The following is a 144,179-nucleotide window of genomic DNA, read 5'->3' as shown; positions in this document are numbered from 1 at the left end:
AAGTATTGTAGCCACTGTTGCTGAGATAATTTGGCTGCAAGGATTGCTCAAGGAAATTGGAATAGAATTCAAACCTCCAGTTGAAGTCTACAGTGATAGCAAAGCTGTAATACAGATTGCAGCTAATCCTGTTTATCATGAGCAAACCAAACACATCGAGATAGATTGCCATTTTATAAGGGAGAAAATCACTCAAGGTCTCATAACTACTAAATACATCAATACCAGAGATCAACCTGCAGATCTCCTTACTAAAGGACTATGCAGAGTTCAACATAGCTACTTGAGTTCCAAGTTAGGAGTTTATAATATTTTTGCACTACCTAGCTTGAGGGGAGTGTTGAGAAGTGAACTATTTATCGTAAAGGCATTATGGTCATTACACACTAAGTTAGTTTAACGGTAGTTCAGGTAGTTAGTCAGTTAGAGATTGTCAGAAATTAGTTAGTGTATAAATATCTCATTTTATAACGACTCGGCCGGTCATTTTAAGTGTATTAGCCCTGATCCCCTATTTACTATTTTTTTCGTATATGTTTCTACTTATGTGACTTGCCGGGAGGTCTTGTTTTTGGTTTCAGAGTGTTTTGGGACCCTTAGTCCCTAAAACGGAAGCTAAGTCTCAAGATTTTTGACCACAGTCGGAATTGTATGAAGACAACTCCGGAATAGAGTTTCGTTGGTTCCGTTAGCTCCGTTGGGTGATTTTGAAGTTAGGAGCGTGTCCGGACTGTGAATTCGAGGTATGTAGCTAATTTAGGCTTAAAATGGCAAAAATTAAATTTTGGGAAGTTTGACCGGGGGTTGACTTTTTGATATCAGGGTCGGATTCTGATTCCGGAAGTTGGAATAGGTCCATAATGTTGAATATGACTTGTGTGCAAAATTTGAGGCCAATCGGACGTGGTTTGGTAGGTTTCGACGTCGTTTATGAAATTTGAACGAGCTCAAAACACAACGCGAAATTGATGCTCGCTAGCCAAAGATAGTATAGTTTAATTATCGTCTCCACGAGGATTGGATTTTGATAATGTTTGAGTAATTTCTGGCTTATTTGCTATTCAGGATGATCAACACTTGATTTCGAGTAATTACTACTACAATTAACTACTAAGTTAAGATTACTAATAATTAGACCTAATCACAGAGAAGGAGAGTTGAACTAACGAGTTGTAAACATTATGAGAATTAAGGGTTGCGATAGGATAGGTGTAAGATAGCAATTCAGGATCTAAATCTGTTTAAATTCATTTCTAATGTTCTAATGATTCTAACGAATTCACTCAATGATTAGCATAAACGCAAGGTTAATATTCCTCTCTCGATTAAATCTGAACTCTATAAAATAAACTAATATAAAGCACTGTGAAGATATGCAAGAATACGTTAATGGACTAGTCTTTAGGAAAACGTCTCTGGAATATTCTCCTAACATGGTTTAATCAACAATTCGAAAAGCTCTTTCAATTACCTATGAGAGTCGTGAAATTTACCCAAACAAAATAACACAATGATAATTGTAGCACCATTTCTCTCCCGATTAAAGTGAAACCCAAAATAACTTTGTAATTTAATTCAAAACTCGTTCAACTAATAAAAGCAACTAACATAAAGCAAACCCTCGAATAATAATCAATTCAAAATATCTATCAATAACCTTAAGGAAGACTACTCCATAGTGGAGAAATTATTCATCAAAAGAGTATTAAGAGGACAAGAAAACATTACAACCCACGAATTCAACAAAACTTTCGCATTGAATGATTTGGATGAAGTATTCAATGCCTATGTTGTTTCCTTGCCTTCTTTTCTCCAGAAGTTGCTCCAAAATTCGAGATACCTTGTTTTGGGATGAGCTAGGCTTCATATATGTCAGAAGGAGGCCTCCAAATTTACAAAAATAGGCATGACTAGAATTCCCAGAGATGGGCGTGCATGGCCGCGTATCTATGAGTATGACCGCGCATATGGCCGTGCATATCAGCCAGATTTTGGTGGCACTTGCGCGCTCAGGTGCACGTTTGGGGTTGCTCGTGCATGACCGCGCACGAAAATTTACTCCTCTCTTAACTTGTTTTCCTCCTACTTTGTGTACTATTCATCCATTGATCCCCTCTACAACACGTGCACTAAAAGGCAACATATTAGACCAAAATCAGACTAAATCTCTATCAAATCAACCAAATCAAAGACACAAAGCGGGCATAAATACTGAGTAAGCTCATCAAACACTCCCACACTTAGTTTTTGCTCGTCCTGAGCAAATCTAAAACTAAATTGTTCTTAACATTACAACCTCCTTAAACAAGTGACCGGCCAGAATCAATTAGATACCATCTTGTGGTCAAATTCAACCTTAACCCCGGTCATGACTTCCCACTACTGTTGTGGTTAAATTGGCGCCAAATCCTCAATACACCTCACAAGAAAAAGACAATGCTCATTGACACCCTAATTGCAAATAATAGCCTAGGGCAATACATAACAATCACCCGCGCAAAACACAATGCGAAATTGATGGTCGCTAGCCAGAGATAATAAAGTTTAATTATCGTCTCTATAGTGATTGATTTACATAATGTTCGAGTAATTTCTAGCTTATTTGCTATTCAGGATTATCAACACTTGATTTCGAGTGATTACTACTATAATTAACTATTAAATTAAGATTACTAATAATTAGACCTAATCACAGAGAAGGAGAGTTGAACTAACGAGTTGTAAACAATATGAGAATTAAGGGTTGCGATAAGATAGGTGTAAGATAGCTATTCGGGATCTATATCTGTTTAAATTCACTTCTAATGTTCTAATGATTCTAACGAATTCACTAGATGATTAGCTTAAACGTAAGGTTAAGATTCCTCTCTCGATTAAATCTGAACTCTAAAAATAAACTAATATAAAGCACTGTAAAGATATGCAAGAATACGTTAATGGACTAGTCTTTAGGAAAACGTCTCTGGAATATTCTCCTAACATGGTTTAATTAACAATTCGAAAAGCTCTTTCGATTACCTACGAGAGTCGTGAAATTTCCCCAAACAAAATAACCTAATGATAATTGTAGCACCACTTCTCTTCCAATTAAAGTGAAACCCAAAATAACTTTGTAATTTAATTCAAAACTCGTTCAACAAATTCAAGCAACTAACATAAAGCAAACTCTCGAATAATAATCAATTCATAATATCTGTCAATAACCCTAAGAAGAACTACTCCATAGTGGAGAAATTATTCATCAAAAGAGTATTAAGAGGACAAGAAAATATTACAACCCATGCATTCAACCAAACTTTCGTATTGAATGATTCAGATGAAGTATTCAAAGCCTTTGTTGTTTACTTGCCTTCTTTTCTCCAAAAGTTACTCCAAAATCCGAGATACCCTATTTTGGGATGAGCTAGGCTTCATATAGGTCAAAAGGATGCCTCCAAATTTACAAAAATAGGCCTGACTAGAATTCCTATAGACGGACGTGCACGACCGCGCATCTGGGAGTATGATCGCGCATATCAGCTAGATTTCTGTGGAACTTGTACGCTCAGGTGCGCGTTTGGGGTTGCTCGTGATGGACTTCATTCACATACCAATTGCAAATAATAGCCTAGGACAATACACAACAATCAATCGCTCTCACAAAGAAGTGAATCATGCTTTCAAGAATACCATAAGCTTGGCTATTGTGTAACTCTTCACAAATGTAGGAATAGTCTCGTCTAGATCACGTATGACTTTGCACTTGGTTGTAACGTAGGCTATGAGACGGGTTGGATATAATCACTATAATAGTATCTACACCTCCCTAAGAACTTTAATACCTACAACTTCACATGTGACCTACACCTTTTACAGTGACAATTGCCCCCAAATTTCCAATTCAGAATAACACCCAGTTCTCATTTCTTTAAGCACAACATACAAGGACTTTATATCAGCAGGGGAATGTTTACTTTTATTTCTTTACTCAACATGAGAATATCTTTATTTGTTTTCTTTTTTTTCCCTCACTTTTCACAATCACCTGTCCTCGTACCTCACATGCATTCATGATGGTGCACCTTTTTTCTACTTCTCATTGGTTCCACTCAAAACCAACCCCACCCCCAAACTTATGTCTCTTCATCTTTTAGAATCACACACAAGTCATTCATGTGCTTCGGGACGGCCGCAGGTTCAGGTTGTAATGTGGTTGCCAAAGAAAGAAGGAATTAGGCTCAACTGGGCTAACTAGGGATAACTTATCAATTCTTAGGGGGGTTCAAAGCAATCGAAAAAGGGCTATCAAAGAAAGCCTACGGCTATCTCCAAACTCAACTATTACCTTTAACTTCGCCTTGAGCCACAACCAAGCCAAGTTCTAGACCCTATCAGGCATGATCACTAAACAAACATTCGCCTCACCACACATAGTATTTTGGATAGGCACTCAATTCAAACCGTAGTCACCAATAGTCTCTCTGATTACAAGGGCATGATCATGCATCCTACCAGTCAAACACAATCAACTTTTCTAACCACAAGCAACTTATCTACCAGTGGAGGTGCTTGGGATTTTTCTTTTCTTTGAAGTGGCCACATGCACCTGAGGATTCAATCGATGGAGACACACTTGGGGAAGGGGAAGAAAAAAGAGCGAGGGAGTAGGGTGCTGTGTGTTTTAGGCGAGAGAGAGAAATTGGGAAAATTGGAATGGGTTAGGGTTGAGTATGGTGAAAGGGGAGAGAAAATGGGGAAAGATTAGAAGAGGGGTAGAGAGGGGGGATAAAATCTGGGTTATAGGAAAAGAAACTCAGATACTTACCTGGTGCGCGGTCGGGTCAACAGGTGCGCGGGCGCGCACACATACCAGAAGTTTGTGAAACATGTGCAGCCTGATGCACGTTCAACACCCCTCGTGCACGGCCGCACCTTCAGACTTGCTGAAGTCGTATTCTCCGTGATCAAATGCACGGTACACCCTTCCAAGTGCGCGACAACGCACCTATACCTGCATAAATTGCCTTTTTAAGGCCTCAATTCTGCCATTCCACAATCTATACTTTCCTGCAACTACCAAATTATAGTATACACTAAATTTTACCTAGTCTAAGCTATAATAAAAACAAAAACAAAAATAGAAAAATCAAACTACTAGAAGAGTTAGAGGTAGTTCTAAGTTTTAGTCGTCAGCTTAACTCAACTGGGCATCCTTAACTGATGATGATGCTCAAAGATTGCTGAGAAAATCCTCTAGCAAGATATGATTTTAACCTGTGCCCATTCACTTTGAAACTCTCTGTTCCTTCCATGTTTTGGACCTCAATCGCCCCATATGGTGATATATGTTTCACCACATACGGTACCGTCCATCTAGACTTAAATTTTTCGGAAAACAATCTGAATCTACTATTGTATAGCAAGCCTTCTCCCTTCATGAAATTCTTTCGGTTTAATCAGATGGTCATGCCATTTCTTCGTCTTTTCCTTGAAAATTTGTGCATCCCCATACGTGTCCAATCTGAATTCTTCCTACTCATTCACCTACAACATTTTGTGCTCACCTGCAAGACTAAGATCAAGATTAAGCAATTAATTGCCCAATAAGCATTATGTTCTATCTCCATGGGTAAATGACATGACTTCCCATATAATAGCTTGAAGGGTGAAGTCCCTATGGTTGTTTTGAACGTTGTTCTATACGCCCATAGAGCTTCATCTAACTTTACTGACCAATTTTTTCTAGAAGCACTAACCATTTTTCTAGAATTTTTTTAGAGTTCACGGTTAGCTACTTCTATATGCCCACTAGTTTGAGCATGATATGTGGTTCATGTTTTATGAGTTATCCCATATTTAGACAGCAGTGTGGCAAACTGTTTATCGATAAAATGTGACCCATTATCACTAATGATGACTCGGCGAGTTCCAAAATAGGTGAAAATATTCTTCCAAAGAAATTCCCTTACTACCCGAGCATCGTTTCTCCTAGTGGGTATTACCTCAACCCACTTGGAGATGTAGTCAACTGATACTAGGATATACTCATAGGAATGGGACGATGGGAAGGGACCCAAAAAGTCGATGCCCCAGACATCGAAGACTTCACATATCAAGATGGAATTCAGGGGCATCTCGTCCCTCTTACTAATGTTACCTCTCTGTTGGCACTTGTCACATGTGGCCACGTAGGATCTTACGTCCTTGTACAAGGACTGCCAGTAAAAATCGGCTTCTATGACCTTCATTGATGTCATATTTCCTCCATAGTGTCCTCCAGCTGCTCCATCATGACAATGGGACAATATACTTCACATTTACCCTTTTGGCACGCATCTCCGAATCATGCCATCTGCATACAATTTAAACAAAAAGGGGTAATTCCAGAAGTAGTTTTTTACCTCGCTTCACATCTTCCTTTTCTGGTTAGAGGTCAAGTCATGTGGTAGCCATCCACTAGCCAAAAAGTTAGCTATGTGAGCATACCATGGCGGTCTATCAGAGACCGTTATGATGGAAAAAATCTGCTCATCTGAAAACTCTTCCCGAATGTCCACAGTTTCAACAAGTGGTTTCTCCAATCGTGATAGGTGGTCAGCCACTTGTTTTTTCGTGCCCTTTCTGTCTTTGATTTCAAGATTAAACTTTTGCAGCAACAGTACCCACCACATCAGACGCGGTTTTGACTCTTTCTTACTCAGCAGATATTTCAGTGTCGAGTGATCAATATGCACTATCACCTTGCTCCCCACTAGATAAGATCTGAACTTGTCAAAATGAAAGACCGCTGCAAAGAACTCTTTCTCCATGGTAGCATAGTTCACCTGTGCATCATTCAAAGTCTGACTTGCATAGTAGATAGGTCTCAATATTTTATCTCTTCTCTGCCCTAATACTACTCCCACTGCCACATCACTCGCATCACACATGATCTCAAAGGGTTCGCTCCAGTCGAGAGTTACCATTATGGGGGCACTCACCAGCTTTTTCGTGATCAACTCGAATGCTCTGAAGCACTCTACATCAAACACAAACTTCACATCCTTGGCAAGTAATGTTGTTAAGGGCTTGGTGATGCTGGAGAAATTCTTGATAAACTTATATAAAACCGTGCATGTCCCAGAAAGCTTCTAATACTCTTCACTGAAGTTGGTGGTGGGAGCTTAGCAATCACATCTACCTTGGCCCTGTCGACCTCGATGCCTTCAGCCGTGACTTTGTGACCCAACACTATCCCCTCCTTAACCATGAAGTGACACTTTTCCGTTGAGTACTAGGTGAGTGTCTTCACATCGTTTCAGTACAAGTTCTAGATTCCTCAAACAATCCTTGAAGTCATCCCCGAAGAGAGTAAAATCATCCATGAACACCTCTAGACAGTTCTCATTCAAATCTTAAAAGATTGAAATCATGCACCTCTGAAAAGTAGCTGGTGCATTGCAAAGTCCAAAAGGTATTCTCCGGTATGAAAAGATTCCGGAAAGGCACGTAAATGTGGTTTTCTCAACATCTTCAGGAGCAATGGGTATTTGATTGTACCATGAATAACCATCTAAAAAGCACTAACATCTGTGTCCTGCCACCTTCTCTAATATCTGATCAATGAAGGGAAAAGGGAAGTGATCCTTCCTTGTTGTATCATTCAGTCTTCGATAGTCTATGCACATCCTCCAACCAGTGACAATTCTAATAGGAATTAGCTCTTTGTCCTCATTTTTAACCACTGTCATGCCTCCTTTTTTTCGGCACAACCTGTACGGGGCTGATCCATTGGCTGTTAGAGATAGAAAATATTATACCAACATCCAGTAGTTTGAGTATCTCTTTCTGTACCACTTCCTCCAGGTTTTTATTCAATTTACGCTGGGGTTGCACAACGTGTTTGCTCCCTTCTTCCAACAAGATTTTGTGCATGCAGATTGCTGGGCTAATTTCCTGAATATCGGCTATGCTCCAACTGATTGATTTTTATGCTTTCGCAATAATTCCACTAGCATGCGTTCCTATTCACCTATCAAATCAGAAGAAACAATCACGAGAAAATTGTTAATCTCCAAAAAAATATATTTTAAATATGTTGGGAGTACTTTCAATTTCATATTTGGTCTGAGTTGTTCTTTCTCAAATTCTTCTTCATCTACCACTCAGTTTTCATCTTCTAATACCTCAACTTCTTTCTTGATCTCAAGGTCTTCATCCTCTGCTATACTCGATTGGGTAATGCATCTTTCCAATGAATCACCTACCAGCTTGTCAAGCTCGTGTTGTTCGGCTAACTCTCCTACCACATCTAGTTTAAAACATACGTAAGCAGATGCCTCATCACACGAGTATTTCATTACTCTCTTCATTTGAAATACCACTTTTTTGTTTTCCACTCGTAGCATGAGTTGACCCTCATATATGTCAAGAATAACTCAGCCAGTGCAAAGGAATGATTTCACCAATATTAGAGGTACCTTCTTATTTACTTCCATGTCTACTACAATGAAGTCTACCGGGAAAACAAACTTGTCCACCCTCACCAGAATATCCTCAATAATTCCCTTTGGTATGATAGTGGTTTGATCAGCTAGCTGCAAAGATACTGGCACAGATTTGATCACTCATATTTCTCCTTCCAATTTCTTGAAAACTAACAATGGCATCAAGTTAATGGATGCACATGGATTGCACAAAGCCATGTCAAAATTTTCAGTCCCCAATGATCAGGGTATAGTGAAGCTACCCGGATCCCCATATTTTTGAGAAATTTTATTCTGTAGGATGGCACTGCAGTGTGCATTGAGTTTGACCACTTTCGTTTTCTCGAGCTTCCTTTTACTTGACAGTATTTCCTTCAGCAATTTGGCATAGGCAAGCATCTGGGTGAGCACTTCGATGAACAAGATGTTCACATACAGTTGTTTCAGCATCTCCAAGAATTTCCCAAAGTATCTGTCTAATTTCTCCCGCTTCATCTTCTGAGAGAAGGGTAACACTGGAGTGTGATTTCTTTCTTCAACTTCAGTGTTTGACTTCTACTTCTCATCCTCCTTCTCGTTGATGTTCACCGTAGCCAAAGACTCACCAGTTTTCTGCTCTTCCGTTGTTTTGGCTGATTTGATCACCCTTTCAACCCTTGGTTTTGCAATAGGATATGCTAATGTTTTTCCACTCCTGTGAGATATGGCCTTGATCGTCTCTTTTGGATTCTTCTCAGTGTCATAAAGAAGAGTCCCGGAAGCCCTTTCGGATAATAATGATGCAATCTGCCCCATTTGCCTTTCTAAATTCCGGATGGTCATGCCTTGCTCCCGGAAAGTTGTTCCCTGAATCTCGTGCTTCTCGTCTGATTTGTTTATTAATGCCTTCATTAGATCTTCTAAACTTGAGTTGTTTGGCTATAGAGGATGGTATAGTTGCCTTTGTTGGTTTTGGAAGCCAGAAGGTCCTTGCACAAGTGCTCTGGGATTTTGCGGCTGCCATGAGTTCAAGCTACCACTTGAAGAACTCCATGAGAACCCCGGATGTCTCTGTCCCATAGAATTGAAATCGTTACCTCCTTGGTAGTTGCCTCTATTGAAATTCCCCAATGACTTAACTTATTCCTCTGCAGTGGAGGTTTGACACTCATGAGTCGGGTGTCCCATTCCACAAATGTCACATCCCAACGGTAGTTGATTTTGCACCAAGGCTATTGTCAATCGCTTGATGTTCATAGCCATAGCTGCAATCTGGGACTGCATTGCTACAGAAGATTCTACTTGGTACACACCCGCTGATCTTCTTCGATCACCTTGGTCAGTAGACCATTGTTATACGTCTTTAGATAGTTCATTCTGGAGTGTGACAATCTCTTCTGGAGTTTTCTTCATTAGAGGGCCTGCAACCGCACTATTCAGAAATCTCCTTGATGAAGGAGTTAACCCGTATCAGAAGTCTTGGAGTTGTACCCATTGCTCTATTCCGTTATGAGGGCACCTCTGCAACAGCTCCTTAAACCTTTCCCATGCCCCGAACATTGTCTCCCCTTCTCCTTGTCTGAAATTGTGAATCTCCTTCCTCATCCTTCCAGACTTACTAGTAGAGAAATAATTTTCTAAGAACTTGGTAGTCATCTCCTCCCACGTACGGTTTGACCCTATGGGTAAACTCCTTAACCACTACTTTGCATCATCCTTAAGTGAGAAAGGGAGTGCTCTGAGGTATATGGCATCATGTGATGCTCCATTATAGCAAAATGTGTTCATGATTTCATCGAAGTCCATCAGATAGTTGTTGGGATCTTCATTGGGTTTGCCTCTGAAGATGCAGTTGTTCTGAATGGTCTGGATGACTCCCTGCTTGAGTTCAAAATTATTAGCATCAATGGGTGGGGGCCTCACGCTGGATTGTCGCTAGTTGTAGACCGGTCTGGCATAATCTCCTAGAGACCTCCCAGGACTGGGAGTTTCATTTTCAAACTCATCTTCAACTAGGGGTCGGTTAAGATTGAATCTTCGACCCTTTTCAACCATTTTCTCAGCAACTCTAAGGGCTGCTTCAGCTGCTAATTGTGCAGCCTGTTATTGAGCTACCTTTCTTGTAGCTACGTCTACTTCCTTTTCTTTGTTCACCATTGTATTTTTAGTTGAAGTCTAACCCAAAAAGGATCCACATGGTTCTTTCTCCCTTCTTAACTGTTACAGGTGCTTGTCTAATTCTGGATTATATGGCACCAATTCCTTGGAGGAGGATCGAGTCATACACAACTGCACTTAAATTGTTGCATGCACACAGATAAGAAGAGCGTAAAAATAAAATAAAATATTTCCTAAATTAGCACTGAAAATTATTTAAAATACTATTAATTGCCAATCCCCAACAACAATGCCAAAATTTGACGAGCGCAAAACCGGTGTGTAAAACTTAGGGTCGCTAGTCAAAGATAGTATAATATTAAATTATTTCTACATGAATTAGGTTTAATAATGCTCAAAGAAATCTTCAGCTTAACATTATTCAAAAAAATAAACCTTTAATTTTGAGTTATTAACTAAGTAAGAGTAAAAACCAAGATTCTCAATTGTGAATGAATAATGGAAATTGAGAGACTAAGTAGCAATGATTGAATATCAATATGAGGAATAAGGGCTTGACAAGATATGTGATCAACTATTATTTGGGATAACTCTGGCTAGTTCACTCTTAAATTCTATTGACTCTTTCAATTTGAATAGATGATTAAGCTATATTAAGGATTCAAATTCTTCCTACGAATGAATGAGAGTTCCGTTAAAATAGCGTAATGATAAGTACTATGAACGTGTGCAAAAATATGTTGAATGTATGTTTCTACGAAGAACGTCTCTCGACTATTCCTCTAAATTGGGTCAATTAATAACTCTGCAAACTCTTTCGATTACCTACGAGAGCCGTGAAATTTACCCAAACAAGATAACACAATGATAATTGTAGCACCACTTCTCTTCCGATTAAAGTGAAACCCCAAATAACTTTGTAATTTAATTCAAAACTCGTTCAACAAATTCAAGCAACTAACATAATGCAAACCCTCGAATTATAATCAATTCACAATATCCGTCAATAACTCTAAGAAGGACTACTCCATAGTGGAGCAATTTTTCATTAAAAATTTGTTAAGAGGACAAGAAAATATTACAACCCATGCATTCTACCAAACTTTCGTATTGAATGATTCTATTGAAGTATTCAAAGCCTTTGTTGTTTCCTTGCTTTCTTTTCTCCAAAAGTTGCTCCAAAATCCGAGATACCCTGTTTTGGGACGAGCTAGGCTTCATATAGGTCAAAAGGATGCCTCCAAATCTACAAAAATAGGCCTGGATAGAATTCCCGGAGACAGACGTGCGCGGCCGCACATCTGGGAGTATGACCGCGTATATCAGCCAGATTTCTATGGCACTTGTGCGCTCAGATGCATGTTTGGGGTTGCTCGTGCACGGCCGCGCACGAGAATTTCCTCCTCTCTTAGCTTGTTTTCCTCCCACTTCATGCACTATTCATCCATTGATCCCCTCTGTAACACCTACACTGAAAAGCAACATATTAGACCAAAATCAGATTAAATCTCTATTAAATAAACTAAATCAAAGACACAAAGCGGGCATAAAGGTTGATTAATTTTAAGCCCATCAAACACCCCCACACTTAGCATTTGCTCGTCACGAGCAAATAAAACTAAATTGTTCTTAACACTACTGTGAGCACCTATTTTTTTGATTATATTTGAATTTTTATCACCTTCTACTATGTAAATATTTTCAAAATTTTAATATATATATTTTTAGATTTGTTATATTTTTTTTATATAGGGTAAAAATTAATAATAATTTAAAAGGTCAATTATTACTATTAGTATTATTTTTATTTTTATTTTTATTTTAAAAAAATAAATTAAAAAACCAAAAAATAAATAAAAATTAATTAATTTTTTTTAAAACAAATTTCGGATGGGAATTAAAAAATAAAAAAAGTAGAAATATAAAATTAAAATGTAAAAGTAAAAGTAGGTGGAAATTATTTAATAAAAAAAGTAAAAAAAAGTAGAAAATTAAAAAAAAATAAAAGTGAAAGACTGTGAAAATTTAAAAAATAAAAAGTAGGAATTAAAAAATAAAAGTAAAGGCAGCTGAATTTTTTTTAAAAAAAAGTAAAATTAAGTGGAAATTAAAAAAAAAGAAAAGTAAAATAAGTGGAAAATAGAAAAAGAAAAGTATAAAAGTGAGAATTTAAATATAATAAAAGTAAAAAAGTAAGAAATTAAAAATTAAAAGTAGTGGAAAGTGGGGAATTATTTTTTATTTTTTTAAAAAAATGTGAAGTGAGAATTATTTTTAATTAAAAAAATAAAAAATATAATAATAAAAAATCTAAAAAAAATCAAATTTTTTTCTATAAATAGAAGAGAAATGTGAGGAGAAAAGGAAGAGACAAGGAGAAAAAAAAATAGGGATGAGGGAATTGAAAGAAATGTTTTTGCTTATTCTACGCTTAGGAAATTTCTATTCGTGTCATTCTTTGTTCGGCTTTCTTTCGAAAAATCTAGCAATCCATCACCAAACTCTAACCCGAAACCAACTAGAAACCAAGCTAAAAAGCCCGACAAAAACGAGCCAAAAACCCGGCGAAATAGTCCAGCATTGGGGAACCTTTGGCTTTTCAAACTTTACCAAGACGGTTAGCCACGTGGGACTTAATCTTTTCAACTTCATTTTGCCTTTGTAGGCACTTCAATTTGATTTTCTCCTTCTAAGAGCTTTTGATTTTGGAGCATCGGCCGCCATGGCCAGTCGGGTTTGACTTGATGCCCCTGCCGAGGCTGTGGGTGCCTTTTTTTTGTATATTAGCTTGTACCAAATGAGAGCCGTGTAAATCAGTCTTACCATCTTTTTTTGTCTTAATTTCGGAACAGAGTTAGACCGAAAGTACTACAACCTCCTTAGACAAGTGGCCAGCCAGGATCAACTAGATACCATCCTGTTTTCACATTCAATCTTAACCCCGGTCATGACATCCCACTAGTGTTGTGGTCAAATTGGCGCCAAATCCTCAACACACCTCACAAGAAAAAGACAATGCCCATTGACACACTAATTGCAAATAATAGCCTAGGACAATACACAATAATCACTCGCGCAAAACATAATGTGAAATTGATGCTCGCTAGTCTTTAGGAAAACATATATGGAATATTCTCCTAACATGGTTTAATCAACAATTTCAAAAAGTTCTTTCGATTACCTACGAGAGTCGTGAAATTTACCCAAATAAAATAACATAATGATAATTGTAGCACCGCTTCTCTTTTGATTAAAGTAAAACCCAAAATAACTTTGTAATTTAATTCAAAACTCGTTCAACAAATTCAAGCAACTAACATAAAGCAAACCCTCAAATAATAATCAATTCACAATATATGTCAATAACCTTAAGAAGGACTACTCCATAGTGGAGAAATTATTCATCAAAAGAGTTTTAAGAGGACAAGAAAATATTACAACCCATGAATTCAACCAAACTTTCGTATTGAATGATTCGGATGAAGTATTCAATGCCTATGTTGTTTCCTTACCTTCTTTTCTCCAAAAGTTGCTCCAAAATTCGAGATCCCCAGTTTTGGGACGAGCTAGGCTTCATATAGGTCAAAAGGATGCCTCTAAATTTACAACATAGACCTGACTAGAATTCCCAGAGATGGACGTGCGCGGCCGCGCATCTAGGAGTATGACCGCGTATATGGCCGCGCATATCAGCCAGATTTCTTTGGCACTTGCGTGCTCAGGTGCGCGTTTTGGGTTGATCATGGGCGGCCACGCACGAGAATTTACTCCTCTCTCAGCTTGTTTTCCTCCCACTTCGTGTACTATTCGTCCATTGTTCCCTAAACAACACCTGCACTAAAAGGCAACATATTAGACCAAAATCAGACTAAATTTCTATCAAATCAACCAAATCAAAGACAGAAAGCGGGCATAAATATTGATTAAGCTCATCAAACACCCCTACACTTAGATTTTGCTCGTCTTGAGCAAATCTAAAACTAAATTGTTCTTAACATTGCAACCTCCTTAGACAAGTGACCGGTCAAAATCAACTAGATACCATCCTGTGGTCACATTCAACCTTAACCCCGGTCATGACATCCCACTAGTGATGTGGTCAAATTAGCGCCAAATGCTTAATACACCTCACGAGAAAAAGACAATGATCATTGACACCCTAATTGCAAATAATAGCCTAGGGCAATACACAACAATCACCCGCGCAAAACATAACGCGAAATTGATGGTCGCTGGCCAAAGATAGTATAGTTTAATTATCGTCTCTATAGAGTTTGATTTAAATAATGTTCGAGTAATTTGTGGCTTATTTGCTATTCAGGGTGATCAACATTTGATTTCGAGTGATTACCACTACAATTAACGGCTAAATTAAGATTACTAATAATTAGACCTAATCACAGAGAAGGAGAGTCAAACTAACGAGTTGTAAACAATATGAGAATTAAGGGTTGCGATAGGATAGGTGTAAGATAACTATTCGGGATCTAACTCGGTTTAAATTCACTTCTAATGTTCTAATGATTATCATGAATTCACTCGATGATTAGCTTAAACGTAAGATTAAGATTCCTCTCTCGATTAAATCTGAACTCTACAAAATAAACTATTATAAAGCATTGCAAAGATATGCAAGAATAAGTTGATGGAGTAGTCTTTAGGAAAACGTCTCTTGAATATTCTCCTAACTTGGTTTAATCAACAATTCAAAAAGCTCCCTCGATTTCTTAGAAGAATCACTAAATTAAACCAAACCAAATAATGCAAAGATAATCATCAAAATATTCCTCTTTCGATTAAATAAATCGGTGAATAAAGTTGCAAACAATTCAAAGCTCCATAAACGTAATCATACAATTAAACTAGAGTTAAATCCACAAATATTAATCAAAATACCATATTCGTCGAAACCGTAGGGAAGAACTACTCCATAAATATAAAAAAAGTCATCACAAATAAGTTTAAGAATATAAAAAATATCAAAGACAACTTTACAATATAAACTCTCATTTTTGCACCGATTATTGGGAAGAGAATTGATGAAATCTTGTGTCTTTAAGCCGTGGTAGCTCTCCAAAATTCTCCTAGATCGAATCCACCCTTTAAAAAATTATGCTTACAGTGTATTTTTACCGAGTATGAGCGGACCGGGACTAAAATACCCTCTCTGAGCCGAAATAGAATTAACTGTGCGAAAATTGCATAGATGCGCCACACTGGGCGACGTGTTGTGTGCCACTAGAGGTGACAAATGAGCAGGTTGGGCTGAATTTGGACGGGTCAAGACGGAGAAGCAATAAATGGGTCATTGCCCAACCCTGCCCAAAGTTACTTGGGCTAAGATGGGTTGGGTCAAAATGGACTAAACAATGAGTCATAATCCAACCCGCCTAATTTGAACCATCTTTTGTACTATATTTTTTAGAAACTTAAAATATCAAGATGCTCTTCTTTAATTGCAAATATTTTCACTCATGCTTTTCCAAATAGAGTTAATTTGTTGTACTTTCTGGATATAAAAAAAAAACTCAAAGTTGATTCAAAGTAATAAAGATATTCACTGTAAGCATTTCGTCATAAATTTACTACGTAATTCTTTTTCTGTTTCCTTCATCAATTGATATAAAGAGATTTGGTTGCTTGTTTATATATCTCAGATAGAATTGTACTTTAATTTTTTATTTAGAAGTTAAGGATATTGAATTTAATTACAAATAAAACTCAATATATTTACTATATTTTAATTCTTTTTTTGTTTCTTTCATCAATTGGTATAAATTAGATCTGGTTGCTTCTTTATTTATCTTGTTACATTTGATAAAATTGTACTTTAATTTTTTATTTAGAAGTGAAGCCTATTGAATTTAATTACAAATAAAACTCAATGTATTTAATTGGCTGCTTAGTGAAATTTAATTACAAATAGAATTTTATACATAGGAAGCACAAACTTATTTTAGGCAAATTTTTTAGAATTTGCTAAGAAACTATTAGTATGTTATAAAATAATGGTTATGGGAATGAAAACGTTCAGATATATAAAATTTGTGGAACTAAAAAAAGGGCCTAATGTAAGAATAAGAAGAAAAAAGAGAAAAAGCAATTTATTGGTTAGTTGCTGTCCACATTTAAAAAGAGTACATATTCTCACTTAGCAGTCCTGCTATGGGCCATTTGACGGGTCAGCTTTGGGCTGATTTATATAATGGGTTAGGATGGGTTCTACCAAAACCAGCCCATCAGGAAAATTCTTTATGCCCAACCCATTAAATGTTGGGCGGGTTGGACGGGTTGAATGAGTTTGAGACACTTTTGCCATCCCTATGCGCCACATTAATGGAGGAATTCAGAATCTTGCTCAAATGTAGGGTTGTTCAAAATCGAACCGAAACCGTTAACCAAACCAAACCGATAGCTTATTGGATTATTGGTATCGGATTATCGGGGTAATGGATGGTGAACGGATTAAGATTTTATAATTAACGGCTTAACGGTTTAGGGGCGGATTATTCAATTTTTTTATCGGGTAAACCGTTAACCCGTTAATAATTTTTATATTTATACTTTTACCCCATATGTATATAAAGTACTACTAAGAAGTCGCCAGTCACCAGAGCTTAGAAAATCTTTCAGCAGTTTTGCAATGTAACTTAGATGCCTTAGAAGTTACGTTCCAACAGATTCAGACTATGTACTTGCAGCAGATTCCGACTATGTTGCCTTAGATGGCATTTGGACTAAGTAACTTAGATGCCTTTGTAATAACCAAATGAAAAATAAGTGGAAACTAATAAGAAGTTAGAAGTGCATCTGTATTCTGTGCAGTAGTGATATAATTATTTTTTTTCATAGCAGAATTTTACCAGATATATAATATAATTTTTTAATCAATACTTTCCATAAAATATGCATGAAAATTGAGACAGTGCAAACACAATTCCAAGATAGAACCAAAGAAGATATCAACACAACATCTCAAGAGAGAACTAGAGAAAGAGATCTATGATAATGGCCAGAACTGGAAGTAATTTGTAGATCTCAGATGGTATTGATTTAAAATCATTTGGTATTGATCGAATGATTGTTCAAAATATTTCTATTTGACTTAGCCGATAAACCGCCTGATAACCGTTAATCCGATATCAATCCGCTCGTTGTCTTATTGGATGACTAGTGGATTACTACATTTATAATCTGATAATCGATAAACCGAACCGTTAAGCGTAATTATTCACCCGATCCGTCCGATAAGCACCCTACTCAAATGTAAATTGATGCAATATTTTGAATTGCCACAATGTGTGGCACGTTGGCAGACACACATTGTCATGCCAAAAAGTCAAGAATGCAACTTTTGTGCTTTTGAGTTTTGATGGAATTTTGAGCAGCCACCTCATGTGGCTTATCGTGCATCACGTCATGAGAGGCCACTTTATTAGCTTTGAACGTTTCTTTTCTTTCCTTTTTATATGCCTACTCAGTCCTAGACTCTTGAACTCGATCCCGGTTTACCTCTTGAATTTTTACTTAGACTTCAATGTTTTTTTTATTCACTTTAGCTCCAAAACTCGTTTTAGCTCGGAATCTCAACATACACAATATAACATACGTAATAAGTACAAAGTACTAACAATTAGGCTCAAATACAATCAAAAAATTAGAGTGCAAAATATAGTTAAAAACGTGACTTCTTAGCCTACCATCAATATCCTACTCATCACTTATCCTACATTACAACCTGGAAAGACCTGATTGATCCTAAACTTTATAAGCTTAGATTAGTAGAGACATATACTATGGGCAAACCTATAGTACGACCTCGGGATGCACATGAATTTCTTTGTGAGAGTGAGTGAATTCTTTCGATTTGTAAGTCCTTAAATGCATATTTGAGTGCCTGAACTAATTTCTCTTTTTGATTGTGGTGAGAGCACATGATTTACAAAGGATTGGTAAAGTCCAGGCATTTTGAGTTGACACAAGAAGTGAGTCATAGTAAGGAAAGTATTGGAGTCATCTTTTGAGGTTAGGATGTTAGAAGAAGTCGCACAAATATTTTAAATAGTCCTGTCATGGGTCTAATTTTGAAGAAAGATGTTAAAAGTTCTTATCTTGGGTTCTAAGTATTGGTATAAATCATTGCCATTGGTAGGATGCTTGAGTGTGTTTTGAAATGTGTTTCTTGTCATTGTGCTTAATTTTGAAAGTTGCTTGAGGATGAGCAAGAGTTTAATTGTGGGGTGTTGATAAACAGTGAAAATGTATATTTTTTGGTGTACTTTCATCTCATAACTTGTGTAAATGTGGGAGGTTACATAAGTTTTTGTATTGAATTATGCTCATTATATGCATTCTTATGTGTAGGAGTAAGTTGGATGAAAGGTGAGCAAAAGAAGTTGATTCGGGACCAAAAAATAAAAGAAGAACTTTGCTCGTTCATTCTCACGTGTACACAAGGGAGTTTTAAAAAAGTAGCAAATTATGGCAAAAAGGCATGGAATTGTACGAGAGACCTAGAAGGAAACGAAAAAGAGAAGAACTTCGCTCGTTCATTCTCGCGTGCGCACAAGAGAGTGAACGAGCTAACCTAAAAAGACTGTTCCGAAGTTGGCTTATATTATTTCGCCCCATGCAAACCCTATCACATATAAATAGTCCTTAACCTCACTTTAGGATGGGGGATTCGACCTAAGGAGGCATGAACACACGAGCAAGGCGGAGAATTCTTCTACGAGTTTTTCACTTTCTTCTTCCTATTTCTTCTTCCTATTTCTATTGTTGGTTATGAATTCTAGTATTTTAATTTTATATACTTTTATGAGTAGCTAATTCTATTATCTAGAATTTTGATGAAACCTTTTGTAGGATGAATCATGATACGTTGATATAATTGAGTCTTTGAATTTTTCTATTTGTTCAACTACGTCCTTATTTTAGTTAATTGAAGAGTTCGCAATTGACTGTGCCTATTTATTATGTATTGCTTGAAAAAGAGTACATATTTAGGTGATTTTTGAACAACGTCACTCCCAACATATGTGAGAGATCAATACAGCGGGTTTAAAAGCAGGATTAGAGATAACAAAGATTTGACGTGATCATAGCGAGCGGTGAAAAAGTGCGAGCTAGCATAACTCAAGAAAATATTACTAGTATATTTTTATAGTTGCTCGAGAGAGAATTACGATAAGTTGAGTCCTCACAATCAGTAGAGAATAACTAGGCAAAATTAAAGAATAGGTAGCGGGAAGGATTCCGACAATTGGAAAAATCATAATTCTGGACCTCCGTCATCTTGTCTCCAATCCTTAGTATCTTTATATAATGATCTGACCAGTCGTTTTGAGCTCTAGCGTGTCGCTCGGCAGTCTGGACCTCCGTCATCTTGTCTCCAACTCTTAGTATCTCTAACCCTTAGTATCTCCAACCCTTATATGTTTTATGACTAGTACGCATAATCAGAATCGAATTTCGGGAAGTTCAGAGTTGATTCTGATGGAAAATTCTAATTTCGGAAGCTCTAAGTTGGAAAAATTGACTAATATTTGACTTTTGAGTAAACAACCTCGGAATCGGGATTTGAAGGTTCTGATAGGTTCGTATGATGATTTTGGACTTGGGCGTGTATTCGGGTTGAGTATCGGGTGGTCCGGGGGTATTTCGGCACTTATTATGAAAAGTTGGCATTTTGAAGGTTTTAGAATTTTATAAGTTGGCATTCTGGCACTTATTATGGAAAGTTGGCATTTCGGCACTTATTATAGAAAGTTGGCATTTTGAGTAAGCAATTTCGTCGAAGTTTGAATGTTTGAAACTTTAAAGAAGGTTTCGATCATTGATTCATGGTTTTGATGTTGTTTGGTGTGATTTGAGGCCTCGAGTAGGTTTGTGTTAGTTTTGGGACTATTTTGTGTAATTGGACAGGGTCACGGAGGCCTCGGGTGTGTTTCAGATGTGTTTGGATGGTGTCGCGCTCTTATTTGATGTTTCGATGGTCGTTTCTTTGTGCATAAAGGGAACTATATTGAGCAAACAGTCTTTTATTTGTGATTAGTTTAAACCTTTTGATCTGTATCATAATTACGGAGCTATATCAACAAGAATCGTCGAATTTCGATGTCGTACGAGCGAGTTATACACATTTTCGTGTTGGACAAAATTGCTGGTTTCTTGTGCGAAGCGTTGTTCTTCGCGAATGCGAGAGAGGTTCTGTTACATCTCGTGTTTTTGTACGTAAAAGTTTCGTTGTAAGTTAATCGACGTAGACTCGGGAATGAGATTATCTTGAGGTTATAAGCATTTATGATATTTATAACAAGCGATAAGTAAGTGCCGTGAATGATAAAGGGGAAACGAATCAAAGAAAATAAGTTTCGTTGAAGGTTGTCGAATTGGATAAAATACGGTCCGAGCTATAATACCTGTCATTTATGGACTAGTACCATACAAGATACCATATGACCGTGGTAGTATGCTGTATAAAGTGTATTAAAAATAAATAAAATTTTAAGTAATTTAAAATAATTCTTAATTATGTGGGTAATTGGTTAATTATCGGGTAGTGGGATATTACCTAATTAATTAATTGGTTATAGGATAAGATTAAGACCCCTCCCCCACCCCACGTGGCAGCAAGACACTAACCAAACAACTGACTCTTGGTCCTTTGTGATTAGGTGGCAACCTAATATATTAATTTCAAGACACTTCATTTCTAGGATTTTGAATACAAACAACATTTCATTCTCAACCACTACAATCATATTCCTATAATTCCTTACACAACACTACAATCAAGAACGTGAGCTTTAGCACATTAGCAACACAATTTATTACAAATTCCTACAATTTCTACAAGTTCCTACAAAGACACTACAACTTGATTTCTTCAACCAACGAGATTTCTTAGTACAGTAGCAACGTAAAATTTTGCAGTTCTAAAATAGTACGGTGCAACCTTTTGCAAGAATATCATACGGATTTTTCCCTACTCTAGGTATGTTAAGACTATCCCGTCTTTCTCTTTGGCATGATCTATACGACACAAACGAAATGAGCAAATGCACAACTTTTATAAATTACTCTATTCATAGAAATGCTAGAGATGTGTATATTCTTGTTTTCCCATAAGTCTTATTATACTATCGTATGTTCATGGGTCTCAGAAAATACGTAAGTTGATAAAGTCTATTTCATGATATTAATAAGAGGCATAATGGTCTTATGACACTCCGAAAGATTTTATTGACGTACTTATCATGCATTGCATTCATTTACATTGACCCATGACCAGATGGCGTTATATACGCGTATATATGTATAATATATTTATATGAGATATGGAAAAAAATATATATATGGGATATGGGAAAAGGTTACGATATTATATACGCACCACCACCTGATCTGTTGGTATATGTTGATGATTTTGCCCATAGTGGCCGAGATGATATGATGGGATGCCCTCAGAGGCTTGATGATATTATGTACACCTATACATATGCATGGCACAACATTTATACGTACGTGCATGATATTATAAATATTTCAGGATTACAAAGTTATTCAGACTTACAAGTGTATTTCTTTATTCCATGTTTCATCTATGTCTTTTTATGTACTGATTTTTATGCCTTTCATACACCGTACATTATTCGTACTAACGTCTCTTTTTGCCTGGGGACACTGCGTTTCATGCCCACAGGTGCAGGTAGGCAAGCTGACGGTCCCCCTTCTTAGGATCTTTGATCAACGAGAGTTGGCGTGCTCCATTTGATCCGGAGCTGCTTTTGATTTTGGTACGATATGCTTGTATACATATATGGGTATGACGTGGCACAATCTCGTCCTTGTACAGTTGTATATTCTAATAGAGGTCTGTAGACAATATGTATAGTTGGATAGTATGTGGCCTTGCCAGCCTCCAGATTCGGGTATATAGTTATGTACAACAGCTTGTCGGCTCGCCCTACGTATTCTGAACGTATATGTATATATTACTTTTGGGCAGGTTTCCTTTACTGTATGTTAATCTCGTAATTCAGCAGATATTATTCAGGTTTATATCTTAGATGAATGCCTAGGGGTGTTCGGCAGGTAGGACTCGGGCACCCGTCGTGGCCCATCGGGTTGGGTCGTGACATGTTCTGCGAACACGAAGAAGGATTTCTGGGTTGACCGGCCAACGCGAAAAATTGCTTTTTGCTAACGCGGAGGTCTTCAGCAAAGGCGATGAAGAAAAGTCATCTGGACAGTGATTTAAACCGAGAATTTTAGTATCCTGGGCATATCTTGAGTTTTAGAGCTCTATTTGAGGTGATTTTCACGGAATTGTTCTCGTCTCAACAATGGGGTAAATATATAACCTTTATTTCGATATTTCTCCATCATTATTTTCAATGGTTATTATTTTTATCCTTGAGTAGCTTCACTTGTACGCGTAGTCGGAATCAAATTTGGGATCGAATTTCGGGAAGTTCAGAGTTGATTCGAATGAAAAACCCGAATTTTGTAAGCTTTAAGTTGGGAGAATTGACTAAGATTTGACTTTTGAGTAAACAACCTCTGAACCGGGATTTGAAGGTTTCAATAGTTTCATATGATGATTTCGTACTTGGGTGTGTGTTCGGGTTTAGTATCAGGTGGTCTGAGAGCATTTCAGCACTTATTATAGAACGATGACATTTTGAAGGTTTTAGAATTTTATAAGTTTGGTTTGAAGTGGATTTTAATATTATCAATGTCCGTTTTAGGTTCCGAGCCTTGGAATAGGTTCGTATCGTGATTTGTGACTTGCACGCAAAGTTTGGTGTTATTCCGGAATGTTTAAGTATGAATCGGACGCGTTCATCAAAGTTTGAATGTTTGAAAGTTTAGAGAAGGTTTCAATCATCGATTCATGATTTTGATATTGTTTGGTATGATTTGACGCCTCGAGTAGGTTCGTATTATGTTTTGGAACTGGTTTGTGTGATTGGATGGGGCCTCGGGGGCCTCGGGTGTGTTTCAGATATGTTTGGATGGTGTCACATTCTTATTTGATGTTTCGGCGTCGTTTATTTGGACATAAAGGGAACTATATTGATCAAATGGTATTTTATTTGTGATTAAATTAAACCAATAGATCCGTATCGTAATTACGAAGCCATAGCAATAAGAATCGTCAAATTCCGATATCGTATGAGAGAGTTATGCCCATTTTCGTGTCGGACAAAATTGTTGGTTTCTAGTGGGAAGCTTTGTTCTTCGCGAATGCAAGAGAGATTCCGGTCTCCCGCGAAGGCGATGAAGAAAAATCATCTAGACATTGTTTTAAATAGAGAATTTTAGTATCTTGGGCATATCTTGAGTTCTAGAGCTCCGTTTGAGGTGATTTTTGCGGCGTTGTTTTCGTCTCAAAAAAGGGTAAATATATGACCTTTATTTTGATATTTCTCCATTATTATTTCCATTGGTTAATATTTTTATCCGTATTTGGATTGTAGAAATTGGGATTTTAAGCCTCAAAGTTGAGAAATGGTAAATCCTTGATTTGGGGGTCGATTCATGGACGAAATTGGATGATTTTCTGGATATAGACCATATGAGTTATGGGTAATATTTATTTTTAATAATTTTTCGAATTCGGGCACGTGGACCCGAGGGTTTACTTTATTGACGTTTCGAGTGGAGTTGGGAATTGTTATAAATTAATTAATTATGATGTTGGAGTAAGACAAGAGTGGGTTGCTCTAGTGGTGAGCATCCTCCACTTCCAACCAAGAGGTTGTGAGTTTGAGTCACCCCAAGAAGTTCTTGGAGGGAGGAAGCCGAGGGTGTATTGGAAACAGCCTCTCTATCTCAGGGTAGGGGTAAGGTCTGCGTACACACTACCCTCCCCAGACCCCATTAGTGGGATTATACTGAGTTGTTATTGTTGTTGTATGATGTTGGAGTATATTTTTATTGGGTTTTCATGATTGTTTGACTAGTTCGGATCGATGGGCTTTCAGTTTGAGGTATCGGAGAGGCATTGGAGCCGGTTATGGAACATCAGAGCGAGTTGAGTCTCTTGTCTAACCTTGTGAGGTGGAAATTACCCCGTAGGTATTATATTCTTATGTGCTACATGTTGTGGGAGCTACGCACGTATGAGGTGACGAGTGTCTGTGCGTATCCTAGAATTTCTTAATATATCCGGGTAGACTTAGGTTCATGCCATGCTATAATTGTACCATTTGAGTTATCTTTGCTCGTTTAAATTCCTTTACTTCGTGTTACGACTTGAGACTAGACTTGCATAAGGTGATAGACTCGCTATTGTAGAGATGTGACATGCTACTTGAAAATCCGCGGAATAATTTGTGCTTTCCTTATGAATTTCTCCTGCATTGTGCGTATTCATCGCAAGGTTTTCCTTAAAATTCATAACTCACACATTTATTCATGAGTGGGATCAGGGATCCGTTAAAGCTTCTTATTCTAATGGAATTGGGCCATTCGCCTTGGCAGGATTATGCAGTACACTCTTATGGGAGCGAGTCATTCGCCTTGACAGTATAATAGATGCATATATGGTTCTTGCCAATTGACCCTCGGCAGTGCCAATTGACCCTCGGCAGTGCACACATTATGATGAGATCGGGTCGTTCGCCGCGACATTTCTATAAAACACTCTTACGGACCGGGTCGTTCACCTAGGCAGCATCGTGCGTAATATTTGATAAGAAATTAGTGTATCCATGTGTTGTTTTTCCTGATTTGAGTTGTGAGGACCTATCTAGTGAGGTCCATTTTATATATACTCCGGTTGAGGAAGTAACTGCTAATTGAGAGCTTGAGTTTACCGTCCAGAGGAGGATTGTACCTCGTATTTATATTGATTTATATCGTTTATTTACTCTTCCTTATACTTGTTTACTTCTTACTATACATGATTTATTTGATCACTAGTAAGTGTCGATGTCGATCCCTCCACACTACTTCTCTGGGGTTAGGCTAGATACTTACTTGGTACGCGTTGATTTACGTACTCATACTACACTTATGCACTTATTGTACAAGTTTACATTTCTGGAGGTCTCTTGGGCATAGAGGCGCAGCTATTGCGGGGACTTTACGGTGAGTTGCATTCTATATTACGATCTGCATCATATAGAGTCTCCATCGGCATTATTTATATTCTCTTGTCTAATTTGTATTCGAGACAGATGTTGTATTTTATTATACTTCCTAGTTGTTGCTCATGCACTTGTGACATCAGATTTTAGGGGTTCCTACTGGATGTTTAGTATGGTAGTTCATGTAATTATTATCATTTCATCCTGGAATATTCATTTTATATTATTTAATTAATAGGAATTATGATTTCAAGTACTAAAAATGAGTAATTAAGTTAATCAATCACCGTTGGCGCCATCACGGCCTATAGTAGATTTTGGGTCGTGACATCTTAGTAGTAGAGCTCTAGGTTCACTTGGGTATCATGAGTCATGAGAGAGTCTAGTAGAGTCTTGCGGATCGGTACGAAGAGGTTTGTACTTATCTTCGAGAGGCTATAGGGTTGTTAGGAGCACTTACCTTCTTGATTCCTCATCGTGCGATTTGATTCTATTAAAGCTTATGCCTACATAGAGATCTTTTTACCAATTGGGCACCGAGGAGTTGTAGTGGTACTGCAGTCATAGTGCATGATGTTTCTCCCTGCGTATTCGTGAAGGCTATTATTGTCGCTTTACGGAAGGGTGTTATGTCGTTTCAGCCTAGTACTTGTATTTCCTATGGTTTCGGGGCTATACATAGATTATTATGATGTCCATGTCTTGTTATCACACAATGTTGGTATAATGGTAGGGTGCTAGTTCATGTGTCGAGGCCATGAATGACTCGAAAGGAGGATTTTTCAGTGCATGGTTTAAAGGTTCGACATCTAATCCCAGCAGAGGAAAGGCAATTAGACTATGTATGTTCAGGCTCTGGTTGATGGATTAAAGAGACTTGATATTTCTGAGTGTGGTGGAATTGTCATTTGTGGTGTGGTGTCGTCGTCCTTATTGGAACCCATGACGGCCTATGGGTGTTAGGGCCACTTTTGATTTTCCTTAAGGGCAGGGTATTGTAAAATGATGCCTAAGTAGCAATTATCAGATATGGCGGTGTATGTTGGCTTCAGAGTCAAATCAGTGCTTCTAATGTTGATGAATTGAGGGAAATGATCTTTGAGGAGGCTTAGAGTTGGTAGAAATTTATTAGTTCAGGTGCTACAAAGAAGGATTTTGATTTGAGGCAGCATTTGGGCAGCGAAGGATGAGGAAGGACATGGTGGGAGGTGTCTCGCGGTGGTTGAATTGCTAGAAGGTCAAGTATGAAAAGCAGATATCGAGAAGTTTCTTAAAGGAGACGGTTTAACCGAAGTGGGAGTGACAGAGTAGCATATAGATTATGTGGTAGGATAGCCACGTGCCTTGAGAAAATTTTAGAGTGATTTGGGAATCGAGGTGGACAGTGACTAGCTCCGCAGATTCTATTTGGGATGTGGGCTATTGTGTTGAGGAAGGTTGAATATGACAGGAATGAGTTTGCTTGGAATAAAGAGGGGTGTAAAAGCTTGATTTTCATTATGGGATACGACGTGACTTCGAGTTTGGTAATGTATTGTTGGACTTTCAGTTGATGTCAATGGGGGATGAACATACTTTTACAGCTGGTGGGCGAGCATGGGCTCAGTAGGGTTTACTGATTTCGTGGTAGTTGTACCTAGTGCAACGTTGTTGGAAGATGTCGGTACGGAATTCCATGGGTGGGCTATCTCCTGTGAGCAAGTTAGCAGTTGCATGATTTTGATAAAGCTTCTACGAGGAGTTCTACTTACTACCCAACCGAAGGTCAAATCTGCGATCGTGGCTGATAATTCAGAATGTTCATGAGAAGTTTAATAAGATATTACGAGAAATGTAATGGTGCGAGATCATAGTAATTGGGAAGGAGGAATCTTTGTAGGCTCTAGATTTATGTGATTGTAGCTTAAAGCTAAGTGGGGAGTCCACCGCCTACGATTGGATCGCGTGGTTGTCTGCTTGTGCGATTTCTGGTTATCGATGCATTGGTGGATTAATTATGACTAAGAAAAGAAACCATCAGGGGTAATTCGAGCGAAGAACTTGATGAATGTGTGCTATATTTCGCCTTATCGATTCATGTGCAGGTTTTGGGAAGACTCAGAGTTTATGCTTCTTGTGGATGTGATGTGCAAGGAAAATAATTCATCTGGTTGCTTCTTTGGGAGTGTTCATGTGCTAACAGAGCGTTGGAGTTTGATTATACTCGGGACCAGGTCAGAGTGTGTGACTCCGAATAGTGGTTCTAATGGGTTCAAGGATGTAAGCGCGGAGTCTAAGAATTTTGGGTCCATTGTGTGGTTAAGGATCGAGTTTTTGCAGTGGGTATTGAGACAATGTGATCTCATGATTTGGGTCACTCGTGATGATGTTGATCGAGTTTTGTTATATTTTTAATGGGGCAATTTATTTCTAAGGCAGGTCAAGAGTGAATTGGAGGAAGTTGGGTCGGTTGGTAATGGTTTGAATCAGCATGATTATGACAATGATCAGTTCCTTCGACGTGTTAAGTTATACAGGGGGTTGGTGGTTGTATGTACGGGCTTGACAGCCACCATAATTTTATTGATTTGGGAGGTATTTGATTCTAATGGCCTTTTTATGTGTAAATGGATCCCGGAAGAGTTATGACGGTTTAGACCACGACTCGAGGTTTGTATTTTCTGCAGTTTTGGGAATTCAGTTGCGTGTTGCAATGGTTCTTCTGAAATGAGTTGTGTGAAAGGGATTCTAATCAAAGAAGTGTTTATTATACTTGTAGTTCAGGGGTTATGATGAATTTTTATACTCTCGCATAGCGACGCGATAGGTGCAGTGAGTGGCATATGAATTAGAAGTTGAGGATCAAAGTTGCGGTTCGGTGTTGACAAGAATGTCACGATCTCGGATGAGCAGGGAAGAATTCAGATGTTCAGAGTAAGCTGGCCTTTTCTTTAGTGTCTCCTGAGAACAGTGTCCTGCTTAAGAGACTTTGTGTATTGATTTGCGGACTCTTGGTTGGCTTTATAGAATTAGTACGATTGGTGGTGTGGAGGTGCAGAATTTGCTACCTGGTGCGGAAGGTCGTGGGAGCGTATCCCACGGGAAAATTGTATAAGTGTGACATATTAGTCACTTGATTGTTAAAGATTGAAACCAAGCATGGAGATTATGTTACTATCGTTAATGTGATAGCTTATGCCTGGAAGGCGCTCTATTCCTTTGGTTGTGAATTGTAAGTGTTTGTTCCGGATTGGGAAAATTGCTTGTGTGTGTCATGAATAGGGCCATTGTGGATCCTTGAAAGGTTGTTGGCCCATTATGGGATGATCATAATTGTCTTGGGGTATGTTGGTGGGTCTAATGTGAATGTGTGGTCTACAAGGTCGGATGTGTTCGTTCGACATAACATTACTTGCGGAGGAGTCTTCGGTCATTGAATGTTATTCCCGTCATCAGCTATTCCATGTAATACTCTATTGTGCCATGTGGGTTATTAGACGGGTTGATTATTCGCACATGTGTTATGATCCCGTATAGCTTGTGGTGTATATGAGCAGGATGGATCTCGAGATGCAGGTCATTTATCACCCCTTAGTTGTGCTTGGGTTTTGTAGCGTATGACGCTATCCGTCTTCCCAGGGTTGTGTTTTTGCACTTAGCGCGCTTGTAGTCGATATTCGAGTATTTTGTAGGAACAAGCATTATGGCTCGATGGGCACTTACTTATTTATTGTTATGTGTGGATTGGGTGGCATACCGCCACGAGTATGTTGTTTGTATCGGGTTTCACCCCGCAACGGTATCATGTTTGGATCGGGTTGCATGCTGCAACGATGTCATTCTTGTATCGGGGTGCACGCCGCAACAATGAGATATTAAGTTAGGTTCCCTATACTTATTTCTATGTATTTTGTTTCTCATTCTCTGAGAAAGGTTCATAGCATATTTTCGGTTGTTTTATTCGTTACGCAGGCTGGGATGGGTAGTTTTTTTCCAGAGTTCGTTCTTCCTTATGTGTCATGTTCGAGTTATAGCTTTTTGGTGCTTCGATGGCGCTGTATGAGATTTTATACGGTGTGTGAGGTGACTTATTGCCTGAGCAACTTATACTGGGTGAGACAAGGTTATTGGACCTGAGGTCATTGCGATCGGATTTATGTAGGGTATATTAAAGAGAAAATATCATTATTTAGTTCAGAATGAGGTAATGATTCTTGTCAGGTGATAGACCCCCGTGATTTATTTATTTGGCAGGTGGTAATGAGTTTCTATGCATCTCTTTCGTCGTGGCAACACTGCGAGAGTTGGAATAGGGCTTATATGTGTTATGAGGTGTATTGCGGGCATCAAATTTGTGGAATTTCAGCTATTGTGGTCGGAGGATATTATTATGGGCAGACGACTTATGTGGTGTGCATGGTGTGATTTCAGCATAGGTGCATGATCACATTTTGGTACAGTGTGTAGGGATTGATGTGATGTTCGTATGTTAGAATCGGGTCTCATGGAGAAATCCGGATATTGGAATTTGGTTCTAAGGCTTGTTAACTAAGGTTATATGGAGGATCTTCAGTATCCCTCGAGCTAATATGCTCACATGGGTTGTGGTGGCACTGGAAGGTGTACGAGGTGTTAACCAATGATTTTGGACAACTCCGGAACGGTCCTTGACACGTTCGAGGACGAACGTATATTTAAGTGAGGGAGAATGTAATGAACCGACCGGTCGTTATAAGATCTAGCGCATTGCTTGGCATTTTGAGGCCTTGAGTAGCTTCACTTCATGTTTTACAACTTGTACGCGTAGTCGGAATCGAATTTCGGGAAGTTCAGAGTTGATTCGAATGGAAAACCCTAATTTCGTAAGCTTTAAGCTGGGAGAATTGACTAAGGTTTGATTTTTGAGTTAACAACCTCTGAATCGGGATTTCAAGGTTTTAATAGGTTCATATGATGATTTCGCACTTAGGTGTGTGTTCGGGTTTAGTATCGGGTGGTCTGGGAGCATTTCAGCGCTTATTATGGAAAGATGACATTTTGAAGGTTTTAGAATTTTATAAGTTTGGCTTGAAGTGGATTTTAATTTTATCAATGTCCGTTTTAGGTTCCGAGCCTTGGAATAGGTTTGTATCTTGATTTGTGACTTGCACGCAAAGTTTGGCGTTATTAAGGAATGTTTAAGTATGAATCGGACGCGTTCGTCGAAGTTTGAATGTTTGAAAGTTTAGAGAAGGTTTCAATCATCGATTCATGATTTTGATATTGTTTGGTGTGATTTGACGCCTCGAGTAGGTTCGTAGTATGTTTTGGAACTGGTTTGTGTGATTGGATGGGGTCCCGGGGGGCCTCGGTTGTGTTTCAGATGTGTTTGGATGGTGTCGTGTTCTTATTTGATATTTCGGCGTCGTTTCTTTAGGCATAAAGGGAACTATATTGATCAAACGGTATTTTATTTTTGATTAAATTAAACCATTAGATACGTATCGTAATTACGGAGCCATAGCAATAAGAATCGTCAAATTCCGATATCGTATGAGAGAGTTATGCCCATTTCCGTGTCGGACAAAATTGTTGGTTTCTGGTGTGAAGCTTTGTTCTTCGTGAATGCAAGAGAGGTGCCGAGAACATGAAGAAGGATTTTTGGGTTGACCGATCAATGTGAAAAATTGCTCTTCGCGAACGCGAATATCTCCCGCGAAGGCGATGAAGAAAAATCATCTAGACAGTGTTTTAAATAGAGAATTTTAGTATCTTGGGCATATCTTGAGTTCTAGAGCTCCGTTTGAGGTGATTTTTACGGCGTTGTTTTCGTCTCAAAAAGGGGTAAATATATGACCTTTATTTTGATATTTCTCCATTATTATTTCCCTTGTTTAATATTTTTATCCGTGTTTGGCTTGTAGAAATTGGGATTTTGAGCCCTAAAGTTGAGAAATGGTAAATCCTTGATTTGGGGGTCGATTCATGGACGAAATTGGATGATTTTTTGGATATAGACCATATGAGTTATGGGTAATATTTATTTTTAATAATTTTTCGAATTGAGGCACGTGGACCCGAGGGTTGACTTTATTGACTTTTCGAGTGGAGTTGGGAATTGTTATAAATAAATTAATTATGATGTTGGAGTAAGACAAGAGTGGGTTGCTCTAGTGGTGAGCACCCTCCACTTCCAACCAAGAGGTTATGAGTTTGAGTCACCCCAAGAGGTTCTTGGAGGGAGGAAGCCGAGGGTCTATTGGAAACAGCCTCTCTATCTCAGGGTAGGGGTAAGGTCTGCGTACACACTACCCTCCCCAGACCCCATCAGTGAGATTATACTGAGTTGTTGTTGTTGTTGTATGATGTTGGAGTATATTTTTATTGGGTTTTCATGATTTTTTGACTAGTTCAGATCGATGAGCTTCCGGTTTGAGGTATTAGAGAGGCATTGGAGCCGGTTATAGAACATCGAAGCGAGTTAAGTCTCTTGTCTAACCTTGTGAGGGGGAAATTACCCCGTAGGTGTTATATTCTTTTGTGCTACATGTTGTGGGAGATACGCACATATGAGGTGACGAGTGTCTGTGCGTATGCTAGAATTCCTTATTATGTCCGGGTAGACTTAGGTTCTTGCCATGCTATAATTGTACTATTTGAGTTATCTTTGCTCGTTAAAATTCCTTTACTTCGTGTTACGACTCGAGACTAGACTTGCATAGGGTGATAGACTCGCAATTATAGAGATGTGACAGGCTACTTGATAATCTGCGGAATAATTTGTGCTTTTCTTATGAATTTCTCCTGCATTGTGCGTATTCATCACAAGGTTTTCCTTAAAATTCATAACTCACACGTTTATTCATGAGTGGGATCAGGGATGCGTTAAAGCTTCTTATTCTAATGGAATTGGGCCATTCGCCTCGGCAGGATTATGTAGTACACTCTTATGGGAGGGAGTCGTTCGCCTTGACAGTATAATAAATGCATATATGGTTCATGCCATTCGACCCTCGGCAGAGCACACATTATGATGAGATCGGGTCGTTCACCGCGACATTTCTATAAAATACTCTTACGGACCGGGTCGTTCACCTCGGCAACGTCGTGCGTAATATTTGATAAGAAATTTGTGTATCCATGTGTTTTTTTCCTGATTTGAGTTGTGAGGACCTATCTAGTGAGGTCCATTTTATATATACTCCGGTTGAGGAAGTAACTGCTAATTGAGAGCTTGAGTTTACCATTCAGAGGAGGATTATACCTCGTATTTATATTGATTTATACCGTTTATTTACTCTTCCTCATACTTGTTTACTTCTTACTATACATGATTTATTGGACCACTAGTAAGTGTCGATGTCGACCCCTCGTCACTACTTCTCTAGGGTTAGGCTAGATACTTACTTGGTACGCGTTGATTTACGTACTCATACTACACTTATGCACTTATTGTGCAGGTTTACATTTCTGGTGGTCTCTTAGGCGCAGAGGCGCAGCTATTGCGGGGACTTTACGGTGAGTTGCATTCTATATTACGATCTGCATCATATAGAGTCTCCATCAGCATTATTTATATTCTCCTGTCTAACTTGTATTCGAGATAGATGTTGTATTTTATTATACTTCCTAGTTGCTGCTCATGCACTTGTCACACCGGATTTTGGGGGTTCCTACTGGATGTTTAGTATGGTAGTTCATGTAATTATTATCATTTCATCCTGGAATCTTCATTTTATATTATTTAATTAATAGGAATTATGATTTCAAGTACTAAAAATGAGTAATTAAGTTGATCAATCATCGTTGGCGCCATCACGACCTATATTAGATTTTGGGCCATGACATCTTAGTAGTAGAGCTCTAGGTTCACTTGGGTATCATGAGTCATGAGCGAGTCTAGTAGAGTCTTGCGGATCGGTACGAAGACGTTTGTACTTATTTTCGAGAGGCTACAGGGTTGTTAGGAGCACTTCCCTTCTTGATTCCTCATCGTGCGATTTGATTCCATTAAAGCTTATGCATTCATTTCCTTCTTACTCAATCTTACACGACATAGAGATCTTTTTACCAATTGGGCACCGAGGAGTTGTAGTGGTACTGCAGTCATGGTGCAGGATGTTTCTCCCTGCATATTCGTGAAGGCTATTATTGTCGCTTTACGGAAGGGTGTTATGTCGTTTCAGCCCAGTACTTGTATTTCCTATGGTTTTAGGGCTATACACAGATTATTATGATGTTCATGTCTTGTTATCGCACAATGTTAGTATAATGGTAGGGTGCTAGTTCATGTGTCGAGGCCGTGAATTACTCGAAAGGAGGATTTTTCAATGCATGGTTTAAAGGTTCGACATCTAATTCCAGCAGAGGAAAGGCAATTAGACTATGGATGTTCAGGCTCTAGTTGATAGATTAACGAGACTTGATATTTCTGAGTGTGGTGGAATTGTCATTTGTGGTGTGGTGTCGTCGTCCTTGTTGGAACCCTTGTTGGAACCTACAAAGAAGGATTTTGATTTGAGGCAGCATTTGGGCAGCGAAGGATGAGGAAGGACATGGTGGAAGGTGTCTCGCGGTGGTTGAATTGCTAGAAGGTCAAGTATGAAAAGCAGATATCGAGAAGTTTCTTAAAGGAGATGGTTTAACCGAAGTGGGAGTGACAGAGTAGCATATTGATTATGTGGTAGGATAGCCACGTGCCTTGAGAAAAGTTTAGAGTGATTTGGGAATCGTGGTGGACAGTGACTAGCTCCGCAGATTCTATTTGGGATGTGGGCTATTGTGTTGAGGAAGGTTAAATATGACAGGAATGAGTTTGCTTGGAATGAAGAGGGGTGTTAAAGCTTTATTTTTGTTATGGGATACCACGTGACTTCGAGTTTGGTAATGTATTGTTGGAATTTCAGTTGATGTCAATGGGGGATGAACATACTTTTACAACTGGTGGGCGAGTATGGGCTCAGGAGGGTTTACTGATTTCGTGGTAGTTGTACCTAGTGCAACGTTGTTGGAAGATGTCGGTATGGAATTCCACGGGTGGGCTATCTCCTGTGAACAAGTTAGCGGTTGCATGATTTTGATAAAGTTTCTACGAGGAGTTCTACTTACTACCCAACCGAAGGTCAAATCTGCGATCGTGGCTGATAATTCAGAATGTTCATGAGAAGTTTAATAAGATATTACGAGAAATGTAATGGTGCGAGATCATATTAATTGAGAAGTAGGAATCTTTGTAGGCTCTAGATTTATATGATTGTATCTTAAAGCTAAGTGGGAAGTCCACCGCCTATGATTGGATCGTGTGGTTGTCTGCTTGTGCGATTTTTGGTTATCGATGCATTGGTGGATTAATTATGACTAAGAAAAGAAACCATCAGGGGTAATTCGAGCGAAGAACTTGATGAATGTGTGCTATATTTCGCCTTATCTATTCATGTGCAGGTTTTGGGAAGACTCAGAATTTATGCTTCTTGTAGATGTGATGTGCACGGAAAATAATTCATCTGGTTGCTTCTTTGGGAGTGTTCATGTGCTAACAGGGAGTTGGAGTTTGATTATACTCGGAACCAGGTCAGAGTGTGTGACTCCCAATAGTGGTTCTAATGGGTTCAAAGATGTAAGTGCGATGTCTAATATTTTTGGGTCCGTTGTGTGGTTAAGGATCGAGTTTTTGCAGTGGGTATTGAGACAATGTGATCTCATGATTTGGGTCACTCGGGATAAGTGTTGATCGAGTTTCGTTATATTTTTGAATGGGGCAATTTATTTCTAAGGCAGGTCAAGAGTGAATTGGAGGAAGTTGGGTCGGTTGGTAATGGTTTGAATCAGCATGATTATGACAATAATCAGTTCCTTCGACGCGTTAAATTATACAGGTGGTTGGTGGTTGTATGTACAGGCTAGACAACCACCATAATTTTATTGATTTGGGAGGTATTTGATTCTAATGGCCTTGTTATGTGTAAATGGATCCCGAAAGAGTTATGACGGTTTAGACCACGACTTGAGGTTTGTATTTTCTGCGGTTATTGGAATTCAGTTGCGTGTTGCAATGGTTCTTCTGAAATGAGTTGAGTGAAAGGGATTCTAATCAAAGAAGTGTTTATTATACTAGTAGTTCAGGGGTTATGATGAATTTTTGTACTCTCGCATAGCGACGCGATAGGTGCAGTGAGCGACATATGAATTGGAAGTTGAGGATCAAGGTTGCGGTTTGATGTTGACAAGAACGATCTCGGATGAGCAGGGAAGAATTCAGATGTTCAAAGTAAGCTGGCATTTTCTTTAGTGTCTCCTGAGAATAGTGTCATGTGTAAGAGGCTTTGTGTATTGATTTACGGACTCTTGGTTGGCTTTATAAAATTAGTACGATTGGTGGTGTGGAGGTGCAGACTTTGCTACCTGGTGCGGAAGGTCGTGGGAGCGTATCCCACGGGAAAATTGTATAAGTGTGACATATTAGTCACTTGATTGTTAAAGATTGAAACCAAGCATGGAGATTATGGTACTATCGTTAATGTGATAGTTTATGCTTGGAAGGCGCTCTATTCCTTTGGTTGTGAATTGTAGGTGTTTGTTCCGGATTGGGACAACTGCTTGTGTGTGTCATGAATAGGGCCATTGTGGATCCTTGAAAGGTTGTTGCCCCAGTATGGGATGATCATAATTGTCTTGGGGTACGTTGGTGGGTCTAATATGAATGTGTGGTCTACATCAGGTCGGATGTATTCGTTCGACATAACATTGCTTGCGGAGGAGTCTTCGGTCATTGAATGTTATTCCCGTCATCAGCTATTCCATGTAATACTCTATTGTGCCATGTGGGTTATTAGACGGGTTGATTATTCGCACATGTGTTATGATCCCGTGTAGCTTGTGGTGTTATATGAGCAGGATGGATATCGAGATGCAGGTCATTCATCACCCCTTAGTTGTGCTTGGGTTTTGTAGCGTATGACGCTATCCGTCTCCCCAGGGTTATATTTTTGCACTTAGCGCGCTTGTAGTGGATATTCGGGTATTTCGTAGGAACAAACATTATGGCTTGATGGGCACATACTTATTTATTGTTATGTGTGGATTGGGTGGCACGCCGCCACGAGTATGTTGTTTGGATCGGGTTTCACCCTGCAATGATATCATGTTTGGATCGAGTTGCACGCTGCAACGATGTCATTCTTGGATCGGGTTGCACGCCGCAATAATGAGATATTAAGTTAGGTTCCCTATACTTATTTCTATGTATTTTGTTTCTCATTCTCTGAGAAAGGTTCATAGCATCTTTTCGGTTGTTTTATTCGTTACGCTAGCTGGGATGGGTAGTTCTTTTCCAGAGTTCGTTCTTCCTTATGTGTCATATTCGAGTTATAGCTTGTTGGGGCTTCGATGACGCTGTATGAGATTTTAGACGGTGTGTGAGGTGGCTTATTACCTAAGCAACTTATACTGGGTGAGACAAGGTTATTGGACCTGAGGTCATTGCGATCGGATTTATGTAGGGTATATTAAAGAGAAAATATCGTTATTTAGTTCAGAATAAGGTAATGATTCTTGTCAGGTGGATAGACCCCCATGATTTATTTATTTGGCAGGTGGTAATAAGTTTATACGCATCTCTTTCGTCGTGGCAACACTGCGAGAGTTGGAATAGGGCTTATATGTGTTATGAGGTGTATTGCGGGCATCAAATTTGTGGAATTTCAGCTATTGTGGTCGGAGGATATTATTATGGGCAGACGACTTATGTGGTGTGCATGGTGTGATTTCAGCATAGGTGCATGATCACGTTTTGGTACAGTGTGTAGGGATTGATGTGATGTTCGTATGTTAGAATCGGGTCTCATGGAGAAATCCGGATATTGGAATTTGGTTCTAAGGCTTGTTAACTAAGGTTATATGGAGGATCTTCAGTATCCCTCGAGCTAATGTGCTCACATGGGTTGTGGTGGCACTGGAAGGTGTACGAGGCGTTAACCAATGATTCTGGACAAATCCGGAACGGTCCTTGACACGTTCGAGGACGAACGTATGTTTAAGTGAGGGAGAATGTAACGAACCGACCGGTCGTTATAAGATCTAGCGCATTGCTTGGCATTTTGAGGCCTTGAGTAGCTTCACTTCATGTTTTACAACTTGTACGCGTAGTCGGAATCGAATTTCGGGAAGTTCAGAGTTGATTCGAATGGAAAACCCTAATTTCGTAAGCTTTAAGCTGGGAGAATTGACTAAGGTTTGATTTTTGAGTTAACAACCTCTGAATCGGGATTTCAAGGTTTCAATAGGTTCATATGATTATTTCGCACTTAGGTGTGTGTTCGGGTTTAGTATCGGGTGGTCTGGGAGCATTTCAGCGCTTATTATGGAAAGATGACATTTTAAAGGTTTTAGAATTTTATAAGTTTGGATTGAAGTGGATTTTAATTTTATCAATGTCCGTTTTAGGTTCCGAGCCTTGGAATAGGTTTGTATCTTGATTTGTGACTTGCACGCAAAGTTTGGCGTTATTAAGGAATGTTTAAGTATGAATCGGACGCGTTCGTCGAAGTTTGAATGTTTGAAAGTTTAGAGAAGGTTTCAATCATCGATTCATGATTTTGATATTGTTTGGTGTGATTTGATGCCTCGAATAGGTTCGTAGTATGTTTTGGAACTGGTTTGTGTGATTGGATGGGGTCCCGGGGGGCCTCGGTTGTGTTTCAGATGTGTTTGGATGGTGTCGTGTTCTTATTTGATATTTCGGCATCGTTTCTTTAGGCATAAAGGGAACTATATTGACCAAACGGTATTTTATTTTTGATTAAATTAAACCATTAGATCCGTATCGTAATTACGGAGCCATAGCAATAAGAATCGTCAAATTCCGATATCGTATGAGGGAGTTATGCCCATTTCCGTGTCGGACAAAATTGTTGGTTTCTGGTGTGAAGCTTTGTTCTTCGTGAATGCAAGAGAGGTGCCGAGAACATGAAGAAGGATTTTTGGGTTGACCGATCAATGTGAAAAATTGCTCTTCGCGAACGCGAATGTCTCCCGCGAAGGCGATGAAGAAAAATCATCTAGACAGTGTTTTAAATAGTATCTTGGGCATATCTTGAGTTCTAGAGCTCCGTTTGAGGTGATTTTTGCGGCGTTGTTTTCGTCTCAAAAAGGGGTAAATATATGACCTTTATTTTGATATTTCTCCATTATTATTTCCCTTGTTTAATATTTTTATCCGTGTTTGGCTTGTAGAAATTGGGATTTTGAGCCCTAAAGTTGAGAAATGGTAAATCCTTGATTTGGGGGTCGATTCATGGACGAAATTGGATGATTTTTTGGATATAGACCATATGAGTTATGGGTAATATTTATTTTTAATAATTTTTTGAATTCGGGCACATGGACCCGAGGGTTGACTTTATTGACTTTTCGAGTGGAGTTGGGAATTGTTATAAATAAATTAATTATGATGTTGGAGTAAGACAAGAGTGGGTTGCTCTAGTGGTGAGTACCCTCCACTTCCAACTAAGAGGTTATGACTTTGAGCCATCCCAAGAGGTTCTTGGAGGGAGGAAGCCGAGGGTCTTTTGGAAACAGCCTCTCTATCTCAGGGTAGGGGTAAGGTCTGCGTACACACTACCTTCCCCAGACCCCATTAGTGAGATTATATTGAGTTGTTGTTGTTGTATGATGTTGGAGTATATTTTTATTGCGTTTTCATGATTGTTTGACTAGTTCAGACCGATGGGATTTTGGTTTGAGGTATTAGAGAGGCATTGGAGCCGGTTATAGAACATCGAAGCGAGTTAAGTCTCTTGTCTAACCTTGTGAGTGGGAAATTACCCCATAGGTGTTATATTCTTTTGTGCTACATGTTGTGGGAGATACGCACATATGAGGTGACGAGTGTCTGTGCGTATGCTAGAATTCCTTATTATGTCCGGGTAGACTTAGGTTCTTGCCATGCTATAATTGTACTATTTGAGTTATCTTTGCTCGTTAAAATTCCTTTACTTCGTGTTACGACTCGAGACTAGACTTGCATAGGGTGATAGACTCGCAATTATAGAGATGTGACAGGCTACTTGATAATCTGCGGAATAATTTGTGCTTTCCTTATGAATTTCTCCTGCATTGTGCGTATTCATCACAAGGTTTTCCTTAAAATTCATAACTCACACGTTTATTCATGAGTGGGATCAGGGATCCGTTAAAGCTTCTTATTCTAATGGAATTGGGCCATTCGCCTCGGCAGGATTATGTAGTACACTCTTATGGGAGGGAATTCGTTCACCTTGACAGTATAATAAATGCATATATGGTTCATGCCATTCGACCCTCGGCAGAGCACACATTATGATGAGATCGGGTCGTTCACCGCGACATTTCTATAAAATACTCTTACGGACCGGGTCGTTCACCTCGGCAACGTCGTGCGTAATATTTGATAAGAAATTTGTGTATCCATGTGTTTTTTTCCTGATTTGAGTTGTGAGGACCTATCTAGTGAGGTCCATTTTATATATACTCCGGTTGAGGAAGTAACTGCTAATTGAGAGCTTGAGTTTACCATTCAGAGGAGGATTATACCTCGTATTTATATTGATTTATACCGTTTATTTACTCTTCCTCATACTTGTTTACTTCTTACTATACATGATTTATTGGACCACTAGTAAGTGTCGATGTCGACCCCTCGTCACTACTTCTCTAGGGTTAGGCTAGATACTTACTTGGTACGCGTTGATTTACGTACTCATACTACACTTATGCACTTATTGTGCAGGTTTACATTTCTGGTGGTCTCTTAGGCGCAGAGGCGCAGCTATTGCGGGGACTTTACGGTGAGTTGCATTCTATATTACGATCTGCATCATATAGAGTCTCCATCAGCATTATTTATATTCTCCTGTCTAACTTGTATTCGAGATAGATGTTGTATTTTATTATACTTCCTAGTTGCTGCTCATGCACTTGTCACACCGGATTTTGGGGGTTCCTACTGGATGTTTAGTATGGTAGTTCATGTAATTATTATCATTTCATCCTGGAATCTTCATTTTATATTATTTAATTAATAGGAATTATGATTTTAAGTACTAAAAATGAGTAATTAAGTTGATCAATCATCATTGGCGCCATCACGACCTATATTAGATTTTGGGCCATGACATCTTAGTAGTAGAGCTCTAGGTTCACTTGGGTATCATGAGTCATGAGCGAGTCTAGTAGAGTCTTGCGGATCGGTACGAAGACGTTTGTACTTATTTTCGAGAGGCTACAGGGTTGTTAGGAGCACTTCCCTTCTTGATTCCTCATCGTGCGATTTGATTCCATTAAAGCTTATGCATTCATTTCCTTCTTACTCAATCTTACACGACATAGAGATCTTTTTACCAATTGGGCACCGAGGAGTTGTAGTGGTACTGCAGTCATGGTGCAGGATGTTTCTCCCTGCATATTCGTGAAGGCTATTATTGTCGCTTTACGGAAGGGTGTTATGTCGTTTCAGCCCAGTACTTGTATTTCCTATGGTTTTAGGGCTATACACAGATTATTATGATGTTCATGTCTTGTTATCGCACAATGTTGGTATAATGGTAGGGTGCTAGTTCATGTGTCGAGGCCGTGAATTACTCGAAAGGAGGATTTTTCAATGCATGGTTTAAAGGTTCGACATCTAATTCCAGCAGAGGAAAGGCAATTAGACTATGGATGTTCAGGCTCTGGTTGATAGATTAACGAGACTTGATATTTCTGAGTGTGGTGGAATTGTCATTTGTGGTGTGGTGTCGTCGTCCTTGTTGGAACCCTTGTTGGAACCTACAAAGAAGGATTTTGATTTGAGGCAGCATTTGGGCAGCGAAGGATGAGGAAGGACATGGTGGAAGGTGTCTCGCGGTGGTTGAATTGCTAGAAGGTCAAGTATGAAAAGCAGATATCGAGAAGTTTCTTAAAGGAGACGGTTTAACCGAAGTGGGAGTGACAGAGTAGCATATTGATTATGTGGTAGGATAGCCACGTGCCTTGAGAAAAGTTTAGAGTGATTTGGGAATCGTGGTGGACAGTGACTAGCTCCGCAGATTCTATTTGGGATGTGGGCTATTGTGTTGAGGAAGGTTAAATATGACAGGAATGAGTTTGCTTGGAATGAAGAGGGGTGTTAAAGCTTTATTTTTGTTATGGGATACCACGTGACTTCGAGTTTGGTAATGTATTGTTGGAATTTCAGTTGATGTCAACGGGGGATGAACATACTTTTACAACTGGTGGGCGAGTATGGGCTCAGGAGGGTTTACTGATTTCGTGGTAGTTGTACCTAGTGCAACGTTGTTGGAAGATGTCGGTATGGAATTCCACGGGTGGGCTATCTCCTGTGAACAAGTTAGCGGTTGCATGATTTTGATAAAGTTTCTACGAGGAGTTCTACTTACTACCCAACCGAAGGTCAAATCTGCGATCGTGGCTGATAATTCAGAATGTTCATGAGAAGTTTAATAAGATATTACGAGAAATGTAATGGTGCGAGATCATATTAATTGAGAAGGAGGAATCTTTGTAGGCTCTAGATTTATATGATTGTATCTTAAAGCTAAGTGGGAAGTCCACCGCCTATGATTGGATCGTGTGGTTGTCTGCTTGTGCGATTTTTGGTTATCGATGCATTGGTGGATTAATTATGACTAAGAAAAGAAACCATCAGGGGTAATTCGAGCGAAGAACTTGATGAATGTGTGCTATATTTCGCCTTATCTATTCATGTGCAGGTTTTGGGAAGACTCAGAATTTATGCTTCTTGTAGATATGATGTTCACGGAAAATAATTCATCTGGTTGCTTCTTTGGGAGTGTTCATGTGCTAACAGGGAGTTGGAGTTTGATTATACTCGGGACCAGGTCAGAGTGTGTGACTCCCAATAGTGGTTCTAATGGGTTCAAAGATGTAAGCGCGATGTCTAATATTTTTGGGTCCGTTGTGTGGTTAAGGATCGAGTTTTTGCAGTGGGTATTGAGACAATGTGATCTCATGATTTGGGTCACTCGGGATAAGTGTTGATCGAGTTTCGTTATATTTTTGAATGGGGCAATTTATTTCTAAGGCAGGTCAAGAGTGAATTGGAGGAAGTTGGGTCGGTTGGTAATGGTTTGAATCAGCATGATTATGATAATAATCAGTTCCTTCGACGCGTTAAATTATACAGGTGGTTGGTGGTTGTATGTACAGGCTAGACAACCACCATAATTTTATTGATTTGGGAGGTATTTGATTCTAATGGCCTTGTTATGTGTAAATGGATCCCGAAAGAGTTATGACGGTTTAGACCACGACTTGAGGTTTGTATTTTCTGCGGTTATTGGAATTCAGTTGCGTGTTGCAATGGTTCTTCTGAAATGAGTTGAGTGAAAGGGATTCTAATCAAAGAAGTGTTTATTATACTAGTAGTTCAGGGGTTATGATGAATTTTTGTACTCTCGCATAGCGACGCGATAGGTGCAGTGAGCGACATATGAATTGGAAGTTGAGGATCAAGGTTGCGGTTTGATGTTGACAAGAACGATCTCGGATGAGCAGGGAAGAATTCAGATGTTCAAAGTAAGCTGGCATTTTCTTTAGTGTCTCCTGAGAATAGTGTCATGTGTAAGAGGCTTTGTGTATTGATTTACGGACTCTTGGTTGGCTTTATAAAATTAGTACGGTTGGTGGTGTGGAGGTGCAGACTTTGCTACCTGGTGCGGAAGGTCGTGGGAGCGTATCCCACGGGAAAATTGTATAAGTGTGACATATTAGTCAATTGATTGTTAAAGATTGAAACCAAGCATGGAGATTATGGTACTATCGTTAATGTGATAGTTTATGCTTGGAAGGCGCTCTATTCCTTTGGTTGTGAATTGTAGGTGTTTGTTCCGGATTGGGACAACTGCTTGTGTGTGTCATGAATAGGGCCATTGTGGATCCTTGAAAGGTTGTTGCCCCAGTATGGGATGATCATAATTGTCTTGGGGTACGTTGGTGGGTCTAATATGAATGTGTGGTCTACATCAGGTCGGATGTATTCGTTCGACATAACATTGCTTGCGGAGGAGTCTTCGGTCATTGAATGTTATTCCCGTCATCAGCTATTCCATGTAATACTCTATTGTGCCATGTGGGTTATTAGACGGGTTGATTATTCGCACATGTGTTATGATCCCGTGTAGCTTGTGGTGTTATATGAGCAGGATGGATATCGAGATGCAGGTCATTTATCACCCCTTAGTTGTGCTTGGGTTTTGTAGCGTATGACGCTATCCGTCTCCCCAGGGTTATATTTTTGCACTTAGCGCGCTTGTAGTGGATATTCGGGTATTTCGTAGGAACAAACATTATGGCTTGATGGGCACATACTTATTTATTGTTATGTGTGGATTGGGTGGCACGCCGCCACGAGTATGTTGTTTGGATCGGGTTTCACCCTGCAATGATATCATGTTTGGATCGAGTTGCACGCTGCAACGATGTCATTCTTGGATCGGGTTGCACGCCGCAATAATGAGATATTAAGTTAGGTTCCCTATACTTATTTCTATGTATTTTGTTTCTCATTCTCTGAGAAAGGTTCATAGCATCTTTTCGGTTGTTTTATTCGTTACGCTAGCTGGGATGGGTAGTTCTTTTCCAGAGTTCGTTCTTCCTTATGTGTCATATTCGAGTTATAGCTTGTTGGGGCTTCGATGACGCTGTATGAGATTTTAGACGGTGTGTGAGGTGGCTTATTGCCTAAGCAACTTATACTGGGTGAGACAAGGTTATTGGACCTGAGGTCATTGCGATCGGATTTATGTAGGGTATATTAAAGAGAAAATATCGTTATTTAGTTCAGAATAAGGTAATGATTCTTGTCAGGTGGATAGACCCCCATGATTTATTTATTTGGCAGGTGGTAATAAGTTTATACGCATCTCTTTCGTCGTGGCAACACTGCGAGAGTTGGAATAGGGCTTATATGTGTTATGAGGTGTATTGCGGGCATCAAATTTGTGGAATTTCAGCTATTGTGGTCGGAGGATATTATTATGGGCAGACGACTTATGTGGTGTGCATGGTGTGATTTCAGCATAGGTGCATGATCACGTTTTGGTACAGTGTGTAGGGATTGATGTGATGTTCGTATGTTAGAATCGGGTCTCATGGAGAAATCCGGATATTGGAATTTGGTTCTAAGGCTTGTTAACTAAGGTTATATGGAGGATCTTCAGTATCCCTCGAGCTAATGTGCTCACATGGGTTGTGGTGGCACTGGAAGGTGTACGAGGTGTTAACCAATGATTTTGGACAACTCCGGAACGGTCCTTGACACATTCGAGGACGAACGTATGTTTAAGTGAGGGAGAATGTAACGAACCGACCGGTCGTTATAAGATCTAGCACATTGCTTGGCATTTTGAGGCCTTGAGTAGCTTCACTTCATGTTTTACAACTTGTACGCGTAGTCGGAATCGAATTTCGGGAAGTTCAGAGTTGATTCGAATGGAAAACCCTAATTTCGTAAGCTTTAAGCTGGGAGAATTGACTAAGGTTTGATTTTTGAGTTAACAACCTCTGAATCGGGATTTCAAGGTTTCAATAGGTTCATATGATGATTTCGCACTTAGGTGTATGTTCGGGTTTAGTATCGGGTGGTCTGGGAGCATTTCAGCGCTTATTATGGAAAGATGACATTTTGAAGGTTTTAGAATTTTATAAGTTTGGCTTGAAGTGGATTTTAATTTTATCAATGTCCGTTTTAGGTTCCGAGCCTTGGAATAGGTTTGTATCTTGATTTGTGACTTGCACGCAAAGTTTGGCGTTATTAAGGAATGTTTAAGTATGAATCGGACGCGTTCGTCGAAGTTTGAATGTTTGAAAGTTTAGAGAAGGTTTCAATCATCGATTCATGATTTTGATATTGTTTGGTGTGATTTGACGCCTCGAGTAGGTTCGTAGTATGTTTTGGAACTGGTTTGTGTGATTGGATGGGGTCCCGGGGGGCCTCGATTGTGTTTCAGATGTGTTTGGATGGTGTCGTGTTCTTATTTGATATTTCGGCGTCGTTTCTTTAGGCATAAAGGGAACTATATTGATCAAACGGTATTTTATTTTTGATTAAATTAAACCATTAGATCCGTATCGTAATTAAGGAGCCATAGCAATAAGAATCGTCAAATTTCGATATCGTATGAGAGAGTTATGCCCATTTCCGTGTCGGACAAAATTGTTGGTTTCTGGTGTGAAGCTTTGTTCTTCGTGAATGCAAGAGAGGTGCCGAGAACATGAAGAAGGATTTTTGGGTTGACCGATCAATGTGAAAAATTGCTCTTCGCGAACGCGAATATCTCCCGCGAAGGCGATGAAGAAAAATCATCTAGACAGTGTTTTAAATAGAGAATTTTAGTATCTTGGGCATATCTTGAGTTCTAGAGCTCCGTTTGAGGTGATTTTTACGGCGTTGTTTTCGTCTCAAAAGGGGTAAATATATGACCTTTATTTTGATATTTCTCCATTATTATTTCCCTTGTTTAATATTTTTATCCGTGTTTGGCTTGTAGAAATTGGGATTTTGAGCCCTAAAGTTGAGAAATGGTAAATCCTTGATTTGGGGGTCGATTCATGGACGAAATTGGATGATTTTTTGGATATAGACCATATGAGTTATGGGTAATATTTATTTTTAATAATTTTTTGAATTCGGGCACATGGACCCGAGGGTTGACTTTATTGACTTTTCGAGTGGAGTTGGGAATTGTTATAAATAAATTAATTATGATGTTGGAGTAAGACAAGAGTGGGTTGCTCTAGTGGTGAGTACCCTCCACTTCCAACCAAGAGGTTATGACTTTGAGCCATCCCAAGAGGTTCTTGGAGGGAGGAAGCCGAGGGTCTTTTGGAAACAGCCTCTCTATCTCAGGGTAGGGGTAAGGTCTGCGTACACACTACCTTCCCCAGACCCCATTAGTGAGATTATATTGAGTTGTTGTTGTTGTATGATGTTGGAGTATATTTTTATTGCGTTTTCATGATTGTTTGACTAGTTCAGACCGATGGGATTTTGGTTTGAGGTATTAGAGAGGCATTGGAGCCGGTTATAGAACATCGAAGCGAGTTAAGTCTCTTGTCTAACCTTGTGAGTGGGAAATTACCCCATAGGTGTTATATTCTTTTGTGCTACATGTTGTGGGAGCTACGCACATATGAGGTGACGAGTGTCTGTGCGTATGCTAGAATTCCTTATTATGTCCGGGTAGACATAGGTTCACGCCATGCTATAATTGTACTATTTGAGTTATCTTTGCTCGTTTAAATTCCTTTACTTCGTGTTACGACTCGAGACTAGACTTGCATAGTGTGATAGACTCGCTATTGTAGAGATGTGACAGGCTACTTGATAATCTGCGGAATAATTTGTGCTTTCCTTATGAATTTCTCCTGCATTGTGCGTATTCATCGCAAGGTTTTCCTTAAAATTCATAACTCACATGTTTATTCATGAGTAGGATCAGGGATGCGTTAAAGCTTCTTATTCTAATGGAATTGGGCCATTCGCCTCGGCAGGATTATGCAGTACACTCTTATGGGAGCGAGTCGTTCGCCTTGACAGTATAATAGATGCATATATGGTTCATGCCATTTGACCCTCGGCAGAGAACACATTATGATGAGATCGGGTCGTTCGCCGCGACATTTCTATAAAACACTCTTACGGACCGGGTCGTTTGCCTCGGCAACGTCGTGCGTAATATTTGATAAGATCTCTTCGCCTCGGGTCGTTGGGAATTGTTATAAATTAATTAATTATGATGTTGGAGTATATTTTTATTAGTTTTTCATGATTGTTTGACTAGGTCAGATCGATGGGCTTTCGGTTTGAGGTGTTAGAGAGGCATTGGAGTCTGTTATGGAATTTCAGAGCGAGTTAAGTCTCTTGTGTAATCCTGTGAGGAAAAAATTACCCGTAGGTGTTTTATTCTTATGTGTTACATGTTGTGGGAGCTACGTACATATGAGGTGACGAGTGTCCGTGCATGTGCTAGAATTCTTGATTATGTCCGGGTAGATTTAGGTTCACGACATGCTATAATTTTACTATTTGAGTTATCTTTGCTCGTTTAAATTTCTTTATTTCGCGTTACGACTCGAGACTAGACTTGCATAGGGTGATAGACTCGCTATTGTAGAGATGTGACAGACTACTTGATAATCCGCGGAATAATTTGTGCTTCCCTTATGAATTTCTCCTGCATTGTGCGTATTCATCGCAAGATTTTTCTTAAAATTCATAACTCACACGTTTATTCGTGAGTGGGATCAGGGATCCGTTAAAGCTTCTTATTCTAATGGGATTGGGCCGTTCGCCTCGGCAGGATTATGTAGTACACTCTTATGGGAGCGGGACGTTCGCCTCGACAGTATAATAGATGCATCTATGGTTCGTGCCGTTCAACCCTCGGTAGTGCACATTATGATGGGACCGGGTCGTTCTCCGCAGTATTTCTATAAAACACTCTTATGTACTGGGTCGTTCGACTCGGCAGCGTCGTGCATAATATTTGATAAGAAATCAGCGTATCCGTGTATTTTTTTCCTGATTTGGTTTGTGACGACCTATCTGGCGAGGTCCATTTTATATATACTCCTGTTGAGGAGGTAAGTGCTAATTGAGAGCTTGAGTTTACCATTGAGAGGAGGATTGTACCTCGTATTTATATTAGTTTATACTGTTTATTTACTCTTCCTCATACTTGTTTACTTCTTACTATACATGATTTATTGGACCACTAGTAAGTGTCGATGTCGACCCCTCGTCACTACTTCTCTGAGGTTAGGCTAGATACTTACTTGGTACGTGTTGATTTACGAACTCATACTACACTTCTGCACTTATTGTGCAAGTTTACATTTCTGGTGGTCTCTTGGGCGTAGAGGCGCAACTATTACGGGAACTTTACGGTGATTTGCATTCTATATCACACGTTATTTATATTCTCTTGTCTAACTTGTATTCTAGACAGATGTTGTATTTTATTATATTTTCTAGTTGCTGCTCATGCACTTGTGACACCAGGTTTTGGGGGTTCCTACTGGATGTTTAGTATGGTAGCTCACGCAATTATTATCATTTCACCCTAGAATCTTTATTTTATACTATTTAATTAATGAGAATTATGATTTCAAGTAATAAAAATGAGTAATTAAGTTGATCAATCACCGTTGGCTTGCCTGATGACGGTGTTAGGCGCCATCACGACCTATAATGGATTTTGGGTCATGATAAGTTATTAACTAATTACTTTAATTTGTTAGTTAATTAGTTAAACACGAATCTTAATATTTATAACTTAGAAATTGTTCGAGCTTGCTTTCTTAGTAATATTGAACAGTTATAGCAAAACCTTAGTTTTCTGTGAGATTCGACTCCAAACTCTTAGACTGGATTATATTTGCAGCGACCGCTTATCCTACTTAGTACTAGAGTTAGGCGTGGTCAGTGCTAGTGAAATGGAAGATAATGGATGCCATATAATTACATTGTTTTGCAAATAGCTTTGATAGGTATGACGTACAATTTTGAGACAACATATTTTTTTTTTGAAGTATTTGGCTAACTATGAACAAGGTGTACATAATTAATCCGAAAGTAGATTGTATAAAAAGTAATAACTACTAGGAAAATATTACAATCGAGTTTTACGACGCAATTAGAACGTAAAGAGGTTTCATGGAGAAGGTAATGATGAATGTAGCTTGAGTTTGCAGTATGTCTATGACTATGCTTCCATTCTTGTGGTAGTAATCTTTGTTTTTTAACCCTGCCTAAGAGCTTCCCAATTTGCTCCCTTGATGATCGAACCCGCAAACTTAGATTTGAAAGTGTAGGGTGCTTACCATTTGAGCAATTTTCTATAATTTTTATGGTAATAATTAATTATAGTGCTCTATGCAAAAATAAAATAAAATAAAGGCATTTAAGTACTATGCTAGTACAATCGAGAAGCTTCTTCATATGATTTAAATTGCAATAGAGGTAAAAATACGAAGTGATTTTTTTTCACCTATTCAAATTCCGGATAAGATACTCGATATTCATATTAAAAGGAACGTAGCATGGGAAATAGTATAGCGTACACACAAATTACCCTGAATACTACGGTATACAAAAAAAGATAACCGTGATTAAAGAATTTTCAGCACAAACGGACACTTTTTGCTAACTCCCAAACTGACTCGGACTCCCCAGTGTGGCTCGCGTTTGAGAAAGCATGAGTGAGGTCATTAATTACGAGTGAAAGAAACCTAAATAAAGAACACAGCTTCAATCCTCTATTCTTTTCCAAAAAAAATGGGAAGACCAAGGCCGATCAAGCTTCAGGCTAACCTTCACTATATATGCATTAGCACTTCCATTTTCTGTTGTATCCGACCCAAGACATGATGGACCCCCTTTTGCCTAAGACTTTCAACTTCAAAGGTAGAAGCTGTGAAGCCTCCTTCTGATAAAATATCAAGGAAAAGAGAAATAAGATACTTGATCAAATTGGCATATGATTCAGGTACAATAATACCTAATCACGACTACACGCCCCAAGAAAATTAAAACACTTAGGAGATTGGTACAATGGAACAAAATGAGTTCTTCCTCCTGCCGAATAGTTCCATAGTACTTCAGACCTCCTATTCTAGCCAAATGTTGAAATGAGGAAACTCTTGTAGATGCTCATGAATTTGGCCACAAATGCTGCAAAACAAATCAAAAATGGAAGGTACCAAAATGAGCTCGTAATATATCTTGATCTATATTTCAGATGTCAAACTACAGCTGAAATAACATCTATACATAACACACTCCCAGTCCTAACATTGTAAAAGCTATTTAACTCCCACAAAAAAATTCGTGTTTAACCACTATATGTATGCAATGTAGCATAATTATAAACATCAATGACACTTATCGAATTAAGTATGTTTGCCTCCGCCAAACAGCAGAGTATACAGTCATAGACCTGAAGATAAATGCTGATGAACAGAGTTGAGCAATCCTCTTGCTTCCATTGATTATCTTCCCGATTGTAATGAAAGCACTACCATCGTTTATCGATAGTAATTGTTGCAGTATCACCTGGGGGATATCATCCCGTCACCATGGGTGGGAAGATGATAGAATCTAATTGATTTTCATGGCTCTTAATTGGGTTGTTTAACGGTGTAAAGTAAATATATTTTCAATTCATATTGAGCCCCTTCCCTCATCAGTAGTCAATTTGCGTTAAATCCCTTAAGTTTCTCAGCTCCAAGTTACCAATGTCAGACTAAAAGTAGGAGGACTAATTAGGAGAACAAAAATAGCTAATGTTTTTAACTGTTCAAAAACTTATTTCCTACGAAACAGGCAACCCCATAACAATTGAAGTATTATTCCTTAGCTTCAATCATTCTATTCAAGTTGTCCATCAACACTCTTCACACACTATCATGCACTCAGTCACTTATAAATAATGGGAAGAAAATGATGCTCTCAAAATAATAGCCAAAAAAATGTATATTTTTGTATAATTTTTTGTATATATATACATTTCTGTATATTATATACAAATAATATACAAATTTTATTCACTTTTGCGGCTTCCGGATGTAAATAGTTTCGGCCGCGGGCTAAAAGTGATCTTTGCCCAATAATGAATTATGTCTATATCCTAACCCTTTGTCGATATGCTCGCTATGATGCTGGACAGGAATTTAAGTATATTAGACACGCAGTTGATCAAAATATGAGCCCGTTTGGATTGGCTTAAAAAAAGTGACTTTTAAGTTAAGTGCTTAAAAGCATTTTATAAGTGCTGGAACTTGTTTTATAAATAAGAAGTTACGTGTTTGGATAAAAGTGCTGAAACTGAAAACAAGCTGGTGAAGTGTTTGGTAAACAAGTGCTAGTAAGCAACTTTTCTTGTTAAAATGACTGAAATATCCTTAAAGTTGTTAACATTATAAAGAAGATGATGACTATAATATTATATTTTCCGTTCATAGGTTCAAATTCAGGGGTAACACGTAAATTCATTGAATGATTTGATTTTAGAATATAGTTACACCAAAAAAGAAGAAAGATTCAACGACCAAAAAAATTAAATGTTATGGAACCAAAAAAAGAAGCTAAAAGAACAATATTTACAAAATATTGAATGTATCAAACATTATTTAAAAAACTACTGTTTGCTTCACGTTAAGAACTTCAAGAAATTGACAAATATTGGAGAATGACAGTAGCAAAGGCAAGATGAAGAACGAAGATTAGAACTGACATAAGGAATGTGACAGGGAAGGGAGCAGCACTGGAGAAGAAAGAAAGGAAAGGGAAAAGAGGGGAAAATAATGAACGAAAGTGTAAAGAAAAAAATGAAAGGAAAAGAGAGAAAAGTTATGGAAGAAGACGAAGAAGAAAACAGAGGCTGCTGCAACAAGAATGGAGAAAAGAAAAGATAGTATGTTGCAGGGTTTTCTACTGAGGGGTAATTTCGGGATTAAGAAAAATTATAAGGGATAAGAATGTAATATCTTTGGTCAAAGCAATATGGCTTTTAAGCCAATTTCGAAAAAGTTGGGTTTTCCAATTTATTGGAGATTTTAACTTTTTTTAAGCCTTTTTTTTTGGTTGCCAAACACTTCCACAAGTTAAAAACTGCTTAAAAGCTGGTTTAAGCCCATTCAAACAGGCTCTATGTATTCAACTATATGGACAATGTTGTAGAGTCAATCAAGCGGGAAGCTAATAAATTCCTTCCTACTACAATCTTCCAAGCTTCTAGTATCTTTTGTTGCTAAATCCCAGGTATCCATGTCTTCTTGTATTTGTATACGGGTGAAACCGAGACCGCGGGACGCCTCAATTTTCAATGAAGTAAACAGAGCAAGAGACGTGACTGCAAGGAACCGGAATCGAGACAAGGAGCTCTCGAGTCGGGGTCCGGGCAAAACGCCTACCCTCGGAAGCATCGGAGCCACGATCCCAGGTTCGATTCGAATCCCAAAAAATCTCGGAGAGCATTACCAGATAATCGAGCACAACTAACAAAGGGCCGTGATATCCGTGACCAGCCGGATGTCACAGCGTGAATATCGACACGTATCGGCAGAAAATCGGTGATTAGTAAAACGGAAGATTTTTACCTTTTATGAAATTGTACTTAGGGTAAAACTTCCCTACTATATAAAGGGGGGTCTGATTATTCATTAGCAACATTGTAACACGCATATCAACACAATATACTCTTATTTTCTCTGTTATTCAAAGTTCTTACTTTTGTTCATCAGTTCATCATTAACGTGAGCCCGGGATCGAAGGCAGGCATTCCATTAAAGCTGCTACTGAGTCCGGGATCACTTCCCTTAATTGGTTTGACAATTTATTACGTCTTTTATATGTTAAATTTAATCTAACGCGATTCCTCATTTGTATTGAATTAATCCGCATATCCTTAAAACCACTTATAAATTTAATTGTATCCTTAAAACCACTTATAAATTTAATTGTTATCCGTTTTTAGGGTAAACAATTTGGTGCCCACCGTGGGGCTAAGGATAATAGTGGCAATTTGATAAAAATTTCCATAACACTTTATTTTACACTTGTTCTTTGAGTTTTTAATTTCAGGTCAAAATTAAAAATGTCGAACTCTCAATCTGCCCATTTGAACGTGGATGCTGAGTCTAACCACCATGGCGAGAACAACGTGGTACCCAGCAACGAGGTGCCCCTTGTTGACCCCAACGGAGTCCTAGTCGCTGATCCGGTCGATGCTAACTCATACGTGGCTATCGAAGCAAACTTGCCTACCGACCCCGAAAACAACATTCGCGGGGGAGCTCGGTCGATAGCCCGGAGTACACACGACGGCGAAGGTGATGGGATCAATTTGCGCGTGATCTTCGAAACAGGCTCAACAAGCAGCGATAGCCAAGTTGCAGAACCAAAGTCGCGCTCCCAGCAGGGTTGAGCCCGAATCATCCCGAAAAAACGCTCGCAGACATGAACCGGCCACAGAAAGGCCGGGTGAAGCAGAACCCGGGACCAACCCTGAGATAACAAAGATGCTTGAGGAACTGACAAAACGGGTGGAGTCGGGAGAAAAGAAAATCGAAGCCAACGACAACAAAGTACAGACCTATAACTCTAGGGTCGATCAAATCCAAGGAGCACCACCGATAATGAAGGGCCTGTATTCCAAGAAATTTGTCCAAAAGCCTTTCCCTTCGAGCACAGCTCCGAAGCCGATCCCAAAGAAGTTCCGTATGCCCGAAATTCCGAAGTATAATGGGACAACTGATCCAAACGAACATGTGACCTCCTACTATGCGCCATCAAGGGGAACGACTTGGAAGATGATGAAATCGATCCGTTTTGCTGAAAAAGTTCGGGGAGACCTTGTCAAAAGGAGCTATGATATGGTATCACAACTTACCCCCTAATTCTATTAACTCGTTTGCTATGCTTGCAGAAGCCTTTGTAAAAGCACACGCCGGGGCCATCAAGGTCGAGACCAGGAAGTCAGACCTTTTCAAGGTAAAGCAAAGAGATAACGAGATGCTTAGGGAATTCGTATCGAGGTTTCAAATGGAACTGCCTCCGACTGCAGACGATTGGGCCGTTCAGGCCTTCACCCAAGGACTCAATCCCCAAAGCTCATTGGCTTCAGAGCAGTTGAAGCAAAATATGATAGAATACCCGGCGGTAACTTGGGCCGAAGTCCATAACATGTACCAATCGAAAATCAGGGTCGAACCTCAGCTCGGGGCCCCTTCCGGGTCCGTCTATCCCGCCCGGACTAGTGACAGATCCAAAAGGGCCATCGATCATGAACCAAGATCGAACAGAGATCGGTATCAACCATAGAATGGAGATCGAAGGGGTAATGGGTCCGGACGCAACACTGTGAGAAGCGAATGAAGAAGCGACCGAGGTCATAATAACCGGGGACTCATGAGCAAAAACGATTTTGACAGACCTATCGGGTCTAAGGAAGCACCAAGGTTATCGGAGTACAACTTCAACGTCGATGTTATCGGCATCGTATCGGCCATCGGACGCATCAAAGATACTAAGTGGCCTCGACTATTGCAATCCGATCCTGCCCAAAGGGACCCCAACCTAATGTGTAAATATCATGGCACTCAGAACCGAAGACTGCCAACAACTGAGAGAAGTAGCCAAGTTATTCAATAACGGACACCTCTGAAAATTGTTGAGTGATCGGGCAGGGACTCCAACAAGCAGATCGAGCAAGAGGAACCTCAGCATATCATCAACATGATCATTGGTGGGGTTGACGTCCCCAGGGGCCGATGTTAAAGCGCACTAAAGTGTCGATTACAAAGGGAAAAACAGACTCGAGATTATGTACCGGAGGAAACCGTATCTTTCAGCGATGAAGACGCTGAAGGCATCGTGCAACCACACAATGATGCACTGTAATATCTGTACTCATAAATAAATCTCGAGTTAAGCATGTGTTAATTGATCCAGGTAGCTCGGCCAATATCATCGGATCGAGGGTCGTGGAACAGCTGGGTCTACAAGACCAAATTGTGCCTGCAGTTCGAGTTTTAAACGGGTTTAACATGGCATGTGAGACCATTAAAGGGGAGATAACCCTGCCGGTAAACACTGCCGGAACCGTTCTGGAAACAAAGTTCTACGTGATCGAAGGAGATATGAGATACAATGCCCTATTCGGGAGGCCATGGATTCACAACATGAGGCCAGTACCCTCGACACTACATCATACATTGAAATTCCCCACACCGAGAGGGATCAAAACAGTTTACGGAGAGCAATCAGCTGCAAAAGAGATGTTCACGGTCGATGGGGTGATCCCGATATCCGCACTCTCGACATCGAAGAACTCGAGTTCCGTCACCAAGGAAGAAACCAAATAGCAATCACCGACATCGGCCCTGACCGAACCAGAAAAGCAGGGGACAGGCGAGGATGGCGATTACAGAGTCCCCAGGTCTTTTATAGCCCCTGACGATTCCGATGCCACCAAGTCAACAGTTGAGGAGCTGGAGCAAGTCATATTGATCGAGCACCTGGCCGATCAGAAGGTATACCTGGGCACGGGGCTAACTCCCGAGCTCAGGAAAAAGCTCATTAAATTCCTTATAGCTAACATAGATTGTTTCGCTTGGTCCCATCTTGACATGACAGGGATCCCGCCAGAAATAACTACTCACAAGCTGAGCTTAGATCGGAAGTTTCACCCGGTTATACAGAAATGAAGGCCTCAGTCCGAAGTCAAACACACATTCATCAAAGACGAGGTATCCAAACTCCTTAAAATAGGTTTCATTCAGGAAGTTAAGTACCTGGACTGGTTAGCAAACGTAGTGGTAGTGCCTAAAAAGGGAAATAAGTTAAGAATGTGTAAAGACTACAAAGACTTGAACAAGGCATGCCCTAAGGAATCTTTTCCCTTGCCTAACATCAATCGCATGATTGATACGACGGCCGGCCACGAGGCACTCAGCATTATCGACGCCTATTCCGGGTACAACCAGATCCGGATTGATCCGGGCGACCAAGAAAAGACTTCCTTCATAACTAAATACTGCACCTATTGTTATAATGTAATGCCATTCGGACTAAAAAACGCTGGTGCCACTTACCAACGCCTAGTAAATCGGATATTCGAAGAGCAAATAGGAAAATTAATGGAGATTTACATTGACGACATGTTAGTTAAGTCCCTGCGAGCAGAGGACCATTTGGAACATTTGCAGGAAACCTTCAACATACTGAAGAAATACAATATGAAGCTGAACCCGAGGAAATGCGCATTCAGAGTCGGGTACGGGAAGTTCCTCGGATTCATGGTGTCCAAACGAGGAATCGAGATCAATCCCGACAAGATCAAGGCCATAGAAGACATCACCGTGGTGGATAACGTCAAGGTCGTTCAAAGGCTAACCGGACGCATAGCCGCCCTGGGTCGGTTCATTTCGAGGTCCTCCCATAAGAGCCATCAGTTCTTCTCGTTATTGAAGAAGAAAAATAGCTTCTCGTGGACCCCGGATTGCCAACAAGCCTTGGAAGAACTCAAACGGTACCTTTCGAGTCTACCTTTGCTTCATACTCGGAAGGCAGACGAACAGGTATACCTTACTTAGCGGTATCTGAGGTAGCAGTAAGTGGACTCCTAGTTCGGGAAGAAAAAGGTACGCAATTTCCTATATATTATGTTAGCAGGACTCTAGGCGAGGCCGAAACGAGGTATCCTCACCTGGAGAAATTGGCACTCGCTTTGCTAAGCGCCTCCAGGAAGTTGAGGCCATACTTTCAATGTCATCCCATATGTGTTGTGACTGCTTACCCATAAAGGAAAATAATGCACAAGTCCGAGCTCTCGGGACGATTGGCCAAATGGGCCGTGGAAATTAGTGGGTCTGATATTGAATATCGACCCCGAACCTCCATCAAATCTCAAATTTTGGCAGACTCCGTGGCTGACTTTACGCCGGCCATAATACCTGAAGTCGAAAAGGAATTATTGTTAACCTCGAAGACCTCCTCGAGGATCTGGACCCTCTTTACAGATGGTGCTTCGAACACAAAGGGGTCAGGACTCGGCATCGTATTGAAGCCGCCCACGGGTAACATAGTTAGGATATCTATTAGAACTGTGAAATTGACTAACAATGAGGCCAAGTATGAGGCCATGATTGCAGGTCTCGAACTAGCTAAAAGCCTGGGGGCCGAGGTGATCGAAGCTAAATGTGATTCCCTTATTGTGGCGAATCAAGTCAATGGGACGTTCGAAGTGAAAGAGGAACGAATGCGAAGATACTTGGATAAACTACAAGTAACACTACATTGATTCAAGGAGTGGACCCTGCAACATGTACCTCGGGATCAAAACAGCGAAGCCGACGCTTTAGCTAACTTGGGGTCGTCGGTTGATGACGATGAATTCAATTCGGGAACTGTCGTACAATTCATGAAAAACGCCGAGATAAACTTGACAAGCTTAACCTGGGATTGGAAAAACAAGTATATAGATTACCTAAAAACCGGGAAGCTGCCCTCGGATCCGAAAGACTCGAGAACTCTGCGCATGAAGGCGGCCGGGTTCAGCCTGTCCGAAGATAACACCCTGTTCAGAAGAACGTTCAATGGCCCACTCGCCATATGTCTGTGACTGGGAGACACCGAATATGTTTTGAGGGAAGTTCACAAAGGCACCTGCGGGAACCATTCGGGGGCCGAATCGTTGGTTCGTAAGATAATCAGAGCTGGCTATTATTGGATCGACATGGAGAAAGATACGGAGTTTGTGCGGAAATGCGACGGCTGTCAGAGGCACGCACCGATGATCCATCAGCCTGGGGAGCTACTATATTCGGTCTTGTCACCTTGGCCATTCATGAAATGGGGAATGGACATCGTCGATCCCTTGCTCCGGGCACCCGGTAAGGCTCAATTTATATTATTTATGACTGACTATTTTTCTCAATGGATTGAGGCTCGGGCATTTGAGAAAGAGAAAAAGAAGTTATTAATTTTATTTGGGACCACATAATATATCGGTTCGGGATGCCGGCCGAGAACGTATGTGACAACGGGAAGCAGTTTATCGGCAGTAAGGTAAGCAAATTTTTCGAGGACCATAAGATCAAAAGAATCTTGTCAACACCCTATCACCCTAGTGTGAACGGGTAGGGGAAGTCTACAAACAAGACCATACTCCAGAACCTTAAGAAAAGATTGACCGATGCCAGAGAAAAATGGAAGGAAATTTTGCCCGAAGTCCTATGGGCACACCGTACGACCTCAAAGTCTAGTACCGGGGCCACCCCGTTTTCGTCGGTCTACGGTGCCGAAGCACTAATACCGATCGAGGTAGGAGAACCGAGTTTCAGGTTCTGATATGCGACCGAAGAGTCGAACGATGAGGCCATGAGCACGAGCCTAGAACTATTGGATGAGAGGCGCGAGGCCGCCCTCGTCCGGTTAGCCACCTAAAAACAGCGGATCGAAAGGTATTACAACCGAAGAGCCCATCTCCGGCACTTCAATATCGAGGACTTGGTGTTAAGAAAGGTGACACTGAACACCCGGAACCCGAACGTCGGGAAGCTGGGACCGAATTGGGAAGGTCCATATCGAATTATCGAGATTATCGGTAAAGGTTCGTACAAACTCGAAGCAGGGAACGGTGAGCGGCTACCGAATAACTGGAACGTGACCCACATAAAACGATACTACTACTAAGGTACGACCCCCTTCATTCTTTCTTGATATATATTGCGAATTGGACTAACACTCGCATGCAACAGCCAAAGGATGATGTAGTTGTTAGGCCTGAAAGCACGCGTTGCACTCTTTTTTCCTTGAACCGATTTTGTCCCAAATGGGTTTTCCGACAAGGTTTTTAACGAGGCAACAATGGATCGTGCTAATTTAGAATCAAAGACCGGTTTTGAATCGGAATCAATGGTCACCTCGACAGTACCCGAGCACTCTCGTCGATCGACCTCGAATACTGGGGGCCATCACCCTCGGGTAATGATTTTTAGCAATGAAGGAAACTTTGTGCTTTAACAGTCTAGGCTCGGTGGATAGGATTTATGGTAAGGGCCAAACGGTCAAATGAACCGTGCCTGCATAGACCACCTAAGCCATAACACGAAGCTTGTACACACTTACAATCTTGTATATTACGCACAAGAATGAAAAAAATATTTCTACCTTGCAGATACATATTTTGTCCCCTAAAACCATTACATTTTGTTCCTTATATCGAGCCCAAGGGCCGCCTCTATCCGAGCCCACTCGGGGACTGTCGTCCAAGACAAACTCGGACGGCTCGGGCTATCGAAGCCCGGAGGTACAAAGCCTATTAGGTAGTGCCTGAACTTAAGAGGCTACGGCAACCCCCACTCGGGGACTGTTGTCCAAGACAAACTCGGATGGCTCGGGCTATCGAAGCCCGGAGGTACAAAGCCAATTAGGCAGTGCCTAAACTTAAAAGGCTACGACCACCCCTAAAAACGGCTCGGAGACGTCCAAAGCCCGTAATTAAAACATAAGGCCTTCAAAATTCCAAACCGGTTCAAAGGTTACCCTCGGCAAAATTATAGTCTAAGAACATTTAAACAAGCACTTTGGGGAAAGCTTCCGGTCATACCGAGCCCCCACAAGTTTCAAACAAAACTTACATCGACGACAAGTCTTGTCCGGACCTCCGAACAACTTATTACTACGTTTTACTCCGTGCTAAGGCATTTGAAATCATTGCAATCGTAAAAAGATGCTAAAGGTAATAGACTAGAAAATTGCCAAAAGGGAAAAAACCTTATATACACGTTCCAAAATATCTTTACAAAGGCCAATAAAAATGGTCTCAACAAAATAAATGTACAAAATGCAAAAACAAAGATAAAAATTCCTAAGGCACCTATGCCGGATCTCCACCGAAACCCACCTCGTCACCAGAGCCATCGAGGTCTTCTCCATCTTCGGGTTCGCCGGAGCCCTCAAAGCCTTCTTCACCCTCGGGTTCAGCCAGCTTCTTGGCCTCTACCTCGAGCCTTTTCACCTCTTCGATCTAATCCGACAGGTCAAAACCTCGGGCATGGATCTCTTCAAGGGTCTCCCTTCGAGACAACCCCTTCACGTACTCAACAGTAACTTTCAGGCGGGCCTCGGCTGCCTCAACATCAGCCCTGTACTAGGCCGCCATCTCTTCAGCATCAGCCCTAGTTATTTCTGACTCGGACCTTATTATTTCGAGCGCCTTGCCAAGGGCATCCCGTTCAGCAATGGCCGAGCCCAGTTGAGCTTGGAGGTCCTCGATTTGCCGAACCCGTGCATCGACCTTCTCTTTTGCGACTCAGAGTTGGACCTCTACCGATGCCAGCTGCTCCCGGGCGGTCTCCTTCTCCGAAGCCAGTCGGTCCATTTTTCCCTTCCAAACATCGGCCATGGCCATGGTCTTCTTCAGTTATCAGGCACTGGAGGTAGCTCGCTACTCCAACGGGGGCAGAAAGAACCCGGGCATCCTCCGGGAAGGTGATGATTATTGATCTCTTCCGGTCGGGATCCATGCTCGGGGCAGGAACTAGTTGATTAATTTTGGGCTTGAGTTCAGCCCGCCAACCTCTGAAGACGGGTTTCTCCTCGAAACCTACAAGTTGCCCAACCCGAAGAAGTCTTCCAGAGCGATCGAGTCCACACCTTCGAAAAAAGAATGAACAGGATCGTCAGCTCCATGGGCCCCTTCGTTGGATCGCTCTTTCGCTGCTCGGGCTTCGTCAAACATGGACTCGATCAATGAAGGCGACCCCAAAATCTCTGACACCGGGCGGAGCGAAGCCGGTATCTCGAGAGGTCTCAGCCCTCATCTCTACATCGGCCTTCCGAACCTGAGAGGGATCAGCCTCCACTGTTTCCCCCTCGGCTGTCGCCCACTCTTCGAGGGAGGTCGTCTCACGGGCCACAAAAATATCATCTTCCTCGGGCTCATCCTTTAGCCGATAAAGCGAGACTGAGTCGGGTGCTCGAGAGCTAGAACTCTCCTTTGGCTTACGGGCCAACCTTCTCCTTGGCTTCTTCTTCTTTGAGCTCGGGGAACCCAGAGCCTTCCTTTTCTTGTTCTCTCCTGTTAGGGGTGGGCGTCAGTCGGTTCGGTTCGATTTAATCGGTTTTCGATTTTTCATTTGGTGCACCAATAACCGAACCAATATTAGTTCGATTTTATCGGTTTTCCTTAGTTCGATTCGGTCAATATTCGATTTGGTTAGGTCGATTTGAGGGATTTTTGTTTGAGCTTTTTCTACCAAAAAAAGGCCTTTAAATTTAGTTTTTTACAATTAACATTTTCTAAAAGCTAATTGGACATTTTCTCCAGTTAACTAGTTAAATACTAATAGACCACAAACTCACAAAGATGAAAAAAGAATGAGGCCATACGTTCAACTTTCTTATGAAACTCCTTGGAGCAACTTCAGTACATTTATAACTATGGATATTATTTCAAATATAAATTATTTTCATTTCGCCAAAATAAAAATTGGAAACTAAATACGTATCATAAAATATGAATAGCAAGGAATACAACAGTAGAAAACAAAAGGCACAACTTAGTGTTTATATCTGCTATATTTTGCTTTTCACTTAAATAGGAACCCTCTAAACTGGAACTAATCTTGAATGAGAAAATAGAAAAGGGATTTGGTAAGCAAATTGGGCTAGAGACTAATAGGTGAAGAAGAGCCCACCAAAACCTATACACTAAAATTTCGGTTTTGCGATTTAACCGAAAATTGGGGCACCAAAACCGAAAACCGAATCGATCACCGAACTTTTTAAAAATATAAACCACAAACCGACCGAAAAACCGAAAAAAACCGAAATTATCGGTTCGGTCGGTTTTTCCGGTTCGGTCGATATTATGCCTACCCCTATCTCCTGTTGCAGCCCCGAGCTGCCCCAAAGCAAAGGGATCAACGGACAGGTCTTCGTCCCATACCGAAGGCCTAAGCTCAATGGTCTTAGGCAAGCCTACGAAAAGAAAAGAGAAGAAATGAGAATATGATGCTAAAAGGGGAGCCTAATGTTACTTATTCGAGAGAGAAATCTTACCGTGAGAACGGGCCTCCCAGCGGCCCTTCGAGAGATTGCGCCATCTGCGCTCGGAACAAGGCATCTGCGAACAAATGCCTTCGATCCACTCCTTGAAACGAGGAATGGCATTTGGTACTCGAGCAACAACTGCACCACCGCAAATACTGGTGAGGAAAAAAGAGATGAACGTAAAATCAACATTTAAAGGAAAGTTGTTACGTGATACATTCCACTTCTCGCGGAATGGCATAAGCTCGGAATGGATCAAGTCTGCGGTCTTCACCCGGACAAAGCGTCTCTGCCAGCCCCGATCCCAGTCCTCATCGATGCTCGAGAATGGGGCTTTGCTAGCCCGGTGTGTAAGCTTTATCAGTCCCCCTCGGAAGATTCGGGGACTGTATAGGCGGAGAAGATGATCGATGGTGAACTGACAAAATTCGATCTTGTTCACAAATCGTCTCCTCGACTTCAGCGATCGATTGTGAAGAAGAGGAAGCAACCTTTTGGGGAACAGTTTTGGAAGTTTTAGCCATTATTATCTGGAAAAAGCTTGAAAAATATGAAGAAAGGTTGGAAGATGAAAGGTCAAATGCGCTGGTTTGGGTAGAAAATAAGTAAAAGCTTGCAATTTACTGAGAAATCTTGAAGAACAGAGATAAAAATGTTAAGAGTATGAAGAAAGGCAGTGAAATCCTAAAGACTCGAAAGTAGAAGCTTGGTCAAAAGATAAAAAAAATGAACGAAGGAGAGGGGTATTTATAGAGGCTTCGCGTCGTTTCACATAGAGGGATGACCTGCCGATTGTTGACACGCGTTTGAAGTCATAATGACACAACTGACGGGACGTTTTAGATTCTTTGTCGTTTCTGTCACGGCGTATTGAAGAAGGAATCGAAGCGCACATGTCGTTTCTCGTCGTTTCCGTAAACTCTCTCCGAGAAACGAGGGGACTATCTGTATACGGGTGAAACCGAGCCCGCGGGACGCCTCGGTTTTCAATGAAGTAAACGAAGCAAGAAACGTGACTGCAAGGAACCGGAATTGAGACAAGGAGCCCTCGAGTCGGGGACCAAGCAAAACGCCTGTCCTCGAAAGCATCGGGGCCACGACCCCCAGGTTCGATTCGAATCCCAAAAAACCTCGAAGAGCATTACCAGATAATCGAGCACGACTAACAAAGGGCCGTGATATCCATGACCAACCCGATGTCACGGCGTGAATCTCGACACATAACGGCAGAAAATCGGTGATTAGTAAAATAGTAGATTTTTACCTTTTATGGAATTGTACTTGGGATAAAACTCCCCTACTATATAAAGGGGATCTAATTATTCATTAGCAACATTGTAACACGCATATCAACGCAATATACTCTTATTTTCTCTGTTATTCAAAGTTCTTACTTTTGTTCATCAGTTCATCATTAACGTGAACCCGGGATCGAAGGCAGGCATTCCATTAAAGCTGCTACTGAGTCCGGGATCACTTCCCTTAATTGGTTTGACAATTTATTACGTCTTTTATATATTTAATTTAATCTAACGCGATTCATCATTTGTATTGAATTAATCCGCGTATCTTTAAAACCACTTATAAATTTAATTGTTATCCGTTTTTAGGGTAAACAGTATTAATAAGGCATTTCTGAGCAAGCCATAAACAGAATCTTGAGAATATAATATTTGAGGAGAAGAGATAAAGCACTCAGGCAGAAAGGTGGTAATTGGTCGAAACGTCAGAATGTTGAAATGTTACTTCTAACAATAATAATGGGTGAGCCAATCAAGTACTCAACTTTTTGATGTCTTTTCTACAACAAAAGAACAGATTGGTACACAGGAAATCCACGTACACTAAAAATGAAAGGCAACTCAGGTAATTTATGTTACATTCTGAGTAGTGATTACTTGTCCTTGACATGAGCTTATCAGGAAGCTTGCATCTCATAAAGAAACCTGAAAGTAATTTTGCATCTCATAGAAGTGCTTATTCTCTCAATTTAACTTAGGTTTATTTCATTTCTACGAGTCATTCATGTATCCTTTTCTCAAGTCAATGTATATTCTATTTCAGAGGTCCGATGTTAAGCTATATCTAGCCATATTATTTATTTATTCATCTAATATGTTTTTTGTAACTGATAAATCCCTCAAGGTCTGTGGCGCACAGTTTGATACTCGGTGGATAATGGGCACACTCCATCTACCCTTCTCCACTTAATACCAAGGCTTTGTCTATGGCAAGGTTCGAACCCGTGACATGCGCTTAACTCAAACATCATGCTGCTTTCTTACAAATAGAAAGCCCCAGGCAGCTATATCTAGGCATATCAAATTAATTTTTCAACACCATATCAACCTTCTTTCTTAAAATTGATTTCTAGTGCCTAACATTCAGCTGTGACCTATGAGATACACCTAAAACACCTGACATTCATCCATATATATATAAGGACCTCATATCCTATATAGTTTGATACTTTGATTCGAGATGAAAACTAGAGAGATTTAATAGACTGAGGAATTCTAATAGACTATCTACATCATAATACTTGGAAAAGCTTCAGCAATGTTAAACTTTCAATCTAGTTCAATTCAAGATGAAAACTAGAGAGAAATGCTCGCATATTGCGGTGGTTCAATAGAAGAGAATAGGATGGAAGCAAAAGACTCTCATAATGTCCCTTTTTCCTATTTGGCAAGCAAAACAGAAAGGGAAGGAAAGTTTTCCTTATCTAGAGGTGACAAGTTTACGCTGCTCTGAATATGGTGGACCACTTGGATGGAAAGAAACAGTAGATGTTTTGAAGGAAACAGCAACTCCTTACAGAAGATCAAGATGAAATGTCTTTTTTTGTTTCACTTCTGGTGTAAGGAAGATTTTGTACAGGATGTAGATTCAATGATAGATATCATAGGATCACTGTAGTAGGAGATAGCAGATAGCCTTGGTTTTTGCTCTTTTTGATATGTGGCCTTAGTACAGCCTTTTTGCTACAATTATATAATATTTTACCGTTCTCAAAAAAAAGTTTACACTGCTCTAATGGAAAGTGCTTTAGATTTTCTGTTTTTCTAGAGGTAACAAGTTTCCACTTCAACACAGCCAGTCTAACCCATTTTCACATTATGCTCAAAGTACTTCTGATTGAAAGGTTATACAATACCTTCAAGATGAAATATAGCCTTCTGACCCAGGCGCATCCTATGCTCCTGAAAGACAGTGAGAAATTTTCTAAATTAAGAAATGTTTTAATTTTCTTTTTATAAATCTGCATAATTCATCCATGCACAGCAAAAATTTCCAGAAGAATCTATAAAGCAGAAGAGCACTATAACCTAATGAATCATATGACATTGGATAAAAAGCATCTGTTAGCTGCCCCCCCCCCCACCACCCACCCACAAACACAACACAAGGAAACACAGTTGACTCGGTAGTTACTACTGCTTAAAGAAACAATTAATCCTTTCTAGTTACCTATTGCTTCAATATTTGTGCCTACCTGGATATTAAGTAATTTTCTTCTGCATATCATAGTAGTGATGTTGGTCTTCTTTTAGGGAAAAACCAACTCAAATCAAACCGCAAACACCCTTACCTTCCAGCATGTTTAACCAATTCTAAGTTCACACGTGGACCAGAATCCGACTTACAAGTGTGAGAATAAAAGGTTGATTCTAGTACCACGTGAATGAATTTGGTCATCCAATCCAAACCCGTAAGGCAATGGTTGGGGTAGTCAAGACATCCATAAGTTCCTTTGATTCCCTTAAATATCCAACGTGCTACATTATGTAGCTCAACAACTTACATAATAAGCAGCCCAGTGGGACACCTCATGCTTCAACTCTGAATCCAATTTCTTCAATAGTTCGAAAAGCAGCCTCTGCAGTCAAAGGCAGAATCAATAAAAAACACAAAGGATTTCTAACACCTTATAAGAGAGGAAGGTGAAGCACCTGGAGAAAGACCTTACCTTCAAAATAATTTCAGGTGGAATACAATTTGTTAGTAGTTCATATAACTTTCCCCTAACCTCAAACAACCTGAAACAAATGACATTGCAGTTTAGATAAAGAGGCAAATGTATTATAGTTTTGAGGTGCTGTCATTAGTACAAAAAGGAGACAAGTTATGTTGTCCACGCTCTAGAAGTTCAGCCCTGGCGTGCCGGGGGTGTTAAGTGTCCCACATTGGTTGAGAGAATTAATTGTTGTCTCCTTATAAGGTCTTAAGCAATCCTTCATCATGAGCTATCTTTTGAGTTTGAGTTAGGCCTAAGGTCTATTTTCTTAGCAATAACATACTCTTCTCTTTGCACTCAAAAGCCTAGACTCCTCCACTATACAGTTTCCCTTTTCTCAAAGTTGAACCTTCAGTTGCCTTGTATCTCTAGTGTCAGCCTCTAGTTCTAAAGTTAGACAATCAAAACACAGTTATCCAGAGCACATTGACATAATACTTCAGAGCTGGAAAAGAAAAAAAGGCATCTTTGTCATCATAAAGCATAAGCTTCTGAATCACTTGCTGGACATTAAATACCCTATTTAGATGGACGCGGCCGTACCTTTTAGGGCTCTGCTCTTTCATTATGTCTGATGCAATTTCTGAAAGATATTGCTCCCAGTCCATTGGAGGTATAGCTTGGTTGTTTGTGAAGGGATACCTTAGGCAAATAGTACAAGGGGTCAGCACATGCATAAGGAAACTCTGGTGCAAATAGTTCAAATAATATGTGAAAAGCTTGGATTTAGCAGCTCAAGCTAGCAAGAAGCTAAGACAAAGCAGTCCAGCCAAGGTGTTACGAGCTCAACTGTTGAACACGACAAGTCTCAAAAGTCAAGACTGCCCTCCTCAGATTCCTATTTGACTTTTCCGCAATACGAGCAGCAAATCCTTGTGGAAGCTGAAGTCCTTCCTTTTTGGCAATAAAATCCAAAACATTAACAATCTGCCAAACAAGAGATATTGTTAGAAAATTTCAGGAATGCACCAAATAATCAAAGAACATGTCAACATTTGCTACATGACTAACCAGGCTGTATATATACTCGGATTTATAGCCTGTTTGGCCAAGCTGCAAAAATCAGCTTATTGAGAAGTGTTTTTTTCTCAAAAGTACTTTTGGTGAGTAGCAGTTTGTGTTTGGCTAATTAATTTGAAAAGCACTTCTGAGCAACAATTAGTGTTTGACCAAGCTTTTAAAAACTGTTTTTAAGTGTATTTTTCTCAAAAGTGCTTTTCAAAAAAGTCCTTTTGGAGAGAAGCTACTTTTTTCCTGCTTCTGCTTCTCCTCAAAAGCACTTTTTTTTCTTCCAAAAGTTTGGCCAAACACTTTAACTTTGAAAACAAAAATATTTTTTGGAGAAGCTTGGCCAAACAGGCTATTAGAAAGTTTTAATGATTTATAAGACTCAGAGAACTTCCTGATGGACCTACACCAACGTAAATTACGCATTAGGTCAACTAGAGTTACAGGGTCCTCAAAACAATATGTTGTATAGCCCTTCAGTTGAGGTGATTTCTAAAGTCAAATATTAATCTTAGACACGTCTTTTCCTGGATACAACATGTTAGTGGAATATCATTGAATCATGCCTATCCATGATTAAACAAAAACTGAAATAGGATCAAGAAAATGATCAATTGTTCTTAAACTTTATCCAAATATAACGAAAGAATTCAAATGGTAGAAAAAATTAAACAAACTCATGTGACGATAAGTTTTACAAGTATGCTACACTTATATCCTACTACTGTATAATGTGTTGACTAGGTAAATGTTCTCCTTAATGAGCCTACATCTATTATCTAAGGCACAAATTGGTATATAAGAGTAAAGACTGCTCAAACTATTTCAACGATGAACAAACACCCTTTTCTCAAAAAGTGCACTTTCAGTGTCACACAATTAACCAACACAACTGACTACGGGCATTTATAGTCCACCTCGTCTAAACAAGTGCAGCAGGCTACTACACTTAGCACTCCATTTGGTGAGTCAATGTATACTACGTTGACCATTAAATATGGCATTTACAGTCCACCTCGTCTAAACAAGTGCAGCAGGCTACCTCTCTTAGCACCCATTTTGGTGAGTCAATGTATGTCATTACTGAAAAACCCTCCACCATTAAATGGGTCCTGGAGGCAAGACCAGGAACACACTAGTCTAAAGCAAGCCTGAGCCTAGAAGATGCAGGCAATTGTTATACAGAACACACTTCCACTCCTGACTTTGTAGTATACAATGCAGAAAAAAAAAGGGAAAAGAGAAGAAGACATAGTTGTCATATCAACTGTGGGACAACTGAATTTCACTGACCTCTTCCTCCATTGGCGCATTTATTCTCACATTAAGGCATCGTGAGCGGACTGCTTCAGTAACCTTTGAAGAACTGTTGGAGCATAGAATTAGGCGGCACGACGCACTGTACTTCTCCATTGTTCTTCGAAGAGAATGTTGTGCTTCTCTTGAGAGCTTGTCAACTTCATTTAGCACTAATACTAACATTTACCAAAATGAAATATTATCAGCTAGGTAGCTTATATAAGTAATCCACAAATTACAAGTAATACGGCATATCTACATAATGCTGCTGGGAAACAGTTGAAACTCTGGAAAATAATATTTCAAAGTTGATAAAATATTTCAGTATCTTTTTTTTTTTTAACTCCCCAACTATTATTTCTTACCTAAACTAATTTCTAGAGGAAATCACCTTAGATTATCAGTCTTCTTGCCCTGTTTCACCTTTGTCATGCTATCTCACATGAATCTTTTTTTTCCCTTCTGACAAGCAAGGTATAACAGATGACATGTATTTCCCTTATAAAAAAAACATGACATGTATTTCAGTTACAGTTCAAATTTGCAATATATGAGAACTATTTTGGCCCACATTATGCATCAATATATATATGTTTTTTTGTAAGTTAACTGAAATTTTGTCAGGGTACTTAGCCATAATATTTAACATAATAGTAATAAGATATTTTAATGTTTCGCCATTTTGTAGATGATTGCACTGCAGATCGCAGCAGATGCTCTTTGTGTGCATCTCCTCTCAATAATTTGATAATAGTCAACTTTAAATGTCCGAATTCAGGAGGGAAATTCTTCAGAAGAAATTTTAAACATTTTTTTTAAAAAGAGGCAGAGAAACGAAATATTGGCCTAAAAGGTGGAGAGTGGAGAGAGTAAAACAGCTATGACCAAAATGGTCCCTTCATTATTGCATAAACAAAATAACATGCTTCTGAAGCTGCTATGTATAACCAAGCATAATTTATTAGAAACTAGCATAGTACAAGAAAACATGAACAAAGCCATACTTGAAACTAAGAAAACTTTTATAGCTCCCACAGAAGATACGAGCATGCAAGGCGAGGAAGACGGAGATAGGGGGCAAGCTCAGAGAAGAGAAATCCAATCCAAAATGTTGTGGTAAAGGTCGTAACGCCAGAGGAATCATTACCGCAAGGCATAGAGGGGGAGGTCATAAGCATCTATATCGTAAAATCGATTTTCAATGGAATGAAAAAGACAAATGGTAGAATCGTAACCACAAAATACGACCCTAATCGAAATGCATACATTTGTCTCATACACTATGGGGATGGCGAGAGGAGATATATTTTATATCCCAGAGGGGCTATAATTGAAGATGCCATTGTTCTGGTGTAGAATTTCCTATAAAAATGGGAAATGACCTACGTTTGAGTGTAGCTTGAACTATCGATTTACGTAATTCGATATAACATGACAAAACCTAGAAAAACTCGAAGGCTATTTATGTCGACAGTTGCATATTAAGGACCAAAATAAACGTATAGCTATTATTAATGAACTATTTTGGTTCTTTCTTCCAATCAAAAAATTGAGATTTTAGTTCATCAAGTGACTAAAAACCACCGAGTCTGACAATATAAATGGGCTCCAAGGGAACAGCACTTCAAGAGAGAGGCAATCTGCTCAGACGAAGGCAAACAGACAATTATTTAGCAAAACTACACCTCAACATCTAAGTGCCACTTGCATAAGAAACAAAGGTAAAGTTTAAATCATAGACAGAGGTAGAGTATGGCATCTTTCAACATACTCTTAAAACTAACTGACTTATTTTTAAGGAAATAATTTTTTTTAATCCCTCCCCAAGAACTCCCCAATTTGCTCCCTTGGTGACTCAAACTCGCAACTTTTGGGCTGGAGGTGAATGGTGCTTACCACTTGAGCAACCCTCTCTTGTCCTCTTAAAACTAACTGAAGTTGAAGACACTATATAACCAAGTACAACCAAAGTCCAAGGTGTAGCTTTATCATCATCCCTTCAAGAGGTCCAAAGTAGAAGGTTTTGAGTGCTCTCCAAAAAAGCCCAAGTTCAGTAAAGAGATTATATCCATTTAGTTTATCTTCACAATAAGAAATTTGGGCCTCAGAAGAATTGGCTTTACTTTCAAGACACTCTTCTATCAATTAATTCCTTACTTGGGCGAATAAGAAAATCATTACATATCTTAAACCTTTTCCCATTACTCTTTCCTTTCCTGGGTTGGCCTCTATTTAGTCTAAAAATGAAGCTGGTATTAGTGCTGTCAGCCTTTTTCATTGCATCCTTGACATGGTAAGGTCTTAGGACCCTACTCCATATAAAACCACGTGAACAAAAAAACAACACGCCTCAATCCCAAACAAGTTGGGTAGGCTGTATGAATCCTAGCTGACCGTGTTACTCCATTTAGGCTCATCACATGCCAATATTATGTGAATACAAATGAAAAGTATTAGGAGTTTGCAAAATAAAACCACATGAACACAGATGAAAATAAAACATAAAAGGTGAGTCAGAACTTCTACAACTTCTCCATGGATTAAAATCAAAAGATAAAGTTGTTGAATCACCTTTAAACCCCTTCTTTCCTTTAGTGTCAATTGGTCTATTCTTGGCCATTTCTTTGATTATCTCTTGAACAACGTATCTATCCTGAAATCCAGCATCACTTGGACTCAATTCCACGTGGTGGGTGCTTGACAATGTTGTAAGCTCCACATCAATTGTCCTCGTACCAGCCTGAGAAGAAAAGCATAAATCAAATTAACATTACTAAGATCTCAAGCGAATCACCATGCTTGTTTTCAATTCCCGGAAAACGAGTATGGATGAATCCCAGCCAATGCAAGAAGTAGTGCTCCTCGTCGTTTCCTTTTCTAACTAATTTTTTCCTCTCTAGCCAAATGTCTCTCACCTCACAGATAACATCTCCATCTACTCTTGAATATCAAATTTCTCAGTGTTGACAAATAGATTAGAGGCATACTTGCACAAAAAGAGGGATCTGTTTTCTCAAATGCAACAACACCCTCAATCCCAAGCAAGTTGGGGTCGGCTATATGTATCCTCAGTCCCTCACTATCCATGTAACTCCATTTAAGGTCATCACAGTCCAATATGTTTTCTCAAATGCAACAAATAATTAAATATTGTTAATATGTAAAGAATGTATCAAAGTAAGTTTATGAATAAGTACTTTTTTAATTAGAATTTTTATGAATAAATACTTGAATTAATCAGTTCCAGACATCAACTGAATCAAAGTAGCTTTCATAACCGATAACACATTTCGTTTCATTTTGTGGTACTCTAAATTTTCTGCCTCTTTACATGGAAAAAGCATTATGAGGAATCAAAAGGATTATCATGATTTTGACACTTCTGTTTATTTCAATTTAACTAGCAATACTTCTCCTGAAGTTAAAATTTATGGCACTTGTGCATTCACATGTTGCCTAACCCTTTTATACTTTAAACTTGAAATCCACATAATATGTTACTAAAACAAAGAGAAAAAATACACATGCACATGGGTACAGTAAAACTAAAAATTCTAAAAGAATTAAAGAATATAGAAAGAAAGAAGGATATCAGTTGCAATTGATCCCTAACCATGGAAGTCACTGGTTGTTGTCACTTTTACCAAAAGTGGATCTCTAGTGATTGCACCCTAAGTTTTGTTAAAACAATATAAAACCAATTATACTTGACTTTTTTCATCCATACAAATTGTGTGAATACATCCTTTCCCTCTAGCATCAATGTCTGATGATAAGTCATGCATTTTATATTTAAAGCAAATACACATTAAAAAAGAATTTCTACTATTACATGTGCATCATTCAAGCTGACAGTCCAGTGTTTTAAAAAGCGACGAAGCGATCGCTTTAAGCGAGAAGCGACGCAAAGCGATGGCTGCTCGCTTTTCCATGCCTGAGGCGACTCGACCACACGAAGCGCTCGCTTCAGTCGAAAAAGCACGAAGCGACCTTGAAGCGAGAAGCGCAGAATCGCTCGCTTCTGTTCAGAGAGGTCAGTTTTTTTAAAAGAAAAAGTTTGGGTCTGTTTTTTTATTATACAAAACATATCCCTAAGACCAAAGTAAAGACCATTTCTCTCTTCTTCCCAAAATCAATTGTTGTTGAGTACTGCTAGGGTTCAAGTCGCCAGAAACCTCCTCCAATACTCCGGGTAATTTTTCTTCTTTTTTTCTTCTTTCTTCTTCTTCTCCTTCTCCTTTTTTTCTTTCTTCTTTCTTCTTCTTGTTCCCGTCCAGGCGTCTGCTCACAGCTAGGGCAGGCACGATTTATTTTTCCTTTTATTCTTTTTATTTAGTATTTTAGCCTTTATTTATTAATTTGTATGTGTATTTCAATTTATAAAGTTAATTATTATATATATATATATATATATATATATATATATATATATATATTATTTTCAGTTTATTTGTTTATGTTTTTTTCTTATATATAAATTGAACTCTTTGATTATTTATATTGTGTCTTTGCAAGGTTTACATTATGTTTTTTAAGAATTGCGCTTCACTTCAATGAAGCGTGCGCTTCGCTTTGCGCTTCGTTTTTGAAGCGAGGCGAGCCCCTGTCGCTTTTTTGCGCTTCTCGCTCTCAAAAACACTGGCTGACACAATATCAATCATGAATTGTTGCCACAAAAAACTACAGCAAAGGAATAGGATTTTCTAGCCAAGCTACTGACCCTTTTTCTTTTCTTTTACAAACCAAAAGAATTTATTAAAAGAACATCAAGATCATGATAACTTCACAAAAGAAGTTCAGCTGCACTGCACATTAAATCTCCCACAACTCTAACCAACTATCTATAAGTAGGTATGGCCGCTGTGCACCAAAAGTATAAGAGGATCAAAATAGAACTTTTCACTCTTCACTCAAAGCTCTCAACGCTTCAAAAATTCCCTATTCCTTCCTCTTCAACTTCACCAAAAAACAAAATGCAAAAAACACAAAGAATGCAAAAACTAAAGCTGTTGCTCATTAAAGATAACCTATTTTCTGTTCTGTGCCCTCCACTTTCTGAACAATGTAGGAATGACAACTACAAGTCAAACACGAGGGCAGAAAATATTAAGCTCTAGAAATGCAAGAAGAGAAAGATAGATGAGAACAGAGCTGGTGCTCATTAATAGCAGGAATGAAGATTAAGGGGAATAGATGAAATCAGTCAGCTATTAGCTTTTTTAGAACCCTTCAAACTGGACAGTTCAAAGAATGACTCACTGGTGTGGCTGACGAACAATGAAGGAATTTTTACAGAAAGTAGCTGCTATAATATGTTTCAAGAATATTTGAATAATTGGAAGGAGACATGGTCTTGGAAGATGATATGGAAGACTAAAGCACCATCAAAAGTGGCATGTTTTGGCTGGGTTGCTACTAGAAATGCTTGTCTAACTCAAGATCTGCTCAAGAGGAGAGAATTTATAATGTGTGCAGGTGCTATCTATGTGAGAAAGAAGTAGTATCAAGAAATCACATACTGATTAGCTGTGTTTTTGCCTGGCAAACTGGACTGTTGTGTTATGTTTATTTGGAGTGCACCGGGTGATACCTAGAGATGTGCAAGAGTTTGTGAAGCTGGAAGGCACAGAAGATTGGAGGAAACAGAAAGAAAATTTGGAGAACAGCTCCTTTATGCATCTTACGGACTGTATGGTTGGAAAGGAATAGGAGGTGTTTTGATAAAAAGAAGAAACAGATAGCAGTTGTAAAGTATAATTGTTTAGAAAATCTGTTGCATTGTTGTAAGGAGATATTTTATACTTTTTAGATTCATTGAGATGAGTGTGCTTAATGGCTATATGGTGACCTCTGTACGAATGTAGTTTTGTATTTTGCACTACCATCTTGGTACTTGCAATATTTACTTATCTTATAAAAAAAGATTAAGGTCATTCTTAAATCCCATTTTCCTCTTGCCTCTTTTAGCCAACTAAAGTATCTTTTTTTATGAGCTTAGCTAGACTAAAGTATCTGTATGGCCACTAAAAATCAACATACACAGTGTACTCCCACAAGTGGGGTCTGGGGAGGGTAGTGTATACGCATACCTTAATCCTACCTTGTGGAGGTAAAGAGGCTGTTTTCGATAGACCCCCGGCTCAAGAAAATCATTTCTAATCAGGATTGAAAAAGAAGCAGCCACTAAAAAACATAAAGAAATAGAACAGAATGCTAACTCAATGGGCTATTCATTATGTCATCTAAATATTCCACGTTTATGCAATATGAAGCACAATTTATTGGATGGAATAGATCTTCCAACTTTATTTCCCTCAAGAGCAAACATCTCGAAGACCAGATTTCAACCAGAGTTGGAAGTTTGCAAGTTATTTCCCAAGTTGGATTGGGAGGACGATGGGCTTCATTTTTCTACTTCAGTTTGTATTATGGTTATGCTCTGATTTCGGTAATGTTTGTAATGCATGAGACGAACTTCCTGAGAAATCGTTAAGGCACCAGATTGAGTTGTAATTATTAAGTAACTTTGTCAATTGTTGGCATCTTCAGTTGTTTTTTCCATGTCTTACTTTTAAATAAAAAAAGGCATTGAAATATATCTCTAAACACTTATAGTACCAAGATTTCTTCTTAATGTTTTTCCTTATATTGTTCACCTTGAACAGCCCCTTGCCCCTTTAAAAAATAGGAACCTACTGATCTAAATATTTAGATATATGTACAGAACTAAGAATAATACAGCAATATACAGAATTCACGTTAACATACTTGCACCCTGAAAAAATAAATTCAAGGAAAAGCTTACATCAACTTTCCAAATCTTGTTCTCAACCTTAACCTGCATCAGTTGTCCAAGCAATGGAAACCATATTACTTTAGAGATCAATTAAGCAGGTTCAAATTTTTGGCGAAGAAAACACATAAAAAGAAATCACTTGAAAAGAGACACAATTACCTTATCGGCACTTGGACCAAAAATCTGCCTAAGAAGTGCCATAATCAGAGTTTTCTTTCCTGACCCGGAAGGACCATAAAAGAGAAGATGAGGACAATCTCCCTCTGACACCTATAGTAATCATAAAGAAAAGGGTCACAAACAGTGAATAATTCGAGAATTCACAAAGGTGTATACTATAGGTAAAAGAAGTTTTACCAGCTTTTGAAGATTTTGAGCAACATCCTGGTGGACAATAACTTTGTCTAGGGTTTTGGGGCGGTACTTGTCAACCCACAACATCTTCAAATTCGAGCCAAACTACTCTAAGAGAATGTGGAGAACAGGAGCCTGAGAGCAGATAATAGGCGACAATTTTTTATAATTCTTATGCTAGACCAAAATGGAAAGCCCTGTGATTTTTGAAGTTTAATTTTCCAATTACATATTAAACAATCCCCAAGCGAAGCTACCGAGTTTTTACAAGTAATCTTGTTAATGACGAAAAGGGGAAGCTTCAAGTAAATAAAAAAAAAACCTATTATGGAATAAAAAGCTAGACAAACTAAATAAGTCTGATCGAAATCACTAAATAAAGTGGTATGCAGAATTTCACTGTCAAAAAACTCAAAAAAAATAAAATAGCAAATAGAAAGATCATGAAGTAAGCAGCTATTATCAGAGGCAAAGAAAGGCTCAGGTAAGGGGTAAAGTAGTATAAAGCCAAGCATTTCTTAGGATATACTTCCGCCAAAAAAAACGAGAAATACTCTATGCACAATGGGCATGCACGTGGTCAGTCAAGTTGTATGCAAAACTAGTTCTTCGAAGAAAAATAAGCACAAAATAACACAGGCCTTAGGTAAATTTTCGACCAAAAAGATGCTTACAAGCTGCTTCTTCAATTTAATTTAAAGTAGAGGGTTTACAATTGTTCGCAAATCCAACTCTAAAAATCTTCATTCTTATTTTTAACTGAAATTCATCAGATTTTTTGTGACTTTCGAGATTCGGAAACAAAGAAAAGGGAAGAAATTTGACCTGATTCGCGACCAACTTTCGGGCCAGTGAATGAGCAGACTAAAAAGAGACAATTGCAGCAGAATGAGTAAATCAATTCCCCGCCAAATGCGAACGATGTCGTTTTCGCCCTGCTAGCATGGGCTACTTACTAGGGTTGGGCCTATTGTATAGGCCCACAAAGCTATAAATGGCATTAGATATCCACTTTGAGCACCCCTATTTAAAATGTATCCAGTTTTTAAAAATTATGTAACGTTTAATCAACTTTAAGCACTTAAGACCATTCGCAACTTAACGTAGCATTGATTTTATAATGATTTACAATAAAAACACCGCTTATTAATTAATATGATGCATGTTTGAGTGTTGTGCCGAATGTTTTTCTGTAGGATATGAATAGAGCTTTCATTTGATTCTATCTTGTTTAGGGTTATGCAGCTGCAAACTTGACTTGCAATCTGACTATATGGTTGAAAAGTTAGGCTAGTCATGCAAAATTTTATATTGAAAACAAATGCTCTATAAGTGATACGGAATTATTATTGTGAAATTAGTTTTTTATATTTTTTTTATTTATAGCTACCAAAAATATCTGACTTTGGTAGATGGTGGCAACCACAACTTCAGCACAATGTGATCTCCGCTATTCTTTAGTATGGATCTTGAGAGTGGGGACACATCACCTACTCCCACAACAAACTTTCTTTGAATGCTGCAAAAATTATTTACAAAATAATGAAAGGGTAATTTGGGCAATCAATATGAGATTTGCTTCCCTTTAATATGTAATATGTAAGTTCCCAACCGTAATATGACGAGAAAGTGGCCCATGACGAACTCATCCAGCATTTATATTTAATGAATTTAATATTCATATTCTCACCATTAATTTGTTACATTTTTGTAGTTACGTATGAGTTTAATGTTGATTAAAATATTAATCATTATATTTATGCTCTATCTAGAAAAATATTAAATTCAGTACAACTTATTGAAACTACAATTAGGGGTTACATGAGTCGGGTTGGTTCAGATTTTCTAATTACCAAACCAAATCAATTGTATCCGGTTATTAAATCTAAATACCAAACCAAATCAATAAAAGTCGGGTTTTTTAATCTTATTTTTCTCAGGGTTTTCGGATTTTCGAATTTTTTCTTCTTTTTTTTTTTCATAAAGTCTTCATAGCACAAAACGTAAAATTTGTACTCCAAATTTTTCTTTAATCCTAGTAAGACAGAACTATATAAGGTATTTTTTAATAAAATAATATAAATATGATATGAGTCATGGCATTGTACTAAAATATTCAACAATAAAGATAATAAAATCGCATAAAATAAATATTATTAATAAATCATAATGAAAACAAACATAATTTAAAATTATGACTAATAAGTACTATTATTTACATGACTAACCATTAAAAAAAAATAAGTTATACATTTTATCTAAACCATGGAAAAACTAAAAAATAAATATCCAACACTATTTTCATCCATAATACAATTGAATTGAATGTCTTTTATTAGCATTAGTATTGATTTGATTTTGGTTTAGGATTTATTTGAGTTACTAACATTTATGAATTATAAAACTTATTGGAGCATCCAAAAATTATAAGCTCAAGCTTGAAATAATACGTTAAAAGATAAAACTGTGAAAAAGTTTAAGAAATATTTATAAACTACACTACCATAAATATTTGTATGTATTAAATATATTTAAAACTTCTACACATATAATGCCGGGTTTGTTTGGTTTCTGTTTGACTTTTTTTAGTTAAAACCAAACCAAATCAAATATGACGGAGTTTTTCTTTCCAACACCAAACCAAATCAAATCAAACCATAGTCGGTTTTTTTTCTCGATTTGACTCATATTATCGAAATGGTGTGATTTGTCGGTTTCATTTGTACAACCCTAACTAGAATACATCTACGTATACAAGTACTACCGAATACCAGTGTTTGTGGGCATGTCGCTTTTCTAGTTTCTTCACCAACTACAGCACACCAACTTCTTAATCCCACCCACCGTGCAACTTTTTCTTTGGAGTTTTCTGAAAAGGATTATATTTATATTCAGGCTCAGCGCAAAAAGAATGGAGTTTGAGGATTTTCTTTTGGTTAAAGATTTTGAGGATTAAAATTTAAACAATTTTTATACAAAAAATCTATACTTGTTTAATATTTTAGAAAAAAAAATATATATTTAAAATTTACTTATGTTGTTACTCTAAATTTAAGAAAATGATATAATTAAAATATTTTTTAAAAGTTGAAAATTTCATAGTAAATAATGTTAATTTCCAAGATTTTATAATATAAAATAGGACCGATCGAGCATCTAAGATAAATAAATAAATAAAAATTATTATAAACTTTACACTAGAATACATTTGTTAAAAATTCTAGTTTGTTTAATTAATGTCGGCTCATTAAGCTTTCATATGGTTCCAGTTGCTAAAATATGCGAAGTTGATAGTGAGTTGAATGGTCTGAAACCAAAGTAGATCCAGCTGACAAAGTAGAAAAGTATAGCTCCCTTTTTTCACCAGATATTTAGAAAAAGGAAAAATATATATTTCAGAAATCAAATGATCTAAACAAAATAGATCTTAAAATGAAAGAAAGGAGGAGATTTATAGAATTACATGTCAGCTGTTTACATTATTAATTTATTCGAAAGTCTTAACAAAAAAGAAAAAAAAAGAAAAATGAAAGAAAGCAGGAACGTTGAAGCATCAGTTATAAGAATCATTTTTGCTACATTGGTAGAATATAGAGTGAGAGTGTAGTGTATTTGCAACATGAATGAATTCCCTTACCTTAGAGTGAAAGTAACACAGAATCAGACAGCAGCATTAATTGTTTTGCTCAAATGAAGTAAACCCAATAACTTCCTCAAACCTCAGTTCCTATGCTGGTTATATACTCCGACACCCAAGTCTGGTTCTAGCAAGAAAAGTTGATTTTCATTTTGCCCCCTCAGAAACTTGAAAATGCTCTATTTGCCAGTTAAATATTCCAAATTAAGTGTTGTTTTAGCCAAATTGGTCCTTAGGAAATCAATAAGGCATTTTTTGTTTCAAATTTAACCTTACTCCAATAAATGATAAAAAAAAGTTGTAAGAGAGATAAAATGATAATTTGAAGAGATATCAGGATCATTTAGTCAACTAACCTTACGATTAATGCTATTAAATTATTTTTTCTTAATAGATATTCCAAAACATTAAATCACACTTATTTTGAAATTTGAACCGAATGGAGTTTATTCTTTCTTTTTCCAAGGTGGGAATATTATCAATTAAACTTATTCTCATTATTTATAAATTTAATTTGTAATAGTTACGTTTACCATATGAATTATACTTATTATTATTATTTTAAATGATATGTAAATACTAGTACTATATTTATAAATGCATAACTTAAACTAAAACACAAAACTTAGGAGACCCACGTGATTTTCTACAATTGTTGGGTTAGGAGTAAGAACTTAGGTATAACAGCCTCTTTGGCCAAGCTTCTCAGCATATTATTTTTTAAAAGTATTTTTTTTCTTAATTTGAGGTATTTGGCCAACCTTTTTTTGAAAAAAATACTTTTTGGTTAGAAACAGAAAAAAGTAGTTTTTCCCCAGAAGCAGAAACAGAAGCAGTTTTGACTTTTCTTCCTACCAAAAATATATATCAAAATAACTTTTTTGAAAATCACTTTTCATAAAAAAAAAAAAAAAAAAGAAGAGAAAGCACTTATAAGTTATTTTTACAGTTCGGGCGAAGAGGCTATAAGTTGCCATTTCCATTTTCAGACGCAAAATCAGTTGCTCGTTTCCATTGTTGTTACTTGTTAGCGCGCCAACAAAGGGTAGAATTACGGAGTATTACCTTTTAGCACTCCATTTTTATTTGCTGTGGTTTTTTTAATTATTTTTTAATTTCCAGATCTACCATTGCCACCACCTCTGAATCTCCCATTTTCTCCTATATAAACACCATACACTTGCCCTCTTCAAACTCGCGTCAGCCCTTTTTCCTCTGCTAATTTTGTGTCGAAGAAACAGTCATCTTTCTTATCACTTCTATCTCTTCCTATAGGTACGCTCTGTCGTTGCTGCCTTTTGTGGGTCTCCCTGTTTTACCTTGTACTATTTCTACTGCTTATCTTCTTTCTGCTTCTCTTTGCCCACGTTCATATACTTCTTTTTTCAAATTACCATATTGGTTTCTTCATTTGATTCAGATCTATTGGTATGATAGAATTCTTGATTCATTTGCATATTGCACGTATACCCAAAATTCTACTATATTTTATCCTCATGCTCACGTTCAGATTTCTTTACGAGTTCAGTTCTTTGTTTTACTTCACATTTATTTAAATCTATTGGTATGAACACATTTGTAGATCTAGTTTAATGTATACATCCTTTTTGGTTGATGCAACTTAGATCTGGAGTTATAGATCTAATCTAATTAATTAGATCGTTCAATTCGTTGAGGATTTTCTTTGCAACTTTTCATTCTTTGCTTGTTTTCTCTTTTACATTTTCTAAGGTTTCATAGACTCTGCTTTGCAACAATTCACCTCGTTGTGCACAATATTTCATATTTAAGAAAAGAATGGATCTTTACTAGTATGTCTTTACTATATCAATGGGTTGTTGTTGAATACTTGTCTGACTGATTGAATTTGGTGAAGCAGAAAAATGGCATCTCACATAGTTGGATATCCTCGTATGGGCCCAAAGAGAGAGCTGAAATTTGCTCTCGAATCTTTCTGGGATGGAAAGAGCAGTGCTGAGGACTTGAAGAAGGTCTCTGCTGATCTCAGGTCATCCATTTGGAAACAGATGGCTGATGCTGGCATTAAGTACATTCCCAGCAACACATTCTCTTACTATGATCAGGTGCTTGACACAACTGCTATGCTTGGTGCCGTCCCATCTAGATACAACTGGACCGGTGGTGAGATCGGATTCGACACTTACTTCTCCATGGCCAGAGGAAATGCATCTGTCCCTGCTATGGAGATGACCAAGTGGTTTGATACCAACTAGTGAGTGACATGAATATCATTTGAATCAACAATTATTATTATTATTATTATTATTATTATTATTATTATTATTATTTTGGTTTCATACTGATCATAACTATTTGATCCAGCCACTTCATTGTCCCTGAATTGGGACCTGATGTTAACTTCTCTTATGCTTCTCACAAGGCAGTGGATGAGTACAAAGAGGCTAAGGGGGTATGTGACTTTGTATTAATCTTTACTTTTGATTTCACGAGACATGTCCATTGTCTTAGTTATTTGAAAAGAAGCATTATTAATGTAGTGTCCATAGTGGGCTTCACTTTTAGGGGTAACCTTACAGCAGAAACCTTGTGGTCTGTGATACAAATTGGGTGGTGTGGAGAGAAAGAGAGAATATACATGTACATATTCTTTTCAGTTTTTCTCCTTTCAGTTTGTTCAGAGGCAGGGGTTGGTTCATTATTCCCTATATGTTTATTACAACTATAAATTGTCTTGTTAAATTCACTGTTTGTATGTACCTTTGGTATGTTTTCAATCATGGAATTTAGAGATAGGACTGATGACTGATTGATCTTGATCTTTCTCTTCGCGCAGCTTGGTGTAAATACTGTCCCAGTACTTATTGGTCCAGTCTCATACCTGTTGCTATCTAAACCTGCTAAGGGTGTTGAGAAATCTTTCCCCCTTCTATCACTTCTTGACAAAGTCCTACCAATCTACAAGTAAGAAATACACTCTTTTCTTTGTCTCAGTCATCTGTTTCTGTAGACATTCCCATTTTAACTCAAAAACATCATTGCAGGGAAGTCATTTCCGAGTTGAAGGCTGCTGGTGCTTCCTGGATTCAGTTTGATGAGCCTACCCTTGTGTTGGATCTTGAGGCTCACCAATTGGAAGCATTCACCAAGGCATATGCTGAGCTGGAATCAACTCTATCTGGCCTTGATGTTCTCATCGAGACCTACTTTGCTGATGTTCCTGCCGGCGCATTCAAAACCCTCACTGCTTTGAAGGGAGTTACTGCCTTTGGTTTTGACTTGGTTCGTGGAACTCAGACCCTTGATTTGATCAAGGGTGGCTTCCCCTCGGGAAAGTACTTGTTTGCAGGAGTGGTTGATGGGAGGAACATCTGGGCTAATGATCTTGCTGCATCTCTTGAGCTCTTGAAATCACTTGAGGGCATTGCAGGAAAAGGTATGTAACCCACATTTCCACGCTGCACGACTTATTTTGTTGGCGCTTTGCTGCAGAAGATAATATTTTCTGTGAACATAATAATGCAGACAAGCTTGTAGTCTCTACATCTTGCTCATTGCTCCACACTGCTGTTGATCTCATCAATGAGCCCAAGCTAGATGATGAAATCAAATCATGGTTGGCATTTGCTGCTCAAAAAGTTGTTGAAGTGAATGCTTTGGCCAAGGCATTGGCTGGTGACAAGGATGAGGTATACTTCATTCTTACCTTAAAAGGTCTTCGAGAAGAGTGCCTGCCAAAAAATCAAAGTTTGCGATTTTATCCTTACTAGATTATTCTATCATTCATGACCAAATGTTTTGGTTGTATTTTCAGGCATTCTTCTCCGCTAGCGCTGCTGCTCAAGCTTCCAGAAAGACCTCCCCAAGAGTGACAAATGAAGCTGTTCAAAAGGCTGTAAGTGATGAGCTATTTACAGTTTATTTTTTGTCACGACTTTGTTAGGGAGTATGCTTAACTTACCAGCTTGGGCTTCTTTTTTGTTTTGTCAGGCTGCTGCTCTCAGAGGTTCTGACCACCGCCGTGCAACAAATGTTAGTGCTAGGCTTGATGCCCAACAAAAGAAACTTAACCTCCCGGTTCTCCCGACAACCACCATCGGGTCCTTCCCTCAGACAGTGGAGCTCAGAAGAGTTCGTCGTGAATACAAGGCCAAGAAGTGAGTCTTGTACTAGCTCTTGTCATTGTCAATGTTGTCAAACCTGTATTCTGATGATTTGTTTCTAGGATCTCTGAGGAGGAGTATGTTAAAGCCATCAAGGAGGAAATCAAGAAGGTTGTTGACCTCCAGGAAGAGCTTGACATTGATGTCTTGGTTCATGGAGAGCCCGAGGTAAGGCGACTCACATGCTTGCTAGGGGACTGCTTTTTTCTTGCTTTATGCATATTCTGGGTCTTTGATGTCTTCCAATGCATCTTTAGTCACTTTGGATGTTCAATGCATGCAGAGGAACGATATGGTTGAATACTTTGGGGAGCAACTTTCTGGTTTTGCATTCACTGCTAATGGATGGGTTCAATCTTATGGATCTCGATGTGTGAAGCCACCAATCATCTATGGTGATGTCAGTCGCCCAAAGCCAATGACTGTATTCTGGTCCAGCATAGCTCAGAGCATGACCAAGCGCCCAATGAAGGGAATGCTTACAGGACCAGTTACCATTCTCAATTGGTCATTTGTCAGAAATGACCAGCCAAGGTAATTAATATTTGATCTATGTCCCCCATCTGAAATTGTTTTTACGAGTTGATGTTGACGTGCGTCATCTGTCTCCAGATTTGAGACCTGCTACCAGATTGCTTTGGCCATTAAGGATGAGGTGGAGGATTTGGAGAAGGCAGGCATCACTGTCATCCAAATCGATGAAGCTGCATTGAGAGAGGGGTTGCCTCTTAGGAAGGCTGAGCATGCTTTCTACTTAAACTGGGCCGTTCACTCCTTCAGAATCACCAATGTCGATATCCAGGACACTACCCAGATCCACACTCACATGTGCTACTCCAACTTCAATGACATTATCCACTCCATCATCGACATGGATGCTGATGTGATCACAATTGAGAACTCACGTTCCGATGAGAAGCTCCTCTCAGTTTTCAGGGAGGGAGTGAAGTATGGTGCTGGAATTGGCCCTGGTGTCTATGACATCCACTCTCCAAGAATACCATCAACCGAAGAGATTGCTGATAGAGTGAACAAGATGCTTGCTGTTCTTGACACCAACATCTTGTGGGTCAATCCTGACTGTGGTCTCAAGACCCGCAAGTACACCGAGGTGAAACCAGCACTCCAAGCCATGGTTTCTGCAGCCAAGGCCATCCGCACCCAGCTTGCCAGCGCCAAGTGAGCCAGTTGGAAGAAACAAACCCCTCGGGGCATTACTCATGGTGTTCTTTAACTAGAAAAAGGAAATTTTCTATTGAGTTTTAATAATTGTGCTTGCTATGATGTTATTCTGTAGGTTAGTAGTACTGCCTCCCGGGCATCCTATTCTTCTTTTTTCTGTTTTTCTTAGAGCATTCTCTCTCGGAGGAAATCATATCGGCTCTATTTTGATGATGTTATACTCAAATTTATTTCAAAGGCATCAAGAGGATTCATGTACTTTAAATGAATGAAAACCAAAGAAGTGCCATCCTCCGTTTTCATGTCTGTAGGTGATTGTTTGCAAGTCAGCATCTTCTTCTTTGAGTTCTGCTTTGGCATAATAGGTCTTCATTTCTAAACTTTAACCACTTTGTAGCATTTGTTTTTTTTCAATTTTCGGTTTGACCTGTTAAAATTAAATAATTGGGATCCTCATCTCCAATTTTTATGACGCTATGTTGTTTGATAAAGCTAAGTGAATCCACGTTCAGTTACTTTAATTAGGTTGAACTATATATATATACATTTTATGGAAGCTGTTTAGTGAATTTAAGACATAGTTAAGAGCAAAATTGGCAAGTTCTCCGGAGGTTGGATAATTCTGAGTAGCTCAGTTGGTTGGCTACCTGAATTGTCACCTTGTTGGTGAGAATTTGATTTCCGACCTTGTAATCTTCCCCCCATCCCATTTTTTTTTTTCCTTCCCCTGACCCCTATAAAAAAAATTAGAAAAAATATCCGTTTAGATATTAAGTCGTAGATCACTAATGATACAATGAGGGAAATAGAGTGATTGAAATGCGAAATGATGCTTATTTTCATGGTTAATAGTAGTAGACAATTACTCAACCTAACAACAATAACTATTTTCTGCCTGAATCTTATCACACCCCACCTTACTTAAAGGGTATTTAAGGGTCATGCATTAAGTTCATTACGCCCCAATCCAACTAGTTAAATTTAACTGAATGAATTATTTATACCATTAGATTTATTGTTTCGAAAATTCATGTCATTTAATAAACTTTGGCAGATGACAGAATTTCACTACATTGATGAATTGTAAAACGGACCCTATTGGCCTAAATTTTCACAGACTACAGGAAGGGCCGAAGGCAGGGGGAAAGGAGGGTCTTAGCCATATGAAATGTCAAAACCCCCTCAACATTACTCAACTAGAAAACATTAGTATGAGCTTGCATATAATTTAACGAGATCATTCATGCGTTAGCTTTACAATTCAAAACTCCCAAGTAGGATTTCAAACTTGTCAGTGTATAACATCTCTTGCTAGAAACATCAGTTCAGCAGCATTGCCAACATCACTCCTTCAATCTGTAGAAACCAATGAAGAATAACAATAAGATCACGTACAACATAAAATGTTGCAATAAGATCAAATGTGAATTCTAATCAACACACAGTTAAGTTTCAGTTCGTCTGTCGACTACTAATCTAATGTTGGAATAGAAATGCAAAAAACTGAACCCTGAGGAATTCCAAGACATTGGAAACCAACATGTTTTTTACAGGGAACTACTAAACGACTAACAAGGGACTCATCTGACACTGTTTACAAAGGTCCAAAAAGATGCTATACCAAAAGCTGTAGGCACGGCAATATGAAACTAATACAACGTGCACAGAAAACCAAGATGACCATAGAGAACTCTTAATCTTCAAATAATTTTCAAAAGGACGATGAAAACCAGAGCAATAAACTGCTGACCCCCACCCCCCACCACAAAAAAATATGATTACGATTTCGACAAATAGTGAATCAAGATAAGCCTTATAGGCATCACCATGTGACATTGTGGGTTAAGATCAGATGTAAGGAAAGGGTTCATTTGGACACACTCAAATGTAACCACCCAACCAACCAAACTAAAGTTAAAAAAAGAAAGAAAAAAAAAAGGAAAAAAAAAAAGGCAAGACAAGCAGGAAAAGAAACCAACATTTGAGACCCTTTGCTTATGACTACATTAGTCAAGACACAGCATCTGAGTATTAGGAACACCTCATTTGCAAGATCACTAGCAAGGAGAGAAGGAAGGGTTTCAAAGCATAAATCAAGCGAAAAAGACGCAATCAGCCAAGCTAATTTAAAAAAGCATTCTAAAAGCTACTATGTCCACATCTACGATATATGCTAATTTAATAAGATACCAGAAGAAGTTTACTCACATCTACGATATATGCTACTATGTCCACCATAAGGGCCGCGCTCGTGAGACTGCAAGCCAAACAGAAATAACGATCAGAAACTCTATTCTGAGCTACAGCTCAGAAAATGTCAGTCTCTAACATTTCGATCTTCCTTTAATGTTGAAAAGAAAAAGAAATGTCTATAATAATTAAACTTAAAAAGGAGAAAAACAACAAGGCTGGAAGGTCTTGATTAAATAATTTGATAAGAATGTATACAAAGGTATACTTTATCAATTACATTTAGAAACTTTTGTTCTTTAGCAACAGAGCTCAATGGCTAGAGCTCTTCATCCTTCCCGAAATAGAATGAAGAAATTTTGAACTTCTTTAGACACAGGCAAGATTCAACACTCAACAGGTATCATCAACACCTACGGACTAAGGAGGAAGTCTCCTTAGCTTAAGAACTTTTTCCAGGAAAATAATCATCATAATCAGGTTGTATAAAGTATAAACCACTTCAAGTCATTTTGCAAAAGTGAACTGGCTAATCAGGAATATGAAAAAATCCTAGGTCATTGGACATTGAACAGAATGGAGTTAAAAGGTTTGGAGTTGGTCCATTTACATGCCATTTCTTTCTTTTTCCTTGTCTGGAGGGCTTAAATATGGCCTACTGTTCATACTTTCATAAAATGAAGATGCATCCCCCACAATTGCAAGTGTATTCTACACAAGATTTGCTTTCGCAACAGTGAGGTATACTACTATCCACATGCAGAATCAAGCAACAAATCTTTAAAAAAAGGTGCAGTTTGCAGGCAATTAAATTGAAAAATATGCAATATGCAACAATTAGCATAAATTGGAGCGCTATTCGATTCGAACTATAGAGAAAGGCCCAATTATACCAAGGATCAGATAGGCAACTGAGTTTCAGTTTGAAAAAAAGGATAAAATCTCAATATAACGAGGTTCAGTTCAGTTCAAATCGGGTGCTCAAGATGATGAATGCCAAAAGAGAGATAGAAGAAAGAAGATCTGTCTCGATTCTATCTCTATCTTTCGACAGCTCATCTCTATAATAGAGATAATAATGGGTGGAGAATCCTTGTGTATTCTACTGGTATAGAATCTTTGTGGAAGGCGGGAAGCACAAGTTTGTAAGAGTGTCAGGTGTATATACTATATAATAGAAATGGAATGGGAAATAGCTGGGAACTCCAATGAACAACTGAAAGCTTGCCATGCAAAACTGTGAACAGTAACAACGACCACAGATCATTCATTTCTATACCTGAAAAGAACTCGGAAAGCTTCTGACTCCATAAACTGAACCTGACAAGACACAATAAGGAGACAACTTAAACACTAACACATACTCAAAAGAGCAAAAACTATTGAGTCAAAAATTATGTCAAGAACCAAGTAATTGCAGTATTAACCCACCTGGTGACTGGCCACTGCCTATCTGGCGATAATAGGCAAAAGATGGTGTAGCAAGAGGTCCACGGCTATGTGATAACATACTGAATGAAAGAAAGCACATAGTCATAAACGACTGAGGTAAAATATCTGCAAGACACTATCCTAGTTTAAAAAGACGTCCACCAGCAAAGATAATGGTATGAACCTTTGGCTTGCAGTTGGAAAAGAGCTTTCTAACCGCAGTCGAGAAACTCCAACGGAATCTATACGATGTGGATTATCTACCTGCATAGGCAGAAAGAGGGTGCCTCAAAGATAAGTCTAGGTGTAGACGAGAAGCTAGGAACATAAATGAAAAAGCAGCATAAATGCAACCAATTTGCAACTTACTACAGCTGAAAGTGGCCGCTTGCTTCGAGATAACAAATACCGATGGTCAATGCCTGAGCCTTCTCGGGCAAGGACAACAAAAGACAAACATCAATTATATTCAACAGGAAAAGGGGGGAGGGGATTCAAAGGGCAGGGATCTGGGAATGTTTGCAATCAAAAAACATTAAACATAACACACATCCTCTAAAAGAAGAAACATCAGAATTATAAAAAGATAAATACATCCTCTATCTTTTTTTCCTTTACAAGGTAACAGCACGCCCAAACTCCCCTACCCATGACTGCACAACAATCTTTTCATAGTTTGTTCCCTTGATGACTCGAACTCCCGACCTCTAGGTTGAAAGTGGACTGCTCTTGCCACTGGAGCATGCCCACTTGTCTAAATTCTTCATCTTGTTACTTAATATTTATCTGGATTCTCCTTCACCCTCGCCCATTCGTCTTTCCGTTTGTCTCAAGCATACTCCACACAAGAATTATCTTTTTTCCTTTAATAGGGGAAAAAAGTACCAATAATTGCAGAGCGCATTGTGCTATGCGATTAACATAGGAAGTCTAGTCCAGCCAATTGTCCGGATCGAGAAGATTAAGACTGTCCAAGCACCAGGTTGGGGCTAAGCTTTTTTCTATTATTTTCAATATACATGTTATTTACCTTTCTTTTTTTTTAAAAACAGATGAAAGAAATCTAATCCCGGCACCAATAAAAGACCGAGATAAAAGGACACTTTGTTACCAATACAAGCATTAGAAGCGCAATCACGATTGCCATTTTCTACCTAATACTATCAATTACCATTTTGTTTTCATCATTCATCATTGTCCGGTTCTCAAGAGTTCACATATATTGACTAAACTTGCGCCCCCCCCCCCCCTTTCTTTCCTTGCTTTCTCCAGCTCGTTCCTCATGGCAATCATGATGGAAGTTAAACTCTGCCATCAGACATTATCGTGCTACTTGCTTCATTTGATCTGGTGCGAAGGCAGCAGCTAGACTATTTTAATTTCAGGTGATAAAATCTCTGCAGACCATCCCTAAAGCCTGACAAGGCACCAATCTTGTCCCGTGCATCTGTAGCATTTATACCTCTCACAAACATGGATTCATATGCCTGCGTCCCTCTACTAGGCACTAGATGGTACTTCCAACATCCTGCTTTCTTTCTTGCTTGCTTTAATGTTTTCTTTGAAAATAAAAACAGGGCTCCAAAGTCTTCCTTTTAACACCCAAGGGTGCAGCCTAATGGTAAGCGGGTGAAACCATGAGAGATCAGTGCTCAAATTCCAGCAGAGACAAAAAACATTATGCTATTTCCCTAGGGGCCTCTATTTAGGAGCAACGCCTGGTTCATTAGATGTCTTGGCACTAAGGTATAACATGGTCCCTTGCAGATGACATTCCGGATTTCATGCCCTTCGAACCATATTAAACATAAGGAGTTGAATAAAACGGAATAAACAACACATAGTGCATCTGCATTAAGTTCTATTCACATAGGCATTGTGTTACCCTAACACGCCATTCTACTCTAAGTAACTATCTACTTAATTATCAAAATGCCAATGAGTTTTGGGAGGATATTATAGAAAAACAAGTACATTACACAAGCAGAACATTTGAAATGGAAAGCTAAGTCAACCAATTATGTCTAATGACGTGAGGAAAAGAAAAAATTGTAGAATTGAAAGTAAAATATTAAACCTGAATGGATCTGACCAGCTGGCTCTTGTTGTCTCAAGAGGTGCAGAAGTTCATTGGTTGCAGAAGATCCTCTATCGACTCTATGATCCTCAGTATATCTTCTCATGTAATTTACCTTTTTGCTGGGTTCATTCCTCTTCGAGATAGCTATAACCGCAAGAAAGAAAGAAATCATTAGAGACAAGAACTCACTGCTGCTATCAAGTGACAATTGTTTAACTCCATAGATGTTGTGAAGTGTACATTGGGCCTAACTCAACCCCAAAAACTAGCTCATGAGGTGAGGGTTGCCAAAATCGTATGAGGAGATCACAACCCATTCCCTCAACTAATGTGGGACTTAACTCCACTCCTTTACCCGCACAACATGTCCCAACATTGAGAAACACAACATCAGGGATCAGTGGGTCTAGCTCTAATATCATGTGAAGAAATGAACATTGGGCTTAATTCAACTTATGAGCTAACTTTTGGATTTGAGTTAGTTCATTTCTTCACAATGTTAAACGTATTCTCTGTTTCATTTTACGTGATGGTGTGTGAGTTAGGACCGGGCATATATCGGGTAAAACCGATAGCCCGAACCGAAAAAATCCTATTGGATTATCGGTATCGGGTTATTGGTTTAATGGTTCGGTAACGGTTTAGTGTTATTTTACTATGGGTTTATCGGTTCGGGTCTCGGTTTGCCCAATTTTTTAACGGTTTAACCGATAACCCAATAAACTTTATAAAAATACGATTTTACCCTTAGGTATATAAATTTTCTAATTCTCCCCAATTCTCTATCTACTTCTAACCCTTCCAAATTTGTCATTCAACACACAGGGAAACAATGTTGTAAGGTTTACTATATTCTTTGAGAAGGTTACAACAATCGAGAAAGTTTATCATATTTTTTATACAATACACATTATCTTTCATTACTTCTTCTAATAGAATCGAGATTGAGTTATCTTATCGGGTAAACCGATAACAATTGATAACCGATTAACCGAAAACCAATATCTTATCGGTTTGGCTATCGGTTTAGCATATTTATAAACCGATAACATTCACAACCAAACCGAACCGACCGATGCCCACCCCTAGTCTGAGTGCACATGGATTTTAAGTAAGATGCCAATTTGACTTTTATAATATATGTTATGTTCTTTATATCTCGTCTAGCAGAAACTAATCGAACTCCGTTTGATCTCCCAGAAGCGGAAGCTGAATCAGTTGCAGGCTATAATGTAGAATAGTGAATGGAAGAGAATATTAAAGTAGTGGTTGAAAAGAGGCAAACATCACATTAAAGTTAAAGTGTGAATATGTTAATGAACTTAGAATCTTAAAAGTTGTGAAAGTTGCAGAGAAATGGAATGGTGTCAAACATCTTGGAGCGTCCTAAAATGAAAAGAGTGTCGGATCATTTTGGTTCCTGTAATTGCAGAGCGAACTAAGTTTTTTCTATATACATATTTCTGCACAATCTTAGTGTTGTTATTATGAAGAATATGATCTTTACTTATATAAAAAATATGCACCTTGTAAATGAAAAGGTTTAGAATGCCAGTAATTATTTAGGTAGGAGAATGAGCTAGGTATGTTCCTTATCTGGCTTGTACATCATCGAAATTCCAACATACTTGAGAGGATAATCAAGCAATTCATTCCCCAAAGATCTCTTTGATCTATATTCTTTACAGAAATAAGGGTCATCAAGGTTTTAAGTCAAAAAGCACACAGATAATCACATCAAACTGTCATCAGATTGATAAATATAAGGGTTTCAAGACACTCACATGGGTCCTGTATTTTCTTCTCCTCACGAGATTTCCTTTTAGTAGGAACAGTTGCATGTTTAGTTTGCTTGCTCTTAGGGACAGGTTTTGCAAGAGATACCTTCAAGTTTACCTAAAAAATTTAATCAACATTAAAATAATCATGAGCAAAGCAATTTTCTCAATAACTTAGCAGCAGATTACTCTAACACTGAAACCTTGGATCCACTTACGTTGACTGGTTCGTGACTGAATGTCTCAATGCACGCTAGAGCAGACTCACGGCTTATATAATTGACGAAGGCAAAATCTTTTCTTCTTGAGGAAGCAAGATCTTTTGCAAGAACAACACTCTCAATTTCACCAAATTTGCCAAAGTAGTCCCGCACTTTCTCTTCATTCCATGTGGAAGGTAAATATTCAGCATAAACTGATTTAACCTTGACAAAGGCAAAACACTTTCAATTTAAATATTTTAATCAAATTAAAAAGTGCATTTTAGATAGAGATAGTTAATCTGCTAGGAAAGGGAAAGATACAGAGAAAAATAGAACAAATTGAGGCTTCTCTCTGGCACCACTTGGCATTTATTTCAGGTAAACAAGTTGATAAGCATCAATATATTAATTCCTAAAGTTTCCAAACTGACCTTTAGCATTTCTTCTTCATTTGGCTCAACTAAAGGCTGCGCCCATGCAACTTTTACATTCATGTGTTTCCCAAAAACATCCTTCTTCTGGAGCTTATTGAAAGCAATCTTAGCTTCTTTATTTGTTTCAAGTTCAACAAATGCAAACCCTCGATTCTGCTCAATGTTATTAGGATTAGCCATAACTGTAACCTTATCGATATTTTCAATTCCAGCCTTCTTCAGTAGATCAATTACCTGTCAAGAGATAAACTCTTTAGAAGTCACTTTAACCCAGAGGAATTACAATGATCAGCAGCAAACAGTAAAGCTTACGTCTTCAGTCTTCCATTTCCTGTCAATATTGCCTAGGTATATTGTGTCATTACCCTCAACAAGGGATACACCACATTGCTTTCCAGATATCTAGGTTTCAAGATCAAACAAATATGTTAGTCCATTGCACACAGCAGCTTAGGCCTTAGTGCAGAAACTGCAAATATTTCTCAACAGGACTGCACAAGTAAACTTAGCTAAAAGATATTATTCTCTATGCCGTAATTTTGGGTGGAAACTGAAAATTGCATGAACCGAGAATCACAAGAATCGACATCCAGACAGTATGACTTTACCTCAAACCATAGTACTTATGACTAGTACAATTACACAAAGCAAATCTTAAGAATTGGTAGCCACGTCCACTCATCAACCAGAAAAAGGGTATCCGTAACCAATATCCATTTAAAGCATGGTATCCAAAAATAAGCTTTAACTGAACCACTTTCCAAAATGTAGCACCTATCTCTAACCTGTATTAGGGTACACAAATTTACTAGATAAGCTTCCAGCAATCTATTTTTTGGGATAAATACAGATAAGCTTCCAGCATATAAATCTTAAATCATCTAGATTCCTGTAGATAGACTTATATCATACCATCACACTCTAAAGAGAACAAAATAAGAAATGTTTGAAAAGATCACGTCAGTGTAGCAAAACTGGTACGATCGGCGATCGCATAGAGAGAACAGAGAACGAACTCCCAAATTGACATTATTTAAAGCATTATACTGAATATTATCGAAATCATTTGTGCTACAGTGCTATTTCTGACCAGTAGTAACATTAGGTGGATGTATGATATGACAAAAATCTGACCATAGTATTCTGCCAAAACAAAACAACAGCATGCAGCTAAGAAACAAAGTCATGTGCTTGCATTGTAAATCGATCAAACTAAAAGAAAATCCTTAGTCCATAACTACCATTAGCCACAATTGAAAAGTAAGTTAAATATTCCATATTTTAATGTTGATCTTTATCAGAGGATCCAGATCAACTTGATAGATATAATAGATCATAAGATCATCAAATTCATCAAAGCCCTATTGACGTTTTCAACAAGTTCCCTTTATATACAAGCATGGCCCACCAATAGTGACATTACTATTAAATCGCTCCAAGTCCTTCCAGGAAAAAAAGGCAACTATTGCTGCTTGGAAATAAAGTTTTTGTAGGTTAAAGTTGCTCTGCTGTCACCTTTCTCCCAAAAAAAAAGTTGTTGTGCTAAGATCCTTATCTAAAAGCTTACACAATTCGAGATAAGACATTGTTACTTATTCATTTTAGTTTTGCAAGATACCCTCTAAATTGCTGCCTATTTTTTTTACCTAACACACAGAATTTTGGGGATGATTGATGGTACAACAAAAATCCGAAACTTTGCCTATCATGTTGAATAGTATGAGGCGCCTCATATAAAATACTTAGCTATTAGATTGTACCCACTTTTATCTATTCATTTGAGGCTTATGACAAAGGATACTTCAAACCACGAGAATTAGCTTTGTTATCAAACTGCAAAATGAGAAATGTTTGAAAATATGAGAGGGTAAGTCTGAACAGTTGAAACCTGAAAGGCTAGAAGGCAGTCTCTATAATTAATCTTTTTGGAAAAATCAAACTGATTTTGTAAAATGGTTTGGATATAACAGCTAATCATTCTTTTGATAACCTATAACAGCTAATTGTTTATGAGAGTGAAAGAGGGAACACCAAAATACTCTACTCTCTTCATAAAGGATGACAGGAAAATCACATGCTTTCATTTTAAAATTTCTTTGCTATTACATAACATTATGAGAAGCCGAATGTATTAAGAATTAGTTTAATTAATAAGCTTGAAACTTTTGTAGGATCTAGGAAATTGATAGTTAGGTCAAAAAATCCATACGAATCCTGTCACACACTCGATTTAATAGCTTTATGTGTAGACATAACAGCCACAACCGCACTACTTAAACGAAGTTTTGCTCTAATTAGAAGACTACGCATAGTAATTCCAAACGGCATTACCTCAACTTTGGAATATCTTTCTACAGCCTTCTTCGCATCAGCCGCGGAAGCAAACCGCACGAAAGCAAACCCCTTGTTCTTCCCTGTTTCACGATTTGTCACCACTATTACATCCACAACCTCACCAACTTCCTCAAAGATTCTCCTAATATCACCCTCCTTTGTCTCCTTGTCTAATCCTCCAATGAAAATCTCTGTCCTCCGCCTCTTCTTCCGCTCTAATGCCTCCAATTCCCCACTCATTACTATTCCTTGGTTCAACCTCAGACTAGTATCTGCAGCTTCCATTGTTTTATCCCTGCTCTGACTGTTTTCTTCCAAATTTTGATCCTTACATGAGTCCAAATTATCACTAGTAGAAACATTAAGATTACCTGTTTCTGAATCAAGAAGTGCAGCTTGAGAAACAGTATCAGCAGTCTCAACAAAAGCAGTGTCATTACATTCCAAAACTGGAGGCTCTAATGTATTTTGGGTTGCACTCACATTAGTAGCTTTCTCAACTTCCATAGGATGTAGATTGTATTTCATTGACTGCTCAGCTTCAGCTGAAACAGCCTTACAAGACTCTAGATTTTCAGTTTCTGGAGGACTACACTTAGCTACTGAATCCAAAACAGTTTCTGCGTCCCCACTTTTGACCGAAGATTTAAGTTTGGGGACTTTCTTCTTGACAATCTTCTTGACAATCTTTTTAACTGGACGAAGGTTACCTTTTTCTGAATTAAGAACTACGTTTCCTGTCTCAAGAGAACCTATATTATCCTTTGCATCCGAAATGGGAAGCTCTAATTCATGTTTAGATACACTAACGTCACAATCCTTCATTCCATCGTTTCCTAAGATATCTTCAACCGCAACGATAGTACCTTTCTCAACTTCTACTGGATAAAGATCGCCTTTTTTTGGGTCGCCAACCTCACCAACTGTAGCAGCAGTAGTAGGCTCTAAATTTTCAGTTTCTGATTCAATAATGCCTGGAGAGGTGGCCAATGAATCCGAAACAGCTTCTCTGTCACCATTTTCCCCGCCTTTGACTGATTCCTCGTTCTTCGATTTGGGGACTTTTTTCTTAACAATCTTCTTGACAATCCTTACAGTCTTTTTCACCACTTTTTTCTTACCAACTCCTACTTTCTGCTCCCCAGCAGCTTCAATTTCCACTTTGTTATCCTCCGGCGAGCTCAACATGGTTTCCTCGGTGGTTTCCCCAATATTCATAACCGTGTTTGTTGTTTCAGGAACTTGGGAGATCAGGGATTGCTCGCTGATGCCTTTAGAATTGGTAGAGTTGGGAGACAATTCATCGGATGTAGTTGTGATGACGTCAGCGGCATCGGACGGTGAGGGATTAGGGGAACCGGTGGATTTGTTTACTTTGGGAATGGATTTCCTGGCAGTCATTATGGTTTTGCGGCGCCGCCTCGGCACCGACGCAGCTTTCGGCGGCATTGAGCGGCCGGGGAAAAGACAAGTCACTTCTTGTTATTTGCAAGTCGAAAAGGTCGTCCGAAGAAGAAACTGGAAATCTTAAAAAAGGAGCTAACTATTTCCCTGCCAAAGTTGAGGAATAAATTGGCAAATAGGCCACTTTTAAATGGCCTCCTAACAATTAAAATTGTAACCGATTGTCATGCCTTCAAAATTCACATTTGAACACTTAAACTTTAGCATAGGTAAATTAATAAACACCTCTGACCTATGACTCAATCTACGTGGCATTAGTTATTCCTAGTCAGTTGTTGTGCATGTAAGACACGCCTTGCAGGAGCGTGATTGAGGTATTTTTAACAACCTCCATTATTTACGCCTAACAAGCTCTGCAGCACTTCTTTTCTTCAATTTTTTTTATATTATTTTTTCTTCTGTAAGTCGATATTTTATTCTTCATGCCAGAAATGCAATGGAAAGTCATGTAGTTTGTCGTTGTGGAGTTGACGTTGTTGTGTGCATAACTTGGAAGCCCACCAATCCGGGTAGAAGATTCTTAGGATGCTCAAATTATGGTACAACTAGTTGCTGTAATTTTTTCAGGTGGGTTGACCCACATCTTTCAAATTATTACAAACAAGTAATTTCGGGACTGCTATCAAGAATTCGAGTCAATAAGCAGCGAAGGAACAAGGGAAAACAATATGTAATTGTGTTTGTTGTTGTTGCACTGCTCTTTGTAGTGTTATTCTTAGCTTAGGATCTTTGTATTGTATGTTTATTCTTAACAAACAAAGACAATGTCAAGTGTATGAAGTATTTTGCTGCAATGAAAAGTTATGCTTGGCATTAACATTTGAATAATTAGACAAGTGCAAAACAACCATTTTGATTGTCAATAGTAGGCCATCAAATCTGCACACTACCAGAAACCAGTTTACTATTGTGTCTAAAACCAAACCAAAACAACATTAACTAAGTTCTGAATATTTCAGATCAAATCTTCCACAAAATAACCTACAAATAAGTTCTAATACTAACAGACTTAAACTTTCACAAAAAAAAATATTTCTTCAAATCATTATGGTTGAGACAGGTTGAAGTTGGACTGAGATTGGCTCTGGTTTGGCTGAGTTGAAGCATGAGCTTCAGATTGGCTTAGGGTTGCCTGAATTTGTCTCCTTCTAGCCTGTTGTTGAAGCTGCCTTTGGGTTACTGCATTTGTTCCTTTCCACCTTAGTCCAGGTGTTCTATATTCAAGATCAATAATGGTCTGGCTAGCATCAATTATTTTCCTAGGATCATGTGTGACTCTGTCCCTTAACCCAAACTACATTTAAATAGAAATATAATTTTAGAACTTAGTATAGTAATTAGACACAACAATTGGACAGAATTTCACATACTTACCATTTCTATGACTGTCCCTGATTCACCAAATAGTATTCCAAATCCAGTAGTCCTAGGCATAGGCCTTCCACCTAAAGTTCTAAGAATTTGTTGAGGAGTCCTTGATCTTTCTTCTGTAGTTCCAGATTGTTGTGTTCCTGATCCACCATCGGTAGTAGTTCCAGAATTTCTTTGTGTTACAGATCTTGTTGTTGCAATAGTAGCAGATTGTTGTGCTACAGATCCACCACCAGCAGTAGTACCAGAATGACCTCCTGATGCAGTTATTGTAGCCTGGGCATTTGTAGTACTACTCCCAGCACCAGCAGTCGAACTTTTCTCTTTCTAAAACACCAAGAATATAAAAATTCAGCAAAATACTAAAAACACTTAAAGCATAAGAAGTATTTGATTCTTACTAGAATTGCACAACCTTTCTTGTTATGCCCTGTTGTCTTGTAATGAGAACATGTCATTGGTGTCCCCTTTCTTTATCTCTTACCAAATTTCTTTGTAGGTTCATCTTGAGCCTTTCTTCTATATTTCTTAGGTCTACCAGACATCTTAGTAATTACAAGAGGCTCAACTTTGGGGTTTTGAGTTGGAGACCACATCTCCATGTTGGTCATAGGTTGTATGTAACAACTGAATGCCTTGAGGTATGTTTTCTTCTTATACCAATACTCAACATAGTCAGCAGTGTCATACCTTTTTTTAAAAATTGCACAAAGTGTATGGGAGCATGGTATGCCTTTCAGCTGCCACATTCTACACGTGCACTCCTTCTTTACAAAATCAATTGTGTGTTTGTAAATTCCATCTTGGATCTCAAATCCAGTGTCCCCGTTCCATTTATATTCATGCTTGGTGGCTCTTATAGATTGCTCTTCAATGGACCCCTAGTGTCATAGGAGATATATCAGAAATCCACTTTGTAGCTAATTTTCTCATATTAGTCATCCTCTCCATTACCTTCACTTTGATCTCTTATGATTGACTTGTGCCTAGAAGTAAGTATCCAAATGTTGAAGGTCTCACACATATTGTTCTCCACAATATCACACTTACTACAGTCTTTAAAAAGAAGGCCATGTACCATGACTGTTTGGGATATCTAAGCAAGTCTTCCATTATCTTATTGCCACCCAATTCTGCCAACTCATCTAGTTTAACCTTCAAAAATGCTTCAAATGAAGCTCTTGCACAACCCCAGAACTTCTTCCTTCTTTCCTCACCACCCCAGGTTTTCTTCCAGTTGCTCCATATGTGCCTTGCACACATTCTATGCTCAGTATTTGGCATCAATTCAGATACAACTTAAACAAGTCACTTGAACAACAAAAATACACTATTAGAGTTCATCGAATGCAATCTTAAATATTAAAGTAAAAAATGAGATTAAAACAATACACATATCTTCTGCATATCAGACATAATTATTAGTCTTTCACCTTCATATTTTGTCAGTTTCAAGTCCTCCATTAGACACCTAAAAACCAGGACTAACTGTTCTTGGTCTCTTTCTCAACCACTGCCCAAGCAACATGATACATATGGTTATTACCATCCTTAGCAATGCATGACAATAGCTCACCTTTACACACTTCCTTCATAAATGCACCATCAAATCCAATTACTCTTCTACACCTTTCTAACCAACATATTTTCAAAGCATGTAAATAAATATATATCCCCACAAAGACCTCTTTACCGGGTTCTATTTCTTTTGAAGTCCTCACCATAACAGTGTTGCCTGGGTTAGTAGTTCTTATCATGTCAGCATAATCATAAATCCTAGCAAACTCCATTTTGTAATCACCTAAATACTTACCTATTACCTTTTGTTTTGCCCTGTCACATATTGTTTTTCCTACATACACACCATACTTAATCTTTATCAACTCTCGCAACTTTTTGAGCTTTATGCCAGGCAGATTAATGATCTTATCTTTGTAATGTTTAACTATCCAAGTTGTGTTAGCAAGCTTGTTCCTTGTGACTGGGAAGCATGAATAGACATGGTAGTATGTGTTAATAATGAAGTTCTGTGTGGCCTTGTAAACTGCCTAAAATATGCCATCTACTAGAGTTCAAATATCTTGCCCTAACCCTATTCCTCTCATTTGGTCTCAACTTTAACTAAACTCTCCTCTGTACAGCATAGTCTTGTAAAGCAGATCTAAATTGTCTAACATTTTCAAAGACCATTCCCAGTTGGAAAGTAATTTTCTTACAGTTTGGGTCAAAGTAGACCTTTCTACTGTATCTTCTTGGAGGAAGGTTATGCACCTCATCATCTGCATAAGCATCTACATCATCGCCAGTACTATCCTCACTCTCTGGATCTGAATTGTCTAGGTACTGCTCATCCCTTCCCAATTTGCCAGCATATTTAGCAGTCTTGTCCTTGTAAATGTCTTCAAATCCAGGGTCAATGCCTGCCGGGCCACTAGGTAGCTCATCTACATTAACATCATTAGATCTCTCTTTCCAGTTCTTCTGATTTATTTTGGTCTGTCTAGCAACAACAAGGTCAGCTTTTATATCATTTGTCTCTCCAACAACATCCTCATCAACATCATAAAGTGAGTCATATGTACCATCTCCACCAGAAACACCCTCATATTCACCATCCTCACTCTCAGAATTAACTCAAATTCATCACAATCTGAATCTGTGGCTAGATGAAAGTTGTAGAACTCCCCTTCATCCTCAGTTAAATCTTCTATATCAGCAGCCCTCCATTTACCCTTTCCCTCAGTAAAATAACCACTATTTATATCATTGGTAGGTGAGTTTGTTGCCCTAGCATTAGCTCTACTTGTTTGTCCTTGTGACACTTCACTAAAGCCAGATGTTTGTGTTACACCCTATGTTTTCGTACGTGAAAGTACGCCATAAGTAAATTGATGAAAACTCAGAAATAAGATGTTACATCCTGCTTTTTCGTACGTTAAAGTTTCGTCATAAGTTAATCGACGTAAGTTCAGGAATGAGATTACTTTGAGATTATAAGTATTACGCTATTTCAAACAAGTGATAAGTAAATTCGTGAAGGTGAGAGGGTAAGCGAATCGAAGAAAATAAGTTTCGTCAAAGTTTGATAATTTGGGATAAAATACGGTCCAAGCTATAATACCCGGTATTTATGGACTAGTGTCATACAAGATACCACATGACCATGATAGTAAGGCGTATAAGGTGTGTTAAAAGTAAGTAGTATTTTAAGTTATTTGAGATCATTCTTAATTACGTGGAAAATTGATTAATTATTGGACTAGTGGGGGATTACCAAGTTAATTAAAAAGTTGGTGGAGGATTAGTTAAAATCTTTTGGATTAGCCTTGAACCCCAACGTGGCAACAAGATATAGTCAATCAAATGACTCTTTATTCACAAAGCAAGGTGGCAAAGTTAGATGAATTGATGGCCAAGTCTTACTAAGTGGGGACCACACTCAAATATTAAAAGAGACATCTCTAATTCATTATTGAATCTCTACAAAGTTCAAAGAAGGCTTCAGCAAAACTCATTCATAAAATATTAGATGTTGGCAACGTGGTTTTGCTACAAAAATCATACGAGACTACGTAATGTTATAGTAATGGGATTTTGCGATTCTAAGGGAGTACGGTGCAATCTTTCTCAAAGAATATCATACGGACTTACCCCTACTTTGATCTGCCATTACATATTTTATCGCAATCAACGTGTGTTAGAGGGACTGTCAAGAGAATCGGTTCAGGTATGTTAAGGTTGTCCCTTCTTTCTTTTGGCATGATCTATACGATACAAAGGAAATGAGTAAACGCACAATTTTCATAAATGACTCTATTCATAGAAGTACTAGGGGTGTCTATATTCTTGATTCCCTATGTGAATTATTATTATTATATTTTTTGTTCATGGGTCTTAGAAAAATACGTATTTGATAAAGTTTATCCGAAAGGCATATTGATTTTATGACATTCCAAGAAATCTTATTAACGTATTTCTTATGCATTTCATGCATTTATATATGTACATTGACTCATGACCAGATGGAGTTATATACGCCTATATTATATGTATATGGGATATGGAAAAAGGTTATGGCATTATATACGCACCACCACCTAATCAGTTGGTATACGTTGATGATTTGCCCACAGTGGCCGAGATGATATGATGGGATGTCCTCAGAGGCTTGATGATGTTATGAACGCATATACCTAAGCATGGTGTGACGTTTATATGCATATGCATGAAATTATAAATATTAATGATTCACAGAGTTATTCGGACTTACATGTCGAGTCTTTTACTTCATGTTTCTCTCATGTCTAATATTTACTAATTTTTATTTCTTACATACTCGGTACATCATTTGTACTAACGTCTCTTTTGCTTGGGGACGCCGTGTTTCATGCCCGTATATCCCGTTAGACAGGTTGAGAGTCCTTCAAGTAGGCTATCAGCTCAGCGGAAGGTGTTGGTGTGCTCCATTTGCTCCGGAGTTGCTATTGGTCAGTATGATTAAGACATGTGTTGATTGGTATGGCAGGGCTTTATCCCAACCTTTATGATATTTATGTACTCTTAGAGGCTTGTAGACATACGTTATGTATACGGATACTTGTATAGCCTTGTCGGCCTTTGTTTTAAGTATATAATGGATCATATTAGCCTTATAGGCACGTATGTCACATGTATGAGTTTCTATATCAGGTTGGGTCATTCTATATCGGGTATTCCCTTATGTTTACTCTGTTTTATCTCATGACGCCCCTTCTGGCCCACTTACCTATGATGATGTAATAAGAAAGATACGTTACGTTGGTACTCGGTTGAGTAAGGTACCGGGTGCCTGTCATGGCCCATCAGTTTGGGTCGTGACAAAAGTGGTATCAGAGAAGTTCTCTCCTAGGGAGTCTACAAGCCGTGTCTAGTAGAGTCTTGTTTATGGGTGTGTTGTGCATCACACTTATAAGCAGGAGGCTACGGGGCATTTAGGACTGTCACTCTTTCTTCATACTCTAGATCGTGTGATAAAACTCAGTTGTAAGAACTCAATTTAATAAACTCTATCTTATTCATAATACGATGATGCCTACATCCTGAAAGATGGTTGGTAAGAGATGTAGCTGTGGAAGAGTTGAGTCATAGGAACTCAAATTTTGCATTATTCTTATGATGGATAAATATGAGGTATTCAGCAGATCATGTGTGTACTAAGATATGTAAACTTCTTGATAAGGGTCCCTAAGGCAAGAATGTCTATCCACTCTTACGGTAAAAAGGAATAAGATAATCGGAAGGTAGACACAAGTTTCAGCAAGTAAAAGAAGCAAGATGAAAAAGTGTACAAGCTACCCAACTAATGAAGATTATCGCAGAGGAATATAAGCCTTTGGAGTTACCTTCAACAATAACAGAGGTATGTACAATTGGCCACACCCATCTCATTTATGCCCTGTGAGGGCTAACAAGTGTAGTTTAAGAAGAAGGACAGGATATCAGGATCCGGCTGGGGTTAGAGTAACCCAAAATAGTGAATGGATTGTTTGCGTTAGCTGACATTTTCGAAGGATATTGCAAAAGTGCTAATAAAGATTCCTTGTGAGACGCCCAGATGGTGCACTCTAAAATAGTACAACTAGATATGAGTACTACAAAGATAGGCACTGGAAGTCTGGAAGGGATAAATATTATCTTAGTGTAACTCATGTCCCTAGTAGAGAAAGAATGTTAGGCAACCTGAAGAGCCAGTAGATGGAGCAAGGGGAGCTAAAAGCAAAAGAATGTCTTGTTCGAGTTTTTAGAATAAAGTGATAAACATAAATCTTAGCGGGAAATAAGAAGAGAGTCAATGAAGCATTATGATTAAGATGTGATACATGGATGACAACGGTAGATCAAAAAGATGACAGTATTACAGAGTCTATAGTGAAATGAAATAAAGGACGAGAGGTGACAGGCCTTGAGACAACAAAAGAGTATAGGCCATAAAGTCATATCCTCATTTCAAGAAATAAGTTCATGACTCCAACGCGACTACCAAAAGGAAAAGTTAGACCCAGAGTAATAAGAAATCAGCATGGGCTGATGAACAAGATAAGCTAAACATGAATTAGGGACTAATTGATTTGATAATAGTCGGCATTATGAGAATTTCATATTTGTGTTATGGCGATAATAGAATGGACGACAGAAGAATAACCTTTAAAGGTAATTTAGGAAGACGTTTCCGTAAAGCAAGCAATGTGAGAAAAATTAAGCTTAAGGGACTATGTGTGCCAGTTACACTAAGTGTCACCCTTGTGAGTAAGGAATTTTGTTATCCTTGGTACAGAAGGATTACCGCAAGGCGAGTAAGGGTCATCGATGATGTGAAAAGACGCCAAAGATGAAGAGGTAAAACATTTATAGGTAGATTGTCGTAGCACTAAATCTTAGTAATCCCCTAAAGGGGGTAATATGGAGTAATGTGGCATTACGTAAGAACTAAGTGATTCTGCATTACGTAAGAACTAAGTGATTCTAGTAACTATGGAATGGTAAAGGAATAATGCGATAAAAATGAGAAAGGGATGAGATTGCACTTATTCAAATCCTACGGATATGCTACGATTCCAGAACATTATGCAAATATGACGTAAAGGAGAGGAAGTAAGGGTTCCTGCCCAAGATGTTATTGATAGATAAGGAGCATGTGTGAGATGTAAGTTAAGATAAAGGAGATAACCCAAGAAGATTACGCGAAATATTGATATGAGAATGGGCTAACGAGTAGTTAGTAGTTGATCCAGGAAGAGCCTAGTTATGGCTAGACAAAAGGATACAGGCAAATCAACAGATCATGCAAGATAAACATAGTGAACCCCCAACATAGTGAATCCAGTCTCGCAGATAATGATATCGTGACCCTTGGGAAATATTCAGATACGAATTGGGGTAGTTAAAGGTACTGTATGAATGTTATGGAAATAAAAGATAGCCTCACTGGGAAGACAGTCAAAACTTCAGTTTTGGAGCAACCCTACAAGTACAAGGGCGAGGAAATAAGTAACTAAGGATAATTATAAGTGAGTACGAACATCAAGAATTCCATCTAGTATTCGATGTAATAAGCTTGCAGCTTTACAAGAGTCAGAGGGTCCTCTCTAAGTACTACAATGAAAGGCTAGATGAGGAAATAAGGAAGAAGGCTTCAACCTAAGCATAGTAACTTGAAAAAGGAATGGTCATGTAAAAATAGTCTCACTACAACATTGCATGCACTTTATGAGAAAGTGGCACCTACCATGGCTAATGAACGGGAAGTAAAAGCATATGAGTTGCACGAAAATTCCGGCATGCATGGGAACTAAGATAAGCTAAGTATGCAAGCAACAAGGGGCAGAAAGACCAGGAAAAGTAATTGCTTACATTTAAATAAAGTTGAGAAGAAATGAAAGGAATTATTCGGTCAATGATCCAGAGTTAGTTACATTATGAATGCACTTAAGATTTCGGAGTATTATCTATGCATCATATATGTTGACATTCATACAGTCGTAGAAGACTTCAGTATAAGTTAAAAGAAAGAATTGAGCCCAGGGCATAGACAAATGATTGAATTGTCAGAAGATTGTATAATGGATATTCCATAATGCCCATGAAAGGCTAAAGTAATAACTAATACCAGGAGCCGCAGATCGGAAGATATCTTAAGCCTACATAAAGGTTGATCAGAAGGAAGAGAAAACTAAAGAGTTACATCAACTAAGTAAATCTGGAGTCTGATTATTGGATGCAGAGAATTATAGAAATCGTGATTGAGAACATTACAGAATCACTCTTAAAATCAGAGGTACAAGAGAGATAGTACAACAACCATATTCTGTAACGGCTCTACGAGAAAGCCAGTTAGAAGAGTACCAACCTCATAAGAAGTCAGTATGAAACTCCCACCGGATTGTGTATGCACCAGAGGTTCAAGTATTATAATAGAGCTTCAAGTTATGGATGTGAATTATACCTATGTGGAAGGGGGTTATGAAAGAGATAGAAGATATGATGTGAGACTTTAAGATAAGTAAGGTAAATGTGGATAATGTACGAGATACTCAAATGTAGAAGGTTGTGAATAGTCCTTACTTTGGATAGAAGGCTAAAAGCGCGGGGATTCAATATCCAGGAATAATAGTGGTGTCGTCTGTGGCATGTCTTCCAGCTTATGGTTTCTAGGTATGGAGAATCCTGATTAAGAGAGTAAATAAGAGTTAGAGACGATGTGATGTCTCGTTTGATGTTCGAGAATGACATAAGGAAATCTATGGTTCAAGCAAGTTAAAGGAAGGTTGCGAGTAGTATAAATGAATATTTATAGGTCGCAAGCTAAAGTATGGTAGCGCAACAAGATTTTAGGAAGACATGAGTAAGGATAAGAAAGGGCGAGTGAGAAAGTGACAATAATGGATAAGTCCTCTGGATTAAGCCTATGAAAACAAGAGAGCTAATGATTTCTCTAAGTTATAGAAAACACAGTATAACCCGAATGAACTCAAAGGAGTCTAAGACTAGTAGCATTTAGAAGAAATGGAATGCTGCCCTGGTAGTAGAATGAGGGTGTAATTGTGATAGATGAAGGATGATGTTTGGGCCTTCGATTGAGTAATGATTTCATAAATTGTACAGGATTAAAATACCCACGTAATGTGAATTACATTGGGATGCTATGAAATACGGTTATGAAAGTATAGTATCGCCCCCAGGTAGATTAGGAAAGTCACTTTAGATATTCCTTAATGAGACGTAAGCCTTAGTGGAAATGTATTACGTAAGAGGTTTCAAGTTGTTAGTGGTAGATTATGGATCAACGTTAAGGTGAATCAACAATAGATGAATAAAGTTCCAACGTATGAGAGGATAAAAGGATTCCATCCTTTAGATGAATAGTAATAACGAAGCATTGAAGGACTTGGATTTATACATATATCATAAGAAGCAAGAGAGTAACTTGGAATTGGGTAGCAGACCTCGATAATAATAAAACCAAGGTAAGAGTTATGGTATAGTAAAGTCATACGGATGGATAAACGGATCTATGAAATAAGATATAGCAATATTCGTAAGTTCGACAAAGTACCGAGCGAAGAACTTCAGTATACCTATAGATACCCAGAGGGACATCTTGTCAATCTCTGTATATGTTTACAAAGTGAGGCCTAAAAATTGGCTAAAGACTGGAGGAAAAGGAGAGAAGAATAACAGGCTGCATGATAGAAGGTAGCAACAGTTACGAGATTAGAAGGATTCCAACCACAAGTCATGGTGTGAGAAAGAGGCCTAAAGGGGGGAATGCCCTGGCCTTTGGATTTATTCACAGAACAGTTGCCTAGATGGCAAGGAGAGTACTAAAGTATTCGGAAGACATAGGTTATGAAAATGATAAGAGCATCAGTCAACATTCGAGGACGAATGTTCCAAAGGGGGGAATGATGTTACACCCCATGTTTTCGTACGTGAAAGTACGCCATAAGTAAATTGGTGAAAGCTCGGAAATGAGATGTTACATCCCCCATTTTCGTACATTAAAGTTTCGTCGTAAGTTAATCAACGTAAGTTCAGGAATGAGATTACTCTGAGATTATAAGTATTATGCTATTTCAAACAAGTGATAAGTAAATTCGTGAAGGTGAGAGGGAAAGCGAATCGAAGAAAATAAGTTTCGTCGAAGTTTGACAATTTGGGATAAAATACAGTCCAAGCTATAATACCCGGTATTTATGGACTAGTTCTATACAAGATACCTTGCCATACAATATACCCGGTATTCTAACACATCAGCATCATACTTAATGATAGGTTACAACTACCTTGCTTTATGTTTTGATGATATAACAAACTTACTGCCAAGAATCAGATAAGGAACCAGTTACATATCCTCAAGACCTTAAGATCAAAAGGTTCCAGCTTGGAATATGCTTCAACTCTTCAGCATCAGAGGAACAACAGAGGAAACAGTACAAGTCAATTGTCCCAACTGTAAAGTTGCTGCCTGCAAACGCTACAGTGCAGAAACAGTGCAACAGTCAACTTTATGGGGAATGTCTTTTACCTACCTTGCTTACATTTTCTTAGTGATATCACAAATATATTATTAACATCAAGGAAGGTAAAATAAATCACTTATTCACTTAGAGAAATTATTTAAGCTCTCACACGGTCATTGATTATCAAGCAATCAACTCTCAAGTGCATCAAGAATAAAGAACAACACTACTACAGACCAGTTCCCCACAACAAGTCATTGTATGTCCTTAGTTGAGTTGTAACTTTGTAATAGTTCTTAAATTATATTTCCTACTTAGCTTGTTCAGAAGTATTATGTAGGAAACTCTTTGTAAACCTTAAACCTTTGTGTTTGAGTCTTGGCTAGAGTTAGTCGAGTTGTAAAGTCTTTGTAATAGAGTTATTACAAAGTGTCTTGTAATAGAGTATTACAAGTTAGTGAGAGATTGAGAGGTTAATTCCTAGGTTGCATAGGTTGTAATCTAAAAGTTGCTCAGTAGTGAAGTTGAAATTCTACAAGGGTAGGTTGTGGTTTTTAATCCTGTTAAGCTGAGAATTTTCCACGTAAAATTCCTCCTATCATCTACTTACTGCAGAGTGCGTGTGTTCTAGTGGAACTGATAGAGAACGTGGTTCTCTATAGAGTTTGGTGAACCCTTATATTCTATCAATTGGTATCAGAGCGGGTTCTTTCTATCAGGTTAACACCTAGAAAGGATTCTCATGGCTGCTCCTCCAAACTTCGAAGAAGGCCAGTCTACTTACAGACCACCTAGGTTCAATGGACAATATTACGGATGGTGGAAAACTAGGATGCACAAGTTCATCATGGCTGAAGATTCTGAGTTATCGGATGTCATATGTGACGGACCCTTTTTTCCACCAAGAATCTTGGCGACCCAGTTGTTGCCATTCCTAAGATGAGGAAGGAATTCAATGACGATGATCGAAAGGCCATAGAAAAGAACTTTCGTGCAAAGAAAATTCTTGTTTGTGGCATTGGTCCTAATGAATATAATAGGATATCGGCATGTCAATCAGCAAAAAAAATCTGGGAGGTTCTTCAGACAACTCACGAAGGAACAACACAGGTTAAGAAATCCAAGATCGACATGTTCACAACTGAATACGAGCTCTTCAAGATGAAAGGTGATGAATCCATCCAAGATATGCACACTCGCTTCATCTCCATTATTAATGAGCTCCACTCTCTTGGTGAAACTATTCCAAGAAACAAGCTTGTCAGGAAAATCCTTAGTGTTCTGCCTAGTTCTTGGGAAAGCAAAGTGAATGCCATTACAGAGGTGAAGGACTTGCAGACACTGACCATAGATGAACTTGTTGGCAATTTGAAAACATATGAAATGAAGAAGAAGAAGAAGAAGAAGGACAATGAAAGAAGAAAACCCAAAAAGGGAGAAGAACCTGGTCCTCAAGACATACAACAATGATTCAAGTGGTGAGGATGGTGATGTGGCTTACTTGACAAGAATATTTTAGAAGATGGTTCGCAGGAATGGAGGCATTCCAAAAAGGGGAAACTCTAGCAAGCCAAAAAATTATGACCTCTGTCATAAATGTGGCAAGCCAGGACACTTCATCAAGGAGTGCCCTATCTTAAAGCAAGATCAACACAAAAATAACTTTGAAAAAGCAGCCAAGAGGAACCTGGCTCCTGATAAACGCTTTAAGAGAAAGAATGCCGCTGACAATTGTAAAGCAAGCTCTTACTGCATGGGGAGACTCCTCCAGCAAATCTGAAGAAAAACATGATCACGGTGATAGTTCAATGATGGCAGTGGAAAGTGAAGCAGCTGAGTATGACTCAATCTTTGCCTTGGTGGCTCAGTCTGATGATGATAAAGATGACGACGATGATGAGGGTAAATTTTCTGGATGTTCAGAGAAATCTGAAATCTTATTCTCCCAAAAAACTCATGTATTTGGAAAATGTGTTAATTGATGCTTATCACAGTCTTATAAATGATAAAGATGCTTTAACTGTGGAGTTAGGAGAAGCAGAACAAACCAGAGATGACCTAGTAATCGTTGTTGTTGATTTAAAAGAAACAATTGAGAACCTGAAGAAAGAGAAGGATGCCTTAGATGAGAGAGTTGCTAACATTAAGTATGAGAGAGATGACCTATTACTGGTGGTAGTGGACTCGAAGGATACAATTGGAGAACCTAAAATAGAGAGTAGGACTGAAAATTCTTAAAAGGGAAAAGAAGTTGCAAGCGAGACACACATTAAGCTTGAAAGTGAGTTAAATTCAGTGAAGTCTAGTATGTGTGCTGAGCTTGAGAAAAACAAACAACTTCATGAAGAACTAGGAAGAGTGAAGAGTGATCTTGAAAAATCACTCAAGTGGACCTGGTCTTCTGATGCTATCACTGCCATGTATACCAACAATGGGGGAAACATGCAGGGGATTGGGTTCCAAAGGGAAAATATTCCCTACAACCCTCATAGCAAGTATGTTATTGTACATGATAATTGGCTTTGCACTCATTGTGGCAACACTGGGCACTTTAAAGAAAACTGTAAGGCCAGATTTCAGTCACAACAGAAAAATAAAGTTTTCGCTGAAAAGTAACTAATGGTAGAGAACCTGGTCCCTCATATAAAAAATGCATGATGCCTAACTCCTGATTTTCTTGTGCAGGGAACAGTGAAAGGAAGCAACCTACAATATTACATGGATAGTGGCTGCTCAAAGCACATGACTGAAAGTATAAATGATTTCATTTCACTTAAAGCCCTACAAGGAGGGAGTGTATCCGTTGGAAATGGCAAGAAATGATACATTCTGGGAGTTGGAAGGATTGGGAAGTCTATCTCACACTCAATCGAAAATGTGTACTACGTGAAGGGGTTGAAGTACAACTTGCTAAGTGTTTCTCAGATCTGTGACAAGGGAAACAAGGTGGAATTTGTGTCAAAAATATGTACAGTCACAAACATAGTGACTGGTGAGGTGGTGCTAATAGACAAAAGATACAAAAATATCTATATTGCTGATTTTGAGTCTCTGCAGAATGGTGATCTCAACTGTCTAAGTGCTATTGATGATGATGCTGAATTATGGCATAGGAGGTTGGGTCATGCAAGCTTCACGTTGCTGAACAAATTGGTTAGGAAGGACCTGATTCGTGGTTTGCCCAAGTCAAGTTTTAAGGATCACAAAGTGTGTGATGCATGTGTAAAAGGCAAGCAAGTCAGATCCTCATTCAAGCCCAAAAAGGAAGTCAGTACCTCAAAGTCACTTGATCTTCTTCACATGGATCTATGTGGAACCATGAGGGTGGCAAGCAGGGAGGAAAGAAATATATCTTTGTTATAGTTGATAATTACTCCAGATTCATCTGAACTTTGTTTCTCAGAACTAAGTATGAAACCTTTGAAGTGTTTGTTGCTTTCGTCAAAAGGATTCAAGTGAAGATGGGTAATAATGTAGTTTGCATCAGGTCTGATCATGGGGCAGAGTTCGACAATGCCAAATTTGATGAGTTCTGTATTGCAAATGGTATCACTCATAATTTTTCGGCTCCAAGAACACCTCAACAAAATGGTGTTGTGGAGAGGAAAAATAGAACTTTTAAAGACATGAACGGACAATGTTGATTGACAGTGGGATCACATAGAATTTCTGGGATGAAGCTGTCAATACTGCTTTCTACTTGGTGAACAGGTGCAATATCAGGTCCCTTTTGAGCAAGACTCCATATGAACTGCTGAATGGAAGGAAGCCCAAGCTGACACATCTAAGGACTTTTGGGTATAAATGTTTTGTCCTCAACAATGGAAATGAAGCTCTTGGAAAATTCGATGCGAAAAGTGATGAAGGAATCTTTCTGGGATACTCATCCCAAAGCAAAGCATACAAAGTATACAACAAAAGAACTCAATGTCTTTAAGAGAGTATACGTGCGATCTTTGATGAATCTCACCTCTCATGTGAGAAGTACAGACGTGTTGACCAAGATGGTGAACCTTTATCTGTTCCAAGTGAAGTTATTGGCATGGAAAATGGAAAGGCAGACATGATGAGTCATGTCAAGGAATCCAGTAAAGATGATGCAAATACATCTTCATCCATTGGAGAGGAACCTGGTCCCATGATCACAATAACTGAAGCTGAAAATAGAGTTACTGATGCAGTCCAAGATACTCAATTTGCTGAAGTAAGAAGCGGCCAAGAACCTCAGTCATATACACATGTGTCCTCTACAAATGAGATTCAGGTACCAAACTGGAAGCACAAAAGCTCACATCCTCTTGACAACATAATCACCCATGTTGACGCATGTGTTCAAACCAGATCAAAAGCCAGAAACTCACTTGCCTTTTCAGCCTTTTTTTCTTAAATAAAGCTCAAAAAATCAAAGAAGTGTTGGAAGATGCAGACTGGATCACAACCATGCAAGATGAGCTGCATCAATTTGAAAGAAACAAGGTATGGAACCTGGTCCCTCGACATGCAGATCAAACTATTATAGGAACCAGGTGGGTATTCAGGAACAAACTTGATGAGTTTGGAAATACAACAAGAAACAAGGCAAGGCTTGTAGTTCAAGGCTACAATAAGGAAGAAGGGATCGATTATGATGAAACGTTTGCTCCAGTTGCTCGAATGGAAGCCATTAGAATTCTTATTGCCTTTGCATCTCATATGGAGTTCACACTGTTCCAAATGGATGTCAAAAGTGCATTTGTAAATGGCTATCTGAAAGAAGAAGTCTATGTCAAGCAGCCTCCTAGTTTTGAGAGTCACGAGCATCCTGAGCATGTGTTCAAACTGGACAAGGCATTGTACGGGCTAAAGCAGGCTCCCCGGGCTTGGTATAAAAGATTGTCAAAATTTCTTCTAGAAAATGGATTTACAAGAGGAAAAATTGACAACATTCTTTTTCTGAAGAAACGAGGGAGGAACCTTCTCATTGTTCAGGCATATGTTGATGATATTATCTTTGGAGCCACAACTAACTCTCTTTGTGAAGAATTTGCAAAACTCATGGGGAGTGAGATGAGTATGATGGGCGAATTAAATTTCTTTCTAGGACTTCAAGTGAAGCAATCTCAGAAGGGAACATCGATAAGTCAACAGAAGTACATCAAGGAATTGTTGAAAAGGTTTGACATGGAAGCATCAAAAGTCATCGACACCCCTATTGCCACAACTACCCGTCTAGACATGGATAAACCTGGTTCCCCTGTAAATCATACCATGTATAGAGGGATCATAAGGTCACTCTTGTATCTTACTGCAAGCAGACCAGAAATTGTGTTTAGCATGGGCCTTTGTGCAAGGTTTCAATCCAATCCAAAGGAATCTCATCTGAAGGCTGCCAAGAGAATATTGAGATATCTCAAAGGAACGCAGGACCTGGTTCTCTACTATCCCTCAGGTGACTGTCGCGCCCCTCTTTCTCGCGAAATCGGTTTTTGACATTGACAACTCTTTTAAAAGGAATGGTTATTAAAAGAGAGAGTCGCCACCTAACGGATTAAGGTGCATTAGAGCACCTATTTGCAAATTAATCAAGTTTACTAGTTTGCGTTCACAAAAGCATAGCCAGAATCACTTGTTTTGATCCTATAGGCATGTTTTCTAATGAGGATAGTAGCACAGTGTTTGACAAAACTCCTGAACCAACGGGCAGAATGATAAATAAAACTAATTCAAACCTATAGGCATGCTTTCTAAAATTTGGTCCAGTTTTAGATCCTATAAACATGATTTCTAGAATAAGGAAGCATGTAAACAGAATTTTTGCACATACATTGAATCACACCATTTCCTATAATCACGATCTCTAACAAGCAGAAATATAACACAATTGATCCAAGTATTGAACCTATAGGCAGGGCTGCTAGCATATGATGATTGAACATAACAAAGTACCTATAGGCATGATTTCTAACACACAACATGTAATAACACATTATCGAACCTATAGGCATGATCTCTACCCAACTTGTTGCAAGTAAGATAAAAATCCCTTTCCAATTTTACTAATACCCCTAAATGTTATTACAATAATTATTACAGACCTAAAATGAATATAGTAAATTATAGAATAGATATAGCTATAGGGAGCCTACAGCAAGCCCAAATACACCTGGACATGCCAGGACTTCATTCTCACAATTCACAACAACTCCAAATTTTCATATTCATAGATACAAAATAACTAATTATTGAGTGATTCACCCAATGAGCATATGTCAAGGCTGAGCATATAGAACCCAAGACCCTAGTGTGTCAGAGTTCCCAAGGGCTTCAAGAACCCAGGGCAGTGCTCACACTAGGGAGGTTGATCAGATATAATTTAGAGGAAAGACTAGGGACCAGGTCCTAGTGTGTCAGAGTTCACAAGGGTCTCAAATGAATCCTGAGCAGTGCTCACACTAGGAGGTCAAAGGACAGAATTTAAGTAGCCTTGGCTTTCAGCCGGCTAAAGATAAGAATTCAGAAGGACTAGATAGTAGAGGAATAGAATGAAGTCAAGGGATTCCACTAAAGGATAGAATCAATTGAGCATATAAAAATAAATAACAGATATGCTTAAACTTAAGGCACACTTAATCAAGTTTCAGGAAATGAATTCAATCACATGCTAGCAAGGCAAGTTACAAGACAGATTTATAGTGGTAAAAGTGAATTCAGATTAGGTTAAGTGCAGAAACGAGTGTCATAAGAAGAAATCATATCATTTGGCAGTAGACCATAAAATGCTAAAAACTAATTAGGGAAATTACTAGAGATGTCAAAACATGATCAAAACAGTATCATACAGGCCACATTATAGTGAATTCAGAAACAGACTTGTTATCCTATTAATGAATACATCCACACCTAGTTAACTAATCCATAGAAGGAGATATGAGAGCATGTTCAAAGAGCAGGATAATAACAAACTTAAACTTTAAGAGGTGGCTACCTGTGAAATATAGGTTAGGCAAAATCAAATTAATCAACTCAAAGTAGGTCTAAACATGTATCAAACTACGGACGTAATGGCATTTAGGTTAGCAGAGTCTAATTGAAGTAACACATTAAGCAAAATGACAGATAAATCAGAATGAAATGGCAAAGGCTTGGTAACTCACCAGTTAAAATGAAAAGAGAAAGAAAGGAATCCCACAGTATCGTAAATATCACCCAAAGAGCAAGAACTTAGAATTTTTTACCTTGGCTTTCAGCCGGCCAGGAACCAGAGTATAAAACAAGATTATTCAAGAGTAAGGAGTATACAACTTTAGTTTTATAGCTTTTAATGATTTTTCAAGGATTTTCGAACTTAACCAAAGGGGAGTGAGGAGGGGTTTAAATAGTGTAGGAACTAAGCACATAAATATGGAAATATAATTAATTCAAACAATCAGTAAAGAAGAAATTTTTTGAAACCCTAGTTTTTAGGTAAACTCCACAAAATCGGTAGAAAATAAAGGCAAAGGAGTCACATATTGTATAAAATGAACATAGACATGGATATTATTCACAAAACACAGAATCGAACTATATTTGGTTCAAATAAAAAATATCTGAAACCCTAATTTAGGGCAAGTAAAAATAATCGGCAGAAATAGACAGATTCATACATAATAAGGTGAATATAGACGAGATAGTACTTAAGATTAAAGCTTGAATTAATTTTGATTTGAATCAAAGGGAATCTGTAAACCCCAACCTTAGGGTTAAGTATGAATCAGCAAGATACAAACAAATCGGACTCACACAGTGCAAAATAACTTGTTTGGACTCAATATTGTCCAGATTCAAGAGATGAAAGTTAAATAGGACAGAATCAAAGTAAGAGTACTTGCCATGTTTAGACAAGTACTAGGTAATACCTTAGAAAATCACTCAATAATGGAAATATATTGAAATGGTAAGTGAATGGGAAGAAAATCCCATTAGAAGCGGGATTATGAGAGGAATGTTTGTGAGGCGGCGGGCTAGGGTTCTTCAGAGGGGAGAGAGTAGAGAGGCGGCGGGTTTAGAGGAATATGGTTAGGGTTTGAGGATGGGTGATATAAGGAAAAGGGGAGGCGTTTGTGAGCCGTTGATCATTTTTGATCAATGGTTGGGATTTGAGCAGGGTTTGGGTCGGGTTAATTAAATGGGTATGGGTATTGGGCTAATGAGTTTGGGCTTGGGGTAATTGGGCTATGTTTGGGTAGTTAGGTCCGAAATTAATTATGAAATTAGGGCCAGATTTTAAATACCCAATTTTAACAAATCAATAATTTATAAAAATAATAGATAAATATCATTTGGGCATGCAAATGATTAAAAACATTTATTTAATATTATAAAAATATAAAAAGTTATTTTTTGTATAAGACCATGTGTAGTTCTGGGTCCAGGACATGTGTAGTTCTGGGTCCAGCGGTGGAATAAGCCGATGGAGTTATTGTAAAAACGGACAAGATATTATGAGAACAGTTATGGGTATTCGAATGGTTATCAGATGGAAATGGGTAACAAACGGTGGTTGGTTACGTTTTAAATAATTGCAGGATGTGAACGTTAAATGGAAACCGGAGCGAAGATTATAGATTATTGCATAAATACGATGCATACAAATACATATAGATTATTGCATAAATTTATGCATGATGCAAATTCCCTTTGGACTATAGAGATCATCTTCGGACGGTGGGGATGATGTCCTTAGACCATGTCGCCTTGGGCCATGAATCATATGATAAGAGATTCGCATGCCATGAAATGATGTTCTCGGGCTATGAAGATGGTGCCTTCCGAACTATGATGCCTTTGAATAATTATGTGCAATATTGAGAGATCCTCAGGCCATGGCATAGTGTCTTCCGACTATGAGGATGATGCCTTCGGACTATGATGCCTTTGGATAAAATGGTGATGTTTCAGCCCATGATATGCAAAGACATGATGCTTGACATGAAACAAGATAGAGCTTAGTCTCGTGTAAGAACCGAGGGCAGAGCTTAGCCCCGAGATAAGAGAATAATGCAAGGGTTTTGAACGGCGCAACATTTGTGGTTATGCAAAGAGAGACAATGCTTAGTCTTGTGCAAGGTTGGAGACAATGCTTAGTTTTTTGCAGGATTGGAGACAATACTTAGTCTCGTGCAAAGAGAAAGCAGCACCTAGCCTTATGCAATTGAGGAGGCAGTGCTTAGCCTCATGCAAAGATTGGAGACAATGCTTAGTCTCATGCAATGTAATGTAGTACTTAGCTTTATGCAATTAAGGAGGCAGGTCTTAGCCTCATGCAATGGAAGGCGGTGCTTAGCCTTATACAGCTAAGAAGGTAGGGCTTAGCCTTATGAAAGATTCGAGACAATGCTTAGTCTCATGCAAAGGGAAGGTAGAGCTTAGCCTTATGCAATTGAGGAGGTAGGGCTTAGCCTCATGCGAAATTTGAGACAATGCTTAGTCTCATGCAGGATTGGAGACAATGCTTAGTCTCGTGCAAAGGGAAAGCAGTGCTTAGCCTTATGCAATTGAGGAGGCAGGGCTTAGCCTCATGCAAGATTTGAGACAATGCTTAGTCTCATACAATGGGAAGGCAAAGCTTATCCTTATGCAATTGAGGAGGCAGGGCTTAACATCATGCAAGATTTGAGACAATTCTTAGTCGCATGCAATGGGAAGACAAAGCTTAGCCTTATGCAATTGAGGAGGCGAGGCTTAGCCTCATGTAAGATTTGAGACAATGCTTAGTCTCATGCAATGGGAAGGCAGAGCTTGGCCTTATGCAATTGAGGAGGCATGGCTTAGCCTCATGCAAGATTTGAGACAATGCTTAGTCTCATGCAATGGGAAGGTAGAGCTTAGCCTTATGCAATTGAGGAGGCAGGGCTTAGCCTTATGCAGGATGGAGACAGTGCTTAGTCTCATGCAAATGGAAGGCAATGCTTAGCCTTATGCAGTTGAGGAGGCAGGGCTTAGTCTCATGCAAAATTTGAGATAATGCATAGTCTCATGCAAATGGAAGGCAATGCTTAGCCTTATATAGTTGAGGAGGCATGGCTTAGCCTCATGCAAGATTTGAGGTAATGCTTAGTCTCATGCAACGAATAAATAATAAGTGATAGCAGAGTATTTCTTAGCTGTGGATGAGTTCAGTAGCCTTGTTGTTGTGAAGACAGTGATTCTAAGGTGCGCATGTACTAGCGACTATCTCTTGTTCCTGCATTCAAAGAAAAATCGTGAGTTTTGCGGGGGAGGTTGGTTCGTGCCTTTGTCTGCTCCGCTCTGCGTTGGAATCCTTTTCGAGTTACCATGGGTAGCATCTGGCTAAAAAAATAAATTTCGAAAAATATGCATGCATAGTTATTCAAAACATGGTAATGTGCAATTTAAAAATTGATTAGATGAACCAATAACTGCGACATTATTGGAGACATTGCGACCTTCTTGCCATAGAATTTTGAGGGTCCTCCTCAAAATTCTACCCCAGTTACCTAGACGAATCTTTAGTTGTTCCGCATACGGTGTCATTGGCTGAGCTTGCCCCGGAATTTTGAGGGCCCTCCTTAAACTTCTGCCCCAGTTTCTGATTGTGGGGAATAATGAGAATTTTATTGAATTGTGACCAAACCCACAGGGCTGCCTACGTATCCCCTCTTAAATGGGAATCAAGTCAAGCGTAGTTCAATTACATCATATGAAGAAATGCAAAAAGTTTAGACATAGTATCTTTTGACTACATCTCAATTGATAGGCTTTGGCCAAATTTCTCCATCCATCTCTGCCAGTATGAGCCCTCCTCCTGTTAGTACCCTGTGAACCATATAAGGCCCTTGCCAGTTGGGTGAGAATTTTCCTTTGGCTTCATCCTGATGTGGAAAGATCCGTTTCAGCACCAGCTGCCCTGTGTGAACTGTCTAGGTTTGACCCTTTTGTTGAAAGCGCTGGACATTCTGTTCTAATAAAGTTGACCATGACACATCACATTCATCCTTTTCCTATCAATGAGAGCTAACTGCTCGTAGCGGCTTCTTATCCATTCCGCATCACTGAGCTCGGCTTCTTGTATAATTCTCAAGGAAGGAATTTCTACCTCGACGGGGATGACGACTTCAGTACCATAGACCAATAGGTAAGGAATTTCCCCGGTTGACGTGTGGACTGTGGTGCGGTATCCCAATAAGGCAAATGGTAACTTCTTGTGCCACTGCTTATGATTCCCTACCATCTTCCTTAGTATCTTCTTAATGTTCTTGTTGGCGGCTTCTACAGCTCCATTCATTTGAGACATGTATGCTGTGGAATTCTTGTGCTTGATTTTGAAGGTCTCGCACATAGCTTTCATTAGGCCACTATTGTTATTGGTGGCGTTGTCGGTGATGATGGACTCTCGAACCCCGAATCGACAAACAATACAGTCCTTGACAAAATCTGCGATGACTTTCTTGGTTACATCTTTGTAAGATGCAGCTTCAACCCACTTTGTGAAATAGTCGATGAACACTAGAATGAACCTGTGCTCGTTTGAAGCGGTGGGCTCGATTGGTCTAATGACATCCATTCCCTAGGCAGCAAAAGGCCAAGGTGCGCTGGTTGCATTAAGTTCATTTGGAGGTACCTGTATCATATCTGCGTGTATCTGGAACTGATGACATTTCTGGACATACTGGATGCAGTCTGTTTCCATAGTATCCGGCTCTAAGTATCTTCTTGGCTAGGACGAAACCATTCATATGTGGGTCGCAGGTTCTGGCGTGTATCTCTTCGAGCAGTTTGGAAGCTTCCTTGGCGTTAACACACCATAATAATCCTAAGTCTGGAGTCCTTCTGTACATAATCCCTCCACTTTGGAAGAAATGGCTGAACACTCTTCGGAGCGTGCATTTTTTAGTATGATTTGCATGCTCCGGGTACTCTCCTTTTGCCAAGTACTCTTTGATATCATGGAACAATGGATTCCCGTCTGGTTCTTCTTCAACACGAGCACAATAAGCCGACTGATTATGAATCCTTACCGGAATGGGGTCGATGAAATTCTTGTCCGGATGCTGTATCATGGAGGACAAAGTGGCCAATGCGTCTGCGAACTCATTCTGGATTCTCGGTACATGTCTAAACTCTATCTTCGTGAACCTCTTCATCATCTTTTGCACATGATATAGATATGGTAATATATTGGTATTCTTTGTAGCCCATTCTCCCTGCACCTGATGTACTAGCATATCTGAATCGCCAATTACCAGTAATTCCAGGATATTCATGTCAATGGCCAAATTGAACCCCAATATGCAAGCTTCATATTCTGCTATATTATTAGTGCACGGAAATCTGAGTTTTGCGGATACCGGATAATGTTGACCTGTTTTTGACACCAAGACAGCTCCAATACCCACTCTTTTAAAGTTTGCGGCTCAATCAAAAAACATTCTCCACCCATCGTAGGCTTTGGTGATATCTTCTCCTACGAATGATACTTCTTCATAAGGAAAATACATTTTTAATGGTTTGTATTCACCTCCTACAGGATTTTCCGCAAGATGATCTATTAATGCTTGTCCTTTAACCGCCTTCTTAATCACATATACAATGTCAAATTCACCCAACAATATGTGCCATTTTGCCAGCTTCCCTGTAGGCATGGGTTTCTGAAAGATGTACTTCAGAGGGTCCATCCTTGATATGAGATATATGGTATAGGCACAGAAGTAGTGCCTTAGTTTCTGGGCTATCCAGGTCAAACCACAGCCATTGCGTTCCAGCAAAGAATACTGTGCTTCGTAGGGTGTGAACTTCTTACTCGAATAGGATATGGCCTGTTCTTTCCTTCCCGTATCGTCGTGTTATCCCAAGACACAACCGAAAGCCCCATATAATACGGAGAGATAGAGTAGCAGTGGTCTACCAGGTTTTGGCGGGACCAGGACTGGCGGTGTGGACAAATATTCTTTGATTTTGTCAAAAGCTTTGTGGCAGTCTTTAGTTCATTTGGTTACGACATCCTTCTTTAACATTTTGAAAATCGGCTCATAGATCACGGTTGATTGTGCTATGAAGCGGCTGCTGTAATTAAGACGTCCCAAGAAGCTCATCACGTCTTTCTTGTTCTTTGGAGGCGGCAAATCCTGGATAGTCTTGACCTTTGATGGGTCTAGCTCAATTCTTCAGCAGCTGACGATGAACCCTAATAACTTTCCTGTAGGGACCCCGAAGGCACATTTTGTGGGATTCAATTTCAAATTGTACCTCCGAAGCCGATCAAAAAATTTCCTCAAGTATGCTATGTGATATGTACTCTTCTTGGATTTGATGATGACGCCATCCACATATACCTCTATCTCCTTGTGTATCATGCCGTGAGAAATAATTATCATGGCCCTCATATAAGTGGCCCCAACATTCTTTAGACCGAACGTCATCATTTTATAGCAGTACACCCCCATGGTGTGATAAAAACCGTCTTTTCGGCATGTTCTTCACCATCCAGATCTGATGATATCCCGCGAAGCAATCTACAAAGGATTGGAGTTCATGCTTGGCACAATTGTCGATCAGTATGTGTATGTTGGGTAACGGGAGATCATCTTTGGAACTTACTCTGTTTAGGTCCCGATAATTGACGCATACTCTGACTTTCCCATACTTCTTTAGAACTGGCATGATGTTAGCCAACCAAGTTGGATATTCAACCACTTTGAGAACCTTAGCTTTGATTTGTTTGGTGACATCTTCTTTGATTTTCAAACTTATAGCTGGCTTGAACTTTATGAGCTTCTGCTTTACTGGCGGACACATTGGGTTGGTAGATAGTTTATGAGCCACTATGGACGTGCTCAAACTGGTCATATCATCATAGGACCATGCAAAGATATCCTCATATTCCTTTAGGAAACAAGTGTATTCTTCTTTCTCTGATGGTGACAGGTAAATGCTTACACGTGTTTCCTTGACCGTTTCGAAGGCTCCTTGATTAACTGTTTCAGTCTCATCCAAATTTGACATAGGCTTGTTTTCAAAGTTTTCCACTTCTCTGACAATTTCCTCTGGCATTATATCCCCTTCCAGATCTAATAATAATGTTGTAGAAAAAAATGTAAAGAATAATAAAAAATATCAATGCAATTAGATAAATCTTGAAAACGTCAAACATGTGCGGCTCGATGACCCGAGCAATTATTTCAAAACAAAACATGCTTAAAACAAAATGCTGAAAACGTCTTAAATGCTCATAAATATTGCTTTTAAAAATAAATGATGCTAAGTGCCAGGCTACCCAGGAACTCGATGGGCCCTTGATGGTGCAGCAGTCCAGTTTTTGAGAACATCTCCCTTCTCCAAGGTCTGAATAATGAGGCCTTCCTCCTCAACTATCACACTACAATCTATGTCTCCATCATCCAGAAACAGTTTCCTTATACCGGCTAGAACTTCATCTTCTTCGGACTCCCACATTATGTCAGCTTGGTGAAATGAATGGCTCAAATATGGTACTGGTTGCTCTAGAGGGTAATAAGGACCACGGCATGGTGGCGACCAATTCTGATACCTGTGCCAGGTGTATTTATACCTAAGCCCAAAAGTTGTGTCGTGACGCTTTAGCTGTATTGGTTTGGTGATCCCCTGGAGATTCTTGCCGAGAACTTTGCCAGGCTCAAACCCTGTCCATGCCAATATGCCTTCTATCTTACTGCTCCACCATTTGTCCTTTTCAATTGCGTTGACGCGCTCGATGCGATGGTATGTTTCTCCACCTAACTTCCTTCTATTCTCGATGACCGGAACAGTTTGACTGGTGTAAATGGGATTACTTCTATCCTCATGGATGATCACTTCCTGATGGTTCCATTCAAACTTCACGACCTGATATAGAGTAGTAGCTACAACCCCAACGACGTGTATCCAAGGTCGTCCCAACAATAGGTTATAGGTAGCAGATATGTCCAACACTTGAAACTCAACATCAAACCAGGTTGGGACCATCTGTCGGTTGAGGTTGGTTTCCCCAATTGTGTCCCTTTGAGACCCATCAAATGCTTTCACATTCATACTTCCTGCTCGTATCTCGTACAGGACTTTACCCAATCTTTTCAGAGTAGTTAGTGGACATATGTTAAGACTCGAACCCCCATCTATCAGGATTCTGGCAATTAACTTATCCTCAAATTGCACTGTGATATACAGTGCCCTGTTGTGACTTAGTCCTTCTGGTGGTAGCTCGTCTTCATGAAAAGTAATCTTGTGGCTTTCCAACACTTGTCCTACCATATTGGCCATCTCTCCACTATTAATGTTGTTGGGTATGCAAGCCTCATTCAACACTTTCATCAACGCATTCCTATGTGCCTCAGAATTCTATAGTAGTGATAGAATGGATATCTAAGCAGGGGTTTTGTTCAAATGATCAACCACAGAATACTCCCTTGCTTGCACCTTTCTCCAAAGATCATCCGGGCCGGTTTCAATGATGGGCTGCTTGGAAGCGACTACTTTACTTGTTCCCCCCAAATGCTAGGACATGTAAACCCTACCAGTTCTGGTCATACCTTGTGCTGCACCAGTTTCTTCCATTTTCCCTTTTCCTTTCCTTCTTGCTTCTGCAACATAATCCTATGGTATAGCTTTAAACTTATAAGACGGTGTATGTGCTACCATTACGGTGAATGGTGTTGTTACTTCAATTTCAAGCGGAGTTGGTGCAGCTACCTCAACTTCAATTGGTGTTTGAGTTTGTACCATGATAGGTGTGAGAGTTACTGGAGATGTTTCAGGATTATCCCCTTCTCGAATGAGTCCAATTGACCCCTCTGAGTCCCATTCCTTATCGGTCTCTATCATGTTTGCCCCTCCGCCCCTGTGATTCGGGAGATGATTATTTCGGACACTGGGTGCAGCCTCCTCTGCCTGTATGACTTTGGTGTCACTTAATGTCTTAATCTTATCCTTCAAAGTACGACACGCATCAATAGTATGACCTTTCTTGCCTAAGTGATAGGCACATGTCTTATTTAGATTGACCCATTGAGAGGAATTTTCCATGTCGACAGCGGGAATGGGAGTGATATAACTGGCAACCTTCAGTCTCTCGTACAATTGGTCTACAGGTTCAACAATTGGGGTGTATTGTCTAGGTGGTCTGCAGTTAAAATTTGGTTTAGGTTTTTGGTAGTTTTGGCGGGCTGGTGGTGAGTGGTAGTATGCGGGTTGGGTGTTATAGTTATGGTAAATGGTGGCAGGTTGTTGGTATCTGGGAGGTGAAGGCTGATATGTGGGTGGAAGTGTTTGGTATGTGAGAGGAGACTTCGAACCTTGGGCTACCATTACTGCACCTACTTCTTTCTTCTTAGAGATATCTCCTGACTGCAGGGCCTTATTTGTGGCTTGGAGTGCTTCAAAATTTGTCACCATTCCACTTTTGATCCCTTCTTCTATTCTCTCTCCCAACTTGATGATATCAGAAAATTTATGGTTTTCAATAACCATCAATGTTTTGTAGTATTGCGGATTCTGAGCTCTGATGAAGTAGCATACTCGCGGAAAGTTTTCGTTGGCTTCTTCTTGAGATTTTGAATATAGAAAACGTATGGTGCATTTTCTGTGTTAAACCTGAACCGATCCATGAAATCTGATGCCATGCCTACCCAATTAACCCATTTCTTTGGGTTCTGACTGATGTACCAAGACAGGGCATCTCTAGTGAGGCTTCTCATGACCAAATTCATGCGAATTATTTCATCCCTGCCAACTCCTACAAGCTTGTCACAATATATTCTCAAATGCACCTTCGGATCACCTGTTCTGTCAAACATCTCGAACTTGGGAGGTTTGTAACCCTTGGGCAGTTCTACGTCTGGCTGAATACACAGATTTTCATAGTTCAAACCCTCAATGCCTTTACCCCTTCCGACACCCTAGACTCGGCTTGTGAGCTTCTTAAGTTCCTCTGTCATATTCTTGATGAGCAGGTCCTTCTCGGCGGATTCTGGTGTGTATGGGGTTTGTTGAGTGCGGTGAGGTAGAGTTTCTAAGAATATGGGGTTACTTAGGTGGATACCGGGGATTTGGTTGTAGTGATGATCATTGGTTGAGTTCTGCGGATTGGGGTAGGTTGAAGTGTATTTTGAGGAGTATGGTAGGTAGTAGTTTGTGGATACTGAGTCGGAAGATGTTGGTGTTGATGAGGAGTTGGCACTGGTGGAGGGTTAGGATTTTGAGGAGGTGTGGCGTATTGATGAGGTGCAGGAGGATTTTGTGGATGTTGGTTTGGTGTGTTTTGAGGAGGTGCTAGGTTTTGGGTGTTCTGTTGGTTAATATCTTGGACGTTTAAGGTGAGGGAGAGGTTTGCCAAGTTGCGGACCTGCTCAAGTTCCCCTTGCAATTCCAGTATTTTCTGCTCCAACCGTAGAACCAAATCATTCTGTGCTGGAGTACTCCGACCATCTGAAGTTTCAACATTTTCCTCATGCGCAACGTTATCTTTCCTGATACCACTTATGTCATCCATCTTAGTCTTTCCCTTACTTTTAGGATCACTTGGAGGAGGAGGAGGTGGGTGGCCTCTGGATTTGGTATGATACGCTGATGATGCTAGTATGCAAGAACCAACCTTAGAGGGTGGGAATATTCAAAACAAAGAAAAGCAAAAAGGTAAACAAGTTAGTAAGGGATTTGGGAAGGATATTTGCAGTATTTAAACATGTATTATAGAATTATAAATTCGCGTCCTAATTTTGGGGACCTCATTGTGCCTGAGGTAGGCCTAGCGACACATAGATTTAGAGAAACTTGATGCCGATAACTGCCTCATTTCATTAATATAATAAATAGATCAAACCTCTAAAATGACAATAATTAAAAGAGTTGCTAGTGACATTTGCCTTATTACAATGAATTTCTAAAACGACTCTAGAAAAGCAAATAAACAACAATTATATTCTATTTGGTCCCGTAGGGACCCTCTCCAAGCTTGGCCTTCTTGGCCCCATCGATCAGATTCCCCAGGTCGCGCACGTCCAACAGCAGATACGCCCTTGTTAAGTGTCCTCCTTCGTTGCCCTCTGCATTCTGACAATCCACGATCCTTTTCCTCATCTTCCCTTCAAGTTCCATCAAACCCTGCTCTAAGTACTCCAACCTCTTTGTTGATTTTGTAGCAACTTCCCTCCATTCATTGATTGATTCCATGTCTATCTTGTGTTGTTTCAAATGTCTAGCTTCAGACTCAATGATTCTCTTGCGCAACCTCTTGTATTTTACTTGTGCTTCAGCAGCATCATCTATGACCTTGTTTCCTCGATCGATCCCTAGCTCGACTTCTCCTGCTTTGTCATCATCTAACCATGATAGGTAGAAATACACATGACCGTTGTGGTACCGATCTGGTTCGATGGTATACTTTTCCACAATAATCTTCAGATACCACATGTGTTGGGCCTCACACTTGAATGGAATGGCACCACCCTGAAATTCTGCTTTGTAGTGAACCATCTTAGAAACTCGTGGTATGACTTGTTTTCTCCCAGCATGTCTCATGACCCTGATAGGAGCATAAAGATAGATACCCCTCAACCCGATCAGCACTAAGTGAGGAACATCCCTGGACCTGATGATGAACTCGCTAGTAGGGAACCACTCGAACATTCAATGGACCTTGTCATCAGTCAAATTGCTAAAGAAGTGTACCCAATCTACGACATTTTCTGGTTGTGCAAACCTGTCTGGGATGAAAGTCATTCTTTTAGGATGGTGAAAGGCTATGTGGTCATTCCATGGTCGCCGCGGAAATTCTTGACGGTACTGTACTCTTTGAAGATGCTCCAACAACCATATTTGCAGTAACAAATTACAACCCTCAAAATATTTGAATCCCTTCTTACAACGGTCCAAAGCTCGGTATATCTCTGCCACGATCATTAGGACAATAGTGTAAGTCTGTCCCTCAATCCCTTCCTTCAAGGTTTTTGTAACCATAGCCAAATGACTGTGAATCATGTCTCCTTGAATTGGAAATACTATCATACCCAGAAAAGAGACAATGAACACAAAAACCCGACGATGAGTCCAGAACATAGTAGCGGCCTCGATCAGTACATTGTTTGGCTGAATGTCCAGCAAAGAAGGTAAATTTCCAAGCATTCTTTTCACATGGTTCATGTCGCTTGATGAGAGATTTTCTCACCAGTCTAGAAATAGAGGTGAGATACTTCGAACCATGCTGAACCTGGGGACTTCTTGCCTCATTTATTCAAAACAAATAAATTTAACCCTTTCCCCCTCCGGGTTTGACTAGTTACACATTAATGATTAGCATATCGGCACGTTTTCTCCAAATAATGCACATGTCATGATAGTACCCGTTGGGATTGTGGAAATCCCGATGGACTTTGGACAAGGCTTTCCTTAGAGAGTTATTATGCAGACAACATTCTAACTCATGCTAGATTTGGACATGATGCATGCACAGTTAACATCAGAGTAGGGTTTTCTATAGAAGTCTAGACTGGTACCCTTAAGCGAAAAACTTGAGAGGGAAAGGCACGGAACCATCGACTGCACCGCTGATCGACTAGTTTTACCGCAAATAAGCCTTTTCAAATTAAAAAAGGGTAATATAGGAAGAGCGCGAACACTCATCAAGCGCCGCTATGGTATTAACTGCGCACGAATGGAATATGATGCAGAGCATGTAATTATACAAAAATTAAAACAACACCTTGTCAAGTGTTTTTCATGATGAAAGCGATAAATGCGGTATTTAATAAATGTAAAGACAAGAAATAAAGAAAAACAAAGAAGGAGTTAGTTCGCATAATGGAAAAATTATAATAAAGTGGTAAAAGGGGTAGAGAGTGGGAAAGACATAGAGATTGAAGCCAGCGAACAAGGTTAAACGAAAAGTTGCATGTAAATTCATGTAAAAGGGAAAATAGGGAAGGGGGTGTGCATGTAGCAAATAAACGGTGAATTTGAGCATCAAATAATAAAGACATGCTTATCGAGGGAGACTAATTCACATAGACCAAGTTCGTTATGGTAAGAGCCTAAGGATATCCCCAGCAGAGTCGCCATGCTGTCGCGCCCCTCTTTCTCGTGAAATCGGGTTTCGACATTGACAACTCTTTTAAAAGGAAGGGTTATGAAAAGAGAGTGTCGCCACCTAACAATTAAGGTGCATTAGGGCACCTATTTGCAAATGACTCAGGTTTACTAGTTTGCATCACCAAAGATTGGGTAAGGGCTCAAATTACCTCGAGGAGAAGGTGTTAGGCACTCATCGAGCTCCACAACGGTGGGTCCCGACCGAACTTAAATCATGTGAATTAGTCTAAGAGAAAAGAAACAATTTGGACAAAGAAAGAACTATTTTAACAGGAATGGGGGGGGGGGTTCCTAAATTTTTTAACCTAAAGGATCACCCTGTGCAACATAAATAATATATCGTAACTCCCTTAAGACGGGGTGTTACTCATATTATTCAGGCACATACTATCATCTCCTGATACCCGATTACTCTCTTTAAGTTGTTTACCTAAAGCGCTCTATTTGATTCTAAGTCGTACCCTATACGTGCACTACCCGTCCCATGCCTATGGTCCAGGAGGCATTTGGACCTCAATTTTAGGGTAGTTCTAGACCTTAACTTAGGTTGTTCAAAAGGAGAAAACTAGGTGACATAAAAAAAATAGTTAGGACTTTCAAATAGAAACAAGTATGGGCTCAAGTTACCCTCCGCATTTAAACATCAAATGCACGGCAAACTGATTAGCACTAACAAGTTTTATTAATTGCAAAATCGCAGAATCCTATAGGCAGGATCTCTATGTGATACTGAACGAATGAGCAGACAGTTATACGCAAAAGCTAGTTTCTTAATACGATTACCAAGACCTACATAAATTTTCCTACTGATTTTTAGCATAATGAGATTAAACCTACTAGCATGATGTCTAGATGTTTTGTGCGATAGTAAATAGTGGCAATCACAGAAGCATATCTAGAATCACTTGTTTTGATCCTATAGGCATGTTTTCTAATGAGGATAGTAGCACAGTGTTTGACAAAACTCCTGAACCAACGGGCAAAATGATAAATAAAACTGATTCAAATCTATAGGCATGCTTTCTATAATTTGGTCCAGTTTTAGATCCTATAGACATGGTTTCTAGAATAAGGCAACATGTAAACAAAATTTTTGTGCATACATTGAATCACACCATTTCCTATAAGCACGGTATCTAACAAGCAGAAATAGAACTCAATTGAACCAAGTATTGAACCTATAGGCAGGGCTGCTAGCATATGATGACTGAACATAATAAAGTACCTATAGGCATTATTTCTAACACACGACATGTAATAACACATTATCGAACCTATATGCATGATCTCTACCCAACTTGTTGCAAGTAAGATAAAAATCCCTTTCCCAATTTTACTAATACCCCAAAATATTATTACAATAATTATTACAGACCCATAATGAATATAGTAAATTATAGAATAGATATAGCTATAGGGAGCCTACAACAAGCCCAAATACACCTGGACAAGCTAGGCCTTCATTCTTACAATTTACAACAGCTCCAAAATTTCATATTCATAGATACTAAAAAACTAATTGTAGAGTGATTCACCTAGTGAGCATATGTCAAGGCTGAGTATATATAACCCAAGACCCTAGTGTGTCAGAGTTTCCAAGGCCTTCAAGAACCTAGGGCAGTGCTTACACAAGGGAGGTTGATCAGAAATAATTCAGAGGAAAGACTAGGGACCAGGTCCTAGTGTGTCAGAGTTCACAAGGGTCTCAAATGAACCCTGAGCAGTGCTCACACTAGGGAGGTCAAAGGACAGAATCTAAGTAGCCTTGGCTTTCAGTCGGCTAAGGATAAGAATTCAGAAGGACCAGAAAGTAGAGGAATAGAATGAAGTCAAGGGATTCCACTGAAGGACAGAATCAATTGAGCATATAACAACAAATAACAGACATGCTTAAACTTAAGGGAGACTTAATCAAGTTTCAGGAAATGAATTCAATCACATGCTAGCAAGGCAAGTTACTAGACATATTTGTAGTGGTAAAAGATAATTCATATTAGGCTAAGTGCAAAAACTAGTGTCATAAGAAGAAATCATATCAATTGGTAGTAGACCATAACATGCTGAAAACTAATTAGGGCAATTACTAGAGATGTCAAGATATGATGAAAACAGGATCATACATGCCACATTATCGTGAATTCAGAAACAGACTTGTTATCCTATTAATGAATACATCCATACCTAGTTAACTAATCCATAGAAGGAGATATGAGAGCCTGTTCAAAGAGAAGGATAATAACAAACTTAAACTTTAAGAGGTGGCTATCAGTGGCATATAGGTTAGGCAGAATCAAATTAATCAACTCAAAGTAGGTCTAAACATGTCTCAAACTACGGACGTAATGGCATTTAGGTTAGCAGAGTCTAATTGAAGTAACACATTAAACGAAATGACAGATAAATCAGAATGAAATGGCAAAGGCTTGGTAACTCACCAGTTAAAATGAAACAAGAAAGAAAGGAATCCCACAGTATTGTAAATATCACCCAAAGAGCAAGAACTTAGAATTTATGACCTTGGCTTTCAGCCGGCCGGGAACCAGAGTACAAAACAAGATTATTCAAGAGTAAGGAGTATACAACTTTAGTTTTATAGCTTTTAATGATTTTTCAAGGATTTTCGAACTTAACCAAAGGGGAGTGGGGAGGGGTTTAAATAGTGTAGGAACTAAGCACATAAATATGGAAATATAATTAATTCAAACAATCAGTAAAGAAGAAAAATTTTGAAACCCTAGTTTTTAGGTAAACTCCACAAAATCGGCAGAAAATAAAGGTAAAGGAGTCACATATTGTATAAAATGAACATAGACATGAATATTATTCACAAAACACAGAATCAAATCAGATTTGGTTCAAATAAAAAAGATCTAAAACCCTAATTTAGGGCAAGTAAAAATAATTGACAGAAATAGATAGATTCATACATAATAAGATGAATATAGACGAGATAGTACTTAAAATTAAAGCTTGAATTAATTTCGAGTTGAATCAAAGAGAATCTGTAAACCCCAACCTTAGGGTTAAGTATGAATCAACAAGATACAAACAAATCGGAATCACACAGTGCAAAATAACTTGTTTGGACTCAATATTGTCCAGATTCAAGAGACGAAAGTTAAATAGGACAGAATCAAAGTAAGAGTACTTGCCATGTTTAGACAAGTACTAGGTAATACCGTAGAAAATCACCCAATAATGAAAATATATTGAAATGGTAAGTGAATGGGAAGAAAATCCCATTAGAAGCGGGATTATGAGAGGAATTTTTGTGAGGCGGCGGGCTAGGGTTCTTCAGAGGGGAGATAGTAGAGAGGCGGCGGGTTTGGAGGAATGGGGTTAGGGTTTGAGGATGGGTGATATAAGGAAAAAGGGGAGGCATTTGTGAGTCGTTGATCATTTTTGATCAACGGCTGGGATTTGAGCAGAGGTTGGGTCGAGTTAATTAAATGGGTATGGGTACTGAGCTAATGAGTTTGGGCTTGGAAAAATTGGGCTATGTTTGGGTAGTTAGGTCCGAAATTAATTATGAAATAAGGGCGAGATTGCAAATACCCAATTTTAACAAATAAATAATTTATAAAAATAATAGATAAATATATATCATTTGGGCATGAAAATTATTAAAAACAATTATTTAATATTATAAAATTATAAAAAGTTATTTTTTGTATAAATAATATAATTATATGTACATATGGGCTATTATTGCAAAAATATGCAATTTAGCCCTGAAAAATGCAAATGTAATTATAAGAAATGGACTAAAAATATTTAAAACCTTATATGGGTATAAATGATAAGTTTAGATGATTAAATAATCATAAAAAATAATTTGTAGTGCTATTATTGGCTATTTATATAATAAAATACAGAAATAAATTGATTTAAAGCCTTTAAGAATTATGGAAAATTATGAAAAACTACTTGTGTATGCTTGTAAATCAAATGATGATGCATATGCGCTATTGTGAAGGTATATGTGTGTGTGTGTGTATATATATATATATATATATATATATATAAAAGGGAAAAATCGGGTATCAACAGTGACATCTTTGATCTTATTGGGTATGCTAATGCTGATTATGTAGGATATCTGGTGGCCAGGAAAAGCACGTCTGGAATGGTACATTTCCTGGGTTCTTGCCTAATATCGTGGGGTACAAGGAAGCAAAACTTAGTGGGACTCTGAACTGCTGAAGCAGAATATGTAACAGCTGCTTTTTGCTATCCTCAATCGTTGTGGATCAATCAGCAGCTGGAAGACTTTGGAGTGTTCTCAGATTGTGTGCCTCTCCTATGCGACAATACAAGTGCACTCAATATTGCCAAAAATCCAGTATAACATAAGAGAACCAAGCACATTGACATGCGTCATCACTTCCTCAGAGACAATGTTGAAAAGGGGCTTATTTGCATTAAATTCTCCAGCATAGAAGATCAGATTACAAACATATTTACCAAGTCCTTGAGTAGAGAACATTTTGAAAGAAATCTTCTAGCATTGGGATTGATAAAGCCCAACTGAGAACCTGGTCCCTCGATGATTGGCTATGAACGACATGTTTAGGTAAAATTAGCTAAAAAGTATTTTCTGGCAAAGTCTAACTCATCTCTATACCATTACAAGTGGACACGCATGATGATTACACAGCAAATTGCAGTTGATGCAGTACGCACTGGTAAAAAGGGCAAAGCTTATAGATGCAAGATTAGTCAGGGAACCTGGTTTCTCTGTTAGTAGCTTCTCTGTTCTCTCATGTACAATTTTGAACGGTTAAAACAAGTGCCACATCATCAGTGTGTCAGTTTCTTTTCCCTGCGTCTTGTGAACCCAAACGTCTCACCCGATAATTATCGACCCGACTCCCAAAATTGCTGCCCTTTCTTAACCGGTCCCTCATCTATCATAAATTCATCTATCACTGTCACAATTCCTCCCATCAAACTTCAAAACCCCATTCTTCTGCCTCTCTTCAAACAGCCAAATCCCTTCTTTTCTTCTCACCATGGCTGAAAATCAAACAACCTCGAGTGTTCCATGTGACATCCCCATTGAGTCCTCACATGTTGACACACCCATATTAGACTTCTCACCCCCACCACTGCAAACCAAAACCCTAGGACAGAGTCACCCCCATATTCTGTCTCCTCTCCTACCCACTCGAGTTCTGGTTCTCATAGGAGTCGCAAAATCTCGATTCCTAAAAGATTTGTAGCCCAGAGCCCTTCTCCTACTTCGCCGGAAAAAGGGTATGAACAGAGTACAGCTGACAAAGAAGAAAATCACGTAATTTCAAGCTCGCCTATGAAAAAAGGGTCAAAGGTAGATCCAACTAATAGTTCCGAGAAGTTTGACTCAACAAAGACTGCTCCTGATCTTATGTTCATAGGTAACACTCCTTTCTCTATTGAGTTTTCAATGGATGTACAAGAAAATGAGGCAATAGAGAACATGATGTCCATAGCTCATGAAGGGGTTGTTATAGAAGGAGGCTATGCTGGTTTTGGGACTCGGGGAGAAGAGTCTAAGACTGTGAAAGAGGATAGAGAGCTTGTGCATGTTGAACAATCGACACATAACAATACTACTGGAGTACCAAATGAGGGACCCAATTCCTCCCAAGAGGATCTAACTCAGGAGTCCTCTCAAGAGCCCCAGGTCAGTGTTGACCCTGCCCTCTCTCCTCAGTTTGATGTCGAGCCTTTGTGTGTGGTGATACCTGAGGAAAGATCTATGCCCAGAGAAGAAAAAGGTGTTAGTGAAGATGATTATGATGATATGCCGATTGTTAGCTTGACTAGGCATAGACCAATTGTTGCTCAAGATTCCACTCCTGAGCGACCTACTACAAAGTTGCAAAGGAATGAGGCTCTTGAGTCTGCGCTTAAGAACAGCCACGCTAAGTCAGGGAGAAGAAAATTAGTGAAAGATGGGAAAGTTGTAAGCAAGAAGACAATGCTAGTTGTGAATGTGGATGATAAAATAGAAGAGGAACCTAGTTCCTTGACTAGAAAGCGCTTATAGAAGCATAGTCTCCCCAAGCCTAAAAGGGGATCTTCTGTGTCTGCTGAATGTCTGAACAAGTCTGATGATGTTATTGTTAGTGAAAATGTGGTGAAAGAATCTGGTGATAAGTTGGTAGAAGAGTCTGCTGCCAGGGTGATGGGAGAATTGGGTGAAAAGTCTGTGAAGTCTGATGAAAAGGGAAAGAATGTTTGCAAGTCTGCTAAGAGAAGAGCTGATACGGATGAGGAAAGAGAGGTTAAGAAGTCAAAAGGTGCTATGTGGTCGCACATTTGCCCCTGATATCTTAGAAGAGGCTAGTACGAGACAGCTAGTTGAGATCTGTGAGTTCCAACAGTGGACACATTTATTCACGAATGATGCTCCAATGGTGTATGAAGAAGAAGTTCAAAGTTTCTATGCTGACCTTTTTAAAGTTGAAAATGATCACATATGTGTGTTGGTGAATGTAGTTGATATGGTGATGGACTCTACCTTGTTGAGGTCTATTCTTGGTGTGCCTGCTGTAGGGCTGTCTAGTGTTCATGGATCCTGTTCTAAAAATTTCAGAAATGCTATATTAAAGGACAGAGCAGTTCAGCAGGGGAAACGGGTTCAGAAGAAGGCCCTTATTCCTGTATATCAACTGCTGTTTGAGATGGTGAATAAGGTACAGTTGCCTAGAGATGCGAGAAGATCTATCACCTCTCGTGCAGACCTGTTCCTCATGGAAGCACTGGACAACTTCACTACCATCAATCTGCCTAGGATTATGATAGAGCACATGAACAAAGTGGCAGACTTTAAAGATGGTAATCATGGGTTGCCATATGGGTTCCTTCTCACCAAGGTATTTAAGCACTTCAAGGTTCCTCTCGGACAAGCTAAAGTGGGCACAAAGAATCAAACTTTCTCCAAAGCTACTCTTGAAGAATGTGAGTGTATCGAGAAAATTGGAGGGGTTGGAAGCATTTCTACCATATCTCAGCTGATCAATGCTCAGAACAGTGCTACCTCAGAGATAAGGAAATTGAAAGCAAGGAATGCTATCCTCGAGACTCAGTTAAGTCAGTTGCAAGAGACACCTGGTTCCAGTTGTTCTCAAGGAGAAGAGGTTGCTCGTCTAACCAAAGAGAATGCTGAGCTCAGGAAACGAGTGGAGGACCTGAAAGAGAGACTGCTCAACGAGAAAATGTCAGCAAATGCTCCAATGTATTTAGTCCTCCAAGCCCTTTCTAAACCATCTCCTTCCAATGCTCCCTAAACAATGTCTCTTTAGTGTCCAGTCTTTAGTGATGTGTCTATTCCCTCAGTGTCAGTGTTTTTATGATGATGTTTGTGGTGTTTTTTTTGTTTAAAACTGTGGATGGTGGTAGTAACATTGACTCTGCTCCTGTTGAAAAATCCAAATTAATGATAATGCAAGCTTTTCCCTTTTTGCTAACTATGCCTTGCCTTTATGCTCTATTTTTAGTCATGTTGTGAGCTCACAAGTGACATTAGTTAACTGGAGCTAGACTTCTTTTTGCTATATACTTGTTGCTATTCTTTTTATGATGCCAAAGGGGGGAAGATTAATGGTGCATAATTGATTAATGAGTATTGATTAAGGGGGAATACAGACTCGGGGGGAAACTTGATTAATGGTGCATAATTGATTAATGAGCATTGATTAAGGGGGAATACAAACTTAGGGGGAAACTTAAGGCGTTTTTGGTTCACGGTCTGGTTCTGTGCATTTTCTTTGGGATCTTCAATTATAAGTTTATCATCATCAAAAAGGGAAAAATTGATAGGTTACAACTACCTTGCTTTATGTTTTGATGATCTAACAAACTTACTGTCAAGAACCAGATAAGAAACTAGTTACATATCCTCAAGACCTTAAGATCGAAAGATTCCAGCTTGGAATACGCTTCGACTCTTCAGCGTCAGAGGAACAACATAGGGAACATATAACTATCGTTTCCCGAGGAAACAGTACAAGTCAACTGTCCTAGTTGTAAAGTTGCTGCCTGCATACGCTACAGTACAGAAACAATGCAACAGTCAACTTTATGGGGAGTGTCTTTTACCTACCTTGCTTACATCATCTTAGTGATGTCACAAATATATTATTAACATCAAGGAAGGTAAAACAAATCACTTGTTCACTTAGAGAAATTATTGAAGCTCTCACACGGTCATTGATTATCAAGCAATCAACTCTCAAGTGCATCAAGGACAAAGAACAACACTACGACAAACCAGTTCCCCACAATAAGTCATTGTATGTCCTTAGTTGAGTTGTAACTTTGTAATAGTTCTTAAATTGTATTTCCTACTTAGCTTGTTCAGAAGTATTATGTAGAAAACCCTTTGTAACCCTTAAACCTTTGTGTTTGAGTCTTGGCTAGAGTTAGTCGAGTTGTAAAGTCTTTATAATAGAGTTATTACAAAGTGGCTTATAATAGAGTATTACAAGTTAGTGAGGGATTAAGAGGTTATTTCCTAGGTTGCATAGACTGTAATCTAAAAGTTGCTCAGTAGTGAAGTTGAAATCCTACAAGGGTAGGTCGTGATTTTTAATCTCGTTGAGCAGAAAATTTTTCACATAAAATTTCTCTTGTCATCTACTTACTGCAGTGTGCGTGTGTTCTAGTGGAACTGATAGAGAACCTGGTTCTCTATAGAGTTTGGTGGACCTCTTATATTCTATCACTTAATAAATCGAAATGGTCATTTTTTATTGACTCGACATGCGAATTTCTCCACATCTAAGTACCCCATATCATTTGCCCATTTGTTGAATTGAATAACATGCAATTCATCAGTGACAGCAGTTACAATAGAAGGCCATGTTATACCATTTTCATACCTCATTAATGGGCCAGCTACTAGTTGTCCCTGATGGTGAAATTATAATTTCACAAAAACAGACATCCTGCCTCACTACGCCTATGAAAATAAGATAAGGTAAATCCAAATCAGTAAAATATTCAAAATAAATAGACAATATTGTTTGAAAAAGAACAAGCAAATGCGGGAAAAGAACCCTAACTTTATCACTTTAAGAGACAATTTTTTTTGATATGATAAAAAGCCCTAATGTTTTATCCCTATATGCCAAATAAGCGATGGAACCGACAAAATCCAGAGAAAAAATAAGAATTTAGCATGTTATTCCAAAAAGCCCTAATTTTAAACCCTAAATAAAGAAAGAACCATTGCATGCATACAAAACATTATTCTACCATGACTAACTTCAATAACGAATAAAAGTACAAGAAAACAACCAGAAATTTCATGAAAGACAACAATTAGACCTTTAATGACTTCTATGTTTCTAGTGGAGGAGAAAGGGACGGTACACGATTGTCTCAGATTCTTGTTTTGGGACCGATTTTGAAAGAAGAAAGCATAAACACAACTTTCAGATGATCTAATGGAATCCTATGACAACGTTCACTCTTTTGAGCAGACGAGTGAGAATGTTAGAGGGGAATTAAGATAGACGACTGAAAAAAATGAAAATGAAATTAGTGTTTTAGGGCAAAAATGAATAGAAAATATCGGTACTTAGTGTGTTTTCCCGCCTAATACATGGCATGTTTTTATTCGTTTATTGCTGACTGGGTTGCCATGTTTGTGAAATTGTAATGCACGCGCTATGAGTCATAGGTCAAAGGTGTTTATTAGTTCACATATGCTCAAGTTTAAGTGTTAATATGGGAATTTTGAAAGTTCATTTACCGGCAAGATAATATGGTACAAGTTTAAGTGGTTATGAGGCCTTTTTGCCTAGTATTTAATAAAAAGTTATCAGTACTAGTATTTAATTATTTTTTTTTGTAAAAAAAATTAAAATAAGAAAACCCCAACACTAGCAAGAAACAACCCCAGTAATCAGTGCTTGAGATTGAAACTTTGACAAGTTAATCCTCAGTATACTATACTGACAGTAATGGACTTTAAAATTTTTATTTGTGAAACCTCAAGTGCTGAAATTTATTTTCCTTTGTTAATTTGAAAACTTGCAAGAAATACTTTAAATTTCTTTGTGTTATAAGAAAAATTAAATTATGGTGGATGTCTACTCTTCCTCCGTGATCTTCTCAAATGCTTAATGACATTGACATATTTCTATGCTTAATGACATATTCAATTACATATTTTTCTTCACTTTTCATGCCTATATAAATGCCTTGTAATAGATCAGAAAATACACACAATTGAAGAAGAAAGCCTCTTCCTTCTTTCTATCTCCATTTCTTGTTCATATTTTTACTAAATTGCTTTTATTTCATAACAACATGTCTTGTTCATGTTTTACTAAGTTGCTTTTATTTCATAACACATTATCAGCATGATGCTCTAACCAACTGAGATTATGTGCTTTAATCGAATTTTATCTTTTTTCAACCAGAGTTAGTCAAATTTCTTTTCGGTCAAGTAAACTTTACTTTTAAATTCTTATGTCAGCATATGTTTGCTAATTCATGTCTAGCTTTGAGTTTACACTTATATGCAATATGATAACATGATAATCAAACCAAAAATCTTAATCTGAATATATGTGTGACACTTAACTTCAATTATTTTTTATGCCTACATGGTTAGAAAAGGAAAAGAATTCCTAACACTTGTGTTCCATATATATTTGATTAGAGCACTGTTGTCTTCTTATATCTAAAGTAGCTTTAATGTTTAGTAAAACTTATTTGTGGATTGAGTAGGATAAGCAGAAAATTATTTTTCACTATTTTAATGATTCATGCCATTAAAATATAATAATAATAATAATAACTATTTTATTTTAATAAGAAAAAATATTAGTACAAGAAGTATGTACTACACCAAAAATTTTATTTGTGATAGTTCTTATCAAATTAACACGTTGAATCATTTCTATATGGAAAATATATAGTAGTAGATAGTAGACAGAGATTTGTCCCCTAATTTTTGTTTGATTCCCGGATTAACCTAAAGATTCTGCTATATCTCTTTATTTTTCTAGAGAGCATAATACTTAGTTTCCACAAAAATGTATGGTAACTATTAGTACTATATTATTCTATTTGATACATCAATTTTCTTTAATGTTTTGGTCATATCACTTTCATCTTGAAGTAAGCTTATTGCAGTAAAGATCACATGTGAAATTTTAATATTATTTTATATTTTTATATATCTGTTTGACACTAATAGCCGATTTGAGTAAACGAAAAGTCTATTGTTGAGAATTATATCCAAATGACATTATGAAGAGTTTAACTCAAAAGGTAAGCATTTCTTTCATATTTGAATTTGTTTTTGTCCTTTGCTATTAATGATATCAACTTCAATGAGTTCAAGTCGCAATGAACCATGGGGGTAAGACATCAGGATCAAGTCTTGATGCTCCATGCTGATAAGAGTTGGGTTTGAGTCACAATTCATTATGGTCTAACATGCCTTTATATTGGTAAGATATTAGGTTTGAGTCTCATTATACCATATTGATTATATAATAATGACTAAAGAAAAATAATATATTTTTTCATGAAAAGGCATGAATATTGCCCCACTTGATTTGCTCCATTCTTGAAGTGAATGTGGTAGTGGCGCATAACAAGTCTAATGAAGACAAGTGGTTGAATAATGAACGTGGGCGTTCCAAAGATCAAAATAATAATAATTATCACTATGATTATAAAAGGAGAACAATAAGGGTTCTCAAAATAGTCTTTCAAAATGTGAAGGCAATGCTTACCATCAAATTGATATGAAAAATAATAAAATACGATGCTGATTATGATCCAAAGAGAATGTGACTTGTGATAAGCATTAAGAATGCAGACTCATTCCTAAAGGTGATGTGGCAATATATGATAAAAGTAATGAATAAAGACATGCAATGCATGATTAGATGAATCCCACACAACTCACCTCTGAGAGAGGTTTGAGTGAAATAAAGAGAATAAATATTATTGTGTGGTTACATGAATATGTCATTGGTCGCGTACATGTGATACGTCAAAAAATATTTTGGTGTGCCTTATAAAAGGTTATTAAAGGCAAAATTAAATCAAGAAGTGATTTTGCTTATGATGATTTTAGCCATGACAATTTATTAAGAGATAAGTTTCTCCGTAAAGGAGACATTTACCATATGAATGGTATGACAAAAGATCTTGTAGTACAAACGTTGTTAATAGCTCCGAAAAAATTAATTTGTTACTACCCGGATGAATAAAATTATTCACGACATTGATATTGTAAAGTTTCAAAAAAAACTTTTTGAGTTTCAAATATATAAGTCAAAGTGGTTCGCATTTTGAAACTATAAATGAATGAAATATTGAATATCTTCATATTTCTATAATCATAACGGGTAAATATGAAAGATTACCCGATTTTTTTTCTATTTGTACTACACAAATATAAGCATGATGATGGAATCATATGTCACAAGTAAACTAGAGGTTTACTGAAACAAATATTAGTTGGTATGACCGGTTGACTATCTCGGTTCAATTATAATGTGAAAAATTAATTGAGAATTACATTGGCATATATTGAAGAGATATAAGATTCTTCAAGAATTTTTCTGTGCTGCTTATTCTCATGATATACCAGTTAAGGTTGGGATTGAATCCCTTGATTTCTAGGACAAATAAAAGGTAATAAATATACGGGGCCAGTCACCTTCCACGTGGACCGCTTACTATTATATGATTTTAATATATGCATTTATTCTATGGACACATGTGCATTTGTTATCAACTTGGAGTTTGGCTTTTGCAATATTGATTGCTCAAATTATTAGAGCACGATTCCAGAATACAAATTATGATAATTTATCTTGATAATACTGGTTTAAATCCAAGTTGGTTTAGCAGAAATTGTATGCCTCTAATTATATCTAAACCATTGGTTATGAGAACAAAACTGAAAAAATAAAATTTGGTATGTAATGTATTATTTAATATACAACTGCACGTGTACGCATCTAGCCAAGTTATGATAAGTTCTCCTTATCACAATCGGTTCAGGGTCAGGAACCAAATAATTTTCATCTAGAAATATGAATGTGCTATATGATTTAATTGTTCCACCATAATACACAAAGATGGATCTCCAAATAAGGCTAGGGATATGTGTTGGTGATACCAACAATAGGGGGAGAAAATGGGCAGCTGAAAAAGTAATGCATGTAATGAATTATTATGAGTACATCTAGATCCTCGTATGACAAAATGTGAACTTGAAATTCAAGTGATAATTCATTTGTAAAATAATGCTAGGCGTATTTGCTGACCCAAAGCTAAATGTCATATTCAGCTGCTAATACTCCAAATAAAATAAAGTTCATAATAAATAGAGTCTATGACATGCGTGAAGCATAATAGACTAATCGGTTCCAAAGATAAAACTCCTTGAATAAATAGAGGAGCAAATGTTAAAGATGGTCATAATAAGGAGGCAAGTGCTTCAGAAGAGCACCACGACATAACACTTTATAAGACCTCGTGGGAGAGGCTCAAGTACCTGAAAATAATAAGATAAAGAGATCTCAATAAGTTATGTCTTTATTGGGTAATAGTAGAACCGATATAAAATGATCGTCGATGATATTGTTAATATAATGTAGCGCTCAATATTATTAATATTGACGAGGATCTTGAGCTCAAATCTGTCATGAATTTTGGACAGATAAATGATTGGCCAAATAAAAAATTCGCAATGAAAATTGATTTCACCTGAAAAATATAAAGTTGGACGGATAGTCCCTACACCTGAAAGTATAAAGCCAGTGAAGGTATAAATGTGTTCTTATGCGAAAAAAAGAAGAAGGTCAAGTCGATAGACATAAAGACGACCTGTGTCACAAAAAGATTTGTAAATATCCTGGCGTTGTTTATATAGAGACATGTTCTCCTGTGGTGGATGTCTCCATTTCAGGTTTTAATCTGGCAATACAAGAAAAACGTGATATGCGTATAATGGAAATTATTGAAGGATTTAAATTGTTCTGAAGCATATTAAGGTTTCCAAGAAATTTATTAAATAAAACTTCACAAATCGTTATACGAATTGAAACAATCAGGGCGCATGTGGTATAATCGCCTGAGTGAGTACCTGTTAAAAGAAGGGTACAAGAATGATTCAATTTGTCCTTGTGTCTTTACAGAAAGATCTGGATCTGAATTTGTTATAATCATTGTGTATGTTGATGATTTAAATATCATTGGAACTCTTGGGGATCTTCCTAAAGCAATAGACTGTTTAAAGAAAGGATTTGAAATGAAAGATCTTGGAAAGACAAGATTTTGTCTTGGTCTGCAAATTGAGTATATGAAAGATGGAATTTTTGTCATCAATCAGCGTACACTATAAAGATTTTAAAGCGATTCTATATGGATAAAGCACATCCATTGATTATCCTGATGGTTGTGACATCACTCGATATAAATAAAGATCCATTCCGACCCATGAAAATAATGAAGAGCTTCTTGGTGTTGAAGTACTATATCTTACTGCAATTGGTGTGCTAATGTATCTTGCTAACACTACAAGGCTTGACATAACTTTTTCAGTTAATGTCTTAGCAAGATATATCTTTGCTCATACAAGGAGACATTGAAATGGAGTCAAACACATATTGCGGTATCTAAAAGGACTACCGATATGGGTTTATTTTATAGCAATGATTACAATCCCGATCTTGTTGGTTATGCCGATGTTGGGTATTTATCTGACCCACACATGGATCGATCTCAAACAGGCTATGTATTTACATATAGAGGCACTGCCATATCTTGGCGATCGACTAAGCAATCAACCGTGGCTACTTCATCTAATCATGCTGAGATAATTGTTATTTATGAAGCAAGTCGAGAATGTATATGGTTGAGGTCTATAATACACCTCATTCAAGACAAATGTGGTTTGAAGTGTGACAAATTACCCACAATATTGTTTGAAGACAATGCAGCATGTATAGCCCAATTGAAGGGATGATTCATAAAAGGGGATAGGACAAAGTAAATTTCACCAAAGTTATTTTTCACACATGATCTTCAAAAGAATGGTGATATCAATGTGCAACAGATCCGTTCAAGTGATAACATGGCTGATCTGTTCACCAAATCTCTACCGACATCAACCTTCAAAAAACTAGTGTACAAGATTGGGAAGCGAAGGCTCAAGGATGTGAATTGATGCTCTCATTAGGGGGGTTACTACGCGTTGTACTCTTTTTTCCTTACAAGGTTTTGTCCCACTGGGGTTTCCTTGCAAGGTTTTTAACGAGGCAACCAAAAAGCATATTTCTAAACATGTGTACTCTTTTTCCTTCACTGGGATCTTTTTCCCATAGGGTTTGTCTTAATAAGGTTTTAACGAGGCACATTATCTATGGACATCCAAGGGGGAGAATTATAAGAAAAATCAAATTATGGTAGATGTCTACTCTTCCTCCATGATCTTCTCAAATGCTTAATGACATTCAATGGCATATTTCTATACTTAATGACATATTCAATGACATATTCTTCTTCACTTTCATGCCTATATAAAGGCCTTGTAATAGATAAGAAAATGCACACAATTGAAGAAGAAAACCTCTCCCTTCTCTGTATCTCCATTTCTTATTCATGTTTTACTAAATTGCTTTTATTTCATAACAACATGTCTTGTTCAAGTTTTACTAAGTTACTTTTATTTCATAATACTTTTCTCAAATTTTATCTCATATTATGAAATAATTATTTCTTCCATCATGACATAAGTACACAGTTATTGTTTTATCATTTTAAAATCTAGCTAATTAATCTTTACGGTGCGTTCTCTATCTCTATCAATTAAAGCCTTATAACCAACTTTTATGGGTGAATGACACAGTTACCCACAAAAATAAAACTATTTACCCTTACCTACCCATTTATTTTTTTACCCATCAAACTAATTACATTTCCTACCCATAATAATTTTTGTGGGGAATTTTCTCTTTTTTCTCCAATTCTTTTTTATTTTTATGATTCTTTTGTTTTTTCCTTTTTTCTTCCTTTTCTCCTTTTCTTTTTTCTCGTTTTCTTCTTATTTTTTTCTTTTTTCTCTTTTATTCATTTATTTTGCCCAAATTATATTATTGTTATTTTTACCATAATTTATTTCACACTCAAATTTGACTCCTTCTTTATT

General features: G+C 38.4%; 4 protein-coding genes across 11 annotated transcripts; 1 reads left to right on the top strand and 3 right to left on the bottom strand.

Annotated features, from left to right (window-relative positions):
* Positions 1 to 49,650: 49,650 nt before the first annotated feature.
* Positions 49,651 to 76,606, bottom strand: LOC104108326 (replication factor C subunit 3). Of its 3 annotated transcripts, XR_001971661.3 has the most exons (14): positions 76,511 to 76,606; positions 75,689 to 75,820; positions 75,491 to 75,601; positions 75,341 to 75,373; positions 71,107 to 71,275; positions 68,530 to 68,711; positions 67,019 to 67,155; positions 66,772 to 66,870; positions 66,181 to 66,250; positions 66,016 to 66,090; positions 65,368 to 65,413; positions 50,204 to 50,324; positions 49,965 to 50,079; positions 49,651 to 49,882 (listed from the first exon to the last, which is right to left on the bottom strand). XR_001971661.3 is itself a non-coding variant. In XM_009617332.4 (12 exons), exons 2-12 carry the CDS (start codon positions 75,770 to 75,772, stop codon positions 50,266 to 50,268), a joined length of 1,065 nt encoding a protein of 354 aa, XP_009615627.1. In that variant the 5' UTR covers positions 75,773 to 75,820; positions 76,511 to 76,606; the 3' UTR covers positions 50,091 to 50,265. The 3 variants fall into 3 exon arrangements, 2 of the variants coding, with proteins under 2 accessions (XP_009615627.1, XP_009615629.1); XM_009617332.4 differs by lacking the exons at positions 49,651 to 49,882; positions 49,965 to 50,079 and having other exon boundaries at positions 50,091 to 50,324; XM_009617334.4 differs by lacking the exons at positions 49,651 to 49,882; positions 49,965 to 50,079; positions 76,511 to 76,606 and adding an exon at positions 76,360 to 76,499 and having other exon boundaries at positions 50,091 to 50,324.
* A 3,850-nt stretch (positions 76,607 to 80,456) lies between these two features.
* LOC104108327 (5-methyltetrahydropteroyltriglutamate--homocysteine methyltransferase) lies at positions 80,457 to 84,952 on the top strand. Of its 2 annotated transcripts, none has more exons than XM_009617335.4 (11): positions 80,457 to 80,597; positions 81,202 to 81,555; positions 81,666 to 81,753; positions 82,138 to 82,265; positions 82,346 to 82,737; positions 82,827 to 82,990; positions 83,116 to 83,196; positions 83,292 to 83,458; positions 83,527 to 83,632; positions 83,748 to 83,998; positions 84,077 to 84,952. In XM_009617335.4, the coding sequence occupies exons 2-11, from the start codon at positions 81,206 to 81,208 to the stop codon at positions 84,645 to 84,647; spliced, it is 2,298 nt and encodes a 765-aa protein (XP_009615630.1). In that variant the 5' UTR covers positions 80,457 to 80,597; positions 81,202 to 81,205; the 3' UTR covers positions 84,648 to 84,952. The 2 variants fall into 2 exon arrangements, with proteins under 2 accessions (XP_009615630.1, XP_009615631.1); XM_009617336.4 differs by lacking the exon at positions 80,457 to 80,597 and adding an exon at positions 80,615 to 80,750.
* An 891-nt stretch (positions 84,953 to 85,843) lies between these two features.
* Positions 85,844 to 96,665, bottom strand: LOC104108328 (uncharacterized). Of its 5 annotated transcripts, XM_070187263.1 has the most exons (13): positions 95,736 to 96,665; positions 95,094 to 95,690; positions 93,075 to 93,164; positions 92,760 to 92,996; positions 92,329 to 92,550; positions 92,132 to 92,243; positions 90,345 to 90,491; positions 88,637 to 88,695; positions 88,452 to 88,531; positions 88,268 to 88,347; positions 88,116 to 88,156; positions 86,855 to 86,903; positions 85,844 to 86,002 (listed from the first exon to the last, which is right to left on the bottom strand). In XM_070187263.1, exons 1-13 carry the CDS (start codon positions 96,543 to 96,545, stop codon positions 85,998 to 86,000), a joined length of 2,529 nt encoding a protein of 842 aa, XP_070043364.1. In that variant the 5' UTR covers positions 96,546 to 96,665; the 3' UTR covers positions 85,844 to 85,997. The 5 variants fall into 5 exon arrangements, with proteins under 5 accessions (XP_070043364.1, XP_018630393.1, XP_033515091.2 ...); XM_018774877.3 differs by having other exon boundaries at positions 95,094 to 96,665; XM_033659200.2 differs by having other exon boundaries at positions 90,360 to 90,491; positions 95,094 to 96,665.
* Positions 96,666 to 98,404: 1,739 nt separating this feature from the next.
* On the bottom strand, positions 98,405 to 99,721 carry LOC138899750 (uncharacterized). Its single transcript, XM_070186440.1, has 3 exons — positions 99,421 to 99,721; positions 98,982 to 99,229; positions 98,405 to 98,812 (listed from the first exon to the last, which is right to left on the bottom strand). Exons 1-3 carry the CDS (start codon positions 99,719 to 99,721, stop codon positions 98,405 to 98,407), a joined length of 957 nt encoding a protein of 318 aa, XP_070042541.1.
* Positions 99,722 to 144,179: the final 44,458 nt, after the last annotated feature.

The sequence above is a fragment of the Nicotiana tomentosiformis genome, chromosome 10 (assembly GCF_000390325.3).
Source record: "Nicotiana tomentosiformis chromosome 10, ASM39032v3, whole genome shotgun sequence".
Lineage (NCBI taxonomy): Eukaryota > Viridiplantae > Streptophyta > Magnoliopsida > Solanales > Solanaceae > Nicotiana > Nicotiana tomentosiformis.
The sequence above is the reverse complement of the archived record's forward strand: the minus strand, read 5'-3'. Positions and strand labels throughout refer to the sequence as shown.

Bases quoted from the DNA above. Each gene is read 5' to 3' on its own strand.
- LOC104108326 (XM_009617332.4), bottom strand. From the start codon at position 75,772: ATGTTGTGGGTTGACAAGTACCGCCCCAAAACCCTAGACAAAGTTATT. The intron at 71,276-75,340 runs GTAAGCTTTTCC...TTTTCTTCTCAG, and splicing joins ACAAGATTTGGAAAGTTGAT to GCTGGTACGAGGACAATTGA. The intron at 66,871-67,018 runs GTTGAGCTCGTA...TATTTGCCTAAG, and splicing joins GAGACTTGTCGTGTTCAACA to GTATCCCTTCACAAACAACC.
- LOC104108327 (XM_009617335.4), top strand. From the start codon at position 81,206: ATGGCATCTCACATAGTTGGATATCCTCGTATGGGCCCAAAGAGAGAG. The intron at 81,556-81,665 runs GTGAGTGACATG...TATTTGATCCAG, and splicing joins AAGTGGTTTGATACCAACTA to CCACTTCATTGTCCCTGAAT. The intron at 83,197-83,291 runs GTAAGTGATGAG...TTGTTTTGTCAG, and splicing joins ATGAAGCTGTTCAAAAGGCT to GCTGCTGCTCTCAGAGGTTC.
- LOC104108328 (XM_018774877.3), bottom strand. From the start codon at position 96,545: ATGCCGCCGAAAGCTGCGTCGGTGCCGAGGCGGCGCCGCAAAACCATA. The intron at 93,165-95,093 runs GTAATGCCGTTT...CTTGAAACCTAG, and splicing joins AAAGATATTCCAAAGTTGAG to ATATCTGGAAAGCAATGTGG. The intron at 90,492-92,131 runs GTGAGTGTCTTG...TTGCGGTTATAG, and splicing joins GAAGAAAATACAGGACCCAT to CTATCTCGAAGAGGAATGAA.
- LOC138899750 (XM_070186440.1), bottom strand. From the start codon at position 99,721: ATGGAGTTTGCTAGGATTTATGATTATGCTGACATGATAAGAACTACT. The intron at 99,230-99,420 runs GTTAGTCCTGGT...GACTTGTTTAAG, and splicing joins TGAGAAAGAGACCAAGAACA to TTGTATCTGAATTGATGCCA. The intron at 98,813-98,981 runs GTAAGTGTGATA...CTATGACACTAG, and splicing joins CCTTCTTTTTAAAGACTGTA to GGGTCCATTGAAGAGCAATC.